The following is a 144179-nucleotide window of genomic DNA, read 5'->3' as shown; positions in this document are numbered from 1 at the left end:
ATTAGCTATATCTTTCCTAATAATATTATATTCAATCCATAATCACTTCCCCACTTCACCCAAGCCTTGCTAAAGCAGCCACAAGTTGTCAGGAAGGCTTATTAACCACTTGAATGTGAGCCTCTGCTTATACATAGGTCCATAGAGCAACATGAGGCTCTGTCACGGGACATGGTCCATACACACACAGATCACAGCATCTCCCACAACTATAAGCTAAGATGTGAACTAACTTACTCGAGGCTTACGCCTATCTGGTCAAGAAGCAAAAATATAATATGAAATACATGCCCCAGAAAGTTCAGCTTTAGGACAGCCCATACCTGTAGGGAAATCTTCAAGACTGACCCATTTTCCCAAACTTTTGCAAGCACAATTCACATCCAGGAAAATAATGTTTTCCTAATTTGCTGATCCTTCATGCTTCCTACATGGTTAATGGTTCATACCACACATTTGTGAATGCAGGTATAAATCTCTTCTTCTCCCTTTCCTAACTCCTTCCACGAACTTTTGCTATTTAACTTGTCTTCTGCTCAGAACTACAATTTCAGACTCTTTGCAGACTCAGGCAGACATCCACACTTCAGTGCCCTTCACACCAAAAACATCTTGCCTTTGACAATGCAGCTGGAAACTTGCTTGTCTGAATGAAGCCTGGTCGTCTGCAAAACTACAGAAATACTACCAGGGCTTTTCCTGGTGTCGTAGCGGCATCTCCAGGAAGGAGTGTTCCACAGTTCTGGTGCCCTTTAAAACTGATGTTGCCATTAGCCAGAATAGACAGCAACTGGATTTGGAACATTTCCATACCCACTTTGCCATTTTCCTGAGCACCCAGCCCAACACAATCATGGAAGATTCTCTAAACCCAGCAAGTATTCTTCGGAGAACAAGCACCTTCTAGGAACAGATCAGTATGGCTGATGCTCCTGGAAGTACTGGGCCGTTTATGTGATTATCTGTTGACCCTTACAGACCTGTTTCTCTATCTTTTTAAGCAGAAAATAACTGGAGAAAATGACAGGGCGCTGGAACATAAACTACAAATGAACATGGATTAGTTACTAAGTAAAGCATTCAATAACAATCATTATATGATTTGCAATTATGGATGGAAATTAGATATTGAACAAGTATTTCATGTGTCATTCAGATTAAAACACTCAGCTGAGACACAGGAGATCTGTATATGGTTTGCACTTATGCCTAGGACTTCCTACAGTCATTTAATTTGCCTGTTAGGGTTGTCTATCAGGTCTAGGTGACTTTATTTTAAAGGCCTGTCAGACCTTCCCTGCCATAAAGGATTTGTGGACCTGAGGCCTGCACACAGGAATGGATGGGAGTAGCCAAGAGAAAAATGTCTCCAGGGGTTCAGAAGAGACCAATGTCAAAGATGATGGGGCAAGGTAGAGCAAGTGATTTTTGGGGAGAAGCAGTGATTTTCAAAGTCACATAGCTTAAGGTAACTTGGACAGAAACTGAAGTTTAGGAAGCAATTCTGTGCCTAGAATCTGAAGAACCTACAAGGTCATGATAAAGACTTGGTTTAGCCAGCTTCTTCCATCTTTCACCTAACATGGCATCTTGCTACCCCTCATACACACGTGAAGGATTGAAGTCTTTAATAATAAGCATAATTTGCAACAAAGTCCCCAAATTCATCTTCAGGGTCAAGTAACCCTCATGTCTTCGGGGCTCTAAAACATTCTCACAGGAACTATGAGAATATAATAGGAAATCCTGACATCTGAAAGAGCACACCTGGCAACCATAATGTTTCTAAAATCACTAAGAGTCCTTATCAGCCTTTTTTACACACAGTTATTACCAATCTCATGTTCTTTCTTTACAAGGGGTGCCTGGATCAGTCATGTTTATCCGGTTGAGCAAAATCAATTCTATAGTAATCACCTGTTTATCCATAGCACAGTGAAACTTGGCAAGATATTCCTGGTGCTGGTGAAAAGGCAACAAGTTTACAGTAAGTTGTTTCTTAGTTGTTCAGAATTATACGGCTGTTGAAAATATCCAGTCCAAGCTAATAAAAAGAGCATAGAAAGGAACATAAAAATCTTATGATTCAGGCCTTAAGTCAATCTCTGCCTACACAGGACAGGAAGATGCCCTCATGTATATTCAGATGCACTTGACATAAGGTTTCTTGCGTGTTTCTCTGGAGCATTTTGGGGTTGCTGCTGTCCAACGTAACACAACGTGTCCATAAAGGAATCCCTATGATACTTTTAAGCACGACAAGACCACCTTTCACACATGGCAGAATAAAAACATGGGGAAAGAAAGCATGCCTCTAAACAGAGTGTATCAAGACAATGAGGCATTCAAAAAAAAAACACAGTTTCTGCAGCCCTTTTACCAATGTAAATTGCTTTGATCATCAAAGGCACCTCATTCACTAAGTTGTTGTGACTTTTCCTCTGTTCAAGTCCTTTCCTGTGACCTTTTCCACTTATCAAACCAAGCTTCCCCCGTCCTGGCCTTAGAGTTCTCTGCCATCGTAACTCAGAGACTACCACCACATAAGGCCTTGGAGCTCTCATCCATCCTGCTCCTCGCTGCCTTCCAAACCCTTCTTTTCCTTCATTGCTGCCCCATCTTGCCAGCATTTGCAACTGGAACTGTACTTCTGGACTTGCCGATAAACACCTAGCAAAATGTTTGCTGACAATTAGCTGATACGTAAAATAACACAGAAATTATGTCTCCCCTCTCTCTGCACAGCAACAAAACATACTGCTATTGCTCCAAACATAAAAGAAAATATTCCAAATCATAACGCTTTTTGCCAGGTTCTTTTTTGACTCATCTAATCAAGATTTCTCTTATGCTAAAATCAAAGTAGAACTTGAGATTGAATGTTCCCCATGCCTGGTCCAACAAAAACGATTATTTTTCAGATGGACTTGAAAGGGAAAGAGCCATATGTACAACATTCTGTGCATCTGTGTGAAGCTCACCTAAAATTACAATACCTATGTGGTGCTGACTGTTGAATCACAGAGCCCTGAACTAACCATTTGGATTTTACTCCACAATGCCAGAGAATTCTACTCACACATTACCTTCAAGCCTCTGTGCCTTGACATTTCAAGAAATACCAAAGATCCTTTCCCTAACTCCCTGTGTGTTCCCTGTACAGACAGAGGGCATTTCACAGGAGTTGCTGGAACAGAAACATAAACAAACCCTGGTGTCCTGGTTAGGCCTCCCAACAGGAATGCCAAACACCTCCCCCTGCTCTCTGTCACCGATACCTCCATCCCCATGGGTCACTGCTGGTGGCCACAGCTTTTAATCACATGCTGAGCCTCCAATGATTTATCACCACTTAATAGTTTTCGTTGAAGATTCCCAGTTGGGAGCTTAGCTTGCCTTCACCCCCACCATGAAGCATTACCCAAAAGCATCAAAACCAAAGCAGGAAAAGATGTTCTCCATGTGCAAGCAGAATTAACACTGTTTAAGAAAACTATCTATTACTGACAGGCATTTTTAGCAAACAATTAGTGATATCATCAAGGAGTTTAGGAATTATGCAGAGGTTATAAAGTTAGACTGGAAATCTAGCATGGCATTTCCAACAGGCTACATGGCTTTCTGTTGTTCTCTGCTTGGTGCATTTAAAAACAGTCTTGCTTTTGATAGATCCTTGCTATGAGATTCGCTTGAGTTTTCAGCCACAAGCTGTTTCAGTAGAACTTCCTTCCAGCTTGCAGCAAACAGAAACACTGTGCACAGGAAAAACTCCATCACTTACAGAGTGCCAGCATGCAATGGGTTGTTTCTGATCTCAGCAAATAATCAAGGTTTGTCTCACAGGGAACAATGATGTAGCATTTTTCATCTGTAAGTCTCAAAAGTTTCCTGCACTTACCACCATTTAAAGCTGAGCTGACTTTTCAGTTACCATCGAATGACAGAATGGTTTAGGGTTGCAAGGGACCTTAAAGCTCATCCAGTTCCAACTCCCTGCCACGGGCAGGGACACCTTCCACTAGACCAGGTTGTTCCAAGCCCCATCCAACCTGGCCTTGAACACTGCCAGGGATGGGGAAGTCACAGCTTCTCTGGGCAACCTGAGCCAGCGTCTCACCACCCTCACAGGGAAGAATTTATCTAAGGGTATCTAAATGCAAACATGATTTACCTGCAACACTGCCTTACAAACAAGTGTGCCCACTACACAGGAGATGACTTAAACAGGATAAAAGGCAATCCATCTCTTAACACATGATTACAATCCAACACTTCTTTCTCACATCTTTCTTATAGTTTTACCACTTGCCATAGACTGTGACAGAAGTGCTAAGATCTAAAGCTAATACATAGAAGGTTTGTTTATTGCATTGTATGGACATAAAGAAGAATTTCCTGCACATGACGCTGAAGGCAGAGTACACAAAAGTTCCTCTGAAGTCTGCAGAGAGCATTGAACAGACTCTCCTCTGTATCAGCTTCTCTCACATATCTGTGTTTGGAATTTTAACACAGCTGGGAAAGGCAAAAAGAAACAAACAAACATAAAAAACACCACCAATAAGCTTGCCAATTGAGCATTTAAATGTCAGAGACAAAGGGAAGTTTGGTAAGGAGATGAGTTTGCTGTGGGCAATGACTGTGTCAGACAGCCACTGACATCACTCCCTGTGCTGTCTCCATCATGATTTTCCAGAACAGGATTACAACGATGACAGATTCCATTCCAAAACTCCCAGGCAGCTATTCACATTGATGTTAGCAGAACAAAAGCATTACACAAGATTTCTTCTCTCCATCAAGCAGCATTTGATGTTCTCTAATCCTCACCTTGGGAAAAGCACTTGAGAACCATATGGACTTAGTGAAATGACACAGGATGTCCTATCTCATTGCTAAAATTCAGGAGTTAAGGACCTCTGTGGGGCACAGAGGGCACGGAAAGCAGGCTGTGGTATCTATTTTCAAGAGGAGGTAGGGATAACTCCCAAAGCTGCGCACATCACAGGTGTAATTGCTACATGCTCCACAGCACATATTCTGGTGATTTATAGAGGCATAATGGGGGGAGTGGGGGGAAAGTATTAAGACCATCTGGTGTATTAGAGAATTCTTCAGGAACCAGAAATAAGTAACAAAGATTTAAACACTTCTCCAATTTTCACCTTTAAAAGTTCAGTTCTCTACTTGTACAGAATTTTCACTATAGCTGCTTCACTACAGAAGTGTGGGAAGTCACAGCACATGATATTTGGATGGAAACTTTGATTTAAAATTGGGGATGGATGATCTTTGGGGTCCCTTCTAACCCAAAGCATTCTATGCTTCTATATCCAGCATTCTTATGTATTTTAACCAAAACTGACCCATTATTTAAGAATTTATAGCTAATCTAGAAATCAGTTAATCTAGTTCCCCCATTTCTAATTCAATTATCGATTATCTTCTAGCATTGGCAGGAAGCCATTCATTCATGTTTACTTTGCATATGGAAACTCAGTCATACTTTTACCTATTGCCAATCAGATCATCTTAATTAATGTAATCAGCATCAACTGTCTGGAGTCTGCTGTGTCACCCTTGACCTTGAGCAGAAGTTCTTGCTTCTCCTTCACAGAATGACATCCAATGAGCAAAGGAGCACTCTAAGCCACACTTTCAAAGTCTAATGTATGCAGTTGGGCACAGAATATTTATCACATTTTCATGCCCTGTGTATTACAGGAATGATCAGAAGCTAAAAGCAAACCAAAACAATAGCACACATTCTTTTAGAGTTACCATTTTTAAAAACTACCTTAAAATATTATAGAGCTCTCTTTTTCTCAGCCTTCCATACTCATGCCTCTCTGCTGGTATTTTATTAATGGAAAATCAAAGGAAGTTTAGCAGGTGTTATTGTAAAGAACCCTTTACACTTGAGACAACTGCTTCATAGCCATTATCTATGTATGTCTTGCAGTTTGGAGCCACACTCGAAAGTTTAGATTCCTTACCTGACCCCATACTCCATTCCCTGTGCCAGCTTCTGTTCTATTAACACCAGGGAAGACAAGCTGGATGTTTCAGGCATGCACTCACAGGAAAATACCTCCTAGTTCAGACTGATTCAGGACCATCTCTGCTTATTGTATAACTCTTTTGTCTCCTGTTGTATGCTGGATGTATTCTGGTATTTCTTCAGAGGAATGAAATGAATTTAGATTAAGAGCACAGCTACCGGCATGCTGCCCACCCTCAGTGCCCTAGGCACCTTCTGCTTTGCCACAGTGACCTCCCAAGTCCCCAGGAGTTATCTGTGTAGACAACACAATCATAATTCAGTGCAAGAAATGAGCAGCGTATCAGGGAAGATTTTTACTTTTAACCGCAAGCAAAGGGTTGTAATAAGAAAGTGTTACATGGCCTGGCATCAACAGGCATGTCACTGCAAGCAAAAACAGTTTCACAGCTTGGGTAGACTTAGAAGCAGACAAATATTGCAACTGTCTCTTTTCTCTTGCTGTCCTTGTGTAACTGATCTCCAGCTAGGAATTTTGCATTCCAGCAGAAGCCTGGATTAAAAACCTAGAAGAACAACAGTCAGCCATCAATCTTGAGGCCATCTATCTTATCTGCAACCATTAGCTATTTAGTAACTCTAAGTCTCCAGGCAGGGAGATCATCTTTCAAAGAGAATAAATGCCCAGTGCATATCCCCATTCATTCCTCCTATTCTTTTGCTAATGTCCATCTATGACTCCCTCAGCAGTTGCAGTGAAATCTCATGCCATTCCTTCAGTCATATTTGTATACCACATTACTAAGCATCAGAGAAGAACTAATTGTCTTCTTTTTTCATATACAATTTCCAAAAACAAAATTAAGTATGAAGTTTCCAAGGTATTGCAGGTCAGAATGCAGTAACACCTTGAGCACACACCACTTCTCCCAACACCACTCCTGATGTGCAATGTGGCAGCAGTGTTGAATACCCCCTCACAATAGTGGTCCTTTCCCACTTCTGAAGGAGTGTAACAGAAGAGGTTAGTTAACACAACTTTTCTACACTCAGACATCTTCCAGTCAACTGGACAAGAGCACATGATCCCAAGTTAGTAGGCTAGGTCTACTGGGGGCTGGTGGAGCTGGTCTGACAAGGGGAAGAGCAGTTTTAGAAGGGGGCTTGCCAAACTGATCAAGAAAGCTTTAACCTAGGTGTGTTAGGAGAGGCAAGCAACACTCCATCCCAACACACCCAGTCAGTTGCCAGCACATATAATAAATGCTCAGAGCAATGTAGAGATATTCCAGCCACTCCAGCCAATAAGCCAGCTTCATTGGGAGCTCGGCTCAGGATGCCTTTATACAAACATCCAGAGCATGGGGAACAAACAAGAGGAATTAAGAGATGTGTGCATGTCTACGGGGATATGATATAATAGGAATCACAGAAACATGGTGAGATGGCTCCTATGACTGGAGTGTTGGAATGGAAGGTTACAGGCTCTTTAGAAAAGACAGGCCCGGCAGGCAGGGAGGGGGAGTTGCCCTTTATGTTAGGGATAGGCAGGAGAGTATGGAACTCTGCCTGGGGGCAGGTGAGCAGTTAACAGACAGCTTGTGGGTCAGGGTCAAAGGCAAAACAGCCGTGGGAGACATTAATGTGGGGATCTGTTACAGGCCGCCTGATCAAGGAGAACCTGTGGATGAAGAACTCTACAGACAGATAGGAAAAGCCTCACACTCACAGGCCCTTGTTCTCATGGGGGACTTCAACCACCCTGACATCTGTTGGAGGGACAGTACAGGCCAGCACAAGCAATCCAGGAGGTTCCTCAATTGTGTGGAAGGCAACTTCCTTCTGCAAGTAACAGAGGAGCTGACAAGGAGAGGTGCCATGCTTGACCTCGTGCTCACCAACAGGGAAGGGCTGGTTCGAAAAGTGACACTCCAGGGCAGCCATGGTTGCAGTGATCATGAGATGGTCAAGTTCAAGATCCTCAGGACAGTGAGAAGAGCGTGCAGCAAGCTCACAGCCCTGGACTTCAAAAGAGCAGGCTCTGGCCTCTTCAGGAACCTGCTTAGTAAGGTTCCATGGGATATAGCCCTGGAGGGCAGGGGGGCCCAAGACTCTTGGTTGATATTCAAGGATCACCTGCTACAAGCTCAGGAGTGCTGCATCCCAACTAGAAGGAAGTGCAGCAGGAGGGCCAGGAGACCTCCTTGGATGGATAAGGAGCTGCTGAGGAAAATGCGAGGGAAAAAAAGAGGCTTGTAAAAGGTGGAAGCAAGGACAGGCGGCCTGGGAAGAATACGGGGATGTTGTCCGGGAAGCTAGGGACCAGGTTAGGAAGGCTAAGGCCCAGTTAGAATTAAACTTGGCCAGGGATGTTAAGGATAACAGGAAAGGATTCTATAGGTAAGTAGCGAATAAAAGACAAAGGACAATGTAGGCCCCTCTGGAAGCTCTCGGGAGAACTCGTTACAGAGGACTTGGAGAAGGCTGAGGTTCTCAACGATTTCTTTGCCTTGGTCTTCACTGGCAAAGGCTCTGAATGCACCACCCAAGTCTTGGAAGGCAGACACAGGGACTGTGAGAATGAAGACCCTAGGCCCGCTGTAGGAGAGGATCTGGTTCGAGACCATCCTAAGAACTCGAACATGCACAAGTCCGTGGGTCCTGATGAAATCCATCCACGGGTCCTGAAGGAGCTGGCGAATGAAGTTGCTAAGCCACTGGCCGTCATATTTGAAAAATCACGACATCCAGATGACTGAAAAAAGGGAAATATAACCCCCATTTTCAAGAAGGGGAAAATGGAAGACCCAGGGAACTACAGACCAGTCAGTCTCACCTCTGTGCCTGGCAAAATCTTGGAGCACATTCTCCTGGAAGGCATGCTAACGCACATGAAAAACAACAAGATGCTTGGTGACAGCCAGCATGGCTTCACTAAGGGGAAATCCTGCCTGACCAATCTGGTGGCCTTCTATGATGGGGCTATGGAACTGATGGACAAGGGTAGAGCAGTTGATGTCATCTACCTGGACTTGTGCAAAGCATTCGGCGCTGTCCCACACGACAATCTTCTCTCTAAATTGGAGAGATACCAATTTGATGGATGGACCACTCGGTGGATAAAGTTCTGGCTGGATGGCCGCAGGCAAAGAGTTGTGGTCAATGGCTCGATGTCCAGCTGGAGACCAGCAACCAATTGTGGCCCTCGGGGATGGGTGTTCAACATCTTTGTCAGTAACATGGACAGTGGGATTGAGTGTGCCCTCCCTCAGCAAGTTTGCCGATGACACCAAGCTGTGTGGTCCGGTTGATATGCTGGAGGGAAGGGATGCCATCCAGAGGGACCTCGACATGCTTGTGAGGTGGGCTGATGCCAACCTTATGAAGTTCAACCATGACAAGTGCAAGGTCCTACACCTGGGTCGGAGCAATCCCAGGCACAGCTACAGATTGGGCAGAGAAGAGATTCAGAGCAGCCCTGAGGAGAAGGACTTGGGGGTGCTGGTTGATGAGAAAATGAACATGAGATGGCTGCAGTGTGCGCTCGCATCCCAGAAAGCCAACCGTATCCTGGGCTGCATCAACAGAAGCATGACCAGCAGGTCAAAGCAGATGATCCTGCCCCTCCACTCTGCCCTTGTGAGACCTCACCTGGAGTATTGTGTGCAGTTCTGGTGTCCTCAATATAAAAAGGACATGAAAATGGAACTGTTGGCACAAATCCAGAGGAGGGCCACAAGGATGATCATGGGGCTGGAGCACCTCCTGTATGAAGACAGGCTGAGAAAGTTGGGGCTGTCAGCCTGGAGAAGAGAAGGCTGCGTGGGGACCTAATAGCAGCCTTCCAGTACCTGAAGGGGGCCTATAGGGATGCAGGGGAGGGACTCTTCGTCAGGGACTGTAGTGGTAGGACAAGGGGCAATGGGTTAAAACTTAAATAGGGGAAGTTTAGATTGGATACAAGGAAGAAGTTCTTTACTGTAAGGGTGGTGAGGCACTGGAATGGGTTGCCCAGGGAAGCTGTGAATGCTCCATTCCTGGCAGTGTTCTGTTGGACAGAGCCTTGGGTGGCATGGTTTAGTGTGAGCTGTCCCTGCCCATGGCAGGGGATTTGGAACTTGATGATCTTAAGGTCCTTTCCAATCCTAACTATTCTATGATTCTACGATTCTATTCAACGCGTGTGTTTAGCACATCAGTGCTCAGCACACATGGCCCTCTACGTCCTAAATAATTATATCACTCAAGCTAATCTTAATTGTTTAGATAAAATTTTCCAATTGTTCCCAGTCCTCTGGGGTTTCCTCATCAGAATTCTTGTTCCTAAAGAGCAACAATGGACTAAAGGAACTTTTATTACTTTGGGACTGCTCATTAACATTGTCACATTGTTTTTTCTTATTTTTAGATAACAACTACAGGCTCTAAAATGTTATTTCTTTTAAGTATATTACACTTAGCATGCAACATTAATTTTAATTAGCTTAGGATCTTTCCCTGACTGAACCTTGTTGAATAATACCTCTGAAAGCACCCCAGAACACACTGGCAGCACAGGGAACAGGACCTGGCTCTCCCACATGGAGACTTTTCTCCCCTGAATGCTCAGAAGAGACACAACCAGCACAACACTCCCATCTTCATCCTGCGATTCAGTCAACAGACACAGATCAACAATAAGTCAGCACATTAGAAGTAAATCATATTACATTCACACTTCTATCTACATTTCCAAAGCATCAGGTTCACAACACTTCCTGTTAAAGCTAACAAATTGCTTCAAGAGCTGCTTTTCAGCTTGTTAGAAATTGAAATCAATTTGATAAGCAATCGGCAGTACTAGGTAAAACATTGCAGAACATGTAGGTTGATTTATATTATATATGTGTATATTGATTTATATACATTGTGGCTGCGCCATCCCTGGCAGTGTTCGAAGCCAGCTTGAAGAGGGCTTGGAGCAACCTGATCTAGTGGAAGGTGTCCCTGCCCATGGAATGGGGTTGGAACTGGATGATCCTTACGGTCCTATCTAACCCAAACCTGTCTGTGATTCTATGATGCTATGATCAGCCCCATGACAGATGAAATTTTCAAAGTCAACGCAAATAATCTGGTGTCTAACCATGTCAAAAGAGTCAAACCCAACAGACCCCACTTTAAATTCCCTATCTACACAGTCATATTCTTAGCCATAAACATCAACACTGGAGTAAGCAGGCATAATTTATTTATCTTTTTTCTAACACGATAAAGCAAATTAATTTATTTTTTCATATAAGCAGCACAGATTTTCTGGCTAGCTTTACTTCCTAAGCATTACATATGCAAAATTAAGATATTAAGCATGGATCAAACCATGCTGTTCATAATTTAAGCATGTCAGAACTGACAATTTATTGACAATTAATGGTTCTGTCTTTAAAATTATCGTAATTTAACTTCAGAGCACTGCAAAAAGCTAAAAAAAGATTTTTAAGAGCTGGAAAATTACTTTTCTTTCCAGACTGTTCAGAGTACTGTACGTTCATTGTACTTTTGAAAGCAATGTGACTTGTGAAACTGGCAACCTTCCCATCCATAGCATCTTAGAGATGTTTATAGCACATGATATTTTAATTGCCTGATGACAAAATTATTTGGAAATATATCAGTTTCACAATGCATTTGCTTCATATTTTAAACAAAAAGTAAGATGTTTGAATGACACTAAGATCTGGATATAAGCTCAACAAAACAACACAAACATTAAGGAAAGGTGTCTATAACCCATCACCTTCAATACATCCAGGAACCTCTAAGCAAGCATAAGTTTATGTGTTGCTATGGATTCAATCTGGCCAACGCCTATCCAGGTGCTACAGAGAGGAATCACAGGTGAAATCCATGGTCCCTCATCCATGCTCATTCATTAGGGCCTGAAGTTTATTCTAGGCCATGTCCTCTTAACAGTGGTCTGCTCAAGGGAGCAGCAGTTTCCAGAGACCAGTATTTCTATATTCTTGTGAACAAATCCCTAGTAACTTCAGAACAACTCCTGTTGCTTAAAACAGGGAGTTACCGAACGAAGACAGAGTTGCCCAAGAAATATATAATCGTTTTACAGTCAAATTACATGAATATGATCTGATTTGTATAAATCAGGTAACAGAATTTCATCCAACAATCTGCCTTTTGCAACATATACAGAAGAATCCTTATTAGTAGAGCCTCTCCTTAAAGGCTTAGTCTCTCCCTAACCCACATTTTTTGTATCTGAGGTGGGTGTCTACTGCCGTCTGAGCAAAGTTTCCATCTTTGTTTACATACATAAAATTCTAAAATGGCTTTTCCTGACTGACTTAAACTGCGCTGCATTCATAAACCTGAAGTCTTGCTCTATAGAAACTAGTTGATGTGATCGTGTAGACAGACTCCTGCAGCTTTGGTATTAATTCCTTATTTTCTACAAGCACACAAATACAGATAACTCAAGCTGTGAACCCCTTGTCAGCAGATTTGCTGTTAATATCTCACCTTTTCAGTGGGGAAAGCCGACTAGCTTAGTGAGTACATTCAACAGAGAGGGAAAAAAAAGAGGGAGGAAAACATTTTAATGCTCACATGTCACTGCAGCTTTTTAATCGGGAAGTTCCTTCCATCCTCTATGTTCTTATTTCCTTTTTTCAATGATATTATCAGGGCAGTAGGTAACCTTACAAGACAAATCGAAGTTAAAAATACGGAAAAATTTCAATACAGCCCCCAGTTTCATACCTTTGGAACTGTTTACACTGTATCCTGTCAGCACAAAGGCTAATTTCATGGAATCATGGAATCAGCTAGGTTGGGAAAGACCTTTAAAATCATCAAGTCCAAAGCTAATGGATTTTTTTTTGTTTTATTTTACAAAGCACATGTAACATATACTGTAGTTAATACACGTACAACTCAAGACATCTGATCAAGTCCTATCAACTGTACTTAGCAACTTGCAAATTTAGATCCTGCTGAAACAGCTGTAAAAGCAAATCTAAAAGCAAATCCTCTTGTACAAACTTGGTTTATAGCAGCTGAAGATGGAGTCTCTCATAATTATTTTTAAGTAGGAAAATCAGGGGCCCCACTTGTAAACTGGGATTTTACTGGAATGCTGTTGTGGAAAAAGAGTTACATCAGTGCTCCTTACTATAGTAGAGATCATGTCTTTTAAATGGGGACTATACCAACACTAGTAGGTGTCACTATAATTTATCCCCTAATAGGATTTCCTCTCTGTGGCTTCCTTAGGTCTTTGCCATAGTTTATCAGTTCAGAATGTAACAAAACATGTATATATAGTCTACGATGTCCATCACATCCTTATGAGAAGCAAGGGTAGCCAGACACCCTGGAATACAGAATGTGCATTAGCAAGCATGGTCCATAAAATTTCAAAGCCTAATATCTTTTCACAGCCTGACAGATTTTCCCATATAGCTTTCCACATTCCTAGTGTAACCCAATACAGGCACTGCAGGCTGAATGATAAACACAGACTCCTTCAGGAAACCTTGGGAAAGTGGAGCCTCTGAATATCACCCTTTGCTCTAACTATTCCACAGGTGACTGTTAAGGCCACATACCCTGCTTTTTCAACTCAGTAGAAGGCAGACAGAAAAAGGGAAAATGGGACAAAAGAGAAGACAAAAATGTCTGGCAATGAATTATCATCACTGCCCTTGAACACTATCTTTTATGGAAAATAAAAATACTTCAGCACCTTCCAATCCTGGAACAGCCAGAAGCAGTGTTTCAGCAGATACATGATTTAATACTGCTTTTGCATTAGGTGCACTGGTAAATGTTATTGTCAAATGTGGTAATACCTACAAACCACGAGGACTGTGAAAGCACATTTCTACTACCCAGTTGTCTAGTATTCCTTCTATTTACCAGCTGGGTGCTCACCAGATATAACTTATACATATATTCATTGCAGCCCCAGCCACAAGCAGTGTGCATGCAACACATCCAAGCACTCGGAAAAGGAGAGCCTGGCCATAGCCAGCACACCCTCGCTGAGCCAGGCTCTCAGGAACATTCAAACTGCCCAACAACCCAGAGTGAAGTCAAGGCAAGTACAAAGTACTGGGGGCTGCCCAAACCATGAGGCTGGCTACCCTCCAGGTCAAATCTTAGTGTGAAGTAGAGCGTCTTCAGAGCTGTTCTGCTTTTCATCATCTGTCAGTGACTTCGAGCTAGTGCAGGTTTCAGGCATTGTTGAGATGTTTTGACCATAGTCCCTTTGCTTACAGCTTTGCGCCTATGCAGCATAAGAGCTGTTAGGCAACAGAGTGGCTGCAAAGTATTACCTTGCTCATAGACTGCCTTTCATGGTATAGATCCAGTAGACCATCACAGACTAACTACAGCACAGCCAAGAACTGGGGCCAGGATGAGTATTAATGACCTTCCAAGCAGCCACAGCACGCATGAAGAGCACAAAGTACAAACAACATAATACATAATATAGCACAGCCACTACATTGTGCCCATATTAGAGCTGGGAAAGCAGGCTTTAGTTGGTAATGTTATCAATAGCTATTGCCATCAAATGAGGGAGTACGTAGCTCCTCATCTTACAGAACCTGTTATTCAAAGTTATCTGTTAAAAAAACATATTTCTGACAACGGAACTGGATCAGACTTCTATCAGCTGTTATTTATGAGTGGATAGAAGAATCGGACAGTATTTCCTCCATTCCCTCCTGTGACACGAACAGGAAAGGTTTCAGGATGGCTAAACAGTATGTCCAGGCTGGATCTTTAGGCAGCCACAGTCTGCAGATTATTTTTAAGATTTATGCTTTTTTTTTGGTGGTTAAACAATGTTTGCAGGATATAAATTCAAATGCTGTGAGTGTCATTAAGAAAAGATATTTCTGTTCTTGAGCATTCACTTCACTTCAGCGTTTACGCAAATGGAGAAAACAAGTTCATTCATTATTAGATACCAAGTACAATTCTTCACATACCCATGGTGGTCAGGTCAAGATGCTAAATGGCTAATCCAGAATTCTGATATTTAGTACAAAACGTAGGTATGCCAATATCTGATTTTATCTGGGAAATAATATTCCATATACTACAAAAACTATTCATAACAAGAAGGAATCTCTCATCCCTCCTAGGTATGCTTCCTGTTCTGGATGAAAAATAATCCCACTACCATCATCAACACAACACTGTTGTGAGAGGTTATTCATCTAACCCATGAACTGTCTAAAACACTGCCTGTGGTATATTAATATGGAAGCAAATATTGGGAAGTAACTGATAATTCAGAAGATATCTTTGTCAATGATTTTGCTCACATAAGGCATGCAATGAGCCATTACTTGCATAAGAACTGACAGGATTTCCAGCTCTCCTCTAAACTACAAGAGTGTGATCTGCAGGCAAGGAAACTATTCAAGGGAGGTTCCTCTGTTGAAGTAATGGAAAGAAATATCACCACAGGCTGTCCAAACTATGCCACAGCCTGCAAATGGCAAATATGTATTTGTACATATAATTAGAGCAAAAGGTTTTACATTTTAGAGCCACTATATACCGCTGAATTTATTTTCTTGTTAATATTACAGTAACACTTATATGACAGAAACTGAATTCTTCAATGATACTCATACACTATTTTGCACCAAAAGTAAATTTAGCTGTTTTCATTTTAGAGAACTACACTTTGAATAACTACATTTTTGGAATCCAGCCTGAAACCTCAAGACTTTTACCAAATGAAACTATGTTAATAAAAATCTCAAGCTCATCAGCACAGAAGTTACGCATACTTCCAGTTAGAGGAAAACATAATGAGTAGAATTCAGGGAGATTAATTCCCAAAACACACCAAAAACATGGTAAGCATCTTCATGTTCAGTAAACCTTTTTCCATCTTACTGAAAAACAGTAATTATTCTTGCACGATTGAAATAAATGTGAAATAGCATTTTTTTAAGTAATCCACTAATTGAGGTTTCCAGTTAATGCGTAAGAGCCTTGAAGATGCCTCACATAAAGTTAACATTTTTAAATAATCTGTGGTCACAGAAGCGAACCAAACTAATGTGTGCACACAAACCCCACCAGCAGCTGGAGATCAAGTGCCAGAACAGGTGATGCCACCATGTGGAGCTTTGACTGCTAAGCAAGGTCAACGGACAGGCATTATTCTGAAGCAAGAGGACAAAATGGAAAGAAGAGCCAATGCTGAAGAAGCTTTAGGAAGCTGAACAGCAGCATCATGGGCAAGCTTCTTTTGTGCTTGAAAACATGAAGAATTTGACATTTTGACCTCTCCTAGGAGAAACCCAAGTAACATCTCCAAAGCAGGCAGTGAAGCATGGAACTGCACTACACAGACAACAAAGAACAAATGAACTAATTCACTCTGGAAACACAGGTAAATAGATGCTTCCTGAACATCTTTGAGAAACCCCAGAAGATTCATACTATGAGAAATAATCCTTCTATCTCTCATGGAAGTTCTGAAATACCACTGAGACTGCTCCTAAACCCTTCAATTTCACAGCTCTCTCTTGTGTCTTCCTATAGTTTCTTGACCCACTTCTCCATAAGACTTAGCTACATAAGATGTATCTATAAGCAGCTCCCATTTACCCAGGCAGGTAGCATTTCATTGTGTCCACCTAGGGTCAAACAGGCCATTTTAAGAGTGCAGTTAATGAACACTCTTCCCCATTAGTATGGCTGATAAACGCCCCAGTCCAGAAGAAGAGGTGGAAGCATTCATTACAGACATACCCACTGAATCTTAACAAAATCAAGGTTAATCCAGAATTAATGTTTATTCTTCTCAAGCTACATCCAGTGAAATGAGCCCATTTGTTCACCAACACACAACTGCCAAACTAGATATTTTTCATTCAACAGATTTATGCAGTAGGGATTGCTTTGCTTGTGCTGAAACAGTTACAAGCACACTGCTGTAAACTTCCTTCAAAGCAATTTATGTCTTAACTATCATCCATTGAGTGCAAGCTGAGCATCTTTAGCTCCTCTGAAAACCAGAGGAGTTCGGGTACCTGAATTGTGAAACGAACAGGAGTTGAACACCTGGATCAAGCAAAAGTAGCAAATCAATAAAAGAATCTGAGCAGAATTGTATCTAACGTCCTCACCCATTTTTGGACCAGAAGCCCAGTGAAGAGCAAGTGATCAAACTCCACCTCCTAGGGCTCAGATGAAGCAGACTTCAAACTGGAACACTTTTGAAAATGACTGGATTTCCTGCACCAATATCTTCAACTAGTTCTTCTATCCATCATATATGACTCCAATGTCTAACTGACCAAAGTCTACTAACAATGATAGAATGGTACAATAAATACAATACAATGACACATTAAATCTTCTGTCACACAGATTTTACTCTAAGATTCCTCTTCACTGCACTGCAAACACTCCCATGCAGCTGAGGAGAGGTAAGTAGGTTTCTTTCCTTTTTTTCCAAGTACAGTTGGCAGTGGATCCTACTCATGGTCAGTTGCTTGGCAACAAGTTTCTTTGGCTACAAAATAAATATTCCACATCTGAAGTATCTGAGAAAACACTGTTTTTCCTAACTATATTCCATAGTACTTGGGCCACAGGGTTTCCCAGAATAATCTAAAACGTTAACAGGGTTACACAAAGGACGACCTCCAGTTAGACTGTTACTCTAAGACAGGTATGTCCCACTACACAAAACTGTTCACATAGTTGTAAAATAGTGATGTTAAATCTACTCCATGGTCTGGAGCTCTTGTCAAGTATTTTAACCACCTAGAAACAAATTAGCTAAGTGGATCCTGCATCCTTTTTTAAACGTAGGTGTGGTGGGAGACATTTTGCAGAGACTAAAAATCTGGAAGTCACTATACTCAGTCTGAGATGTGTGCCAAAGAAAGCATGAATAAAGAAAGAGTCAGAAAGCACAGACATAAAGTCAGGTCATCAACTACCAGAGCCACAGAGGTATGCTACTGGAAGTGTTTGCTCTGGGATCGGTATAGAAACTGTTCAATTCAAGTCACACATCTTCAGGTACCTCATAATTCTCACTGCTATCTTCCTTCTCATCCTTTGAGCATGACCTTGCTTTGTTGAGGACACAGTCAGTAAAGCTGTTATTTCCAACCCTCAGAAAGCATTTGTCCCATTGACAAATTCTAAACAATATAAGGGGCAGATTCTTATTTTTCGGATGTTCTAGACCAGCAGGGAAGAACCCTGCAGAATCAGCTAACTCTGCACCATTCCCAATCATGATTGACAGAGGATGTCTAAGAAGAAACTAAGAATAGGACAAGCATATAGCGATGCCTCCTTAATATCCACCTCAGCTTTCAACACTCTGGCGCACAAGGATTTCCTACTTTTAATAGAACTTAATGAATCCTTCCATGAATTTTAATACAAAGACTAGGGAGGAGAATCATTCCCAGAATACAGCAGGAATTATTTGGCATTTCTTATAACCTAGTGGCAAGGAAAATATTATTCTTGAAAAAACAAAAGAGAGAGTATCCACCTCATCATTATCAATTAGAAACTCAGATGAAGAGTTTTAAGGCTACCAGTTCTCAAAGGGGAGGTAGTCAGGAAAAACAGTCTCTTAAGTCACATTAGGCCAATCCTAAATGCAAGCATCCCTTTAAGCACAGGACACAGGCTCCAAACTCAGCTGGGCCCTCCCAAAAAGGAAACCGTACATAAATTGTCCTTCTGCACACACCCAGAGCACCTGTATCTCAGTGGTGGGAGCCCCACATGTATCACACAGCCAAGCATGAACGGGATCTAGAAACTAAGTGGTACTACTAGACATACCTGGCCTCTCAGATCCTGTGAGTAGATATGTTAAGAGCCCACTAGCAGCTCTCAGAGAAGCACCTATTGATTTTTTCTATGACACATGAGAAAGAAAAGTTATTTTCCCTCCATTTTGTCATACTCATTTGCCCAGTAGATTATTTTTCCCAAGGTATTCCTGCCACATTCAGTGGACAGGATGGACAGTGCTTGCTTAATGAGTTCTTATGCTTTCTTCATTATCAGGGCTTGATCCCTCTTGCAAGAATAATTTCCTCCTCAATGTGCTTTAATGTTTATGTGTTTTGCAGATGTTGATTTAACATTTTTGTTATATCTACATCATCTCATTTTACAGTAAGAAACTAAAGTACAGAGGATCTATTCCTTTTTCATCTACTTATTTTTGATGGTTCACTTCAGATTCTCAAAATTTGAATTCTTGGTGTACCAGTTTATTTGTTAAACTGGTAAAAGTTTATTTGTTAAACCAATAATCTGCAGCTGCTAGTGCTTTGCATATAAGCAAATTAGACCCAGGATCTCCAGGTAAGCAACCAAAAAGCAAAGAAAACGTATCTCTAGGTGTTTTCACTTAGAACTCAACGACAGGCAAACATAGAATTCATTTCCTCATCACTGCACTCAAAACTTCAGTCTTCCTAAAGCTTTATCTTTCAGACTCCCATCTTTCCATTCCTGGACTATACAAAGTATCCTTCCTGCAAGCTTCAGTCCCAGCACATTTCATCCTATGAAATAAGTAAGCAAAAGAACCTGTGAGAAAAGTGCAGTTTAAGACTGTATTGTAATATTCAGGGAGCAAAACAAAACTGCACATAAAGCCGTAATTCTATTACTGTCTTAATCTCAGTGAGGAGATTAAGAGAGATATTGGGATTAGACATTAGGAAGAACGTCTTTCTTTTGAGGGTGGTGAGGCACTGGCACAGGGTGCCCAGAGAAGCTGTGGCTGCCCCATCCCTGGCAGTGTTCAAGGCCAGGTTGGAGAGAGTTTGGAGCAACCTGGTCTAGTGGAAGGTGTCCCTGCCCATGGCAGGGGGTTGGAACTGAATGAGCTTTAAGGTCCCTTCCAACCCAAACCATTCTGTGATTCCATGATTATTTCTCTGCCCCAGTCCCTCTGCCTCAAGAGTACTTGGTTCTCATCACCAACTCAGCAGCTCCTGTCCACCCTCTTTATTGCTCACTCATAGCATTAGTCATCCTATGTGGTGCAGTCCAGCTTGCCTTTAATCAACTATGCACAGCCCACTTTCCCCCCCACCTAAAACCTCATTATATTTTTTTTCCCCCCCTGCTAATTTCCTCATCCACATTTTCCCATATCAGATCTGATCTTGTCTCCCTTGAATCTGACGGAGGTAGTTACATCATTTCCTTCATGTGAACAAGAGTTACACATCCCTGATGGAGGAGGGGGGGATGGAAATCATCTCCCAGAATGGGACAACTACATCTTTTCAGTGAAAAACATTGCCAGTGGTTTTTTTTTAGCATGGGTAAAATAATGTATTTTTCTCTAGTCTTGCTCTTGGAAGACATTAAACTGTTCTGGCTGAAACTTTCTGAAGAGAATTCAGCCTGAGGCAGACACCCAATGCAACATGGAAAAATTTAGTTTGAAAAGCTACTTTGACAGTCATGAAGAGCTGAAAATAGGCCTTTAGGGCTGGAAGTGCCTGGCAGCCTCAGTAATAGATGCTCTTACTAGTCCTGCCTGTAGTGACAGTCAAAGGGCTGCCCTATAATGTCACTCACTTTGGTGACAAACACAAACCAACTGCATTTGATGGAGTAACTCCAGGTTCCTGTGCACAGACTCAAGCCAAGATTTCTGCCATTTAACTGTCCAACAACTTGATGCCTACATGAAGTCTGATCCTAACAACACTTTCCCATTCCCTAGGGCTGTGCTATCAAATATGAACGCGGGTAGCAATGCTGGTTACAAGATTTCCCCTGATCCTCTGTTTAGTATGTGGCAGTTCATTATAAACACTTGGTAGACAAGCAAGGAGGTTGCCAGCTGTTTAGATCCTTGTTTCTCCAGATTCTCAACTCTGAAGTTTGCTATAATGGACCTACTGACAGTAATGAGACCACCTGCTGTATTGCCAGATAAATTTAAGGGAGTCCTCCTGCTGCTTGGCTTACGTGGTTTGACAGCAATTGTTGAAGTGGATGCCATTATAATGGCACTGCAAAACAAAATTGTAGAATTATTTTAATCAGTAAATATAATTACATGCTCATCAGGCCATGAGCTTATGTTCAATTAGTTCTCCATACCATAATGTAGTCCATAATGCCAATTTTTGCATGTTAGAGGATGCTGGACAGACATGACACTTGAAGATCATAGTCGCAGAATCACAGAATGGTTTGGGTTGGAAAGGACCTTGAGATCATCTAGTTCCAACCCCCCTGCCACCGGCAGAGATGCCTCACATTAGATTGTATCACTCAAGGCTCTGTCCAACCTGGCCTTGAGCGCTGCCAGGTATGGAGATAATGCATATTTACAATCAAATGAGATTTTACAGCTCAAAGATTGCCTGTCACCATAAATTAAGAGTTCTAACATACAGAAATGCAAATGGCATCCTGTGACTTCAGTTACTTAAGCACCTAAATCCATCATTTTTCTTTCAGTACTACACAAGATTGAGTACCGTGAAGTGAGAAGGGCTGTTATCATAAGATATACAAATATTAACACTGCTACATGAAAATAAATGTGCATACACACACATGCAAGCATACATATCTCTACACACTTACTGCTAAGTGTGTGTAGCTAACATTCATCAACTCCCTACAACATTTATAAACTGACCCTAATACCACATTGTAATGCTGAACTTCTGGAGGAGGAAATTCAGACGTGGAAGTCATGACAACCTTCCTAAGGTACTCACAGAATGAGAAACAGTACTTACATAAAGACTCCTATACTTCTGTTTAAAACACTAGCTAAAACCAAACCAAAGCATAATCCTATAAACATAAACATCGTTACATTATCACAGTAACAGTTCTGCATCCATATATCAGTTTTATTCTTGGTTTATATGTATAAATATAAATGCATTGTACATACATATATAGACTATTAGATAAGAAAAAAAAATCAAGAAATCATTTCAAAGGAAAATTCTTATGAGTTACAGTGGAATATTAGAAAGGTTTTTTAATGGCACAAAAAGCAGCTCATAAGCTTCTGTAATTACCTATCGACTTTTAGTAGTGCCTCAACAGGTCCATGTCAGCTGTTGGTTACAACGGTACTGCAGTATCAAACACAGTGTGAAAAAAAACCTGCGGTTGAGTCTGTTGGCAGAATCACAAAAATCTGATTTTCCAACAATAAATGGGAACAGAATCTAACCCCACCTTTCAGGTTCTTTGGGATAATGTCTTAAAGCAAAATGTACAGTTTCTTCAAAATAAATTACACAGTAATTTTGGTTACTGTTTAGCATGTTAATGATATAAATTAATAATACATACAAAATAAATTTATATGCAGTGGATTTTAATCTATGTGTATGAAATGCAATTAATTTTACATTTGTAAGGACTTTATTATTACCACAGTATTTAGCTATTACTTTTTTATTTTTTAGACATACCTTTGTGTCATGTCTTGAAAGGAGGCTCCACACTGCAACGTGCATTCCCACTGTCCACAGTGCCATTAAACACAAGCTTATTTTTAAATACATCCTTAAATGCAAACAAAATCAGTGGGATGTAAGTGCCTTCTTAAAGGTACCTAAATGAACATAATAAGTAAACAAAATGGAACAAATTCTAGAAGACTCCAAAGTGATTTCCAGTCAAGGCCATTGAAATCCCATTGAAATCCCGGCTTCAGGATGAATCAAATAAACTACAATTACTTGACATGAAGCAGTTATTCTCCAAAATGTTTTCTTCTGCTGCACTCCATCCAGTAAAAAGAAAGTCACTTGTAAGCAGGGCACAAGCTAAATTTTACATTAAAAAATTAAAAAATTTGCTATTTAAAGTAATACCTTTTAATTATATTTTCCTGAAGGAAAAAAAAAAAGTACAGTTAAATCAGAGTATAACAGCATAAACCCAACCCACTTATGACAAAATTTCTAATAATCATAAAGATACCATTTCAGATGCCAGAAGAATTCTCTGAGGATGCTTCAGGAAGCACAAATCAGCACTAATCACACCATTTGCAGTGAAAAATACCTCCAGCCTTAAGTGTGGCTACTTTAGGTGGAAGGCAGAACAGAAGCTGGCTACAGATGAGCTCCCTCCAAATCCACAGACCAATTCTGGTTTGAATTCTGACTCCGCACCCCAGCTCCTTGGAATCACAGAATCCCAAGGGTTGGAAGGGACCTCAAAAGATCATCTAGTCCAACCCCCCCACAAGAGCAGGGTAACCTACAGTACATCACACAGGAACTTGTCCAGGCGGGCCTTGAATATCTCTAGTGTAGGAGACTCCACAACCCCCCTGGGCAACCTGTTCCAGTGCTCTGTCACTCTTACAGTAAAGAAGTTCTTCCTGATGTTAACGTGGAACTTCCTATGCTCCAGTTTACACCCATTGCCCCTTGTCCTATCACTGGATATCACTGAAAAAAGCCTAGCTCCATCATCCTGACACCTACCCTTTACATATTTGTAAACATTGATGAGGTCACCCCTCAGTCTCCTCTTCTCCAAGCTAAAGAGACCCAGCTCCCTCAGCCTCTCCTCATAAGGGAGATGTTCCACTCCCTCAATCATCTTTGTGGCTCTGCGCTGGACTCCTTCAAGCAATTCCCTGTCCTTCTTGAACAGAGGGGCCCAGAACTGGACGCAATATTCCAGATGCGGCCTCACCAAGGCTGAGTAGAGGGGGAGGAGAACCTCTCTTGACCTACTAACCACACCCTTTCTAATGCACCCTAAGATGCCATTTGCCTTCTTGGCCACAAGAGCACATTGCTGGCTCATGGTCATCCTCCTATACACCAGGACCCCCAGGTCCCTTTCCCGTTCACTACTTTCCAGCAGGTCAACCCCCAACCTGTACTGGTACATGGGGTTGTTCTTCCCCAGATGCAAGACTCTACACTTGCCCTTGTTAAATTTCATCAAGTTTCTCCCCGCCCAACTCTCCAGCCTGTCCAGGTCTCGCTGAATGGCAGCACAGTCCTCTGGTGTGTCAGCCACTCCTCCCAGTTTTGTGTCATCAGCAAACTTGCTGATGGTGCACTCAGTTTCCTCATCCAGGTCATTGATGAAAATATTAAACAGCACCGGTCCCAGCACCGACCCCTGAGGAACTCCACTAGTCACAGACCTCCAGCTAGATTCTGCGCCATTGACCACAACTCTCTGCCTTCTTCCTTTCAACCAGTTCTCGATCCACCTCACTACTTGATCGTCAAGCCCACACTTCCTTAGCTTATCTATGAGGATGCTGTGGGAGACAGTATCAAATGCCTTACTGAAATCAAGAAAAACTACATCTACCGCTCTACCATCATCCCTCCACCTAGTCACTTCCTCATAGAAGGCTATAAGGTTGGTCATACATGACTTCCCCCTCATAAAACCATGTTGGCTGTTCTTAATGACCCCCTCATCCTTGATATGCCTAGTGATGGAGTCAAGAATAAGTTGTTCCATCACCTTTCCAGGGATGGAGGTAAGGCTGACCGGACTATAATTACCCGGGTTCTCCTTCTTGCCCTTCTTATAGATTGGTGTGACCTTTGCCATCCGCCAATCCTCAGGCACCTCGCCCATTTCCCACGACTTACCAAAGATGATGGAAAGTGGCCTAGCAATGACCTCCGCCAGCTCCCTCAGCACCCGTGGGTGCATTCCATCCGGACCCATCGATTTACAGATGTCCAGATTGCATAGCTGATCCCTAACCCAATCCTCATCTACCAAAGCAAACTCCTCCTTTGTCCTGACTCCTTCTGGGGCTATAGAAATCCGGGGCCCTCGGGGAGAGTCTGCAGGAGTAAAGACAGAGGCAAAGAAGGCATTCAGCACCTCTGCCTTCTTTATATCCTCTGTCTCCAGGGCACCCACTTCGTTCAGCAGTGGGCCTATATTGCCTCTTGTGTTAGTTTTATTTGCTATGTATTTGAAGAAGCCCTTTCTATTGTCTTTAACCCAACCAGCAAGATTGAGTTCCAAGGAGGCCTTAGCTGTCCTAATTGCCTCCCTACATCCTCTAACAACTGTCCTATACTCCTCCCAAGCGGCCAGCCCCTCCTTACATAATCCATAGATTCTCCTTTTCCACTTAAGTTTGCCCAGCAGCTCCTTGTTTAACCACGCCGGTCTCCTAGATCCCTTACTTGATTTCCTACTCATTGGGACGCTCCGATCCTGAGCTTGGAAGAAGTGGTCCTTGAATGCTAACCAACTATCTTGAGCCCCTTTACCGCCTAGTACACTTTCCCATGAGACTTCCCTTAGCAGTTGACTGAAGAGGCCAAAGTTGGCCCTTCGGAAATCCAGAACTGTGGCTTTGCTAGGTATTCTATCCCTCCCACACAGGATCCTAAACTCCACCATCTCATGGTCACTGCAGCCAAGGCTGCCATTGACCGTCACCACTTCGACCAAACCCTCCTTGTTGGCGAGTACTAAATCTAGCAGCGCTGCTCTCCTAGTTGGTACGTCCACCATTTGCATTAAGAAATTATCATCAATGCACTCGAGGAACCTCCTAGACTGTGAATGACTGGCTGTGTGAGTCTTCCAGCAAATATCAGGGTAGTTAAAGTCCCCCACGACGACTAAGGCATGTAGTCGCGAGGCTACTTCCAGTTGCCTGTAGAAAGCCTCATCAACTCCTTCGTCCTGATCAGGAGGTCTGTAATAGACCCCCACAACTGTATCACCCGTGCCAGTCTGCCCCTTGATTCGTACCCACAGACATTCCACTTGCTCCTCATCCGACCCCGGACAGAACTCAATACATTCTAGTTGCTCTCTCACGTAAAGAGCAACTCCACCACCTCGCTTCGCTGACCTATCTTTCCTAAAAAGGACATAGCCATCCATGACCACATTCCAGTCATGTGAACTGCCCCACCATGTCTCTGTAATTGCCACTAGATCATAACCTTTAGACCGCACACAGACTTCTAACTCCTCCTGTTTATTCCCCATGCTGCGTGCATTGGTGTACAGGCATTTCAGGGAGCCAGTCCTAGTACCCTTTTTCCCCTGCGGGACAGGGTCTAAAAAGCTATCCTTTCCCACAAGTGAAACAAGAGATTGATCGTCCTCCTTAGCCCGCCATCCTTCAATCCCTAGCATGTTCCTCTTGGGCTTGTCCCCAACAGGCCCAGTTAAATCCCCTCCCCCCTTCATATCTAGTTTAAAGCCCTGTCAATAAGCCCTGCTAACTCCTGCCCCAAAACCCTTTTTCTTCTCTGGGACTGGTGTATCCCGCCTGTCACCAGCAAACCAGGTGTCCCATACAGCAGCCCGTGACTGAAAAACCCAAACCCCTGCCTTTGGCACCAATCACGTAGCCATACATTAACCTACAGAGTCTTCTTATATATCCCTTCACCCTCGCTTGCAACAGGTATGGAGGCAAACACTACTTGCGCTCCAGACCCTTTAACCAGCCGTCCCAGGGCCCTGAAGTCTCTCTTCATTGCCCTTACGTTCCTCGTAATAATTTCGTCACTGCCAACCTGAAAAACCAGCAGCAGATAGTACTCAGACGGCTGCACCAGTTCAGAGAGTTAAATACTGTGTTGCTATCAGTGCCAGAGGCTCCCCACACTCCTGATGAGGTGGCTTTGCTTTTTGAGTGGTGGTGCAGAGAGAAGCCCCTTCCAATTGTTTGCAAAGCCCCAAGGAATGCTTCTAAAACCATGTCTATTTCCATGCTATGGAAAAGGGATGTGGGTGCTCGGTGCAGCAGTTCACAAGTACAACCTGTACTGACTAGAGGGCAATGCCAGCAGAAGCACGGTGGTGGCTTAGCACTGTGGCACAATCCCAAAGGGACGCAGCTTCAGGGCCAAGATTAGTCAAGGCACATTAACACAAACTAGAAGGAATAGAGCTGTACTGCTTTCAGTTCTAGAGCTGTCACTCTCTATCTTAAATCAGGCATCTTAGGCACAGGGCTCCATCAGATCACACCAGGATATATTAGTAGACATATCACATCAGGCCAACACTTAAAGAGACTAGATTTTTATTATCTCCATGAGAAGAGAAAGGGCAAATGCCTATGGGAATAAAGAGAAAGATCATCCCTTCCTTTATTCTTGCACTCTTGAAGGTCTGATAGCCCCAGTTTTGTAAGGGCAGCCTCCCATGTTGAAAAGGTCCCACAGCACTGAATATAAACCAATCTGAATCCACAGAAGTATTAAAATTAGTTTGAATGCATAAGGAGTTTAGTAGGCAACAAGATCCCAGGGAATTCTTTAATCAAAATATGTATTTTTTTATTAAATTAAATGGGCCTCAAACCTTCAGCGTTCTAATAAACTCCTTAGGGCTCCAGCCAGTTTTACCTGTATAGAATGCAGGGCAATATTATGCCAAACATGGAACCTGAAGGTTAATAGTGATACATCTTTTCATAGAATCATGGAACCAACTAGGTTGGAAAAGACCTTTAAGATCATCAAGTCCAACCATTACTCCAGGACTGTCAAGACCACCACTAAACCATATCACTGAGGGCCTCATATACATGGTTTTTGAAACACTTCCATGGATGGGGATTCCACCGCTTTCCTGGGCAGCCTGCTCCAATGCCTGACCACCTTTCTCTGTGAAGAAATTTTTCCTAATATACAATCTAAACTTCTCCTGGCGCAGCTTGAGGCCGTTACCTCTTGTCCTATCCCTTGTTACTTGGCAGAAGATACTGACCCCAATCTCACTACAAAACCTCCCTTCAGGTAGTTGTAGTGAGTGTTCAGGTCTCCCCTGGAGCCTTCTTCAGACTAGAACAGTTCCATCAGCTGTTCCCAGTAAGACTTATGCTCCAGACCCTTTCACAAGCTCCATGGCCCTTCTCAGGACCTGCCAGCACCTCAATGTCTGTCTTGTAGTGAGGGGCCCAGAACTGCATACAGGATTTGAGATGCAGCCTCACCAGTGCCAAGTACAGGGGGATGATCACTTCCTGGCCCTACTGGCCACACTGTTTCTGATACAGGCCAGGATGCTGCTTGGCTGCCTGGGCACAAGCTGGCTCATGCTCAGCTTTGTCTATCAGCACCCCCAGGTCCTTTTCTGTGATGCAGCCTTCCAGCCACTCTTCCCCAAGCCTGTAGCAGTGTATGGGGTTGTTGTGGTTCAAATGAAGGACTCAGCACTTCACCTTGTTTAACCTCATACCACTGGCTACAGCCCATCAACAGTGCCTGGCCAGATCCCATTTTATTTTTTTTAAATGATCCCATTTTTTTTTAATGCTGAACAATTTTCATAGTCTAACAAAGGACTTCTTAGAAAGGCCTCTTTACCAGTGTTCTACATGATTTTCAGTAATCTTTTATTGCAACAGTAATGGCTCATGTTTTTCAGGGAGACACTTCATGCAACAGTCAAGATCTTCAAGTATTTTTTTTATTCTTGGATATGAAAATGGAAATATCTTCTGCAGAATATCTTCAGAAACAAGATGGCTAGTTTCAATGGGATGTACATTGCCCAGACCAATCTTGTATAATCAATATAACCAATGAATCAATAATCAAAATCAATAATCAGAGTGAAATTTGCCTAAACTCACCTAACCTCCAAATCAAAATTATTTAAAGGGACAAATCCCAACAGAACCAGCCCACTGACAGACTGTTCCCCCTATCGGGCCAGGGACGAGTTTTGGGGCAGGAGTCAGCTACAGAATAAACACCGAGTACTCACTAGGTCTACCAACCAGTAAGTTCCCCCAGTAACAGCCCTCTTTTTCCTCCATAGTCAATAAGGGGAATAGTTAAGACATCTCAGGCATGACAACATTCTGAAACATTCCTCACTGACCGTGCCATGGAGTGTTGAGGGCTTTTTAACAAGCAATGGGCATGTGAGCGATCCAGGACTCTTGCCATTGGTTAGAGTTTGTAGTAAGGATTAACAGCCTAGTTCACAGGTTCCTTCAGAGCAAAGTTGTGGCCACGTATACGGAAGTTCTGCAGGAGGGAAACAACTCCCGGATGCTGACGAAGGAACCAATCAGCTGTCTTTGCATTATGTGTAGAAACCAATCATTATGGATTAATTATCCATAATTATTATGGATTATGGAGATCAGTGTCCAGGAGCCTCAACTCAGAGGGGCCAGAGCTACCGAGGGAGCTTCAAGTCCTCGACAGGCCCTGCCCAGGAGCCGGCAGCTCCGCGGACGCGAGCAGGGACTCACAGGGGGCGGAGCCAGGAGCAGCGGCACCAACCCTGAGTGGGTAAAAACCTGCCCCAGGGAGCGCGGCGGGGCAGTTTGCGCGGGCAGACGAGCGGGATGGTGAGCACCCGCCGTATGGGCAGGGCCCGCGCTGGGAGCTCTGCTCTGGCGGCCCCGGCGGTGCCAGCGTAGGCACCCGGACAGAGCAGATGGCAGGGGAGGCTGCAGTGCAGAGCTCGGAGTGCAGAGGGTGCCTGCACTGGGCTTGTGAGGGAGAGGTGCACGACGGGCAGGGCTGCACTCGGTGCTCCCTGGTGGAGGCCCTCCTGCAGCAGGTGGCTGAGCTGCGGAATGCTATTAGCGGGCTGCAAGATGTCAGGGTAGCTGAGAGGACGCGGGGCTGCTTGCTCCAGCCCCATACTGTGCGGGGGCCTCAAGCTTCCCCTCCAGCTCATGAAGGAAAGAAGGAGGCCACCAACCCGGGAAATTGGGAATTGGTGACAAAGAAAAATAACAAAAGAAGGAGGAAAAGGACAATTAAAAGCAAGGAGCTTCCTCCTAAATCTGTTGTCCCTGAGCAGAACCACTTTGCTGTCCTGCAGGAGGCTAACGAGGAAACGCACTTGCACCACAAACAGCCGGATGATGCACAGGTAAAGATCTCTACTGGCGCTACAAAGAAAAAGCGGTGGGTTGTAGTAATAGGGGACTCTACTTTGAAAGGGACAGAAGCACTCGTCTGTCGGCCTGACCCCGTCTCGAGGGAGGTGTGCTGCCTACCAGGGGCACGGATCAGGGATGTTACAGAGAGGCTGCCTGCTCTAGTAAGTTCCATGGACTATTACCCGCTCCTGGTGATCTGTGTGGGTGCTAGGGATATAGGTAGTAGTAGACTGGGGACCATAAAGAAAGACTACAGAGCCCTGGGAGAGGTGGTTAGGGGCTCTGGAGCTCAGACAGTCTTTTCGTCAATTCTCCAGGACACAGGGGAGGACCAAGAAAAAGCTAGGAGGATTGGCCAGGTTAATAAATGGTTAAAAGGGTGGTGTCATAGTCAGGGGTTTGGGTGTCTTGAACATAGGACTGAAGTTAGTAGGCCAGATCTACTGGGGGCTGGTGGAGCTGCTCTGGTAAAGAAGGGGAAGAACAGTTTTGGTAGGAGGCTTGCCAGACTGGTCAAGGAGGCTTTAAACCAGATGTGTTGGGGGAGGGGGGCAGCATTCCATCCCAACACACCCAGTCAGTTGCCAGCACCTATAATAAATGCTCGGAACAATGTAGATATATTCCAGCTGCTCCAGCCAATGAGCCAGCTACATTTGGAGCTCAGCTCAGATGCCTCTATACAAACACCCGTAGCGTAGGGAACAAACAAGAGGAATTAGAGATGTGTGCATGTCCATGGGGGTATGATATAATAGGCATCACAGAAACATGGTGGGATGGCTCCTATGACTGGAGTGTTGGAATGGAAGGTCACAGGCTCTTTAGAAAGGACAGGCCTGGCAGGCGGGGAGGGGGAGTTGCCCTTTATGTTAGGGATAGGCTGGAGAGTATGGAACTCTGTCTGGGGGCAGGTGAGACAGCTTGTGGGTCAGGGTTAAAGGCAAAACAGCTGTGGGAGACATTACTGTGGGGATCTGTTACAGGCTGCCTGATCAAGGAGAACCTGTGGATGAAGCACTCTACAGACAGATAGGAAAAGCCTCACACTCACAGGCCCTTGTTCTCATGGGGGACTTCAACCACCCTGACATCTGTTGGAACAATGGCACTGCACGGCACAAGCAATTCAGGAGGTTCCTTGATTGTGTGGAAGACAACTTCCTTCTGCAAGTAATAGAGGAGCCGACAAGGAGAGATGCCATGCTTGACCTTGTGCTCACCAACAGGGAAGGGCTTGTTGAGAATGTGGTACTCCAGGGCAGCCTTGGATGCAGCGATCACAAGATGGTCGAATTTGAGATACCCAGGAGAGTGAGAAGAGCGTGTAGCAAGCTCACTTCCCTGGACTTCAAGAGAGCAGACTTTGGCCTCTTCAGGAGCCTGCTTAGTAAGGTTCCACGGGATATAGCCCTGGAGGGCAGGGGGGCCCAAGACTCTTGGTTGATATTCAAGGATCACCTGCTACAAGCTCAGGAGTGCTGCATCCCAACTAGAAGGAAGTGCAGCAGGAGGGCCAGGAGACCTCCTTGGATGGATAAGGAGCTGCTGGGGAAAATTCAAAGGAAAAAAGAGGCTTATAAAAAATGGAAGCAAGGACAGGCAGCCTGGGTAGAGTACAGGGATGTTGTCCGGGAAGCTAGGGACCAGGTTAGGAAGGCTAAGGCCCAGTTAGAATTAAACCTAGCCAGGGATGTTAAGGATAACAGGAAGGGATTCTACAGGTACGTAGCAAACAAAAAACAGACTAGGGACAAAATAGGCCCCCTGAGGAAGCTTTCGGGAGAACTGGCTACACAGGATTTGGAGAAGGCTGAGGTTCTGAATGACTTCTTCGCCTCGGTCTTCACTGGTAAAGGCTCTGACTGCACCACCCAGTTCTTAGAAACTAGGTGAAGGGGCTGTGAGAATGAAGACCTTGGGCCCACTGTAGGAGAGGATCTGGTTCGAGACCATCTTCAAAATCTGAACGCACACAAGTCCGTGGGACCTGATGGAATCCATCCATGGGTCCTGAAGGAGCTGGCGAATGAAGTTGCTAAGCCACTGGCCATCGTATTTGAAAAATCATGGCAGTCAGGTGAAGTTCCCGATGACTGGAAAAAGGGAAATATAACCCCCATTTTCAAGAAGGGGAAAATGGAAGACCCAGGGAATTACAGACCAGTCAGTCTCACCTCTGTGCCTGGTAAAATCTTGGAGCACATTCTCCTGGAAGGCATGCTAAGGCACATGAAAAACAACAAGGTGCTTGGTGACAGCCAGCATGGCTTCACTAAGGGGAAATCCTGCCTGACCAATTTGGTGGCCTTCTATGATGGGGCTGTGGAACTGATGGACAAGGGTAAAGCTGTTGACATCATCTACCTGGACTTGTGCAAAGCGTTTGACACTGTCCCACACGACATCCTTCTCTCTACATTGGAGAGATATCAATTTGATGGATGGACCACTCGGTGGATAAAGAACTGGCTGGACGGCTGCACACAAAGAGTTGTGGTCAATGGCTCGATGTCCAGCTGGAGACCAGTAACCAGTGGTGTCCAATCAGGGATCGGTGTTGGGACTGGTCTTGTTTAACATCTTCATCGCTGACACGGACAGAAAGCCAACCGTATCCTGGGCTGCATCAAAAGGAGCGTGACCAACAGGTCGAAGGAGGTGATCCTGCCCCTCTACTCTGCTCTTGTGAGACCTCACCTGGAGTATTGTGTGCAGTTCTGGTGTCCTCAACATAAAAAGGACATGGAACTGTTGGAACAAGTCCAGAGGAGGACTACGAGGATGATCAGGGGGCTGGAGCACCTCCCGTATGAAGACAGGCTGAGGAAGTTGGGGCTTTTCAGCCTGGAGAAGAGAAGGCTGTGTGGAGACCTAATAGCAGCCTTCCAGTACCTGAAGGGGGCCTATAGGGATGCTGGGGAGGGACTCTTTGTCAGGGACTGTAGTGACAGGACAAGGGGTAATGGGTTAAAACTTAAACAGGAGAAGTTTAAATTGGATATAAGGAGGAAATTCTCCTTCCAGTGAGACACTGGAATCAGTTGCCCAGGGAGGTTGTGTGTGCTCCATCACTGGCGGTGTTCAAGGCCAGGTTGGATGAAGCCTTGTTTGGGATGGTTTAGTGAGAGGTGTCCCTGCCCATGGCAGGGGGGCTGGAACTAGATGATCTTGAGGTCCTTTCCAACCCTAACTCTTCTATGATTCTATGATTATAAAGCTTAAGTACGGGACCAAGTTTGGAAGCTATAAAAGGCAGTGCTCTGAAGTGAATAAAGCTCAGTTTCTGATTACATTAATCAGTGTGCTGTCCCTTGATCTTCTGCAATGGAGAGCAATGAAAATTCAGCTTCTGTAAGAATATGGTCCATAACAAGACCACGCTCTCTGATTTGCATCAAAAATTTCAGATGCTGCTCTGCAGGGATAAAGAAATCTAAGCTGTGAATTCCATACCAGTGTTAGTTCTGTGTATCACCAAATGTTAAAGGCATTAACCCACAACTGTATCACTTCTCATTACTTTTACCTTTTTTAATACTCAATATATAACACTGTCAAATACAATTTCAACATTATTGAAATAAAGGATTAAAAGACTTGCTTCTTCAAGACACTATCAATTTATGTACAAGCTTCGTTTTGCATACAACAGCTAAGAATAGGAACGATTAACTTAAAAAAGAAGAAAAATGGATCACTCTGCCTGTTTTTCCAGCTACTTATTATCAGAGGTATGTCTGCACATCAAGTAGACAACATTTCACTTTTTTTTTGTGGTCTGCTGATGCTGGGAAACAAAAAAAAAAAAAAAAAGGACAGCATCATCAGTAAAATTAAGAACCACGGAAACAGACAAGCAGGTTAGTTACATCTACATTTAATTTATTGTCATTTGTCTCGATTTCAGGTCAATGACATGCATCTTCAGGAATTACAGGCTGGTTTGTAGACTGGTCATCCCCATAAATGAAATCTGAGGCTGAAATCAATTGACCTGACATTTACCTTGTTCCACAGCCTAAACACATAACAGTCGTCAGGGCTGAATTTTAAGGAGGCTTCAAAAGACAAAATGATAAGGGCTGATTAACAGTTACTAACAAGACAAGCCTGTGGGAATGTGAGTCACGAATGGGCCAGAAACATAGGCTGTTACCCAAGCTAAACTCTGATGTCATCATATGAGCTACCAAGAAATACAGAAGCCAGGTTCTGAAGTAGCAACCTTCACTTTCAGATGACACACAAAATTACCCATCCAAAAAGGACTCTATTTTTTTTTTTTTAATATGTTTTAAAGGTGACTGGGACAAGGACACTGCATCTCTCATGCAAGGCAATACAGATTTCCTACTTTTACTGTAGAAAAATACAGTTCTTAAAAGCAGATGTTAAATTCAGCTGTATATATACTAAGACAAGCATCCAAAAATCTTCCCATAACATCTATTTGAAAGCAGACAGTTCACTTGGAACTTTCATTTTGCAAGACAAGCTAACCAAAATATCTCAAGTCATTATGGCCTTGGGAAAGCAGCCAAGTCCTTTGGTGTCTTAGCTCCTTATTAAAGGCTAGAAATGAAGGTACCTTGCAAGACTTTTGAGTCAAAACTCACTGCGTGCCATGCTGTCATGTGCCCTCCTTGCTACTGAAGCACAGCTAGAGTCAGACAATCTCTGTGGCACAGATAAGTTTTACATGAAAGAGACTATTCCAGTGGTATCCAGCTCCTTCTGGCATTCAGATATAATGCCTGCTAAGAAACATGAATGTTCAGCAGGTCAGAGTCAGTTCAACTGACCAGGAGGAACCACAAAGAATTTTAATGAACCAGCCAGTCAGGTAAAAACCCACTCCTGTAAGTCCACGCAGTGGCACTTGGGTACTGAGTTTGGCCAGTGATCTTCAGCTTCCTTCAGAAGCTGTCAGTTGTTATATCCAGGCAGGCTGTGCAGCTGCAGTCAGTCCAGCAGGCAGCATGCCATCACGTGCCACAGATCAAGACCAGGCCACTGGCAGTCTTGGACTGCCCAGTAATAGGATTCCTTCCAGCTCGTCCAGAGCATTTACTTGGCACAAGTCCACAAGTCTGCTCACAACAACAAATTCATGCCTGAGTCAAATAACTTCCTATCAAACTCAATCAGTTGTCATTTTTCTCCCCTCTGTCAGCAGGAGGCTTTCTGAAGAATTTTCACTTGTTACAGCCTCAACAGCTCATTTCTCTCTCATCAGATCCCAAGGTAAAATCTGCTGTAGCTCTATTTACCTTATCCAGTTCCCCCTATTGTCAATTGAAATCCCAACAAGCCTTTTGAAGTTTCTTAGTCCCCTTTTCTTGTGTCAGGAAACCTTCGGGACAGTTTATAATCTATATAAGCACTAAGACAGGACCACAAAATGAACCGTATTAATATAATGACAACCAGTAAAATCATCAAAAGGGCTGATTCCATATTTAAGCTAGAATAATGAGGTAATGCAAAATAAAAAAAAAATCTGGGAGGTCTAATTATATAAATGCAGTATTCAGTTCTGTGCGGCCAGCCCAGCAATTCCTGTAGAATTCCAACCAAAGTGATCTCACTGGCATGTGAGAGAAGAGTCCAGCTGACAGATTTGGGACATGTAACGTACTATTTAGTCAAGAGGCCCCATGTGCTATTCATAAAGAATTAACAACTCTTATATTGACAATGACAGTATTGTCAGAAGACCTTTGGAAGGGGAAAAAACCCTCCATAAACTCAGTCTCTGTGAGGTTGGACTTCTCTCTTCTTTTTTTTTTTTTTGCCCCTTTTTTCCAGTGCTGATGTAATCTCCAAACATCTCCAGCAGCAGCTGCTTGGCGAAACCAGGCACCTTCTCCCTAGTCCCTTTCAGCAGCACACGCAGCACTTTCCAGCTCCCTCAAGACAATCAGGGCCTTTCTTTCACCAATTAGCTATCACTTCAAGAGCGCTGCGCTGTCCAACGAGCTCTGAAGAATGGTCTTTGCAGGAAACAACACTGGAGGAGCTGGGTTTTTTTTCCCTAGACAAATTAAAAGGGGAAGAAGGGAGGGAGGGGGGAGATGAAAAAAAAAGGCACAACAAAACAAATCAGAACATAGAAGCTGTCCAAAATCGCTCATTTAGTACATTGATAAATGCAGAAATGTCCTCAAGAGCCACTGCTGGAGCAAGGCACACACAAAAAAAAATGCTCCTGCTTTCTTCAGGAGATAGTTTGTTTGGTTGAATATGTTAAACAGGTTTGATAGAAAGAAAGGCTTTTGTTACAGCAAGTCTCTCAGCTATATGAAATAAAAGGGAAAGAAACTCCTGTGAGATTCTGTTCTATTTCCTCATTTGGCTCTCCAAGGGTAAAGCAGCATTATTTGAAGTAGACATTATAGGAAAGAACACAGTGTAGTTCACTTTAAATATAGATGATGAAATGAGTAATTATCAGAACTGCTAAGATCTTTTTGAACACTTTTTGAACATACTCAACTAGCAAGCTCCTTTCCACAGAAACCACACTTTCCATCTAAAAAGAACTTAAAGCCTCTTTCAGAGATACAGCTCTGTGAATTTTACATTCTTTTTCCTTTAAAATCAGGGAATAGGTACAGGAACACTTGGAGATGCTTGCTGAGGCCAAGTCCCTATTAGAATAAGTTCAATCTCTAGGAACCAGTTAAGGAAAAACCAAGGAACTTGTATAGATGTTTGAACCTTGCCTGGACTTCATGAACTGGACCTGGGCAAGCAGAGTTGTGAAGACAAAAATGTGAAGATGAGCACTAAGTGAAATGACTTGGACAAGGTACAAGCAATAGCACAGTGTCAGGACTGCTTCCCCAGTTGTCAGAACTCTGCCTTGAACCAAAATGTCATACCTAAATATCGAGTGTTAGTATTCTCTTACAGTACCATTTGCTGGTCAAATTTGTCCTGATTGGGTAACTTCACGAGATTACAACATGTTCTACAAGGGCAACACAAATAAATTTATATACATAAAGATTAGCAGTCTGTTCCTTTTTATGACTGTGTATCAGAAGCAGAACTCCAGGCATTGTAAACAGTTAAATGGCATGGCAAAGCAAATACTGTGAGGAGTTTCAGGGGTTTGTTCACACTAATGGGTGCTCTTAACTACTATGGGGATTTTTTTTAATGGAGTTGGAAAGTGTCACAACTGATCAGATTGCTCAAAAAGAAAGAGTGATGTATGACCCTACATGCATTTATGAAAGAACGCGAATGAACTCAAATTCTTCTGCACGGGAAGGCTCAACCAAGGGATGAGTACACACAATCAGGATTAAGAAGGAATCTTTGTGGAGGTGCACTGAACAATGAGTGTCTTTTTATACCTACAGACTTCAAAAGATGCTGAGTTTAAAGGGACTACTGCTTTCAACTAGCTAAGATGTCGCTGAAAAAATGCAGCGGGCAGGAGAGAACAAACATTTACACAGAGATGTTACTAGGGCCACCTCCAGTTATAGGAAAAAGGATGAAAGGGACCCAAAGGTCTGCCAGCTTGCCCTGAAGCAAGATCAACTACGCCATTCCTGACAGCTGTTTCTCTAACCTGCTTTTTTAAGAAACTTATATCCACACAGATCAGAAGAAAGGAAATTTTCACTTCATCTGAGAGGGATTTAAGAAGGAAAACCAGTTTGACAAATTGTTTGGTGGCTTTATCTGCTACACTACAACCACTGTGAGCCCACAGCCAGGGGTTCTACTGTATATACTCACTTGGGCAACTGGCTTATTCTGTAGCTGTAATTTCTTGGTTGAGGCAATGAGATCTGCCTTTTTTTCAGAAAGCACACACCTGTGTGTCTGTCTCCTCTGGATGGATGTGATTGCTATACCTGACAGTGCATCTTTTGTGACAATAATCTTCCTTTACCCTGGTGCTGTCCTGCTGTCCACTCTCAAGCAGCATCACTGACAACCACCAACAGGATTTTACCATTTTCAATATTATAGAATCAGACAGGTTGGAAAAGACCTTTAAGATCATCAAGTCCAACCTTTACCCCAGGACTGCCAAGTCCACCACTAAACCACACCACTGAGGGCCTCGTCTACATTGGTGTGTCAACACCTCCAGGGACAGTGACTCCTCCACTGCCCTGGGTGCCTGTTCCAATGCCTGAACACCCTCTCTGTGAAGAAATTGTTCCTAATATCCAATCTAAACCTCCCCTGTCACAACAACTGCCAATGACAGTCCAATGGGACTGTCAGGTAACTCGGCACATCTTATGTCTTGGCCATCAGCTCCAGCTAAATCTGCTGGCAGAGAGAAGCCCGGTGGTTATCTAAGGGCACATGAAGTACGAATTGCGGGTTCACTCCAGTGCCAAGTGAACAGGTGCCTCCTCCATGGTTCACAAGTGGTTCTCAGCTATGTCACCTCCAGCATTGCCCAAGAGGTGTCAAAGCCAGAACAGAAACCACACAACCCTCACACCTGGTGCTTGGTTTTGCCTGGGACAGGCTGACAAAGCCGGGTAAGCTTCCACAGGCTGCCTGCTCAATAGCAGGTTTATGGCTCCACATGCCACGGCTGTCAACTTGGCACTCTTCGTAGGTACTCCATTTATTCACACAAAGGAATACTGCATTTCAGTTGCTGAAGATGGAAGGAGAGTGCTTTCCTGCTTAAATTTCACTTCTGAGGACAGATTTCCTCCCACAGAAAATGAATGGCACAGCATAAGTAAGACGAATCTGCATGCCAGATAAAAAGGCTGGGTGGCTAGAGTTTAAAAAATGCAGCTTAATATGGAGAGCTGTTCTTCCCTTTTTTGTGAAGTAGCTTGACAGTGAGTGAGGAAGAGCACTATGAAAGCCTAGATGCTGATAATTATTATTTGGATTTCCCAAAATCTACTTTTTCACACAGTAGATGTTCCTAAGACCTGGCTTTGCTTTTTATGATTTGCCCTTTTGAAGAATGAATGCGGTCTCACACATAAAAGCATCCTCTCTGTTCAGAGTTTATTTTGCTACTATCGTTTTGCAACTAATCATACCTCTAGAGAACAATGGCACGATAGAACAGTATCCCTGATGGGTGATATTTTATTACTAATGTATGTTTTCATCGTGTAACCAACACTATTACTTCTGCTATAAATGTTTATTAAAATCCTTTAATTTGAAACTATGTCTGAGACAGATTTCATATTTTGCTTTTAAATTATCACATAATTAATTGCCCTGGTAATCAATGCCCAATGAAGGGTAAAAAAAGAAGATATTATGAATTCTTGCTGACCTTTAAAATGTAAGGCAACAGATTTCACATCTAATTTTCCAGTTCCAACTATAAAGCAGTCTATCTCCTAAAATATCACTCCATTCCTAAAATCTTCAAATTATCAAGTGAAGTTACAAGCAACAAAGCAGAAAACAACAATCACAAAACACCCACTCTTATCATCTGTTGAAGTATATCCCAAAGCATTATTATAAAAAATAGGCTATTTGACTTACTGTTTTTACCCCACATTCAGAAGTCAGGATATCTACAAAAGAAAAACACAAAGAGTTGCAGGTGTTGGAATGGCTAACGAAGTTCTCAGTTCACTGCTAAGAAGAGCAAAACCCAAGACCAGCACTTATCTCTCAGAATCACGTGCCTCCTATAGTTATCAGAGTCAAAAAGGCACCTTGCTACAGTTTACATACGTGAAAGCTCCTGAGCAAGCAATTCTAAGTCACATTGAAAACAAAATGCCACTTCAAAGGGGCCAAATCAACGTATTCCTACCTTTAGAGGACAAAATCTGACAAAGTCAATTGCTGTTTGAAATAACTTGTGTTAATATGCACATATCAAGATCATTCAATGTTGCATTGAAGCAAAGGAAAGCAAACACCTGCCCCACTGGTTTTCTACTGGAAAATCCCCAGCAAACATACTCCTCCCACTACAGTCAGTTCCAGATGCCCACTGCCATGATCAAGAAAAAACAAGAACAGAAATAAGATACTTCATCTATTACATATTTCTTCTCTTAAGAATTACTTTAGTGTCCATAAAACCAGAAGCATTTGTAAAACTATAGCTCATCCTTGAAGGCCTGACAGTCAAAAGTAAGATTTAAAGGCACAGATCCTAGAAGAAACAATAATAAAAGTGAGAAGAGTACTAGGAGGAAATGGATCAAAACCTTATCAGTCTTAAAAGTGATTACCTGAGGACATCTGTATTTTAAACAAGACTTGATGAGACTTTCACTGTTACTCTGTTGTCACCTCCATACGCTGCTGCAGTGCTCAGCAGGAGGATCTTGCTTCCTTTTCATTGATGGGAATTTCTTACTAGGAGTGAGATCAGAACATGATCTACAAGTAGCAGAACAGACCACCTGCATGCCATTATATTTAATCACACTGATTAATTAAGAAGTGCATTAATATCCAAAAAAACTCCACCTAATGGTGAACAAACAGAAAAATACAAAACTATTTAGCCACTCACAGGAAAAAACAGCATAAATATTTAGAATTTATGTTTCCAAATTCAGAATAGCTTATTATCAGGCAATTATTATATCCATTTCTCTCTTTAGCCGCCAGAGACCAACACAAGTTGCTAAGTCTTCACACTCAGCTGCGTAACTTTTTGGTTGGAGAGAACCTCTCGATTTTGCTGGGGAAATTAAGGAATTCTCACTGAATGCAATCAGACATAATGGATCTAGCCCTAAACCATCCTTTCTCAGTGCTCTCCTTTCATCAGCGGGTTTTGGGGTTTTTGTCTTTGGCAGATTAAGCCCTCACAGAAGGGGGCTGCTACATGCTGCATCTCCTCAAGCTCCACTTGGACAATGCTCCTTCCATGCTCTACTAAGAAGAGATCAGATCAAAACCTGTCTCTGGTCTACAGTTAAATTTGGTGTTTCTAGTTGTCATTTGATTTGACAGCTTAAGCCACTATTGACAGAAACGAACAGTGACACAACCACCATTTCCATGCAAGGTCCAGCATGTGATAAACTTAACTATTAAATACAAGTTCAAGGGTAAAGTTTTAGCTATATGTCATAGGCAAAATGTGCTCTGACAAAATACAGACCACGGAAAGAACTCGAGGATGGTATCACACCACCCACAAAACTCAAAAAAACCCCAACCTGTTTACTTTCTATCACTTATCAAGGATAACATTTCACATGCTGCACCGACATAGCTCCCAGCTTCGTTTTTCTCTTTTAAAATGCAATTACATTTCTTTAAAGGTATATTTGAAATATTTCTTATAAAGGTCTACTTGGAAATTAACAGGTTTTTGGAAACTATGAAGATAGATGATCAAAAAGTAAGTCTGCATTCAGCAAGGTCCTTATTAAGTATAACTAGAAAAAAAACCCAACCTTATTTAAAACCATGCGAATAATAACGAATTATCAGACCCACTATTATCATACTAAAAACCAAAAAAAAAATGGTGTGGGATTGCATGGCTTAGGCTTTATGCTTTGGCTTTGTCTCCTTACTCATTTGCTTTCTTAAGTCTCCTTTTTGATAGCCACCCAACACCAGATTTACAATAAGCACAGGCTGGTCTGACTAGCTCTGATTTTGGAAGTTTCCATATTCCAGTCTGAACTTTGCATCAGAGGCTTTGTGGCCAGAGCAGAGTCAGGCATTCAGCAAACTATATTGTGTTTTGAACACGTTTTTCATTCTCCTAACAGGTCCTCCTGTTATTTTTCAAGTCTCTTTGCACACAAAAAGAAGGGGAGCTGAGGCAAACAAGGGAAGAAAAGAGTCCATTTGAAAAAATTACACTGCTAGATTACAAGAGTTGAAAGCTGGTATGTAACTTTGCTCCGGGTGATCAAACTGCTAATCAGGAATGCTGTCGGGAACAGAATGGAATTCCAAATAAATTAGCCATGTCCAAGAAGCCAATACAACACAGGATTAAGGCTCACAAAGAAAACAAATTTATTCAGCCTACTTTATCAGAATTCTTAATAACGTGTACTAGTTTTTCTCATCGCAGGCTGAGTTCTTCCACTGGAACAGTGTGGAGAAGGAAAAATGAGTCACACTTCATAAATCTCCTACTTGTACAGACACCTAAAAATGTTATATAGTGTGAGACACACAATACCATTATATAGAGATACATATGCACATCAGAGCTACACAAGAAATGTGCGTATTTCTATCTCCAAATTTATTTCCAAGGCACCTAACTGAAGAAAAGACACTACACAATTGTGTGAAAATCCACAAAGCTGAAGAAAAAAGATTAGAACTGTATTTATCGCCACAACAAAATGAGCTTGGATACCACAGTATATAAGCCATTGAATTAAATCACCAACTATGAAAATAAATCTCTCTCTTGCCTGAGCATCACTTTTTTATTAAGAATCAAGAGAAAAAAATGTCCACACAGTGCAGTGAGAAATACTATTGAGAAGGTACTGTCTGCAACTCAAATCCATGCTCTATTTTGGCCACTGACAGCATCTCAGAGAAACATTTCAGAATGGTTTGTGCCAAAATCACAACACTGAAATATGGACTTCAGTTTTTGCTTTTCCTTGAATTGGGATTTTAATCTTTATCAGACTGGTTCTTCTTATTGACAAAATAGAAATGGCAATGAGCTTTTTATCTATACAGGAAATTGAAGACAGAACTGGGCTTTTTGGAGCAGTTTTGTAAAAATTAAAAAATAACTATTTGATGGTTGAACTAGATGAGCTTTGAAGGTCCCTTCCAACCCAAACCATTCTGTGATTCTATGGTTCTATCGAAAAAAAAAAAAAAAAAAAAGTTAAAGTATTCGCAACAAGTACTTCATGCAGAATCTAGGCCCATTCTGAAAAAAACAAAACAAAACAACAAAAAACCCCCACAAAAAAATGACCCAAACAGGTAAGGCATGAACATATTCTAAACTTCAAGCCACGTATTGTCTAGTATTCTTATTCACTGGAAGAGACTGAAAACCGTTTGCATGTCCATGCCTCTGCCATCTTACCTTGCAAATCCATGCATGTGCATGCATGGACTTCCTGTAATAAAATTCATCAAGCAAACCACAAGTTGAGCATGTGTGTTTAGGATTAATTTATCTGGTGGTTTCCAGACATGGCACTGCCCTGCTTTCCTTATGACCAAACTGCAAAAACAATTTGATATCATGGTTAGTTTGTCAGGTATTTTCCAAAGACATTTTTGTCCCAGAGAAGGGGGACTCCTCTTGATGCACCATTTGTGTCCCCTCCTTTTCTCATACTGAAACGACCTAAAAATTATTTACTATCATACATCATAATCATAGAATGGTTTGGGTTGGAAGGCTCCTTAAAACTCACCCAGTTCCAACCCCCTGCCATGGGCAGGGACGCCTTCCACTAGACCAGGTTGCTCCAAGCTCTGTCCAACCTGGCCCTGAACACTGCCAGGGAAGCTTCCCTGGGCACCCTGGGCCAGCGCCTCACCACCATCACAGGGAAGAACTTCTGCCTAAGATCTCATGTCCATCTCCCCTCTGTCAGGTTAAAGCCATTCCCCTCCTTGTCCTGTCACTACATGCCCTTGTCAAAGGTACCTCATCACTGTATTTACTGTCTTACTCAAGCACAAAAGTACACACTTCTACCAATGTGACTTAGTGTAAGATTTTTTTTGCCTCACTGTAAGAAGATAATTGCACAAATGGAAAGAAAAGCACATACCCCTCAAATCACCTTCTCTGGAAATGCATCCTCATCAGAGAGTGAGGGTCAAATGATGCTGCACCATCAAGGCATGTGACTGGAAGGGTTCTCTCCATTACAGGCACATAAATAACCACTGGATTTGAGTGAAATATTTTAGGGGGAAATATAAATTGTGTTGTTTTCTCAGGAAAATAAAACAACAAGCACAAACAAAATTTTCCATGAAGCCCAAGGAAAAGTGTTCGCTCTAATTTTTAAAAGTCCCTTTAAACAGGAAACAGATTAATGTTACTAACTACTGAAAGAAATGCTTTGATCCACAGAACAGCAGAAAAGACATTTTTCCACCTAAGTCAATTTGCCAGAGCTTTGGTATACATCCATAAATAGCTTCAAATCACTGGAGATGGCAGTACAGGCAAATGAACTAAAAACATGTTTAAATGGTCTAAAAGACATTACCCTGTTCTACCTTGATGTGCCACACAGTGCTGTATAAACTTGTATTAATGGAAGATTCATGCACTCAACATAAGCACACATGCAAGTGCTTGGAGAATTGGGATAGATTTCTGCATTTCCAGGCTATAGACACTGGATTTGTGAGGGAAGAAAGGAGGATGTTCACTGGCAATGAGCAGCACTGCTCCACTTCCTTGCTCTTGGCTGACCATGTTCTGGGTTACCACATGAAATCTTTGGCTTGCCAAAACCATGTCACAAATTATAGTTTGATCAGCAAGTGCATTCCCTTTTGTACCCTAAAACCAGGATGTTTGGATTGCATTGGATGTTTTGGGGTTTCTTCTTTTAAAAACCACAGAAAATAAAGCAAGTAGGTGAAAGGTAACTGTATCACTTCACACACACAAGCTACCCTCTGATTACAACTACTTAAGATATTCAGCAGCCTTAAAACAATACCTTTTTTTAACTGACAAACCCAGACGGCATTCACAGCTATTTGCGATGACAAATGCCCTTTGAAAGAGTTAATAGGCAAAGGTTTGTCCTGGCAATGAATAGGGCTACCTTTAATTGATCCAAGAGCCTTAGAGAGCGGTCTTCTAGCGTGATGATGTATTTGGGTTGCAAATAGGCCAAAATAAGCATAAAGAAAATCTGTAAGACCATGAGACCTTTCATTTTTTTCATTGCAGGGAGGGGAGGGAAGGAGGGAACTGCTGCGGAAAATGAGAGAACTAAGCTGGGATTATCTTTGTGCTCTGGCACTTAAAACAGATAAAACGACAGAATATTTGAGGAAAAGAGAGGAAGTGATCAGCCCATAATTCTAAGAATAGAAGTCAGGATCCATGAAAACATACAGAACAAGGCTTTTCTTCAGACAAATAATTAAATAAATAAAGAGGAGATGACCTAATGGGATAAAGAAACATTGATTAAAGAAATACCCCAAGGGAGAAAGATATTCCATCAGCTTTGACAAACACTGCATGGCCCTGCATTCCCTCTAAACTTCTTAAGTGAGGAGTGGGGGGAAATCTGGAGAAGAGGCAGTCACATGGATCCATTTATAGTTTTTCCCCTCAGTCTTTGTTCATCTTTTACATGGTCTTATTCAAGATGCACAGGAAATTTGTACACAAGAAGTGGCTCACAACATTGAACACGATGGGTTAGAAGGAAGCATTACTTCCTAAGCAGCCAAAGAAGAAATAAAAATCCATTTTTAGAAGCAATATAAAATCTATTTAGTCATATTTTTTTCTTTCTGAGACTTATTAAACACTAATATTACTGAATAATTATAAATAAATTAATTTAGTCACACTTTAACTAGCTTTTCATCATAAACTCAATTTTGGCAGCATCCCTTCCTCATTTAGCAATAGCTAAACTGATTTTCTTGAACTTTCACAGGTGCAAACATTATGCCAAGGTAGAATTTTTCTGGAAAGTCTGATGCAAATCAGACAAGGAAACTCCTAGACTAAAAGGCTATTTTAAAATGGAATTTATGTGTAAACATATTATCAGTAACTCAGGGGGAAAAAAGTCAAGTAGAAAGATGCTGGGATCTGACATTTTCTGAGAAGACAGATGTGGGAGGAGCTAGGAAAAAAGTTGACACTGCTCCTTGAAAATAAAAAAGCAGAACAATAAAATATACCACTCCAATATATGCATCCAGATGCATAAGGAGATCTAAGTCAAGTCTACTTTCAATTCACAACAGGGAAGAGAGAAGCTGTTCTCAAATTCTCCTCAAACAGTTCAACCCACAGCCATGAACAAGTCCTCTTCCAGAAGGAAATCGAAAAGAAATACAGTCTTCATTGCAGGTCTGAGCAAAAATGAAGAACGACTGAACTTGCCTCTCTAGGGCATTTTTTTAACATTACTCCAAGCAACACAGAATTATAACCATACCACAGTAAGCACCATGTGCAGCTTCCAAAATAAAGCCTCACTTCAAGGCACAAATATCAGCAGGTGAGTGGGAGAACCAGGACAGGTGGACAGTGGCAAAGTACTAAGGGAAGTCCAGCTGGACTTGTTTACCTCTCCATAAAGACACTCCAAATATTGTGCAGTGGTTTTAGTTGTTTTAAGGAAAAAAATTAGTAATTTTGAAAGAAAAAAGTAGTAATTTTGAGAAAGTCTGCTCTTTGTTCTATTCACTTTCAATTCACACCGTTAGAATCTTCCTTTGTAATTCAAAGCCAAAATATTTCCTCCCACAGTATCAGGTTAAGTATAAACTGTAGCTAACATGAGTTTTCAAAAAGAATAAAGAGTACAATTCGGATGTCTTTAAAGGACATCAGGTTCTTGAGAAATACTTAAAAATCGACTGCTTTTTCTGCACAGGACACCAGATAGATTACCCATCCCACTATCCCCGAGCATGGTGAAGCACCACTGTTTTATGATACAGAAGACAACCACACCACAAAATAACCATCCAATAGCTCACTATTAGACATAAAAACACAAAATTGCCTGAACTCTGCCATTATGCTACCAGGTGGTAGTTGTCAGGGAACACAACCAGGATTCCCTCATGAGGACAGAGCCATCAAAGCTGCAGGCAAATTAAACCCCTTCAAGGCTCATGTGATAGCTAAGACTTGGACAGGACTTAGAGTAACCTGTTCTAGTGGAAGGTGTCCCTGCCTGTGGCAGGAGGTTGGAAATGGATGAGCCTTAAGGTCCCTTCCAACACAAACCAGTCTGGGATTCTATGATGATCTGATGTGCAGAAGAGGACTCCTAATGGCTCATCTCAGTCTTCCCGCTGTCAGTTTAAACCCATTTCCTCTTGTCCTGTCCCTACATGTTCTTGTCAAAAGTCCTTCTGACTGTGATTGTCATTTGCTTTTACTTTGTGCATCCCTCTACAGGCTCAACCTGACCACCAGTGCCAAAACTGTAAGAATCCAATGTACACCAGCTTACCTTTCACTGACCAAATACTGTACGGATGAGGAACTGAGAGGTAGAAAGTCTGAATAGAAATAAACCCAGATTTTCCAAGCAGCATCTATTTCACAGTTGCCTTATGAAACTAACAGCAACAAGATATTCTCAAAGCTAGTTCATGTGTTACTCTAAAGGAATATTTCTGTACTTGGTTGATCTTTACCCCTGCATGCAGATGTACACACTCACACATGGAACAGCTGATACAAAGACTTAACAGTGAGGGAAGCTGATGCAGAGAGAGGAATAGGGTTTTCAGTGCCAATGATGGACTCAGCTTCAGAGAAAAGAGCAAAACCCATTACTTGTTTGGTCCTCAGGCCGGTGGTCAGACAAGACCTTCCCAGGTTCCTTATAAACTGTAATAACCCCCACAAACCTGAATAATTTGTTAAGCTAATCTACAGCAAACTGTGCTTAAAAGCTAGTTGAGTCTCTTTACAAAATGTGCTGTTCAGCTGAGGTTTAATTACATGCTTGTCTCCAGCCCCAGGCCCAAACACAGCACACGAGGAAATAAACCCCACAATGTTTTGCCATGGAGGCAGGAGGAGTTTTCATGCTTTATCATAAGCAGCAACAGGCACAGACTGAGTTGTGCTTTCAGCTCCACAAGTATAAATCTTCAGCAGCTCCACACTGATGGAAAGCTCACCCCTAAAATCTCCATGGACTCTCTTCAACTCAGCTGGGATATTAAAAAAGACAACTTGGATCCTTTTTTTCCTAAAAATCTGTTTCACAACTCAACATCTTTGATGTAAATCTTTTAAAAGACTGAGATGGCATCAAGTCAGGGAAAGGATGGAGGGAAATGTGTTTCCATCAGTGAGGGAGACCATTAGGAAGAAGGTTAATAGCCCTGGGAATGAGATCAAATTAAGGCTTGTGCCAGTCTCCCCAGGGCTTCCCTTGCCATCACCAGCTTCCCCAGGCTGGGCAGCTCACCCTCATCTTCCTCCCAAAAACAGCTCTTTAACAGAAGCACAACAGCCTGCTGGGGGGGAAACAAAGAAAATCACCGAATTAACTTGTTTGGTTAAAGTAAGAAATAGGCAAAGGGAGGGAGCCTTTGAGTTCTTCACCTTTGCAGAGATACAAACTTGATGTACATACGACTTAAAAGGTGGAGAGGGAGCAGGAATTTGGCCCTTCTCAACACATGGATTGCAGTACTGAGGAAAGCAGCAAGGCTAAACAAGGCTGGAGTTATCATTCAGAGCACACAGCCCCACAGAGTATGGGAAAGGGATAGAGCAGCCCAAAGAGCTGGCGCCACTAACAGACAAGCAGAGGGCAAGTGATAAAGATTTACTGCGAGAGAGGAGGAAACAGTCCGCTGGCCCGATTAGAGCTGTGAATACCGAGTTGTTCAGGGAGGATTTTGCAGCTGACTGATCACAGGCTGTCGGAGCAGGCCTCGGACAACAGCTGCAAGGCTTGCTGGGCTGCAGAAACAAAGGGCGCCTAGCACGGTGCAAAGAAAGAGTTGACAGGTTGTTGTTAGCAGTGGCAAATGTGTGAGGTATGTCACTGTGTGTGAGACGGGGTGGGTTGGGTTGGTTGGTGGGGAAGGAGGAGGGCAAGAAGCACAGGCAGCACTCAGAAAAGGGGAAGGGGGAGCTTGTGGGGGAGGGAGCAGGAACACAGGCTCGGGCAAAGCATTTCCCTAAAAGCAGGCCGGTGTTTGTAAGGAGGACAATCACAAGGTCTGTTTACTGCTGCCAAGATGAATTAGCCCATCGTCTCATTTATAGGACAAATCCGGTGGCACAGACTATAAGGTGCATGGCATTAAAGAGACTAATTAGATGATTCCGGCAAATCTGAATTAAGACCCTTTCTTTCTTTGAGAGCTGGAAAGCATTTCTCAGGACTCTAGCTAGATGGGTTAGGTTTTGTTGTGTTTTTTCTTTCGGTTCTGAGAAGGGATACCTTGTGCAATTCCCTAAGTCTGCTCCAACATTCTGCTCTGAGTTTCAAGAACAGTTGTTAGGAAGCTGCTGACATTTACATCATATCTAAAAAGGTCCAAACCAAAATCCTGGCTTCTGCAGGAATTCAGCTCCCAGTCCAGGAGCAAACACTACAGCTGGTCCCTCCTGTTAGAGCAGGCTAACCCAAAAGCCCACATGTGAGCATACCTGAGCTAAGAGCCTACAGCTGAATTCTCACTCACACAAAACAATCTAGGTTTTCCAAAAGCTGGCTTCTAATCAGACACCCACCCCACAAACAGCATCTGTAGCCAAATGCTTTCCCCAAGCAACTCTCTGCTCTCTGGAGCCATGGTTCACTAAACTTGTGAGTGCTGGGTAGGAATGTATCAGTGAAACTCCAGAGGTGATCAAAGACAGGAGCTGGAGAACAGGAGAACTGACTCTCAGCTCCCTGTTGGGCAAGTTTAGGATGCAGTTCTGGAAATCTGGCAACATTTTACTCTGATTGTGACAAAAACAAAGTGTTGCAGACACCTCTGAAGCAATGGTGCATGCTGTTTGCACACAACCTCTATATTACAGTGGTCACTATTAAAATGTTTTACAAGAGGTTAAGGTTACCATGGTACTCACAGGATACCAGGAGGAGGGAATACCATGAAAATCACAGAAACATTCAGCCCTGCAATCTGCAAATATCAGATGTTTCATAGTAATTAGTGACACTTTGTAAAGCACAGGCTTTCACTTTTTTACGTATAGATCTACTAGTAACTGGCAAACAGGAGACGCTCAGAAAGTGCAGTGGCCTTTACAGTGCCCGATCAATTATACAAACAATCCCTAATTTGATTTTTCTCTTCTAAATGGTCTCTGGGACCCAGTTAGTCTAGTCCCAATAGGCAGCACTTGATACACTGTAAAGGGAATTCAGAACAAGAGGCATTTCAAGGCTTCTAACACAGCTTCATTCTCCCAAAATATAAAAAATAATAAAATAAAATAAAAAACCAGTGTGCAGAGTACTCCATCTAGGGGCAGAAATGCAACCCCAAATTTCCTTTGCCTCTGCTTTGACATGTGTTAACCTCATTCTACCAGGCCTGAGCCCATGAGAAATAATCAGACGTTTCACAGAGGTTCCAAATAGTTCCTCCTCGGTTATGAGGCCATAGATTTTTACTTTTTATTATTTTAAATACAGAGCTTCCAGCTTGAGTTTCCGCTCACAGTGATGAAGAACACAGGCACTACTTTTATACACCTACTAGCAACCACACTGTACTTTAAACTACAAATATGATGTTATGAACAATTTATAATCCACCATATCCATATGATCAAAGTTTTCAGCTGAATAAGGGTGGTCAGTAAGCTCAACTGCAAGTAATAATGAAATGCCTGAAGGACTGTTTAGGTAACTGTATTTTTGGATGTCATTAGGCTTATACCGAAGTCAAAGCAAGGTCTGAATTTGACTTCAGGGGAAGCAGAAATGGCTTGTGGCAGGGGCATAGTTCTGAATCAGAAATTCTCTCTGTAGCTGGGTAATTCAAGATCATTTATGCTTAATATTAGCATATCAGATTTGTTCAGTACAGGTATTTGAGAGCAATGTATAAAACAGACAGAAGCAACTAATTTGCAGGCTCAGAAAAAAACTGAAAAGATAATGCCCAATTAAGAGGTTTTTGTCTTGAAAAAAAATACAGCAAGTATATCAAGCCTTTCCCTCTAATTACATGTTTTCTTTATACAAATGGTTTTCAGCTGACAAGTCCACAGTGATTTTCCTTAGTAAGCACTGGGTTACAGTTTGTCCGTAACATTGCAGCTTTCCACTGCACTGTGCCTTGCTCTTTGTCTCTGGTACAGAGAGGCTGCTTCTGAGGCTGGTGTAACACTTTGGAAAGCAATCAAATTACCTCCTACATTTGCTCTCCTTAAACACCTACATTTGATCCCCTCCTTTCTTCCTGCTCAGCCTCTCAGCTGCAAACTTCATAAAGGCAAAGGTTAGAATTTTCTAGACACCACTTTAATTTTTCAAATAGCAATCCAATTACTGAGCAAATTGGCACAAGTGCCTAGTTACATAGTGACTTGGCACTGCCTCCACTCACTGCTGGCAGTGATGAATGTGTTCCCTCTCAGTCCTCCTCGTCTATCTGCTCCAGCCCCAGAGCCAACACCAGTGACCACATAAGGAGAGTGCCTGGCAGCTGCAAGGCCAAGGTGCCAAGAGGCAGATTGTATTCTGTAGCAGCAGGATCTGGGACTGTGACTGGCTTCCTGGCTAGTCTTTCGTAAGACCTTTTCCATGGCCCCTAGGTTGGCTCTAATGAAGCCTGTAGAAATGCCTGCAGGGAGCTGGTATAGAATTGAGTTAAGTCAAAGGTTTAATTTAGTTTCTAAAGTGAAGTGAATGTATATTGGCCTTCTTTTTCCACTCTGCAATTATACTCCTGCCACATTTATAAGAAAATACAGTATTCAGTCAACAATAGGAGTGCATTCCTGGGTATGTCTGTGCTGCACACTGGGGCAAAGATCCCCAAGCCAGCCTCAATTAACTTAGCTACAGAACCAGAAGCAATACAGCCATGTTTGCTTGGTATGACACCTGAGCTAATCAACTATGAATGGCAGTAACAAATCTCTACCACTTCTGGCACTGAAACTAGTATCCCTGCGTGGTAATCTACTACAGAAATGCCAACTCACTTGGAGGTAACCTGAGGGCTCTCTAACCTGATGTTGCTTTGTGCTGTAGAAATACATTTAGGAATACCCCAGGAACTGACAGGAATTTGTTGACCTCTTTACATCATGTGAGAGTGATGAGGCTACAGATGTGGTTACAGTAAATCTGGACTGTTCGTCTTCCATTCCATTCACATTCTTCTATCACACAGAACATCATGGTTACAGAGCATCTTTAAGTAATGTATCAAGCATCTTGAGCAGCATCTGTCACATGTGCTGCTTTCTAAATTCCTCACTTCCTCCTCCAGGGGCAAAAAGCTGGACAAAGATATTTTAGTTTCTCAAACTTGCATTTGCTGTCTTTTCCTCCCCCATTCCCACCAGGAAGTTTGGGTCTTAGCCCATAAGTGGACTTCTTTAGAATATTTAGAAAGCCATTTTCAAACATTTTGGTGCACCAGGTAAGAACTTTCTCACAACAAGATATTTTTCCCCCCGTCTGGATTTCTTACAATTTCCAAGAAATTAACTTGCTTAAAATAAATGACTCCAGGTACCAAAGGCTAGAGATGGACTATGATCCCTGTAATACAAACAGTCTTTGAAGAACATAAAAACAAAACACAGCTTGTCAGCTATTCCTCTTTTGGAATCCCACCTCAGGCATACCAAGAAGTTACTGGAGAGAATCAGAGTTATTTGTCCAGCAACTTTCTGATGCAGATGGTAGTCCAAGAAATATCCAGGTGGACTCTGAACTGCACACACCAGTTTGCTTGCTTGGACTTTACTTATAAGTACAGTTGTTTGTAACTGATGGAATGTTTCTTTTTCCTTTCCTAAGCCAGGTATGTTGACAGAGGCACTTAGTGAGAGCTGAGGTGTTACAATTAGATTATACTTGATTAAATTCTCCTTATTTATCATTTGAGAGCTTTATCTGCTGAGCTGCCTTTACTGATGCTCATCTTGCTTGAAATCTGTAGGTAGATAGGAAGCCTAAGATCTTCTAGTGATTTTCTAGATGACAAAACTGAGTTGTAATTCAAGAACCATTGGAAGAACCAGAGAACTTTCTCTTCAAATCTAACCACTCCAGCTCTCAAGACTGACTATACAAGCCAGCAAACAAAATGATCAGTTTAACATACCTAACTCTCAGGCTGTCAGGCACTATGAAGACACACACTGTGATGAAGCAGTGGGGATATATGAAGATGCCAGTTTTTCCACTATGCTTTCTGCCTTTGCCACAATTCTGCATGGGTTACTTGGAGTCATTTTCAGCAAACACAGATTGTACTGCTAATGTATTTAAAATAGTTATTTAAAACAGTAGGGGCCTTTATGGACAATCTCATTATGTAAACCTACTAATCCAATCTCTAAGAATGGGTCTGTCCATCAGAGCCTAATGAACTGCTCTGGTGGCTTACAGAGAGACACCTTCAGAAACACAAAAACCACACTTTGTTTAGGAGATTTTAGACTGTGTTCAAGAGATCCCTGGGCATCCTTGGACTGTTTCTAAGGCACCAGGAAAGGTAAAGTACACACAGCATCAGTCAGCTTCATAATATAACGGGTTTTCAGTCAGTTTCATAATATAGCAAAGAGGGGTTTGTACCTCTGTGTTTCAGTGATCTCCAAATGAAGGCTAAAAACCTCAGAGCTGTAGGCAACACATGGCCCTAATGTCTTCAATACCTCCTACAGGAGCAGGAAACTGAAGGTGGAAATTGGACTCATAACCCTGGCTCCAGGCCTGTAGGACACAAGAAAGAGTTATCCAAAAGGGTACACAACCATGTGCTTCACACTAGGCATGTTAATGCCCCAAACACATAAAAGCTCACATGCCAAAGTCAGCAACATTGCTGTAGCCAAGCTGTGCTCAGAGTTAAGCATGCACTTAAGAGCTTTGCTGGACTGCAGCCACTTACAGATGTACCATCAACACAGAGGCATGTAGGCAGAGACTTTGTTGGGTCCACTGAACCCTCTCCTTGAATATACATACTTAGTTATTTTGATTAACATATTTATAAACCCAAATATGACTCTTCTGATTATATCTCAGACACTAGCAAATGTTTCATTCTGCCTAGAGTCCTTTCTTTGTCACACTTCTAAAAGATTCAGGGCCAAAAACCAACTCAAAATCAAATGCAAAAAGGATCTGGAATCTGATAACACAGAACGCTCCCAGTCCCTGTTCTCTTGCTTTACCCTTGATTTATTTGCTTTGAAGACATTGTTGGGTGCCTGTCTGCATGCAGTGATAACTACTAACAGCAGCTGGATGAATAAGAGAAGAGAAAGTGGAAGAAAAACAATAGGGAAGGCATTAAGGGCAATAGGTTGTTCTTTCTGGGATGGGCATTAAACATATGCTCACTACTCTAGCTACAGTGCAATCAAAGCTGTTCCATGCCACTGCCAAAAACTGCAACAGGTGCCGAAAGATTACAGCATTGGTTAAATCCACTCCTAAGGCACCAGCTCAGGGACTGGTCCAAATCCTAGAAGCCAACGAACATCCTTCCCCAGACATTAATTGCTTCCAAATAGTTCCCCTCTTATTTCCAGTGTGATGCTGAGGGCAGGCGGGGGGGGATAGGACATAAATAAATTCAACTGCCAGGAAGCAATCCTCTGATTTCACCACTGCAAGTCTGGACAAATGCCAAAGCCACGCACAGCCTCTCACATGCATTTGTTAGGTAATTAATATTTTATACTCACAACAATAAGAGATCTTCATTCACAAGGAACTATTAAGACAGTTTCTGGTTCCGTTCTCCCCAACACATTACAATAACAACTCCATGCCAGCAGCAGCCACATGGCCTAAAGGTGCCAAGCTGGCAAGGATACTCTGAGCACTTGGCATCTAACCCCTTGGCAAACCCCTCAGCAGTTGTGCTTGGCTGCTTTCGGATCTGTCATGTGGTTAGGCTGCTGATAGCATAGGAGGGTGCTGCGTCCTCTGGGCACCATTTCACTTTAACACCTGTCTGATTCCCAGGAATGCACGCACATGGAGAGCAAGATCCCAGCACAAATCCTCCTGGAGACCCAGAGCACATGCTCCATTTGTTACTGAATGGGGTCGTTTCCTCAGACCCACAACTGCCTTTTTTTTTTTTCCCTCCTCCCCCCCTCCCTTCCCTTTCACATATCTGCATATAGCCCTTAGAGGGTCTTACATCCTGCCATGCATTCCACATGTGTTGGAGGATTGCTCTGTGAACCAAGAATATAAAATGTAGCCTTTTTGTATATAATGAAATCTCATATTTTACTGTGGTCATATAAAGCCATTTCTTTGTGAATAAGACTTTTATATTTGTGACATTTTAATGATCTACAAATGTTTGGTATAGATGAAAGGAAATTATTATTGCCAGGTCACCTTGCAGAAATGCTTTTTGATAGGCACCATAATTCCAATGAAATTGAGTAATAAGGGAGAAGGGGGGAAACCCTTCAAACATTTAAAGTGCAACTGAAGCAGAAATACGTTAAAAGGAAAACATAAAAAAAACCATATATTGTTTACCACAAGATATCAGAGAGGAGCACAGGTAAGAAGAATCAAAGCCATTTGCCCACTACTCAAAAAAATGTGGCTCTTACAACATGCAAACTGTAAAAATAGAGCCCTGTGCCCCACAGACACCACCCACTGTTGTCATGAATGCAGCATGTTTTCATGTCACAGGAATGGGTCTGCCTTAGGCCACAAACTTCGTGAAATAAGCCCACGTCTGGTCCCACAGCGGTATTTGTCAAAGTCACAACAATCATCCCCAACTTGGCAGAGGTGCAGCGGGAAGTGTGCTGAGCCTTCGCATAGCACCTCTCCAAATCTGTTCCAGTCCCACAGCACTACAACCCGCCTCATGTTTGCAAGAGCAACAGCCTGCACTGATTCACTTGGGACATTCTGACACTTTGGAGCAGTTATCTTGGGAACAGGCACTCTGTAAGGCCTGTGAACTAAATTCAAGTCTTTTATTGCTAGGCTCACCATCACAAAATAACTGCTATCACTTACTCCACCAGGAAGGCCTTGTGTACCCATTTCACCCCAGCTGGAATGTACAACTCAAATCCTGGACTCTGGTGTTCTACTTCAAGCCATGCTGTTTGCCTGTCACATTGTTACCCTGATTTTTGTTTTGCATCCCACAGACACCAGCCAAGGCCTCCCTGTGCCAGGCAGGGCACTAGCATGGAATGCAAACCCTGCTCTCTGCACGTAGTTCTGCATCCATCACTATGTTTAGCCATCCGTGTTAATCTTTTAAAAAAAAGGTGAAAAAAGGAAAAAAAAAAATCCAAACTTTGAGATCTTCATACTAGAATTCAAACAGGCTTAACCATGACACGGCAATCAAGTAACTGGGGCTGCCCATGTATATGATTTCAGTTACGTGAACAGAAGACAGGCTAGAGCGTTTACAAACTGACTCTTCCCAAGCCCTACTCTAGCCATCAGGTAAGCAACTGATTTCATTTTGAGGGACGTGGATTTGTTTCGGTTTTGTTGTTTGGTTTTTCTTCTTGCACAGTTCTTCACTATTTCTTAGGGGAAAAAAAAAAGTTCTCTTCCCCTCTCCTCTAAAACAAATGCTTTCCTCAGAGCACGAGGGTGACAGATGGATGGACACTGAGACCACAACAAAAATTAAGATCCAGCATCTTGGAGGCTTTCCTAGGAGCAAGTCAAACCTCTCTGTAATGGAAAAAGCATTCTAATAAGACATTTTTAGTCAAAATTCAGTACTTAACCCTTGGGAGGTAAGGAAATACCCAAACTTAACATTTTTATTCAGTAACATATAAAAATGTTGTTTTAGGAGTTTCTGTAATTACATTATTTTCCATTTCTTTTTCTCTGTGACCTGGGCAATTAATTCCATTGTGATTAAAGCACACAGGTTTTGGAGCAAGGGAGATAAAAACTAAGTACCAAATCAACATATCAAAGTCTCTAGCAACATTCCTGGCATAGTTTTTCTGCAAAGCTCATAGCATGTTCAGAACACATGATTCTGGAGTACAAAGATTTTATTGGCTTCACTGCTGAGTGTGGTCATCTCAAATGCCAAAGAAACCTACCACACCATATTGTCATTTCTGTCTCTGCATACACATCTGTTGTGTCTAAAAATCAAGTTTCCAATTCCTGCACACATTCACAAGCTGAATGCATGTTATCATAAGTTCACAGACTGGTTTGGGATGGAAGCTCTTCCAGTTCCAACCCCCTGCCCCAGGCAGAGACACCATCCACTAGACCAGGTTGCTCCAAGCCCCATTCAACCTGGCTTCACAATATATTACCTTCCCTTGAAAATGATAACCTAGGAACAGGACACTGTGTGTTACAATTGGCAACTGAAGTGGGAAGAAGTAAGAACAGAACTTCAAAAGAGCCTACAAAAGAACAACATCCAGGGAGGAGGATGTGCCTCCAACAGGTTCCTCACACCTCCTTTCTGCAGCAACCTGGTGTTCAGTCCCAGGAGGAGGCTTGTTCTCACATGAGTCTCAATTGGGCTGAGCCCTGGCACGACCACACCACACAGTATAGCTTGTAAACAAGTTATGTGAAAGACCAAGGAAAAAACCCTTATGTCAAAGTCAGAAAAGCCTCCAGTTTCAATTACATATACGTAAACCTTCTGCATGAATAGACTTTGCCAGATGTTTCCTTATCATAATACACTTCCCTTATTAACATGACTAAATAAATACAACTTACCCAAATCAAATCCTGACCATTTCCCCATTTTAAACTTAATAAATGTTCCCAGTGTTTGTGCACTTTTTCAGCATGCAATCTAAAGTCAAGAGCTTCTTCATTAAAATATGCCCTCCTGGGAAATTTTGGGTATGGGGGTTACTTTGAACAGTTATTGTGCCATGACACAAGGCTAGAACACTGTTTTAAAGGGCTGCTGACTCTGGACAATTTATATGCTAATTTCAGAAATGATTCCTCTTACATTAAATAAGGAGCTAAGGAATGTTCCAAAGGTCTAGACAGACCACATCATTAACAGATTTCGTAAATCAACGCTAATACTGCCCACAGCATATTACATCGTGTGAACTTTCTTCACTGCACACACTTTACTAATTTTAGTTCCACGTGGCTCCTCAGCTGACCGGCCAAAATATAAACTACACTGGTTCCCTAAAGCCTCCTGGTGCCTATCCTGACCTTGGACTTGCCTTTAATATTAAACTTGAGAAAAAAACTGAATGATCACACTTTTTTTTTTTTTTATACAGGGTACATTTATAAATGGTTTATACAGGGTTAAATGATTAATAGATTATGAAAATGTTAAAGAAGTATGGACAACTACAAAGAATAAGGGTAGCTGTTACACACCTAGTACTAGATGATCAGCTATTTAGGCAAGTCCAATGCAGACCCATATATTCTAGCCCAAAAATCTGTGCAAAGGCTAAGCGTGGCAAACAATCCAAATACCCTCCAACTTGTTCGAGTACTGGCAAATCCTTCAGCATTCATTAGCAGTGTTCTGAGGCTACTATTGTTTTAAAGGACAAGTCAAATCTGGCTCCAAATTTAGACTTTGTATACACAAGCTGTTATAAAGCCTTAGAATAACGGAAAGTTTTCCAGTTTTTATTTTACTTCCCATAAAAATGATCTTTAAACAAATTCTCATATGGCATATGTAATCCTAACAATGCAGAACTGAAAAAAACTCAAAATTAAACAAGCATCACTAAATCAAAATGGAAAGATCATAAAACACTAAGACCAATTTTAATCCTTTCTAGGTTTATAGCTTAGCTTACTAGCTCCGCAGCTGAAACAAGGCATGGATGCAAAGCATGATGCTAAGTGCTTAGCTGTCACAGGAAAAAAAATAATCTCACTAGTGATAAAATTTTGGTTTTAGAAATCAATTCAAGTCATCATTCAGAGCATTTACAGCATCTTGTGCATTATCTTGACACGACACGTTGCTATCTCACTGATAAACTCTACAGTGATATACTACTAGAGGTACCTTCATATGAAAAGAATCTGATTTCTTTTGAATGGAATTAAGAGCTTCCTTATCCTTATGGTCTTTGTTTTCTTTTTCTTTCTACTTAACTGGGAATTATACCATATGCAAGTAACTTGTACAATCTCATAGTATCTTTCTCATCAGATAATGTAACATGTTGGGGACACGGAGCTGAATATTAAGTAAAAACAGCACTGAGCACAGGCTTCTTCCCACTGAATTTAATAGCTGAACTTCCACTGAGTGCCAAAGAACTGAATTAGGTATTTGGTTTATAGTGTGGATGGCAGCAAACTCTGTCCCCTCATCTCACACCCACAGCAACTCATCAGTGCTCTACAACTTCATTATAACTACAGGAGCCGTCTTTCAGCAAACTACAATCAGTTATGAAATGCAGCCTTCCTCAGACCAGTACAAGACCCCAAGAAACAGCTAATAGATCAAGCATGCTCTGCTATACATCAGACACCTCACTCAAATGACTCCTGATAATCAACAATGATGGTAAATTGGCAGCTGAGCTACTGGAAAAATTTCAAGCTTCACGTTCCAGCTACAGGAATGAGGAGGATATATGTCAGTATGATCTTTGGCAGGGAAAGGTATATTGTTTCACTGCTGTGGGAAAAATGCTTACTGCTCAAACATTTCCTTAACATGAAACATTAGAGGTAGCATTAGTAACGATAATCAACTTTCCTGCCTAAGTGAAAAAATAACTCCAACCCACAGAAAAAAAGTAATCCAGTGTTTCATGTCCTCAGTTTTTCCTGAACACTTCAGCAAAGATGCTTACTGCAAAGAGAATAGGCCCTTGTGTGCTTTGAGGTTTTGAAACTCAAGAAGGTTCCCAACTTACCTGTTCTTTTCCCTTCATCAACAAATAAGGAGGTGGTTAGTCAAAATTCTGAGGATAGACTCTGACACTTCCGAGATACTGAAAACAGGAACCCTTACATTCCAAATCTATCTCTGAATGCTGAACCTTGTCCAAAAAATAACGTGTCTCTGAAGACAACCTTAATTTGGGGATCTCAGAAACCAAAGCTGAACTCCATAACATACAGAAAAACTGAGCTGTCTTTATAATCTTTCTGTCAAAACCATTGCCATAAAACATCCCATTGCTTACACCAACTCAGGATTGTCCCTCAAACCATGTGATATTCCACCACTGACCATGCTGGAGCTTTGCCATTGCTGCCATTGGGACAGTATGTCACCTGTGCCCACAACACTGGAAGCACTAAGGAGGCACTGGTTGCTAAGGGAAACCACATTCAAAAAAAGGATGTTTCTCCAATACTGACTTTCACACTTTTCCCATTCTAGTACAATGCTAAGAATGTTGCTAAATATTCAGACAGATACACTTCCTGAGAAAGCACTAGTAAAGCACACAAGGACGGATGCCTGCTACTGAGCACACAGGTGTATACAATACACGTAAACACATACATGTAAAAACTCCCTATGCTTCCCAAAGAACAGAAAAGTGGACCCCAGTTCAGAGCCACCTTTCTCCTCTCCTTGCCAATTTTTTTCACATCAGCTTCATTCCATCATCCTTTACCCCCCTGTGCAGGATTAGCCAGCTCCTTTCCTGCATCAACCCACTTAGTTTCCCTCAGAAGATACCTTATCTCAAAAAGAACAAAAAAATAACTGAAATTGTTATTTTCTTTTATCATTACTTCTCTCTATAACCATCTCCTCATGTTGTCTTTTTAGGTTAACATTTCTTTCAGACAGGGATTATTCACTGTTCTGTGTAATAATACAACACAGCCTAGACCATACCCGGACTCTGGTCACTACCATAAGAAACTGAGAATAAAAAAACCTGCCTTTGCCCTAGGGTAAACGCTCTCCAGAGTGATATCAATCATAGTTATCCACCTCTGCAAAAGGAACCCCAGAAAGCACATAAAAACATGCCAAGCATTTTAGAACCTAAATCACTAATTCTTTGGAAAAACAGTTATTTCAATCAAATTTTATACCTTTTACTCTAGGCATCTCTGGAATACTAAATCATGGTAGCAAATTTGTTTTTATTCAAGTCTTGCTATGCTTTCAAGGGTACTTTGGAATAACGCATACCTGTTCACAATCCTCCTTTCTCTTCCTTGAGCTGCCTGAATACAAGTAGGAACACATTTCCACTTGTAAAAATTGTCCTATGAGAGGCCGTATTTATAGACCAATAAAGAGCAACTTCGAAAGACTTAGGATGACCCCCTGAAAACTGTTTCTGAACATGTTGAGCATTCAAAGGTATTTTACTAATAATTTTATAGCAATGATTTACTCCATTTCTTAGTGGCAAACCACTTGGAAAATCTGAAAAGATACGTTATGGCTGCCTATCTGCTTTGAGGGTCAAAAACAGACCCTCCCTGCTATTTTCATAGCATGTCACATGTCTGACCAAAAGCCACTGAAATCAGCAAAAATATTTCAGACTCTTTGATGCAATAAAGAAATTATTCCCTCTTCTGCAGAACAGCTCAAAAGCAACTTAACGACAAATTCTGAGTAGTAGATAAATTTCCACCACTCTTAAGAAAGCAGGAACTCAGAATCCCAGCCTTCTAAGTCACAGAAAACTTACTGGGCTATTGCAAGGACTAACCCATTCTAAGATGTCAATAGAATCTGTTTTCTTTCCCATGGAGCTCGAGTTTCCACCTTTGGCTACATTCTCAAAGTCCTAGTTTTAACCCAACTTCATAGAGCATGCAACAAGGAGAGTGGAGAACTTCCCTGAGCATGCACTGAGCTGTCAGCCAAGAGTGCTACAGAAGGAGACATCAGTTTCAGATCAAGATGGAGCATTACAGTCACCTTACCTCATCACCTCCCTCACGCAGATCAGGAACTGTCAGGCAGATCTAAAAAAGTTAAATGCACATTCCAGAAAGGCATCCACTTGGCAGCTCTGAAGTAGAACAATAAAGCTTCAAAACGCCATCCTGCTTGAAAAGGGACATCTGACATTTTTGCTGTGAAAGTTACTCAGATACAGACAGAAAATATCTCCTAGCTTAGCATACTACACAGCATACATCACACGTTCCGAAAGCAGAGTGATTCAGAGCTATGGCCAAAACTTGGCAGGAGCTGCTCTTCAAGGAGGGTAGTTCGAGTACTTTATCCCTGAATTTAAGCTAAGTTAGGTTGGTGATAAATCCTCTGCTGGTGAACTGAGGGAAACAGGCAAGACGATGGAAACAATATTTAATGAATAATACATAATCATTCACTTCCTTTTATATAAGGCCACATGAAATTCCAACACTCTGTGGTACACTGGAAAACAGGCATAAAGCCCTGACTCCTAATTGTTCAGTTTACCACCGAACAAGGGTAATGAGTGAGGACTTAAGCAGAACATGCAAAATGCTCAAGAGAAAGAAGCACAGATGCTTCTTTGGGCATCTACAACAGAATTTACCTGAAATGTCCTAGACTGTGTTACAGAAGAACTCACCATATCAGCGCAGCCACACAGATTATTTACCACATGAAGAGCTAGCTGTACCACTACCTGTAAACATTATAGCTCCTATTCAGTGTCGGTTCAAATTTCCCCGGGAAATCACTTCCACGAGGACAGTACACATACCAAGATGCTCAAACTGCCAGGTGTCACCAGTGCTCATATTGTCACATGTACTCTGAGTAATCACTTCAGAGTAACTACATTTCATCTCAGAAAATACATGAATGCTTTGATGACTTAGGTTGCCCTTCTTCAAATGACAGCACCTTCTTTCCCCTTTCTTTGCTCCAGAATCTGTGTAGGGTATTTCCTAATTACACTGGCTTCTTAGCTTAAATAAACTTCCATTAAAATAGGCAAGTAGCTGAGCCTAAAAATCATCCTTTTAAACATGTGAGGGTTGGGACACACTTTTGCTGAATCCCAGGAAGATCCAAGGGAACCTTCAGGAATTCCTGCCAGTGTTGCTAGCAGATCTGACCTTTGGTTGCAGTCACTGAGGCTGGAGGGACTATACACAACCAGTCAGTGCTTATCTTCTAGATCCTCATACTAGTTTGTTAACGTGATGTTTTTATGTCTCCTAGAGATTCGCCCTAAGATAGCATCCTTCACAACAGAGGTACACATGCAATTATTAGCCTGCAAACTGCCCTTTTCCACCCATTGGAAACCATCAAATATCTCTGACACAGAGAAGCTGAACTGGGAGGAAATGGTCATTATCCTCTTGAAGTAACCCCTAGAGAAGACGAGAATGACATCGCAAACTTGTGGGAAAAAGAAAGGTTTTACACAGCCAGTATATAAAACCGGAACAGGACAATAGACACTGTTTTTTCCGCAATCAGGCTGACAAACTCCTGAATGTGAAGAAAATTAAAGCCAGAGGCGATTTGTTCCAAAAGCCTATTAACTGAGGGTTACAAAGTTGAGATTTAGAGAGCTGAATCCTCAAGAGTCAGAAGCTGCACTCAGTCTTGAAAAGGACATTAAACATCAGTACTAGAACAGTTATAATAACAGTTATAAATAGCTTTAGAAGTTTTTCTGCTATCAGCCTTACTTAATCCAGTGTTTTCACCCAAAACAAAGTAAGAAAATTCTGCTACATGTGCTCCAAACTATTTGCAGCACTCCCAGTCACCTTCATGTTCTATCACCAATTCACTTAATCTCCACAGGTTGACCTACTTCCAAAGTGGCTTCAAATAAATTTTCTACAGATCTAGGACTGATAGAATGGTTTGGGTTGGAGGGAACCTTAAAGCTCACCCAGTTCCAATCCCCGGCCATGGGCAGGGATGCCCTCCGCTAGACCAGGTTGCTCCAAGCTCCATCCAACCTGGCCTTGAACACTGCCAGGGACGGCGCAGCCACAGCTTCTCTGGGCAAAGCTCAGCACTGTTTCTACCATCATATTCTCACTGATGGCTGCATTCCCAGTATGCACATTAGTGCCAAACACAGGTATCATAGTAAGAGTTTGTACACTTGACCTTCAGTACCATAATACCCAGTCTACACCTTAGCCTTCTGCAAAAGTTCAAGCATAGAAGCAAATAACAAAAAAAAAAAAAATAATGTGGAGACATTTCCCCCTTCTACAGGCAAACACAAATAAGCACAGATCTGTGTAGATGCAACAATTAACAAGGGAATTACTTAAGCTAGTAAGAGAAAATGGCAGGGATTAACTAAATTTATTGTAGTTAAATGCAGATACATTATATGATCTTGTCTGTTGTAACAGCCTCATAACACCTGGTCCAAACATAAGGAATGAAGTTTTACTGCCATTATACCACCATTGCTATTTTTCCTCATGCTCTGTTTTGTGTCCACTAGGCAGCCCCCTTGGCTGTAGTATCTACTGCCTAATTGCTCCCTAAGCAAAGTGGTGGCTTACACTTCCTACAGGAAGCACATTACATCATTACTGAGAGACGTGCTCGTTTTGAACCTACCAAAGCAGTGCTGATGCCTCCAAGGCTGCCACCCTTCTTTGTGTTACCATGACAGAAAATCCCCTCACTACTCTACCACAGAGCTAAAACCAGAAGATGCCACAGACATACAGTTTTTATATGAACATGTACATATGTTTATACACAAATATACATTTCTAGAGAGACACACACAGATACATAGAGACATGCAGACGCACTTCTGGGGAGAAATCTTGTCTCTCAAACACAGTCCTCTCTCACCACAGATACCATTCCAAGATCTCATTTGCACCTACGAGCATCAGAATTAAGAACTACAGTTCCTGCTGCCTTTATTTTGTTGGGATGCCATGGGAAGCTGTAAATGCTCTGCTGCCACCCAATGATTTTTCCTGGTATTGCCCATTTCTTAAGATGATGTCATCCTACTCCATAACCAGGAAAAAAAAAAAAAAAATCAAGTTAAATTAAAGGCAGCACCTAGAGCTGAAGCACTTACATACCTGTGGTGCCTTGGCCTCCATGGAACACAGTACATCGCTTCCTCTCTTCACCTGTATGCAAATGTCCCCAGTTCTTTTTATCATTCTGCCAACAGAAGCAAAACTTTATCTGAATTCCAAGTCACAAACACATCATTGTGCTCTGGCAGTTAATTTTTACTGGTTTACAATGTACTTTCCTTTACACAAGAGATAATGCAGCTAAGCACAGCAAACCTTTCACACAGCTGTTATCCTTTATAGTTGATCAAAGCACTGATTTCACTGAATTATGTCAATGCCAGACACGCTGATTCTCTTTACTGTTTTCACTCCGGGACTGTTCAGTTCCTTTCTTTGGTCTCTACAAAGCACAACTTGTTTTATTCCTTACTATTACATCTACATTAATTTTGCAGTGATATATAAACCCAAGTGCTAGCCTATCAGGTTTAAGTGAAAAGGTGAAATGCTATTACTTGTATATTATTCACCCCACCCATAAGCCTTCAAATGTTTAAACGCTTCAGCTTTCACTGCAGTATAAATATACATTTGTAAAAAGCCAATTTAAAGAAATTCAAGGAACTAGCAAAGAAGTTTTTGTCACTAGGTACTTGCACAAAAGAACAAGCTGCTCAGTTCTGAAGAATTTGCCCAGATTGCTGGGGCAGCAACACATGCGTCTGCTCAAATTAGTATCATTTAACATTTACAAGACCAGTTTGTACAATGAATTACTTTAAAGTGTGGTTTACATTTTCAGTTATCAGCTTAAGATGGTATAAAAGACCCTGACTGCTCAATGCATGAAGGCTCAGTTGAGAGCTTATTGTTACAGAAGAACCACAATTACAGGTTGAAAGGAAGCCCAGCAGTGCTTGATTTATTTTCACGTATTTCATTATTATTCTTGCTTTGGCACATAAGATGTAGCCACCAGAACATGCACGTCCTGGAATACACACTAAAAACCTAAACAAAGGAAAAGTTCTGTCTACAGAAAACCTATCTACAAGAAAATCCGATCACTGTGTTAAAAATCTGAGGTTATTTCCGGAATGTTTTGTCCACTACTGCTCTCTGGGGTTCTCAAAGATCAGAGATTGTTTTGAGAGTCATTAGTAGTTACTGGTATTTATTTCATTCAGTTAGGACAATGAAACTGGGTTGGGTACTTTGCAAGAGGTTTCAGCTTCTTACTCTTACATTTTCGCACTTCAAGCACAACCCAAAACTGTTCCAAATACAAACATTCTGATACAAACAGATGTGTATTACCGAATATTCAGTGCCTCAAAACGTATCTTCTTACATTTTGCCATAAAAAACAAAACCCGATTGTATTCCAATCCCTTGACTGAGGCCCCAGCACTTCACTATGCTGAGAATGTTCTATTAAGTGCATCCAGAAGTGATGATCATCCAGCCCAACCTGCATGGTCAGCCTAAAGTGAGGTCTTGAACTCCCTCTGCTGGCTAAGATCACAACTAGAGAATTAAAAATAACCTGCCATGCCAAAAAAATAAAAAAAATAAAAAAAAATAAAATAAAATATATAACAACCAATCTTTATATCTTCTTTGGAGAGGTTTGGTTTTTTTGTTTGTTTGTTTGTTTTTAAATTGTCCTGGTCTTTAACATCTTTTGTCTCCCTGCTTCCCCATTTTCTTTTTACTTACCCCACCCCTGGCAGTGTTTGAGGCCAGGCTGGACGGGTCTTGGAGCAATGTACTCGAGTAAAAGATGTCTCTGCCTGTGGCAGGGGGTTGGAACTGAATGAGCTTTAGGGTCCCTTCCAACTCAAACCAGTCTGGGATTACGTGATTTTCTGTAATAGCTAAGAGTTGCAGCTCAGCTTACAAATGCATACCAAGCACAAATTTACAAAGGTAAGCCTTAAGTACTGCACATATCTGTGCTGCTTCTATGGCAAAGACTGTCCTGGGCTCCTGCTTGGTAAGGCTGTTAACTCAAAAACATGCTCCTGGACACAGAAAACACAGCTGTAATGTAACATAGTTGTCACAAATCTTGTCAAATTCCTTCTTCCACAATGAAACTCCCTTCCTCTCAGTGAGACTCTTACACACACTGATGGGTCACAACCCCTTTTTATCTGTACCACCATCTTATCTATATGGGATTCAATTCAACCCTTCCTCATTTAGTAAACTGGATGTGGTCCTCCCCAAACACCTGCTCATGAGGTTCTGCTGGAAAGCCAGATAGATAACATTTCTCTCAGCACGCATCAGAAACCACATGCATGAAACTTTGGGGCAGAATTGAACATACGGTGCTCCAGATCTAAATTTCACAGCACACACTTATATAATTTTGGTGATTTTCATAAAATTTAAGCCTGAACCCAAACCTTCAGTCCATGCTTGACTTTCCAATATCTGCACAATGAGGAAGTACAGGAGCCTGCTGTACAGATCTCCAAAGGACTGTATCAGGATCACTCAGGAGACAAGAGAACCAAGGACTTTGGAGAATGTCAGAGGCAAAGTCACTGTGGAGGGTCTCAATCAAGCAGATGTTTCCAACGCGTGCCTAATTTTCAAGTACTGAGTTTGATAGCAGTAGATACCACAGTGGGCACCAACCCAAGGCAGAGTTCAGACTAGTGGACAAAACAGGCAGAAAAGCAGAGCATGAAAAGCGTTTTTTTCACGGGCTCTATTAGCCTGAGTAATCTACCCTAGAGAGGCCCTGCATGGCAGGTGTTACAGTGGCCACATGCTTGGGTTATGGATTAACCAACTCCTATCAAAAACTGGGATATATCAACCAAATCTGAAGCAAGAAAAGCAGGTGCCTTTCCTGCTGATCTAGTTGAGGGCTCTGATTGAATTACATCAGCAAAGAACAGCTTTGCTTTCTTCATGAAATCTGATTAGAGAGAGGTAACACCTTACACAACACAGTGAAGCTTAAAGGACAATCTGCTCTTTTACTGGCCCCTGCTGCTGGCTACTTTGATCTAAGTGTCATCTGGCTTTAACACCTTCACCTTTCATTTTTGCAGGGAACTGCTTTAGAGCCATTTTTCTATACCAAGTAATTGTTCAACTCTTTTCAGAGAAATCACCAGTTATCCAGGATGCTGGAAACTAAAAACTTGTAGTTTTGGTGAAACACAAGATTATTCTCACTGATATTCAGCAGGTAAGGGAAGACACAATAAAAGACTCAAGTTCTACTTTCTAAGATCATTACTTAATAAAAGCACCAGCAACAGCTCAGGACATTGTGTCTGGAACCTATTCATTCCTAAATGCAAGAAGGAGACCTAATATAATAAGACAAACTAGACTGGCTTTCCAACTCCCCTCAGTAGGATGCTCCTTGTACAAGCTCATAGTTACACCACCATTAGCCAGTTCAATGCTATAGTGTTACAGTTCTGTATCACACACTAAACAGTCATTCTTTTCTGGAAGCTAACAGACACCAGTCTGAGTTGAGTTAGAATTCTATAAAATTTGAAGCATAAAAACCAAAATCTTTTCTGGTCTTACCTGACATGACAGGCTGCGTAACAGAATCCTTACAATTTGACTTTGTAATTATGCATCCAGCCCAGCAACCTGTAGTCGTGCTAGAGACTGTATTTCACATTACACCAGGACACACCTGCTACACAACAGGACTTGGTCATAAAAATGCATTCCAGTTCCTATTTTGACATAAATTTCCATTCTCTCAGATGCTGATGATGATCCTTTGTCAGCGAGATCATGGAGGGCAACTGGCCTCTTAGACAGTCTTCCAAATTCAGTATGAGTTGGCAAGCACTCACCAGCTCTGAAAAGCCAGACCGTTCACTCATCTGAAAGAACTAAACATGCAGTAGGAAAGGTAGATGAGGCTGAAGGGAAACTCAAGCATTCTTGAAACGAGTTTCAGAACTGACAGAAATCAAAGTTGGAGCTGTCAAATAACTGCTGTTTAGGGTGGGCATCCTGTATTTTTGTACAGCTACAGTAGTACCTTTAACTACTGGTACCTTAACTACTAGTACGAGTTTATTCACATTTACCCAACTTCCAGCACATGTGCCAGCTGCGTATCATCCCTCCTAAATACTTACCAATCAGATGGCAAACCTGTCCTCTTTTGATACAGTGGGAAATAAATAGCGTGAGAAGTTTAGAGCTTCCTTCATGTTTTCTGCCATTAAAAAAACAAAAAACAAAAAAGCTACACACAAGAATAAGCAGCAGCAAAACTTGAAACCAAATGATGTGGAAATACCAACATCATCTACTAAACACACAACTGAAGTTCACAGCTGCTGCAAAAAAAGAAGGCAGCATTGTCTGTTAGTAAAGGCAGTGAGCAGGGACTGCAGGTTTTCTTAACTCTCCCACAGATTCCAAGCTCGGCTGTGGGCAGATCACCAAATATCTCAGCTGATCACCTACAAACTAAGGATAGGAATATTTTCCTACCCCAGCAGGATGTTTTCAGAAAAGTACTTGGGAGGCACTCAAATAATGCAATGATGGGGACCATGAAAGTTATCTGTACATAACAAAGACAACACCTGCTCAACTAGCTTAATGCAAAAAAGATGACTGGGACTGTTACAAGCAGTTTCTAGCATTAAAGGACAACTTTCAGTCTTCAACTTACAGTTCAAAGTTAAGAAATCAGCACCAGTAAATCATTTCTTATACAATCACTGTGGAAAAATTCTATGTATAGGACTAGACATGAAAATGCAAAACCAAACAAACAAAAAAGTACATAATTGGGCTGGGACTGTAAGTCAGAGAAGACATTTAGGTTTTCCTTTACAGTAGGTAATGTGGGTAATTTATGACAAAACATCATTTTGGTAAACAAGTGCATACATGATGGAGGTAACTGTATACCAGTTTTTCCTTCAGAATTGCAACAATTTTAGTTAACCAAGACCCTTTTAAAAAACACAGACTTATTCTGCCTTGTGACTCCATTTTATACACAGTCTTGGAGTTGTTCTCGTGTTCTTTTCAGGAGGAAATGATAGGTAGTTCCTCCAGTAGTCTGCTGTACATTTCACTATGTACTTAGTATTTGAAGAGTGACATCTCAGCCTCGAGCATTTCCTGAACATTTTCTCTCTTTATGCTGGAAAAATAGTACCTCTACAAATACAGAAAAAGATTTAAGTACAGAGTGAAATAAGAACTTCATCAGTAAGCAAGTTTGAGAATCTATTGTTTATTCCTGAATTAGCAACAGATTTCCCATGACCTTAACTTCTATATTTTAACATTTTTACATAAATACTCCATGATCTATTTTATCTTTCAAAGAGAGAGATGGTATTCGTGAAGAATGCAGGAAAGCAGAGTGCACAGTTATGAAATACATTAGCCCACACTTCTACAAACTGACTAATGATACTGAGTGTGCTTAAGTCTCTAGACCATGTCCTTTTCTCTCCATTGGAGTCTAAATGCTCGATCCTCATGGGAAGGCTTCAGATCCAGTGAAATATCAGACCAACTTCAATTAACATCATTCCCAACAACAAGTGTTACTTTTTTCTAAGATTTTCTAGGTGCTTCTAGGCATTACACAGCATCACTTCCCCAGTAATAACTTTTAATTTCATTCACCAAACCAAGTTTGATACACAAGCTGAAGTGTCAAAGACAGAAGTGTCACACATTTTGTGACAACTGGTAGCAAGTAGAGCAGACTGCACAAATTAACTTCATCTTTCCTTGATGAGAACACTTATCTGATGTGTTCAGCTTGTCAGTGAGCAAAGACAAACTGGGAAAAGGGCATGTTCCTCCTCTTGCCCAAAAAGGTAAGGGGTGTAGAAATGAGATTAAAGGGAACTCAGCAAAGAACTGCATAGACAACTATGCAGGGACCAGGGGTGGCTGGTTAAGTATCAGCCACAGAGCACATGGAACTAAATCTCATCTTCCTGTTTATAATAGGAAGCTGAAGGAGTTTGGCTTTTTTCTCTCTATCCCTACTTGTAAAGTACATGCATGCTGTAAACATTTGTAAGCCATTAGCTAGAACCAAGAGCACATGCTGTAACAACAAAAGATAGGTCTGCTACAGCCATGGGAATTCTTCCCAGTGAAACCACAGAAAGGGAGGCGGAACAGGATCTCAGGGACCAGCTGAGGCACCACCAAGCAGGGGCACGTCCACAAACATCCAGACCAAGTTGCAGCAGGTGACTGTTTAAACCCTTCCTAAAAGGGCGCTCCAGTGGAGTCTGCAACAATTATGTACAGTACAGTGCTCAGAGTTAGGAAACATCCCTCACACCTAACCACTCTTTTTGTTGAAATCCAAAGCACAACTTGTTCTACAAGTGGTACAGAGAGATTACACAACACCAACAGTTTGTTCTTCTCAACCATTTACATACTTAAATATTATTTTAAAAATTCTTTGCCTACGTTTTGTTTGCCTGAAATTATTTCCTTCAGAGTTCTTCTCAACTCGAACCTTTCAAATTAAGACTTCTATTAGTGTCCTGTAACAAACGCCTTGCCCCACCTATTTTAAAATGCAGGGTCCAAAACAGGAACAGAGGGGCCTAAAGGGAAGTATTGTTACCAATTACATTAAAGCAATTTTATTTCTTTCAGCGGCTGTTAGCTCATTTAATTGTAGTACGTTCAGCAAGCCCTATAATGTTTGTCTTCTAATACCACTTACTCCTTGCAATGTACTTTTACATTTTGTGATTCTAAACTGTAACGGTCCATGTTTATTTCTCAAATTTTATCTTGCTAATTTTGCTCATTTCTTCTAGTTTATTAAGATAATTTTGAAAGTGTCCGATATAATGAAGTACTTAGAGTTGGAATAGAAACCAAATCTCACCCCTCCACCTCCCCACCTCCAAATTATTTCTACCCAAAGTTCACATTAACATTCAGAGCCATTTGTTATAAAGACTGCAGATTAAGTCAAACCCACCTAATTTGTGGAAAACTCCTATTGGCTGCATGGGCTTTTAAGTAGACTAAAATCTAGTGGAAAAAAAAAAAGAAAAAAAAATAACAGAAAAACCCCCAATCATAAAAACCTACATAAAAAAGCAGACATACCTATTTCTGTTTTGTCTCCAATAAAAACCCAAGGCATCTGGAGTACTGAAGTGACTTCATCTGACTAAGGCACAACACTGAACAATAGCAGAAGCCATGGTAACACTATGTACTGCTCATAATACGCTTTCAGGTAAAAAGAGAAACTACCTAACAAGAAAAGAGACACCTCAACCTGACATTTCAGAAACAACTAATCTATACCCTGCATTAGTTTCCCATAGGCCCCACTTCTTCTAAAAGCTTTGTATGTCCTTGTGCTTTTGCACATATTGAAGTGTTGGAGGGATGAAAAAGCAATGTTTGCTAAACATGTGTCAAGAGACTTACAGTCTCATGAACAAAGAGAAGCCAAGAAGGCATGCCTCATGCACTTTATCACATAAAGCCCTGACACCCAAGGCAGTATTTCTTTCTTTGCCTGTCATTTCTACACAGTTGCTAAGTTATTCTAGCTGCCCTATTTGCAGCTCTGACCAATATGAGCTCTTTAAGTTTCTTCATACTTAAGTGTGCTTGTGAGGCCCAACACTGGTTTTCTGGATTTCTACTGAAAGAATCAATAACACTTAAATTGTGTTCATCCTCTCCTTCCACTCTTAAATCTTGAAGTAATACGTATCCATAGCAAATCAGGAAGGAAAAACGTAACACCTGAGGACTCAAGTTAGCCAACAGTCTGGTGATTGAGGCCCCCCTTCAGAAGCCTGATTTTGTAATGCAAGATGATCTAGTTGCTTTCGCTTTCACATGCTTCACCTAAGCATCCGCAACAGCCATTGTCAGAGACAACAGCAAGTTTAAGCCTTTAGCTTGACCTAGAATTGGTTTTGTTCTGTTCTTAAATAAATAAATAAAATCTTCTAAACCAGAACCTGTTTCAAAGAATGCCATGGACCCTGCTGAATTCTGTGCAAAATCTGCCCCATTTGAAATGCTATGAGAATGCTTATTGCACTGACCTTTTCAGGAACAACAACTGATGAAGGAATACCTAGTTTGCAGATGCAAAGACTGAAACACAAATGGAAATCAAGCTGTTCAACACTCTGAATGCTCAGTTCTAGAGAAGTTTCACCTTAATAATTAAGCATATGAAGTACCTACAGATGCTGCTATGTGTTTCTAGAACTGGAGACTAACAGCAGCACACTTGAGGTCCTGCATTTTGAAACCAGGGAGTTACATCCCACTTTTATTTAACTTCTCTCATGGCCCCAGCCTTTCAATTAGTAAAGATAATGGGAGCACAGATGCTGAGCACAGCAGAAATCAGTCACAAGGGGAAAACCGAAACCAAACCACAAGAATCATTTCAACACCCCAGTTATTTTCATATTTTATGAAGGACCTTTTTTTTCTTTTTTAATAATAATGCAAACCTCAAAGTTCAACCAGTTACATACATTCATTTTCATGATTTATACAATTATTGCATAAGACTTGTTGTCATTTACATCTTCCAGTTTAAGTGACATCAGGTACCACTATTCTGTGTTAAATTTTAGTTATACTTTCAGGCAATTAAATGTGAAACAAGAACAAGACTAAGACAATTCCATTCAGAAAGCCTTCTTTATATTTGTCCAGATGGAAAGGCTGCATAATGAAGACATTTGTGATGTTTAAGATAATCCCACACCAATTTGCATTGCTTTGTTATACTGCAGTGGACTGTAATGATAAAAAAAAATAAAAATAAATAAAAAAAATCCCAAGAAAAACACAAAACCCCAAACAACCTTAATAAACAAAAACAATTAAGCTTGCAGGCTGACAGAACTGGCCACCTCCTTTTTGGCAAGGCAAAGCTACTTCTTCAAGTATTTAGAAAAATGGACATTAAAAACAGCATTTCTTAGTAGAAAGGTAAAACAGACTATTTAACCTCTGCTAATAAGTGCCAATGAATTGCTGGCAGTGATGACATCATGCTAGGAGCAGAAACCATCTTGATGTAAAGCCACACAGAACAAAAACTCAAATTTGGCAAAAAAAAAAATAAAATGTGGGGCAATGCTTCTAACTTGCAACAATGTGTGTTGCAAATGCATGGCTGAATATAAGCATGGTAACACCTCAGAAACCAGTGCAAGTGAGTTACTGGGTGGATTATTCTGAAACAGAAACAAGAGACCAAACACATACAAGAGGATAGCTTAAGGGCAAGCTTACAAGTGTAAAGAAAGATTGCAGGAGTAGCACACAGCTCCACTCAGATTTGTGCTACATATATGCAAGCTGCAACACATTTTGTTCCGCAGCACAACGCAAATAGAAGTTGAAGATAAAGGAGACAAGAATCACTATGCAACTTCTGAACAGTGAGACAACACAGAACTACGCTTTTGACATCAAATGCACTAGCATACCAGGCATTTTTCTCTCCCTTATGCAAGAAAGAAGGAAAAGATGGAAGGATGAAGAGGAGGAAAAGTGTCTGTGCTTTTATCAATGCAGAGATCATCACAAGAAATGTCAATTTTGGTGACCAGTGTCTCAACAAGAAGGCAGCACCCCAAAGGGTAGTTTCATTTTTACACACAGAAACAGTAGTTGGGATTGATTCTATTCTTCATAGTGATTTACTACTTGTGTGACAAAGATTCAGGCACACACACCTTTTTTAGAGGAATACTAAGGAATAATGAAAAGCACATGGCCATGGCTTGTTGTTCATTCTCCACTTTAGATTTGTTGCCAAAGTTATTTACCTAAAAAGCATCACCCAGGTGAAAGTGAGTGGAATACAGCATGTGGTTTATTAAGCCAGAAAAGAATGTGATCTTGCAACAGTGGTCGAGCCCTTTCAATTCCCACAAACACATATGAAAATTTGAACTGCTAAGCACTTTGATTATCCCATTCAACCTTTTTTTCTCTCCTTCTTCTTCTCCCCCCCAATCCTGAAGCAAGAGACTCACAGTGCTACATTCCAGCCAAAGTTCATTCCCCTCAGCTTTTTCACAGAATGTGATACAGGGTAGAACAGGACTTGGGAGAAAGTAGAAGGAAAAGGTTCGCTAAAAATCAACATGAGAATACTTACTCTAAAGGAGAGCTCTATTTTACCACACTGAAAACCACAAGTGCAATTGATTTGTTTGAAGTTCTAACTGCTCACAAAGTTACCAGCATGATGCAACCCTCGATCAAAACAAAAAAGATTGTGTCTGACATGATGAATAGATTTTCAGGAGGTGGTAAGATATGCTGGTGCCTCATTTCAACAAAAATAGTGTTTCAACTCTCATTGCAAAAGGTTACAGATTTTGTTCTGGTCCCGCCTAATCCATTCCTGAACTGCAAGGCACAGCCCTTGCCACGGGGTCCTACCAGAAAAGGCAGTTCCACTTTCTTGTGATGAAAGAAGTAGCAGGCTCAGTGGCTACAAAGTCCATGTTTTAAAGTGCATAGTCGTTTAAACACACTTTCCCTTCTTCCTTAAATAAAAAAATCAAATGTTCGGATATCAACAGTGTATAAAAATAACAGCTGCAAAACTCCGCTAAAATCACAACTTAAAATCAAATCCAATCAGCAAGATTCAGATCTTTCGCATAAAAAAAAAAAAAGAAAGAAAGAGATAAACCAGAAATAAAACCCTCTTTCTGCAGTGAATTGCCAAGCCAAACCTCACATGCTGTCCTACAAGCCTCTCTCCTAACAGCACCTCCCAGAAAATCCATTCAGTTTCTTCCAGCTGACAACCTCAAGAAAACAGAGGTCTAAATAAGTCAGTCTTTCCCAGCAGTCACCTACACAACTGCAGGTGTGGATGCTGGTGCAGTTTTTCCATCAGCTCTTCCTCTGTAGGTTCTTCCAAAACATCTCTACAAGAAAATGCATGAGTTGTTAGGAGCAGCAAAGCAAACTTCTCAGCATTTATTTTCACAATGCACATACTGCGATGTAACATGGGCTTGTTTCAAGAACGAAACAAGGAATTAAAGTTACAACAAGCTGATGATCCCTAAAGATGCATCTCCTTGCATCTTTCCTTTGTGATCCATCCTTCACAGATGTGTCATGGAAACCAGCAGCTGTTTTCCCATAAGAAGCAGGGAAGCAATTTCCTGCACACAGTACAATACAACTGAAGGTCAGGAGATGTGTTTTCCTGAAGAAACTCCCAAATGAGAACATGTTCCCAATGCTACAATTGACTATCCAATGTGCACCAGAAGTTCCATTTATGCATGATCATCAAGTATCAACTCACCACCCACAATTTCCTAATAAGCCAACAATGTGCATCATTTTGCTCATCTTCATTTTCTTCTCTCTCCCAGAAGAGTTTCCGCTGCCTCCCCCCCCCCACCAATACCTCTTCTCCCAACATGCTATGGTCAAAAAACATATGAAGGTTAGGTGACCAAATCAGCTGAAGCCAGGCTAAAGTACTTACTGTACTTTTCGAAACTAACAGATGACACAATTTGCTTCAGAGGGAGGAAATAGAAGACAAGCCTTTTACCCTCTTGCAGCCAGACCACTCTCTTTAAAACAGATAAACATCAAACACTAGATTGATTATCAAGCCCATGTCAACTCACCTGAACATGAGATCAACTGTCCTCTGGTATTCAATGTCTGAAAGAGGCTCTCGATGACAGCGACGGTCCCACTTGTGAATAAAGTTCTGAAGTGTAAAAGGAATAAGGGGAAAAAAAAAATAAAGGCTACTTCTGGTGACACCAGAACAGAGGTTTAATCAGGTCAGTATGTTTGTGGGTAAGGCTTGGGACAGGGTGAAGTTTGACTTTAAATGCAGAGTGTCAGAGCAGTGATTTATTCCGGCATACTTTTTGGCTGCTTTAGTAAAGTCTCTTGTTCAAGAATGAGATCACTTTCTCTTCACACACTGGAAGAACAGCAGAGCAAAAACAGCCCTGCTGCCTTCTACTCCTAGCAAGGACTGCCTCCCCAGGAAAACTGTATGAATTACCCACATGAGTTCACCTGCCTGGAATTTTTTCCTCTTATAAAAACCCAACCATATATAAACATACTCCTAAGTCCAGACATCACAACTTAAACTCAGCTTCTGTTTTTGTCATGTTCCCTTATTCACTTTGAACTACTCTAACAAATCAACATTTAGGGAGTAGACAGACAGCTGAGGCAAAAAAAGGGAGAAAACCAGTGACATCCAACTCTCCTGCTACAGAATGCTGCATCTTGGTTATTACAGCAAACTTAGGCCACAGCCCTGCAGAAGCAAGCAGGTAGAAGACTTCATGAGGTTAGCCTCCAGCTAGAACTGAAAGTCTTTTCTGAAACACTCATGGGCAAGACTAAGGCTCCACATGAGACTCATACCTAAGTTTCTGTCTAAATATTTGCCACTCTGCCTACAGTAGTAAATTTTATTTCTCAGTGCAGACAAGAGTATCTTCAAAAGAAATGTGCATACGTTTTAAGGCAGGGTGAAGTGCCCTCTACAGGTACTTTCCCAAAAAGTTGGCTGGGTTCTTTTCATTCCCCACACACATCAGAACCTGTCTTTAGTATCTAATACCAAATAAACACATTTCCTTACCTCTAGAAGTAAAGCTACAAAGAGATTAACCCAGATGACAGAAGAGATCAACCACCAGGCTACAAAATAGATTTTTGCCCACCTGAAACAAAGTAAAGTAGGCAGTAAACAAACTCAGCCTGAAAGCAACCAAGTAGAGTAATGAAAACACATTTTTCCTTGAAATACATTGTATAATGAATCTTAATCTATAAGGAGGTCTGGGACAGAAAAATAAGAAGTCTTAGCCTTTCATTAAGTTAGCCAAAGAGACTCGCTCCCCCAATTTAACATACCTAACTGAAGTCTGAAGGGACAGAAAAGCAGCTCTAGTAGAAACTGTACTGGATCACAGCAAAAGATCCATCTAGGCTAGTATCCTCTGAGAGTGGTCAAAGCAGAAGTGCAGGGAAGAGTGCAAAATCATGGCCAAATACCTAAGAGGCTACCCCCTAAGTGCTCTCCCAGTCTCCAGCCATTTGCAGTTCAGAGATTTCTTGACCTAGAGGCAGCTTCCACTAACTGCAGATCCCAATGGATTTCTCTTTCACAACCTGTGCAGTCTTCACCAGACCATGTTTAACCATTTATCACACACAAGATGTAAATAAGCACTCCACAACTTCACTGTATGCTGGGTTAACCAGCCAAGGACAACTGGAACAGCTCAAACCAGAGATTAGCCAGTCCTTCCAAACATTCCCATAAAATAAATACAAATGAAATACATGTCCAAGGTTTTAACTCTACAAAAGATTGTTCACCCACAGGGAAAATACAGTATCAGCCCAAAATTAATTACAGTGATTTGCTAATATCTCACTTCTGTGAGATTGACTCTACAGAGAGCATCACCCATCCAACACGCTGCAAGTCATCCACCATAATTTTTTGGAACAAGATGACTCCCAAGCCAGTTTCCAATCCCTTCTATACGTGACAAAGCATTTCATGGCATCCAACAAGTATCAGACCAACCATCAAGTTACTCAAGTTAAAGAACAGCCATGAAATATTAACTTCATTTCCTGTATACCTGAACTGACACAAAAGAAAGGTAAGCAGCATCCCCCTTCACAGATTGTAGGAACTGTGCTATATATATAATACTTGTTCAGTTGCTTTATAAGCTAGATTTATATAGAACTTCTTCAGTATCATTACTGCTACTTACGGACTTGAGTATCTTGAAAACGCTTCCAGAAAGACTTGCCAGTTGTTCACCACCATCACATCCCAGAGGGTCACCACTGCTGCCTAAATAACACAAGTAAAACAGGAGCTGAGTGGCTGTATTACACACTAAGGCTCAGAACATGAGGGGAAGGGATAAGCAGAGAGCGGAAAAGGGACAGATTCCATTGGTGATCAGACTCACAGCAAAGTCATCAAAGTTATTTGGCCAATATTCCAGCTGTTCGTAGGTCCCACACTGCAGAGTTCCATTACCATATGTTGTATTGATAGCACTATAAGAGAATTACAGGATGATGTGAGCATAGCTTTCTATGTATCACACCTTAAAACCACGATTCTTCTGAGTGCCTTATAGAAATTTAAGTATCTCGTATGGGGGGAAAACAAGGGAAATAGTTCAAGTATTTAAGCTACAGAAGGGTAAAATTTCAAGCTATAAACAAGCATTCCTGTAATTCCAATACAGCAAGAAGAAACAGAAGCAGTAACAGCTGAAAAGTCTATGTAATTTAACATTAAACAAAGGGTGACTCCAGGCTAAAAACCAACAAAACCAACCACAAGCAGCAACTCAGAGATACTGAGCTGCAGATGCTGCTGAAATAAACAGATTCAGAGTGGTGATGCTACCTGATATTTCCAAAGGGAACAACAGCACCTTTAAACAGCATTATGCCAGATATAGCAAATGCATAGAAAACCACCTGGAAGAAATATAAGTAGGCATTAGATTTGAGTATTTCTGTCACTAAGTAACAATGCAATTAATATGGAGTTCACATGAACACCACAGTCCAAGGAACTTCATGAACAAACAATGCCTGAGGCTATTGAAGTGAAAATACTTCTCAATCTCTGTATTAAACTGTTTGTTCTTCTTTTTAATATCCTATTTAAATTTCAGTTGTTAAAACACATTACATCAATTTACTTTACCATCTATTTTTAATTTCCTGTGTCTCAGAATGCTGGTATTTAGCTTTTAATACTGCAGAATAATGACTTAAAAAACAAAACCAGTACCTGTATTCCTAAGGACTAATCTAAGTATCTGAGGAGCTTCCTGCTAGATTCAGTGAAAATAAGCTTCAACTAAACTTAACCAAGAACAAAACTAAGTATTTAAATTTACATCAGCAACTTCTTTAATACATTTCTGTATTTTGCTACAAAACAGACCCAAGGGGGAAGTCTGAGCACAGTAGAAGAGGAACAGCCCTGACCTATGAACCACAGCACCTTGAACACTATGAGAGTAAACCGAAGCTGACGTTCCACAGCCTGCCAGAAGATGGGGTATCTGGCTTGGTAACAATAAAGGTAACTTTGAAAAAAATTATTTAACACACTCACTGCTTGAGAAACTAGCTAATCAGTGACTTTCTCAGCACATGTTTCAGGCTAACCTTATGAAAGATGCTTTGAATCAGCTGGTAATGGAGTCAGACTTCAGTATAAGCTCAGTGACAGCCTCCACATAGCCTCAAGTAAAAGCAATTTTACTTTAAATTAATGTAAGTGGCAGAATTGCCTCATGATTGGTGCAAAACTACAATTCACACTCCCAGCACTAAGGATAATTAGAAGCAGACATTTAAACCACTTCATAAGCATATTCTACACAGCTACACCAAAAACAGGATGGCAGAGGCTTCTAAAAATCATGTCCAAACATGCAATCTCAGGACCTTCTCAACTGAAAAGAAAGTTAAAGTTGTTTTGCTTCTTAACATAACATAATCAAGCCAGAGTAAGGAAAACTAGGCTACTTTTCACACTGGATGAATTTTTATTCGAAACTAGAGTATCCAGCCTGAGGCAGGCACTCTGAGGAAGTTCCAATCTATTTTTTAAAGGCAGTCCTAAAGGAAACTCATAATTGAGGTACTGTCAACTGTGCGCAGCCCGTAACAAAACAGTAGTTTGTTGGGGCTTTGCAAGACATGCCCTGGATAAGAACTGGTTGGTTAAGGTGCAGTATGACCATTCATGGTGATTTTCGAAGAACTTTGTTTGCTTTGGTGATGACATACCCTTATTACACTGCTAACTATAAGAAAGGAAACTACAACCTTGCATCATGACTTACCACAAGAATTCCTGCAAAGGCTCTCAAGTTTTTTACCAGATCCAGCAACGTAGTAACAACCAAAGCCATGAACTAAAACAAAACAGAATTTTATATGCAAGACAGGGAAAACTGAGTTTGTGAGGTGCTGCGCAGTAGTCTGGAGCAGTAGTTCGAGCTGAATTATAATCCCACTCAGGTGCAAGAGATTGTTACGTTATTTCAAAAGGTTTTAACACGTTTACAGTTTGACCCACAAAGAAGTGAGAAGGGCAAAGGAATAAACACACACCTTCATATTAGGAATAATCCGCAAGAACCTGAATACAATGAACATGTTCACCAATCGCACCATATCCCACAGGGACAATAAGCCCATGAACTTGGGTCTCCTAGGAAAGACAGAAGAAAATAACAAATCAGAGAAACAGCTCACAACAGAAAGACACAGTAAAACCTGCTCATGCAGTAACTTTAAACTCCCCACAACTTTTGGTTAATTTACCCAGCAGCAATCTCAGCTACAGTAAACTTTAATAATTGATGAAGAGGTTCATTTAGCCTGGGCTCTTAAATATGCATACAGTGCTCTTTAAAGGGCATGTTTGTACTAAAATACTTGCGTAAGTGGCCTTCCTTCTGCTGGGGGGGGCAGGGATCAAAGGGGGTCCTTTCAGAAAACAAAGCAATACAAAAATATTGCTATAGTGAGATACTTCAGGAGCTCGCACAAAGATGTGCATTAATCCTTCAGGATATGCTTGGCTGAAGTTAGGAGTACTAATTAGAAGTCTGTCTTGACAGCCTTCTTCCCTATATTCATATTCCACAGGTGATATGCATACACTTCAAATGTCAGCCTGAGTTTTAACAGACTTTTACATTGGCATGCTGGATGCTTCTTTCTGGAAAGGTGGGGGGGTTGGAAGATGTTAATGGAAAAGGGCCTTCATAACACAGATACTACATCATGATTTGTAGCATTAGTATCTTCAACTCTAATAATGGAAGACATTCTTTAAGACAACATTACATAGAACACATTCTAGAATACAGTCACATATTAGTCCTGTCCTGAAGATGTTAACCTACAGACCAAGCAATTACCACCAGCACACACCATAAGCAGCATTAGGACTTGGAATGACTCATCTGGGTTGTTATCTGTTGGGAGCCACTGACATAAAAATTTAACAAGTACTACTGGTGCTTCTAGATACTATTGCAGAGCAAACAAGTGGCTACAACAGAATCAAAGGGCAAAAATCATAGAATCATAGAATAGTTAGGGTTGGAAAGGACCTCAAGATCAACTAGCTCCAGCCCCCCTGCCATGGACAGGGACACCTCACACTAAACCATCCCACACAAGGCTTCATCCAACCTGGCCTTGAACACTGCCAGGGATGGAGCACTCACAACCTCCCTGGGCAACCCATTCCAGTGCCTCACCATCCTAACAGGAAAGAATTTCCTCCTTATATCCAATCTAAACTTCCCCTGTTTAAGTTTTAACCCGTTACCCCTTGGCCTGTCACTACAGTCCCTGACGAAAAGTCCCTCCCCAGCATCCCTATAGGCCCCCTTCAGATACTGGAAGGCTGCTATGAGGTCTCCACGCAGCCTTCTCTTCTCCAGGCTGAACAGCCCCAACTTCCTCAGCCTGTCTTCATACGGGAGGTGCTCCAGTCCCCTGATCATCCTCGTGGCCCTCCTCTGGACTTGTTCCAACAGTTCCATGTCCTTTTTATGTTGAGGACACCAGAACTGCACACAATACTCCAGGTGAGGTCTCACAAGAGCAGAGTAGAGGGGGAGGATCACCTCCCTCAACCTGCTGGTCACGCTCCTTTTGATGCAGCCCAGGATGCGGTTGGCTTTCTGGGCTGTGAGCGCACACTGCCGGTTCATGCTAGTTTTCTCATTGACAAGCACCCCCAAGTCCTTCTCCGCAGGGCCGCTCTGAATCTCTTCTTTGCCCAGTCTGTAGCTGTGCCTGGGATTGCTCCGACCCAGGTGTAGGACCTTGCACTTGTCGTGGTTGAACTTCATAAGGTTGGCATCAGCCCACCTTACAAGCGTGTCAAGGTCCCTCTGGATGGCATCCCTTCCCTCCAGCATATCAACCGGACCACACAGCTTGGTGTCATTGGCAAACTTGCTGAGGGCGCACTCAATCCCACTGTCCATGTCAGTGATGAAGACGTTAAACAAGACCGGTCCCAACACTGATCCCTGAGGGACACCACTCGTTACCAGTCTCCAGCCGGACATCGAGCCATTGACCACAACTCTTTGTGTGCGGCCGTCCAGCCAGTTCTTTATCCACCGAGTGGTCCATCCATCAAATTGATGTCTCTCCAATTTAGAGACAAGGATGTCGTGTGGGACAGTGTCAAACACTTTGCACAAGTCCAGGTAGATGACATCAACTGCTTTACCCTTGTCCATCAGTTCTGTAGCCCCATCATAGAAGGCCACCAAATTGGTCAGGCAGGATTTCCCCTTAGTGAAGCCATGCTGGCTGTCACCAAGCACCTTGTTGTTTTTCATGTGCCTTAGCATGCTTTCCAGGGGAATGTGCTCCAAGATTTTACCAGGCACAGAGGTGAGACTGACTGGTCTGTAGTTCCCTGGGTCTTCCATTTTCCCCTTCTTGAAAATGGGGGTTATATTTCCCTTTTTCCAGTCGTCGGGAACTTCACCTGACTGCCATGATTTTTCAAATATGATGGCCAGTGAAATTAAAGCCAATCATAAACAACCAAAAGTTAGGTCCGTAGTTAATGCCATTAGACTGTTAGCAGCTAATATCCAAGATTCAGGAAATCCCTTTGCTTTCCTCTTTAATTGTGGCGGCAGTTTTCAAGTTTTAAGAGACAAAACAATTATTTTTATGCTTGTGTTAACACACACAATACAGGACAGGTATCCAAGAACTGTCTGAACTTAAGAAAAATCAAAATATAACTCCTAGTTATTGTATTATAAATGGTTTAAGTTCGTGGGAATTTTTCTTGAAAATTTTACAGCACAAAATTCAGACTTCAAGGGGTTTCACCAGCTGTTCAGGAAATCGTAACTGATCTTATGGACAATCCGATACTGGAACATACCAGGTTAGCTGGTTGTGTATGCTGTACTAAATTCCCACTCCTGCACCTTCAGTAAGCATAGGTCTGCTAACACTTTATTTTACATCAGATTGCAAGTAATACAAACGCATCCTTCTCAGAACAGCTAAAGAGAAGTCTAAATTTCTTTTTTTAAAATTTATAATTTTCTTTGACTCATCCATATTGCATGGCCACCAGCAACTACAATAGTGAGAAATTCTCCTAAGTTTGGTAAATTACTGCCTGCACTGACAATCGTAGTGTCACGACATGAGTGTGTATGAACTTGTGTGCATATTCCCCTGACTCACCCCAGACACCACGCAAAGTGCAACAGTTCAGAGATTACGTACCAACCAGGATGAGGAAATCCATACACAGCAAAAGTTGCAGCCTCCAAAACCTTTATTTAGGGAAGAAAAAAAGGCAAAACCTTAATTTGTAATTCTGAGTTTCAAAAGGTGCTTAAGTTCTTTAAACAACTAAATTCACCCACTCTGAAGCACTGAAATTGTCATATTTGACTAAGTATTTACCAAATTAATACAACACGCACACATCATCCAACAGTGACACATGAAAGGATATACAGTGCATTACATTCACCATGACTTTGTCCATCCGCCATATGGGTTTCAGGTTTTTACAAAATAACAATGACAACAAGAAGATACAGAATTGGGGGGGGGGTTTATTTCAAAAAGTAAAGCGATTTTTAGCTATGTAACAGAATTCCTGATGTAATTACTCCAAGAGCTGAATTTTTCCAAACAACGTTTTAAAGGTTGCTTATAGGAAAGCTCACCTTTTCCATGAATGTAAGAAAAGCCTACCTTCAGAAAAGAGACCTTAAGAGAAACAAATGTTCAAGCCATTGCAAACCACAGCAATGTCTTATGATGCTTAGCTTAGCATATTAGTGTTGAAGCAAAAGCAATCCCATAGTTCCTGCAGTTCCTAATCATCCTAGTCAATAAATCCAGGAATACAGAAGTCAAAAAGAACTTACCAGCAAAATTACAGTCAGAAGTCCATCAAATCTATTGCTTGGGTAGGACAAGTATCTTTTTAAGCCCATTGCTAAGATTTTTAGCAACATTTCCAGCAGATAGTATAGGATAAAGAAGCAATTGATAGCCTTCACCCCAAAAAAATAAAAATAAAAATAAGAATTAGAATTACTGACACCTCAGGAAACAGAATTAACTGTAGGAAAATGTTGCATCTTACCCCCAGGAAGAAGTCGTCTCTTTTGGATGGCTGCTTATCTGCATCCAGCACCAAAACCACCTAAACCAACAAGAAATATTTTATTAATCCACTGGTTTACTGCTGTAGATTTTTGAACACAAGAACAGTTTTTCAGGCTTTGCAGAGATCTTTTTAACATATATTTTTTGTATATGTTTTAACTGCAGGTATTCTCTTCTTAGACTTGGCATGACTAAAGCATGCCAAACATGGACATTTGATACAGAAAGTGGTATTGGACTAGAGATTAAAGAACAATTGAAGTTTGTAGCAGGGAAAAAACTAACAATTAAACAACCCCCGTCCCCTACATAGACACCCTTTTACTTACACAGATAGAAACAATGTTTGCAAGGGCTACAACATTCCCCAAATACCCAAAGTAGGGATGGCCAAAGGCAAACTGCATTTTCTGCATAAACTGTGACTGGTACTCTGGACTGGGAGGATGCTGAAAAAGAACACAAAGGATTTGCTAAGGCACAAAGCATAAGCATTTTAGTGATAATAATAATAATGCAGGAAACACACATCTCTCAGATTTAAGAAACAGACATTTTCAAAGCAAAACTTAAAAGCCACAGGCTAATTTTGACATTTTAGTACAAAGATGTTTTCAAGCTGTGGCTATGAGCAGCAAGAGATCATTTCTGATTAGCAAATGGGTTGACTGTTCTAGTATAATACAAGATAATGGCAAAGAAGGAAGATAATCCAACCTCTCTCCAATGCCTCAGGCATCTAAACTGAACACCAAGCTACCAACTGCAAAATTCCTACCCTATTTCTCAACATTTTATCTCCATTACAAGATTCAGAAGCCTTAGCTACATGTAAGCAGAAAAGAGAACATTTCCTAACCCTTGAAAAGTTTGATCATTACTTTTTCTTTCTTTCCCCAAGTGGAGAATGCATTCTGCACATCTTCATCTGAACACTTAGAGAACCTGCATTTCATTTTTCAATCAAGGACCGGAGGAAAGACTTTGCCTGAGTATATTTAAGTGTTACCCTGCAAAGACTAATATATAGCAGAGATGCATTGCTTTAATATAGGAGTGTCACAACAAGACAAATTCTTCACATTTCACTAAAAGAAGTTTACTACAGAGTTACTCATTTCTCCACGATGTTTTTCAGAAAGTCTATGACATAAAGTCTAAATCCTATCCCCCAATTCCTTGTAATGAATCTTCCCAACATAAACAACCATGCTTTTTGTACATTTAAGACTACCTGGCAACCACAAACCAATGCTGTAAAAGCCCCCAAAGCAATGCTGCCTGTGACTATAACAACAGTCCATGAGCAACTTCAAAAATCAGCAAGTTCAAAAAGTTGTGAAGTTTGCTTATATGCTTTATAGCAGAATACCATCACTTATTTTTGTGCAAGACCATACTCAACTTATGACACTTTGTAAATGATTGTCAGATACATACTTGCTTAATGGCATCTTTGTCTAGTTCTTCAAAGAGCTTCTGAAACTGGGCAGCTGACAGCTGATCACAGGAGCATGTTTTGAGTGACTTCACATGAAAGAGAAATATTCAGATCAACAACTGCAACAGATGCATCTTCAAAGAGTGCCAACACTCTCAGACTATCTTAAAAGTCGAGGAATAGACATGTAATAAAACCTACACCAGGTATTAGAGTGAGCTTCAATACTGATTTGCTTTAACACAAAACTCCCACATGATGGGATTTTTCTCACCGTTTCTATTTTCCCTCTCCAGCATCACATGCTGGTTAAGAAGGAGCATGCTCTTTTGACGTACTTGAACTTTTAGTGTCATCTAGTATTGCCATTATGTTACGATTAAAAGAATTAAGATGCTATGTCAATTATTACTGTTCTGCAGAAATTACTAACAGAAAGGATGGAGTTATTTCACACACTAACAAGATTAACACTTCCACAGCATGCTAAATGCTAACTACAACTGTAGCACACACAACAATAAAATAAATGGAAAAAAACACGCAAGCTACGAGAAGGAAAACTAAAACCTGCATTTGTGTAACTAATGCCATGGCCAGCTAAGGATAATTACAGGGCAGGGGCGATATTTTCATGCAACTCTGTTTATACATCCCCTACCCCGTCAACAGCCACCAGAAACAATATATGTGTACCTCTTCCAACCTTCACATTAGAGGCAGACAACTGCTTCTGCTGTAACTGTCAGCCTGGAATTGCCACCTCCTTTTGGCAGAAGATTTTACAATATGGACTTCAAAGGACTCACAATGTTGTTCTCAAAAAGCAACATCACTTTCAGATACTTTTTCTGAAACCACACCAATAATCTCGGCATCTCTTGATAGAGCTAAGTAATTTCTCTAGTCCCTGCAAATCATGGCATGAACTGCAATGTTGATTAAGTTTTCAGTTAAGCAAAACTCCCTCTGTACCCTGATACAAACTTTAATACCTAGAGGGAACAGCACAGCTAAAATCCAATGAAAAAAAGATGCTTTCAAATGGTAGATGGAAGCTGCTACAGACAGCAGTTCTAGAGCACAGTGAGAAATGCCTCACTTAGAAAGTAAAGCAAATGAAAAAATTAGCCAAAACAAGACTTTTCATTACTCTACATCTCTCTACAGGTGAATGCATTCCTCATCACACCAATCAAAGTAGCAGCAGACTTGAAGTGAAATCACTGCCTGGACATTGGTTTTGTTCTGAGAACAAACACTGAGCTGGCCCTCTGTTCACATTTAAAGTAGCATTAATGAAACTGAGCTGAAAGCTCCTGCATCAAATGGTGCGATTAAGGAAACTTCAGTTTCTACAGCTGTCTCATCACAGGGTTTGTTAGCCACCAATATAAAGGCTAAGAAAACACAGTTCTTACTCTCATGATGGCTTGCTTGCAGCGAGAATCCATTTCAACTTTCTGCAGCACTTGTAGTAAGGCCCCAATGCCGACATGCAACCTATGAAAAATAAAACAGAATGGCCCGAGGAACAGGTAACTGTCTTGATGGCAAAAACAGCTGTTCCAAATGCATTCCTGATGCCTCTTTTTTTTTTGAGAAGCAGATAAAATTAGACATAGAAATAAAAAGGAAACAGACCCTATAGGAGTCCCAAACAGTGTGTTATAAACATCCAGTTAAAGAAAAAATTAAGAGATAAGCATATTGACATTTTCCAAGATAGGATTTTCAGTAATCATACTAAATAAGACGACAAAAAAAAAATCTGCTCTTTTCTCCTAAGTAATCTATTGTTTCAACATTCTTCACTTACTGTTGTGCATTAGTAGGAGTCTCTCTGAGGGAAGAAAGCACTTCAAACGCAGCCCGGATTCCCAGTCGCCTCCTGAAGAGGGAGGACTGAACTGATTTCTGGACAGTCAAAACACCAGGGGAGACAACTTACTCACACTTGTTTAAAGGAAACCCAACTAGACGATTTAACTAAGACCAGTAAATTATTTGCCCGGCTCTTTGGCAGAACCTACTGCAAGCCTCAGAAAGAGCCGTATCTGTTCAACTAGAGCAATTTTTTAGGTAGGAAAAATACTGGATTTTTTTTACCCTGCTGCTAAAATCCCCATTATCAGCCACTAGATCTAGCTGTCTAAAGATGAGGTCCAACCAGACAGACACTCCACAGTTTAAAAGGAATACCATGAAGAGTCATGGGCTGAAATCAGCAAAGCCCACTCCTACCCTTAAGAAGAACTTAGGGCAGACCAGGGCTACCCAGCTCTTCATGCAGTGCTATGTCTTACAGTCAGAAAATATACTTATCCTCTTGCACACCCCCTAGACTTACGATTAGAGATTGGAACAGGAGACTTCCCTAGGCCTCGTTTCTCTCAAGAACTCCCTTTACAAGAAGGAAGGAAGCAAGCAAACAAGCCTCTGGAGGTCAAGTAAACATCCAGGTCATGGTTTATTTTTAATTCTGGATTGACATGCCAGTTCTCCAACTCCAGCTTCTTGCCAAGCAAAAAGAAAGCCAGAGCCACAGCTTTTCATGCTGCTTTCCCTCCTCTCCCCCACCTTTGAAACTTAACTGCTTTATTAAGAGTCAGATTATTGCATACTCTCACATGGGAAAGCAAAAACCTGATACAGATTTTTCTTGGAAGAAACCAAGAAGGAAGAAAGGATTACAGAAATTCCTCTTTGTATGTATTAAACACCCCTCTCTCACAAGAAGGTGGAAGCAATTCCTTTTCTGTAATACTCCCGTAGGCTCGCTATCCAACAAGCATTACATTCTGTCTGTAGCTCTACCGAAGCAGCTATTATTTCACTTTCACCCCCAACCCCTCAACTCCACTCCTCTGAAGGACCGAATGAACTATAAGAGTATTTAGGTAAGGAGAAGGAACTGTAAGACTATAAGTAGAAGGGAAAAGAAGTAATGAAGGAATTATAAACCATATGTAAACAAAGGGAGATGATACCCAAAGTCAAAGCTACCAGTTTCCCCTGCCACTAAACCTGAACTGTAAACATGAGAAAAGACCAGTTGGAACACACACAACCAGGAACCACTGTTCATTCCAAACTACAGAGATCAATCCACATACTAGCACAAAGGGAAAAAAACCCTACAGCCTAGAGGTTTAGTTTTTGCATAGCATTACCCAGACTCAGCTTTACCAAACACATTGCTGCTGAGCTGTGAAGTTTTATAAAATACACAAGAGGAAAGTAAAAAACAGAGGTGGAATTGAAACTCCTGAAGAACTCAAGAAAAAAAAAAAAAAAGAAGAAAAAATCCCATGGAAGTTACAAAGCTTAAAGAAAACTCTCAAACACTTTGAAGATAACACCGCAGAGAGACTCAGCCTGTTCTGAGGAGCAAGAGACCGACAGCTCCCATTATGACTGATGACTGCCTGACCAAAGATTCAGCTGCGTGCCATGAGCGTGATAAACATTAATACTTAGCCTAGCACTGTGTTCTTTCTACTAATCTGCCGTGTGTGTTAACTGCTAAGTAGCTGCGATGTGCCTTGGATGTTCTGTATTCATTGCTAGAAACAAACCCAGTTCTGGAGATCTCCAGATGCACCCATGCAGCCTCTTCCTTTCACCGCCTCTCCAGTCAGTTACTTCTTTTTGGAATAGCGATAGGAAAGTCACAAATTTAACCTCCTGCATGGAGTACATTTTATTGGAAGTAACTGAAATGATCTTTCATTTGACTTACTTTGTCCCTGCTTTCCAAAATATTCTTTCCTTAGCTCATTAAAATTCCTCCCAGATTGTTCAACTGCACTATCTTGTATAGAAACAAAAGCAATTATGCTATTTCCTGTTAAGGGAATCCAGACTGCACTCCCAGCTGGAAAATAGACAACTCATGTACATAATGCAACAAAGCACACTGCACAGCTTGTTAGTAAAGGAAAAAGAACTTTTAGTGATGAGTTTAATTGTCACCACAGATTGCACGCTCCTTGAAAAACATGCAGAAGTACACTTACTTTGTCAGCTTCTACTTCTCTAATATAAATAACCAAGTCAAGAGGTCATTACACTACACTTCAGATTCACAGTGCACAAAATGGGGAGAATCATGAATGATCAGGCACCTTCCAGAATCACATTAAAGTATTACACGAATAACTGGCATTGCATGGACATTAAGCATAGGCTCCTTTTATTTAACACTGAATACGACCAAGAATATCTACTATGCCTACTGGCAACTACTCTGGTACAAGTCAACCACAAGGCTCAACTCAAGTCCATCTTCCAGTAGCAGCAGACTGCCCTAATCATTCTAACATCACATCCACCGACCATAGCAAGGATGAAGTGAAAAATACCAAGCACAAAGATGTTTTAGTCAGCAATTCTGTTCTATTGAAGGCTTCTAATGCCGTGCTACTCAGAGAAAATAAGTGCTAGGGTTTGCAACAATAGCTATTTAAATAGTACAGCAGGTTTTCTTCCCAGAGGCCAACTTTAAGTTCCTTTTTCACTTGTCCTTGTTCAATTTAACAGTTTGGAGTATTTCCCCCCCATAATATTCAAACTATATGGAAGTATACAAGCAGGTAATTTTGTCATGGAAGGGGTAACAAACTACGGCAGCATATAAGGGAAAAAGTATCTACATCAAAGAATCTTTGGTATCGTAAAACTGTATCTACAACCACGACAGGCATACTGCTTTAAAACACAGTTGAAACTTTTAATACTCAGGGCTTCACAGTTTAAAGGTTATGGTAAAACACAGAAATTAGGAATGCTTTACTCACCAGAAGGTAGCCTCGAAACTGGTTGTATATTATTGCCGTAAGCAAGTTCATTAAAAATAAGTTGCCTATTGGAGAAAAAGCAGTAACAATCATAAAAATACACTGAAACTTTTTTGACAAACAGATACATATATAGTAAGTCAGACGTAAAATTTAAAAAGGATTAGTTTTCTTCTGTTTGGTTTCCAAAATGTTTTTCATGTCTGAATATGCTGTAATGTATCCATTCCCCTATCACCTGCTGCTGACAAAAACCCAAACCAAAGCACCTTCCATGAAAGTTATCTTACAAGCCACTACGCAGTAACTGGAGACACTGTACACAGACACAAAAAAAAAATAAAATAAATTTTACGATTAAACTTTCCTAGAAAACACTGTAGCTGGCATGCACAAGTGTCAAAGTTAAAGTACATTTAAATGACTGAGGGCAGGAGGTAGCTTACCTAATACAGTGAAAAGTATGAAGAAGATTGAATATGCTCGATTCTTAGAATATGCAGGAATCATCACTGTAGAATTAACAAAAAAAAAATATTTAATGCTTAAGATAAAAACTAGGCAACTCTATCAATTTTTGGTAATTGGTAGAAGCTCTTATATAGCTCCACTTTAGAGATGCATATATAATTACACCAAAGGAAAGGCGAGAAACAAGTTACTAAAGGCACGAAAAATGTCTACATAACCTTCCTCTAGCTGTGCTAAGAACTATCAGCTGAAAGAATGGTTTAAGTAGTCTGAAGATAACCTTACTCTATTATTCTTTGAAAAGAGACACAAAAGTTACTTCTGAAAGACTGCTCACCATCAGGATTATTTGCAGTAGTCAGCAGGACCAGCAGGGATGTCAGTGAATCTGGCAAATTCCGGAAATACCCCACCCACTCCTTATCCTGCTGGCCATCCTAGTCGAAGAGATGGAGAAACACCAAAGAATCACTCAGATTGTCTTACCAAGGAGGGGAAAAGAAATTTTAAGTGTATCAATCAATGTCTTCAGAAACACAATCACATCTACCCCATGAAAAAAAGCATGAGAAAGGCATAAAAATTAGGACAACAGTGCAATCACTTCACTTATTAACAGCCAGTAAAGAACATAAGGAAGAACAGCAAGCTAAGACAGACACAGGAAGCTCAAAATAGAAATTATGTCTAGATAGCACCTCAGACACAGGAAGGACAGTAATGTCACAAACAATATAGAAATCTGAAGCCACTCCTGATATAAAAAGCATCACCTCTTAGCCCGCAAGAGATATTAGTGTATTGGAGACAAAAGGACTCCCTAAACATGATTTTAAAAAATTGCAGTTTAAAAAAATAATCATACTAATTCAGTCTCAACTTACATCACAAAATTAGCATAGAGTAGAAGCTGCCCTACAGCATGCTATAGATAGAAACCTAGTTAACCCTGAAATGTATACTCCAGGACTACACTCCAGGACTTGTCCAGAAGTATAATACAGTTTGAGGACAATATTAAAACAGATCTTGTCTATACTGAAGAACAGAAATGAAAAAGCTTCCTCAGTAATGAAGAGCTGCCTCAACAACTACCATGCTACAAAGGAATCTTGCCTTTACATTAGAAGCAACTCTCAAACACCTACAGCCCTACTACACACTCACTGAGGGAGAAATGTGTCTCTCGCTTCACCTTTGACTTCCAAACAGGAAACTTAACATCCTCTCCACTAGTTACTTGCACAGATGTTACTACCACTACTCAGAACAAAGGTTTTTCTCTTTCTTCAGTTATGCCCTTACATACTCAGGGGTTTTTGTTTAATTAAAGTAAGATCTATACAGAACACAGCCAGACAAGTTTTAGGACTCTCTTCAATAACATACTTGAAGGTGTACTTAAAAGAAGGAGTGTAAGGATAGCCCTCATCTTATTTTAGATGAAGTAAATATTTATGCAAGATTACACAATATAAAGTAATATAACTAGAATTAGTACACGTTTCAGGAGCTGTTGGGCAGCTAGAAAATGGGGAACTGTTCTGTTTTCAAGAGAATAAAGATTTAAAATGCTATGTATGCTATCAATAGCCTGGAGAAGAGAAGGCTGTGTGGAGACCTCATAGCAGCCTTCCAGTATCTGGAGGGGGCCTATAAGGATGCTGGGGAGGGAACTCTTCATCAGGGACTGTAGTGACAGGACAAGGGGTAACGGGTTAAAACTTAAACAGGGGAAGTTTAGATTAGATATAAGGAGGAAGTTCTTTCCTGTTAGGGTGGTGAGGCACTGGAATAGGTTGCCCAGGGAGGCTATGAATGCTCCATCCCTGGCAGTGTTCAAGGCCAGGTTGGACGTAGCCTTGGGTGAGATGGTTTAATGTGAGGTGTCCCTGCCCACGGCAAGGGGGTTGGAACTGGATGGTCTTAAGGTCCTTTCCAACCCTAACTATTCTATGATTCTAATAAAAACATCACATAGCACTTAAACTCCTTCATGGAGCACAGGAGAAGCAGTGCTATAGCACTCAAAAATTATTTCCAAATACTTTGGTGACTAAGGTCAAACTTATTCTGTGGCTGAGTGGTAGTATCAGCTGATCCGCTGAAGCTCAGATGGTATCATAATTTTCATCAAAAACCCACTGGGAGGCTGATCTTGGATCATTCACATATTTATTTCCACCCCCTCCCCCACCAAGCTCAAGCAGAGACAGGTAGAAATAGATGCAGAGTACAAACAATACAAATATTAATCATGCAGCACAGAACAAACAGCCTTTGAATCTGCTGCAGTGACAAAAAATGTACCTCTAAAGGACATACACAAGCCAATGCAAAATCTATAGGCATGAATTTTACTACTAAATTTTCAGAACTTGCTTTCAGTGTTTTGCCTTGTTAGGTACTATTAGTTTGTAATGGTATTAGACTAGCAATTCAACAAAGTAAAGAGATTGCCCTCTAATTTGTTATTGTTCACCCAGATGTACCCAAAATTGACTGGTTCAGGTGTACAAGCCATATTCTCATCTGCTGCAAATGCTCATAACTGATATTAGATGCAACATACAAAGATAAAACAAAGAGCCAGTTTGCAACCGAACAAAGTGGGGAAAACAGAGCTGTGCTTTAAATTCAGAACTTCTTTAACATGGGAATTCAAGGAATTTGCCTGCCAAAAGGGAAACTAGAGGCAGGCTCAAGTGCAAACTACAGTAAGAATGAAGATGCAAAACTGAGGTTAAGGAGAGGACTAATATTACTGAGAGAAGTGTGTGACTGATCTTTGTGCTCAGAGGAACACATTTATTGGAAGGCCTTAAAAAAGTAAGGCCTTAAAAAAAGATCTGCATGATATATTAACACACAGGAAGATTAGAAGAGAAGCAACATACCAGGAACACTGGGACACTAAAGTGATTTTAACCACAAAATTTCAAATTTGTTTTCTGGAAGCAGAAAAATGAGGGGAAAAAAATAAACAAACAAAAAACAGAGAGGAAAACACAGAGAGACCAGAAAACCTACCAAGGCATGGCCAGGGATAGCAGTATTGGATGATAAAAGAAAACACAGAAGAAATTAATCTTAGCAAAAAGCTAGATAAGAGAAATGAGTGATAATATAAACAAAAAAGTGACAAGATTAAGAGCTTTGGACACAGAACAGCATATTTTTCAACAAAAGCAGAGAAAGTAACCCAAAGGATTAAAATGGAGAATTGTACAAGGAAGCCTCTTGTATAAAGAGACTTTCAATTTCTTACCCATGATACTGGCATCAATACCAGTAAAATGCAGGACCATAAAGATGTCAACCACATTTTAGCATGGAATTATGTGATTTCACCCTGAGCAGCAGAGCTAGACTAATAAAATAATATGCAACAACATACAGCAAGAGTGAAAGATTTCACCTATGGAGTAGGAAGGAGCATTATCACTTCAGAAGCAAAGCACAACATGGAAAATAAAATCTTCACTAAAAGACAGAGATTCTAACACTATTTTGAGGGGCCTTCTAATGCAAACTTACAGAAACAACACTGTACATGAATACTATTGCACACCTTCAATCCCTCCAAATGGACTTTAAACTCATCTAAGTCTGACAAGTAACATGACCTTTGCAGGGGAAACAGGTTTCACTAGTTTGATTATAAAACTAGACAAGCAGCAGCTAAGTGAGTAAAGAACAAAAAACCAACACTGAGATGTACTAAATATCATTGGTTACCTTTGTTCGAGCAAACAGCAGCATAGCAAACATGGCAAAGAGAGACAGATGAACAGCTAGAAGAAGAACAACACTGTTGGAAAGAAAACATATGATATGCATTAATGCCAACTTTATCTTATTCTTCATATCCTTTGCTAAAAGTGCAAAAGGATATTGTACAGAGAAAACCTGGGGTAGTTTTAGGAAGCTATATGGAGATAACAGAAGATGACCTGAGTTTTGATTCAATGTAAGAATCATACTTGCTCAGGACTCCTCAGCATGAGCTTAGACAGCTGTGAGGTCAATGAGATTTGTTTCTCAAGATTAGGACTATACTTACACACTCCAACCAAAACACAGCCTGGCTTGCATACACCTTTGATTCTCCTGGGACTTGTTAGTTAAAAAGTAATAGGTATGGACAGCAAGTCTTATAAGCTGCACACATACATGACCCATGTCACAGGAAGAGATTTCTTTCAAAAAAGCATCATGCTGTCTTGGTTAAGAACACATCTGTTGCTAAAACCAGTCAGAAATTAAAAAGATGAAGTAAAGCACTTTGAAAATGTAAATAAAGAGGTCTTCTTGTCTGGCAGTCATGACTGGAAGACACGTCTGTCTACCCATACCTCCAAGACGCCTTCTTAGAGAAACACAGCATAGACCTTTGCCCAGATGATGCCTCAGTTCTCCCCTTACAAAAGGGCTGTATGTAACATATACAGATTAAAAAAAAAAAAAAACAACACTCAACTAGCATCAAAAAATCTTATCTGTCATATACAGAGTCACATCACATGCATTCTAGAGAAATTTTACATACTAAAGGAATCAAAAAGTTAACACAACCTCCATCCACTGCTACTTATGTCACCAGCCGCTTAGCTGGGCAGTCAAGAAGGAAGCTACCCACATGTCACACACTAGAATTCTGAGGGTTACTACATGCTTGCTGTGAAAGAATGTCTTCTACACTGTTACCTACCTCCCCATTTCAGGCAACGTGCTGTTGATACTTTTTAATGTTTTCTTCATCATAGAAGAATTCTGAAGCAGAAAGAAAGGCCGAAGAATTCTTCTTATTCTCACACTCTGCAAAAGCCAGCAGATCAGATACTGAGTTCTCATTAAGACTAGCACCACAAATCTTTTTAATATAAATCTGTTGAAAACCACTGATACGCATATCAACAAAGTCAGCAGTTTAATGGAAAAGGCTGTGCTCAGAAGCTCAAACTGTCACACTGTGATCACAAAACTCACAAAAGATTTTCTATCTCTGGGTGCCTCATTAAAAGAGTAAGAGACTGCTTTAAAAAAAGCACAGTGACATTTCAAGCCACTAATTCTAAACTAACTTTACTGCTCAGTAGACACAAGCAGCTCAAGAGAGGGCATTTTCAGATCTTCCAACAACATCCACTTAATAAAGGGAATAGCAAGCTCCTTTCAATAAAAACAGATTCCCATTCTGAAAATAAGTGCTTGGTAACAGTTTTCAGACATTTTGTGTGTGTGTGTGTGTGTGTGTGTGTGTGTGTGTGCGCGCGCCTTTTTACAATTAAAGGGCCTGCTTATTATTCAGCAATTTCTCTCTCTGGCAAGACTCAAACAGGTGATTGCCTTTATCTTCCTTAACATGCACTAAAGCAATTAAGCTGTTTGATTCTTGCATTCAAGACACTTGCCAGCCTTCAAGTTATTTTCGTAACTTATCAGCTACTTCAAGTATTTCAGCATCCTGCATTCAGCATCAGCCTTCTCAGTAAAAGCAAAGAAAAATAAAGAGTCACTTTCTTCCTTGGTATTCCCTTGTTCATGCATTGCAGCAGTTAAACTGCTCCTTTTGCCACTGCTTTGTATGGAAAGCTCCTGGTCAAACAACTTGTTCACTACGACACCTGAAGATTTTACAATCATTTCTTTTCAAATCACATTCCCCATGTTGTAATTAACCTCTTTCAGCTGCATTATATTTATTAGGCTTGAATATGAAAAGGACATATGCATTTTTCTTATAGTTAGATGCTTATAGGCTTAACTGACATATTCTTTCAGCATTTCAAGATCATCTCTTCAATACTACATCACAACCTTGTCAGCAGTGTCCAGTGGTCAATTATGGACATTGAAGTATGCACAGCTACACACTGAGTTACTAATAGTAGCAGCTTCATCCAACCTAACCCTGACTAATACAGACAACTATTTGAAATAGGTTTGAAAGTTACCTTAAAGCAACAGACAATGGCCTTGACACAAGAAATTAGTCAAGCAGCAAAAATTAGGATTCCTGCCTCACTTCCCAGCATTTTTACCATATTAGTATTTTCTTCATTATGACTGTAAGTGAACAACGGATTTTATGCAGATTTATGTCATAGCAAAGACCACCAACTGGGAGATTGCATTATTCCACAAAAGAAGGCACTTGAAGAACAGCTTCACAAAAATGACATTCCTCTCAGGACACAACTGTTTCGAACACAACACAAGCTCATGTTAGGAAACAGTTGTTAAACTGTACAATTACCTTTTACTTATATGTCACTACATAGACTCTGCCACTGAATCAAGTTGAGAACATAATTCTCCAACTGTACAATAAAATCAGTGCTATGCAACCAGAGTTCTCTCTGTAGTCTGACTGTTGACAGATTATAGCAGCAAAGCTTTATTTAAGCAAAGAACTCACATCTTCTATTAAGAATCAAACAGAATCCCTTGAGAAGCTACATTACACCAAACGTTTTCTATGGGTCAATGTATTTTCCAGCTATAAAAAACCCAAAAATGAACCATCTTGCCCTTCTCCTTTAATTCTCCAATAAACCACCACCCGTTTGCAGGTTGCTCTCCTCTGCCATTCTCCACAATGAAGCTGCTGCTTGTTTCTGCAGAAAGCAGTTCTTACCTCTGTGCAGAAAAAACTCAGCGAAACTATCCAATCAGCAAGGGAAATAATTAATGTCAGTATATATGCCATTAGCCATTTATTTTTCCAAAATTCTGCCCATCCAATTAAGTAACTCTGGGAAGGGAAAAAACAAAAAAGCCAACTCACTTTAGTAATAAATTCCAATACCCTAAAAAGTAAGCACCAGTTATTTTCCAAGTATTTGTAGTTTTACATCAGTGTTCATAAAGAAGTCCCCAAAATGCAAACCAAAATATACTGATCAGAGATATTTTCTACAAGAACTAAAGATCAGTAGAAGTGAGAGGTGTACACTGGCCATGCAAGAGGAATCCCCTGAATGTAAGAAAAATGTCCATTTCATAAGCATAATACATTTTCCAGAAATAAGTATTTCAATAAAGGTCCTGTTTTTGACTTTTTATTAAGTTTAAATGAGCTAGCATGTATTTGATTATTATATACACCAATTTGTATAACCTAATAAAAGCAGCTAAGCCAAAATCACTGCATTATTAGCAAAATTTCACTTTTTCCACACAGAGGTTTGTATTTCTTAGATTAAAAAAATATACAATTTTTAAAATTTAGAAAAATACGTATTTTCTAATATCTGCTGAAAGTAAGGTTTTAACAAAGCAAAGCAACCTCATCATGCAAATCCAAGATTAGGATAGCACTTCTAAGGCATTTCCTGAAATATAAAACAGAGAAAAGCCACATTGCCTACACCTACTGATCTGCCCAGTATGTCTGGCATTTCATTCAACACCTCATGAATGTGATGCTCACCTTCACAGATACATCAACTGTGAATACAAGAAAGCAAAGGAACTCAATGCTTTCCGTTAGGCCACACGGAGGATTCCACGCAGGAAGGCGGTATCGTACATCCGATGTGACAGTAAGCGAAGAAGGGTTTTCAATGAAAGCCAAAGCCAGGATTATAGTGATGGTTAAACTCAAAATCCTACTCGGATAGAGATGAAACACAACCCCCCAGAATGAGTCAAAACAAAAACAAAATACTTACAGTAAAGTAGTTTTCTTAGAAGTAAACCAAGCTTTATAATATCACATTTAATACAAATGGGTTTGGCAACAATGACGCAATTGCTTAGATAATATAACTGCTGACCACCAAACAGAAAAAGATACTTGGAAAACTCTAACACACAGTGCTGTAAATCATGCCAACAGTCCATTCATGCACCATCCCTGTTTGAAAGAGCCATCTACATGATCACACTTTAATATAATTTGCTGCTTTCCACTTTTATCATGTTCACATATAGTCAATCCACTTGATTCGTACTCTAAGTTCTTAGAAGGGTAAAAGCACAGTTATCTAATTACGTATCAACAATGAAAGATGAAGAATATTTTTTTATTAAGACTTACACCTAAACAAAAAAGCAAAAAGAATACCAAGCTCTTACCACTGGCAAGTTCTTGAGTAATACCATCGATAAAGCCACAGGGATTTGGAGTCCACACGGTGATTTATAGATCGATACTGAAAGAAATGCAAAAAGGATAATTCAGACATTAAATTCAGTCAGAACCAAAGACAAAGATAAGGTTACCAAAATAAACCAAATTCTAATCAAAAAGTATCAAGTCTTGAGATAATTCCTGTTTCACAATAAGATAAAGAAATTATTGCATAAGTTATTAAAGTATCAGTCACCAGTTACAATAGCTGTACTCTACATGCATGGACTGAGATAATGTGTGCTCAAATAATCAAACTGTGTAGCAGTCATCTGAAAGAGCCATTATCATCAGTACAAATAAAAGCATTTGTAGTAATTCAGTGCCTAGTCTAGGTACTCACCAAAACAGTCCACCTATTTAATTCACCTTTTTAGCATTCATTCCATTCATGGATCCTTTTTCCTTTGTCTTTCTTTCCCAAAAAGCCATAGGATGCAAAATAATTCTGAATATTATAGACCTTAACCTATATCTTTCAATAAAACATGCTTTAAGTTCAAGAAAGTACCTGTGATTCTTCAGAATGGGCCCCTCCTCTGTGACTGCTCCTTGAGCACTGTTACCCTGCCCCTGCTAATGAATATCCACTTACAGAATGGAGTTGTGCACTTTATCTGATCCCCAGAAATCTCCCAACCAAAAGCAGGGAGAGAACTCAAGAACTGCACTCCAACGTTCCCACCGCCTGCAACTAGTAACTGGGAGGTAACAGCATCTAGGAATCTGCAGTAAAGGCCAGTAAAGGAGAAAGAGAGAACAGAGACTTCCAAAGACACTAAGTTCAGCTGAAGCAAAAGAGTTCAAGGTTAGTGCCCGAAGTTAGCCTTAAACTTGATCACCTCTTAGCAAGTAATCAGATTTAGAAGCAAATTCCAGAGTTTGCTCAGTTTGTCCTAGCAGTAAGGCCAGTCACTCTCAAATTAAAAAAAAAAAAAACAACAGAAAAACAAAACAAAACTACCCAAAGCAAACCCAAACAAACCAAAACAAAAAAACACCCCATAAAACAGCACCTCTTTTTCACAACCTTGAAGAGAAAACACTATCTGTTTTATTATGTGGACAAACACGTTTCTCTCAGGCAAAAGTTCACTGAAATTTGCATACCACAGGAATCTGGAATTCTGATTCTGCTTTGTACATCGAGAGGACGTGAAATGTTGGTTGCCTGAACAGACACACTGAAAAACTAGCAGAATGTGTGACAAGTATCCATCATGAGAAGTATAATAGCCAGCAAACAAGTTATATTTACCTGTATTGCATCTTCAATGAATACTACAGCTTGGTTTAGATAAAGGTCATTATCACCAGTACCTGAAAAGTTAAAAGAAGTCAGAATCATTTGGGAGTTTGGATAAAGCCTAAGGCTTGCTTATTAGTTAATATAAGCTCACAACCATGGCTCTCATGACAAAGGACACTGTGCAAAAAGTAGAGACACAGCTCCTGCCACTGTGCTCCAACAGTAGCACCCTGCATTAATTGATATAATCATCATCATGCATGTTTCTGTATTTTGTGAAAAGGTTCTCTCTTACTTTAGCTTAAGTAACTTCGGCAACTAGATTACATGAGTAGTTAAATAGCTGTCACAAGACTGGAATATTTCTATACAGAGACAAGTCCTAAGTAAAAGGCATTGTAACAGAGCTTCAACCAAAATATTCCCGAACAAAGCATACAGCCAACTGAAGCTGGAAAAATCAAGACACTAGTATTCTAGGCATTTTAACTTCTGTTTAATAAAGGTACTGAGGTTTAGACTGATCTCAGTCTCTCCAAAACCAATACAAATCTCCAGTCAGTTGAAAATAAAATTAAGTCCTCTTTCAATTTGTCCTGAGAATTATTATTAATGTATCCAACAGATCAAGACATGTAAAGGAGTGAAAGTACACAAAGTGAAATAAAATTATCACCAAGTTAGTTACCATGCAATGTTTCAAAGCCCATTACTAGGAAGTCTGTATGAAGAATAAAGGACAATGATTTGTGTTCACTTGAAGGACCTTTGAGTAACTAATCTGTTAATGAAGCCAACAAGAGAGACAAAGGCAGCTAAGCCCCAAACGCGAAGGAAAAAGAAAAAAAAGGGGTGAAGGATTGGGAAGAGAGAAACCTGAGGGAGATAGAAATATGAAAATAGGTGCTATTGTAACCTTCCCACAGAGGGGAAGAGTCCCAGAAAGCACTTTATACCATCTTCTCCCAGGAGACAGCAATCACAGACAGGATACAATGTCTGTGATATAATGAGAGTATCAGTCCCAGTGCCAGCACAACGTTCTCCAGACACCAAGCAACACCAGAAACACCACTGATCTGCATCCCACATGATTTTATCTTCCACATGACTCAGCGGCATCAGTTTTCCACAAAGACTGAAAACAGTTTTTAAAAGTCACCATTTATCAGAGCATGAGCAACAACACAGTTTTGTACCAATTCTGATACGAATCACAGTGCAAGAAAGACAGCATAAACAGCAGACAAACTCAGCTCAGGCAGTGAAGATCCTATCTTTTCCAAGACATGACACACGAGTGAGATGAAAAATAAAGTTGTTTAAACGAACAGTAGTAGTTAAAGGAATAGGAAGAACAGCAAAAGGTTGAGGTTCTGGAAGCACACAGAAAGCCTGGTATTGATCCCAACAATTCTGAAAGGGCAGAATCTAAGCAGCTGTTCTTAACACAAAACACAGAAACTACCAAGAAAAGTTGACTTGAAAAATTTCATTAAAAAGTAAAAACCAGCCAAAAAAAAAAAAAAATCCCACACATTTTCCAGGCATGCTATCAAGAACATCCAATTTATCTTGCAACTCTTAGTCACAGCAAGTGACACTTAGTCACAGTGATGAATGAAGTACTGCTCGGCTTGGGTGAGCAGGATCTACCAGAGACTCCACAGCAGCTCTGACACCAAACAAGCAGGCAACAAAAAGGTTCACTTCAGTGACGCGATACCCTGAAAACAGAGAAGCCGAGGTGTCCGAACGATCCTTTCCTGAAGTAACTGAGAAATCAGACCTCTAACATTTACGGAGCTAGAGAAAAAACTCTTCAGAAACTTTAAACAACCAACCACCAAAACCCCCCAACACCTCAGGAAACGAAAAATAAGTAAGAACAATAACCACCGTGAGGCCAGATCGGCACAAGGCTCGCCCCCGAGGTCAGCCCGCCGGGGCTGCCGCGGCCGCTCCCCCAGCACAGCCCCAGGCGAAAGCGCGGGGAGCCCCACGCCGAGACCCGACCCCCCGCGGGGCTCTCCTCCGGCGCCCGCCCCGCTCTCCGCGGAGGGCAAGCTCCGACGGAAGGGCACCAGCAGCGGCGCCGGCTCCCTCAGCACCTTCCACCCAGCCCGCGCGCCCCGCGGCACTCACCGTCCTCGGCGGCAGGGGAGGCACCGGCCCGCCAGAACCCCCGGCGCGCTCGCCAGCTCCGGGGGGGCAACAGCGGCTCCGCCTCAGCGCCGGCCTCCATCACCAGCACCCACCGCGCTGCCGCCGGGCCGCCGCCGGGAGGGGAGCGCACCGCCCGCCGCACGTGACCGGCTGCCGGGGGAGGGCAGCACCGGGGCTCCTCCCGCCCAGCCACCAGGCCCCCGTGCTGGGCGCCGGGCGGGGCGGGCGCAAGGTCTGTGGTACAGGGTGCGTTTTCTTCAGCTGAGCGGGCGTCGCTTGCCGTGCGGGAAGAGCGTGGCTCGTCAGGAACTGGAGATGCTTCAGCTCACGGCAGCTGTAATCGGTGTCCTCGGCTGGCAGCTGTCTCAGGGGGAGCCGCGGCACAGCCTGCCAGCGCTCGGGGCGGGGCTCAGGAAGCAGAGGAAATAATAGCTGCGTCCTGCTCGTAGTCACAGTCCTCACCGTTTACCTTCCCGGCCGCAGAAAGTGTTTAATTTGTATTTAATTGCCTAGCCCAGAAGCAACCATATATTTAGCTCATGCTGGTTTGACTGTTAAAAGATACTTCACTTTTGCTGCTCCCCCCCTTTCCTCACGGTCCCCTTCATACACGATATAGAATAAAGCTGCGATTTCAAAAGATAATTTTACACCCACGCACTTCCCTGCCACATGGAGGGAGCTGTGGCAGCATGATGAACAGGGAAGTTTATCCATCCCTCACTCTAGTGTTCCAACCCAAGCACCGAAAGTAGGTCCATCCTCTACTCTTCAGTTAGCAGTGGGGTAGTTTTAACTTCAGTTACACAGCCAATGGGTCAAACATGAGTTTTACACGGACAGTTAAATAATTCAGCCTTTTTAAGACACTTAAGCTAAAAGGAAACCTCCATGACATGACCTTTACCGTAATAGTGATCACTGCTATACAGTGAATGTCAGCAGCTACCTGTTACAGTTATTTCCTGTTCTCAGCACATATAAAATAGGAGTTAGTGTTGATAACGGTTGAACCAGGGGCTACACACTACAGTGAAAAATTCAGAACAGTAGAAGGAAAGTAAGGGTGGGCTAGTACAATCTGTATTCAGCACTAGCAGGCAAGAAATAATGTGCAATTTGCACACATGGTGAAAGAGCCATTGCTAAGAAGCACAACTGTCCAATCATTGAATGTCTGAAATATTCACGGTAACCAAAGTAACAGGGAACACATGTAAACACTTTTATTTTTACCATTATTTTTTATTTGAATGAAAGAAAATGTTTCCTTGTGGAGGATTGGCTTGTCGAAAAAGGTCAAAAGGTCATGCTCCCATCAACGAGCTGAAACAAGACATCTGTGTAGAAGATGGTGCAAACCTCTCACGCCAGATAATGAGGAAATGAAGGACACCGGCAAACAGCAACATACTATGACCAATCACAGCCAAGGCCACTAAGTGATAAGTGCATGAGAAGGAGGATGGTGGGGGGGGTGCACGGTGTAGCTGCAAAAATATAGAGCTTACACAATGCCTTATTTGTGCCAGAACCAATCAAGTGCCGGGGAAGAACTCTGCGCGTGGACAGCGAGAGGAACCAATCATGTATAACCACACCTAATCAATAACGTATATAAGCAGCGAGCTTGTGATTAATAAACGGAACATTCACGATAACTCCATGAGTGCAGTGTCTGATTCCCGCGTACCGCGACATCTGGCGCCCGAACAGGGACCTGAAGACTCGCCCTAGAGACACAACGGTGTTGAAGAGCGGAGCCGCGAAACTCCTCCGGGAGGTAAGGCTGATCTTTGCGGATACGGATTGCTGTAGGACCTCGCGAGGGACCATGCCCGGGTCAAAAGGGACAATGCCGTTGGAGGCAGAGTTTGCTGCAGCCGAGCGATTGCTCCATGCTATTCTCTCTAAGAGAGAAGAAGCTGTAGCGGAAAAGCTGCTTACAAAGCTGATACAGTGGGGAAGAGAGACTGAGGACAGAGATGAAGACAGTCTTTTTGACCCGGACCCTATTGACCCCAAGAAAGAGCCTGTGCGTGCTCATCAGGCTGCTGTTGCTGCTCCTGAAGTTCTGACGCCTGTTAATTCTGATGCTGACCTGGATGATCCTTTTGACATGGAGCCGGAAAAGAAGCCTAATTTATATCCCCCAGATCCTCATGATAAATGGACAGCTGTAAAGGAAGAAGCGAGATGGGTGTGGGATGCAGATGTGTTGTGTGCTTTCCCTGTGATGTATGTGCTGGATCAAGACCCGCGGTGGGAAGGTCTCTCGTATGCCCTTATCAGGGGTATTGGGAGGACTGTGGCGGACTGTGACAGACCGTGGACTTGGGGTCCCATATACAACTCCTTTGATACAGTCTGTCTGTGATACTCATGTACTAGAAGTTAGCAAATATGTCTATGATTCTATTGATGCTTGGAAACCTTTACAGATATTGCTGGCCTCTTCTTCTGACATAGACTGGCCACCTGTGTCAGAATGAGTGTGCATTTTGATCAGTATAAAAGCCCTAGCCTCATGCGATGTGAGGGAGGCAGAGCCTCTGCGGGGACGCTCGCTAGGGCTGAGCCTGCCACCTCACACTGGGATGATGCTTGTTGGAGCTGGTTTCCTGATAGTCTTCACAGAGTCCTTATGCCACGTTTTGTACATGGGACTGTGTAGTGTGAGTAATGATTGTCTGGATTTTGTGTTTCAAATATTGTAGTTGTGTGAAATGTGCTTGTGGGATCCCATATGCATACGTATGTGTGTGTGTGTGTGTGTGATGAGAGCAGATGGTGTTCTATGTATTTTTTTTTGTTATTGTGTTCATGTAAAAGTTTTTAACAGGTAGTGGTTTAACATTTCAGGCAAGAAAGGGTTAACGCAAAAGTGTGGTTGCTGACAGGTATTTATGGTTGCTGCTGAAGCAGGCAGGCAGCTGTAGCTGCTGCCAAGCAGGCTGCTGTTTGTAGCCGTGCAAAGCAGAGTGAACAACTTCTGGGAAAAAAAAAAAAAAAAAAAAAAAAAAAAGGGGGGGGGGGGAGAGAAGAAAGGAAGGTAAAGTTGCAGAGCACAGGTAGACAAATGCGAATCCAGGTGATAGATTGGAAATCTATTCAGAGAGAGGCTCTGTCAAACAATGATTTTGATTGTTGCAGGAAAAGATTCTCGCCTTTCCTGTTAAGTACCAGATTAACGCTCAAGGTCAGGCAGTAAATGCTGAAATGTCTCCCTTAAATTGGAAATTGCTATCTCAGTTAAGGCAAACTGTTATTTCTACAGGCATTCAGTTTGAACCCACTAGGCAGATGTTGTCATATATTTGGGGAACAGATTTGCTGTTATATTAAAAGTATTGTGAAATTAATCCTCACCCCTTTGCAGTTGTTGTTATGGAACATGTATTGGCAGAAAACCTGTCAAGAGGCAGTTGCAGTTCAGCGAGGCCAGGGAGATCCCCTGAGTGGGGTGCAATTACAACACCTGATGGGAACTGGACAGTTCTCCACTAAGGAGGCTCAAGTCCAGCTAGGTCCAGAATTGTTAAAAGAATCTATGAGACTAGCCTTGCTACTGGGGAGATCATCATCTGCGTTGAAAGGACTATTCATTGTTCCAGGTGTCATCAATGCTGATTATATGGGTGAAATTACGTTAAATTATTTATGCATCTTTGGTGATGAACAAACTCCAGCGGTTATTAAGCACTTTGTACAAACAGAAGATAAAGCCTTCTTTTAAGGCGTACTATCGAGATCCTAATACAGATTTGTGGCAGGGACCGGCAGAAGTAATATATCTGGGCCGTGGTTACGCCTGTTTGTGCTCCTGCAGGACCCTTGTGGGTACCATCCAAGTGACTAAGACCAGCTGTTGCAGAAGCTCCAGTGACGGCGTCTCTGAGCTAGTGTATGGACCCTGACTCGCAGGCCCGGGAGGAGCGTTGCTTGCGCCGAGCGCTACAGCCACTAATAGAAGAACTTAACTCCTTAGTCAACACAGAGCTTTCATTGAGCATGGTCGCCCTCCTAGATCCGGTCCATGGCCACAGGCATATAGTGGTACAACTGAGATTGGTGATACAACAAGTGCTTCGATAACTCTGTAGTTTTTGTCATCAGTGTGACCCTACAGTAGAATTGTATTGTGGTGGTTGTCAGTCTATAAGGCATCTTCGCCAGAGTTAGCTGAAACAAAGACCTTTTGTATAGTCTGTCAAATTATCTTTTATGCAACCCGCTTATAGCGCTTCAGAAATATTTAGCTGATTTTAGAAGTACAGATTTTGAATTACTCGAGTTATTTGAAAATCGAGGTTCACTTCATAGAGCTGCATATACGTTTGCTTTACAAGCTGCTTTGCCGTTATAGGTCTCATAATTATAGGGGTTTTGTTACTTTGTTATGCTTTGCAATGTTGTTCTGCTTGTTTACAACGACTCCTGACTCAGTCCTTATCCCTTTATAAAGAAAAAGGGGGAATTGTGGAGGATTGGCTTGTCGAAAAAGGTCAAAAGGTCATGCTCCCATCAACGAGCTGAAACAAGACATCTGTGTAGAAGATGGTGCAAACCTCTCACGCCAGATAATGAGGAAATGAAGGACACCGGCAAACAGCAACATACTATGACCAATCACAGCCAAGGCCACTAAGTGATAAGTGCATGAGAAGGAGGATGGTGGGGGGGGTGCACGGTGTAGCTGCAAAAATATAGAGCTTACACAATGCCTTATTTGTGCCAGAACCAATCAAGTGCCGGGGAAGAACTCTGCGCGTGGACAGCGAGAGGAACCAATCATGTATAACCACACCTAATCAATAACGTATATAAGCAGCGAGCTTGTGATTAATAAACGGAACATTCACGATAACTCCATGAGTGCAGTGTCTGATTCCCGCGTACCGCGACATTTCCTTTTTTTCCTCTTCTGTGATTGGGGAAGAAAATCAGTAACTGCACGAAATTAAAAAAAAAAAAAAAAAGGAAGAAGCCTTCAAGTGTACAGTGAACTTCTGTTCAGAATTCATCCACTTCCCTTTGGCAGGAACAGGAAGTAGAAGTGCTCAAATGACGGTGTAGGAAAATGAATCGCAGCTGAGGTTTTCCGTCAAACATCTTAGAACCAGCAGCAACCACTAAGGTCTAAATGCACACCATGTAAGAAACCCACCAAGAACAATGCAGCATCTTTAACTGCAACTGAATTAACTCTGGCTTTCTGGATTTTGGAAAACAAATGTGGAGAACATGCCCTTTTAGCAGGCATTTTCCATTAACACAATATATGACCAGTTTTAAGAGTCTCACTTGCCCTAAGCTCTCCTGCTGTCGCAGTCACAGCATTGTTTGCCCAGAACCTCGGAAATGCATTTCTAGTTTTCCCTATTAAAAGGACAACTTTCAACTCATTTTTTTTTTTTTTTAAGCAGGAGAACTGGCCTAACATTAAATGAATGAGAAAGAACAAGCCTATCCTTGTACCCTTTTATTATTCCATAGCATGGGACACAGTTAAAAGACTGATGAAGCTGTGAAGTTAAAATAAGTTTTTGCAAACAGTAGATGGAAGGTCCTGAAAGGAAGCTGGCTTTATACTCCATTCTGCAGTACTGACTACATTTCCAGATGTTTTACACCCAAGCGAGCTTGATTCGAACAGTAAAGGGATTATGTGGACAGGTCCGACCACTCATTGCTGGCATGGTCACTGATAACAGATCATACCTCCTGGACAAACAGCACCAGAGCATATAGGAATAACAACAGTGGTGTGGATACCAACCTTGTGTCCTCTCTATTCAAGATATAATGCACCAGAAGATATTTCAGGTACATCAATTACCTTTACACATCAAATGCCAGGAGGGAAATCACACCAAGCCAACTTCATTCAAATTCCTTAAAATACAACTGAGGATCTTGGTTAGCAGTAACAATGAAGCAACCCACTAACCATCCTGATGAAGTAGGTATTGCTCCTGAGAAAATTAAGTCAAAGATTTTAAAGTTTATTGTCACAGGTTACATAGCAAGTACATGCAAAACAAGAAGCTGAAGTCTAATTTGGATCCCACTAACAACGGGATTACCCATCTGCTTCAAGTTACTTACTTCCTTGCCAAATTAAACCTTATGTGGCCACTGATACACTCAACCAGACTGCATGGCCCATGCTAGCTAAATAAAAAACATACAAAGTAAGAACTGAGCCAATTAGAGTTAAAAAATTGCAAGTTTATTGCAAAGTAAAATGAGTTTTTCCCCTCTACAGCACATGCCACAGCTGTTAAAATTTTATACTTTAGGCTAAATATTACTCAAAAATCATATCCCAAGTTGTCAGAACCAAACTTACTACTTGTATATGTATTCACTTTCACAGAAGAGTAAGTACCCTGCATTTATTTATGGTTGATATCCAAATATTTTTAATTAAAGGCTAGTAACTCAAGAAGTTTAAGAAAATCCTTAACAAATGATTCCTTAGCCAAACTACAGTGTAAGTATATTGAGAATAAAATGGGAATTCAATCAAAAACAAAACAAAAATTAAAAATACCATTTACTATGGTCATGTTAACAACTTTTTGGGTCATCTCTGCCCACCATCACAATATTACTCCTGTTTTGAACATTCTGCTATTCTGCTTAGCAAGTTAATTACCACAGTTAAACAAGACACCAAATCAGTCTGTATCTTCAACTAGAGAAATTTCTTCCTTTTTTTCTAGTGTGGATACCTGCAAGTCAAAAGGAAACTGATTCAATAACAATTGAAATAATTATATATATATTTTACGCATATATAAAAAGTAGTAGTACAAGTAAGTTTGCATTTAATGTCTCTGGTCTTTTCAGACTTCCATCACAAAGCAGTGTAGAGCCCAGATTTCCCAGTAACTGACAGCAGGGTATGCTCTAGGGGACAACTGAGCTAAACAGGGTGTTGCCGTCAAAACATAAGACCAAACTTCCTGCCTACCTCCCTAACCTTCCCACATGCGAGTTCCCACTTTTTGTGTTTTGGTCAGTTTGGCGACTTCAGACCAGTCAGATCAGACCAGGCCATAACCTGAAATCCTGCCTCTAAGAGAGTCTAGAGTAATTAAAACTGAGAGGAAATGCTTTTCATACACACATAGACAATTTTACAACACTGACCTTCACTGTTCTTAAAACTTAAGAAAAGCAATTACCTTATATTAAGCTTATATTACCTTTTATTAAGCTAAGCTGTTGTTAAGACTAACAATATAAACAGTTTCAGAAAGTATTCTACAAACTCAAACAAGAGCACAAACTAAACACAGTGCTTTCTCCGTTATCTCTCACTCTGGAAAATCCAGTTCTACATTGCCCAGATCTGTGGGGATATACAGGGAGGGTCATATTAAAAATTCCCTGTTCTTATGTTCTTCCTTCAACATCTGCTACTGGTCATAAGAGACACACTCAAAGATGCTAAGGCTTATAAATCTTTTGGTTTGACCAAATGCAGCTGATCTCGTTTAAGCACTGGAAAAAGCAGAAGACAGACTTGCATATACCTAATCCTCAGGGGCAAGTGTGCCAACTTTCTTCTGCGCTATGTCACTGGTCCTTCATATTATATGCCAGCTATTAAAATCCCAATGAACATTCTGGCACCTAGAAAGCATTAAAGTGCACGCTCTGACCACATATCCCCTTTATGTAAGGTATAACTCAAAGGCAGAAGCTACTGGAGTTCCTAGGGCTTCTCTATACCACTAGAAATTTATCACCCAGGTGGAACCTTCAGTTAGGTAGAGGTTAATAATATTAAGACTCCAAGGGCAAATCTGGCAACTGCCAGCAAACGCTATTATCTCAACTTCCTTTTACTGCTGTTCCTTCTGCAGCAAATACAGATGCACTTTTGCACTTCAAAGAATGAATAACTACATTGGCTTGACCACAGTACAAGCATCCAAAGTAAAAAAGTACTTTTCACAAATCCAATGGATTTCTCTATCACAGGCACTCCAAACCATTTCCCTTCACACATGGGCTTAAGATGTAACTTGACTCTTCTACAAGAAAACCCAGCGTTACCTAAGTAAAGGTGAATTTTACATCATTCAGAATTTATGCCTTATTTTCACAGTCTTGTTACTACACCAAAAAAAGCCTTAAGTGCAGATTAAGTCCCAGGAGCACAATTATAAGTGAGACACTTTTCTTCAGAATTACAGTTGTGCTGGATATGTACAGTAAGCGGAAACGCTTACAGTATTCCCTTTCTTGAATAGGGAAGATCTGACTCATCTAATTGCAAGTCATCATTTTGCAGTCTTGCAGAAAGCTAACTCATTGTCATGGATATCAGTTCAGGTTACTGCTGCCTACATAACAGATTCTTCCCCAAACTTGACTCCCAGTTTCCAGGAATAAGTTGCAATGGCTGGTACCCTTGCACAGCACTAGTGCTATTACATACACATCTAGTTAAAGAGTGAAATAATATCCTGGATCATGAAGAGAATATCTATATCACAGTTACTGTAAGCATTAAATAATTACATTTTGGTCTAGACCCTACAAAAATATTTTACCCAACTCCCACTGAGGCCAAAAGAACTGTTGTCATGGACTTTAGTGGGAAAAAGTCCAAAATGATGGAAAAAAAAAATCTTCCACCATACAGACTTACAAAACAGTGCTGCACATGGCAGGTTTCATCCTAGGTTTAAAGGTAATAAAACACCATTACAACATGTCTGGCATTTCACACACGAGGGAATTAATATTTTATTACACATATAAACATATTCTTAAAAGCAGCTGAGGTGTAAAATCTCTGGCAGAAAAAAAAAAAAAAAACCTTCAAGGTGCTAAAATTCTTCAGCACTTTTGCCTTTAAAAACGCATTAAAATAATGTCAAAGGCGTAACTAAAAAAAAAAACAAAGTTAAGCACAGTTCTGAGAATTGCTTGAGTACCTCCACACCTCACAGTGCTCAAACTAAGCACTACACCATTCCTATTGCTGTATCTGAGCAAACACATATTTGTGAGTCAACTGACTAAAGGTTGTAGAACCAGGTGGGAGAAGCTTTCACAACAAATTGCTGCCTCCTACTGGCTTTTCCTACACAGATGCAGGTCAAGTCTTAATCTCATAATTAAACAAATCCCGAACTGAAACTGAAACACATAAACACATTCTCTGCATTAGCACAGTATGGGTACATTTATTAGTTTCTGGCCTCAGTACATATATTCTCTTTCTTTTCCCTCTTCTTGCTTTCATAGCATTACAACATGCTGTACTTAACAACAGGAACAAAACAAACGACACAGCCTACACAGAACCCAGAGGATTCATAGCCTCACAGCTATATGAAAAGAACACTCACAAGAATTTGTTATAACTATTACATCCTAAATTCTAGCTGTCTTCTGTTGGAGATTCACTGGAACTGAGCTTGTCCCATTGTGACGGCTTTAAATACAAAACTACACAAGAAGCAGAAGGCATTTACCTCTTCATCTATACATCTAAATTGCCAGGACCATGTAGTGTTATAAAGAAAAGGCCTGAGGTCAAACCGGTTGTCATCTGGACTGTAGTTTTCAGCGTGATAGGAAGGAGTGAGGGTGGTCATTTTATGTCTGTTAAGTGAATACATCCTGAAGAAATGCTTAACTTTCGATGCCACCTGGTGTACAAAGAATATAGCTTTAAATCACATGAAGTTTCTTAGTATTTAAAAAATCTAGCAAACTGTATTTTGGAGACTGTGCTTTAGCTTTACACATCCATTTTATTCCATTAACGTTTTCATAAATTATCTATCACTAGTATGAATCCCTGTGGATGACCCTGCCTATAAGAGGCATTTAAGACCATTTCCAGACACTCAGAAGACGTCTAAAAGTACACCCCAACCTTTCCAATTCAGGTGAAAATCTGACCTTGTTCCTTTATGCACAAGAACAGAAAAACTACATAACAGCAAAGCAGATAGCTCGCAGCATAGATACTCTTTCAAAGCAAGAGCCAGGTTCTGTCTCAGAATATACAACTGCAAGGCTTCAAGAGTAGTTAGCCATGTGTACTTCACAGAATACTTTTCCCCTGAAGGTACAGTTCTGAACTAATTGTTTTCAAGTTACCCAATTACTGTTCTAACAACATGCAACACAGACAACAGGCTGTATTAATTTAGGAGATGCATACCAATTCTTCCAGCATATTATGCTGTAGCTGTAGAATAATCTCTAAACACAGAATAATTAAACTATCCTTTTCCATTCAAACGAACTCTACTCAACCCTTCTCCAAACATACCCTTTTTTGGCAAAGACGTTATACGATTTGATTATTTTTTTAATATTACCTCTCTTGGAGTACAGATTTCCTTCCACGTATTAATCAGCTTACAGAACATACTGTATGGCCCAGCCTTTGCAATTTTTCTTAATTTGCCATAGATAGAGAGCTCTGCATATGTCATTCCCATATCCACCTGCAATCCCACACACACAAAGTTACTGAAAATCTTCACTATGCAAATTATAATTCATAGTTTTATGAAGATATTATTACAATAACCCAGTTTAATCAAACACCAAAATGAAATCACCACTGGTCAGAAAGATAATCATATTACAAGCAAAAGAAGAAGTACCTACTGAAATCTCTCTGAAATAGGAGATATAAAATTCTTCCATGAACATATTTGATTTGTATTTGATCTGGCCAGTGAAACCATTTCTTTTCTGACACCTTCTAGGTGGCTTAAACATAGTGTATTTCGGTAAGGTAAGGCCAGATAAAGAAAACCACTAATTCTAGTTCAGCAACCTACTGCTGTATCATAAAGACCTTCAGTCTTTAATAATTAAATTAAGACAGTTTACAACATGCTGATCAATAAGCATGGATACAGACAAGAGCAAACAGTAGTTATTGGACAAGAATCAAATTTGGAGATAAGGCTTACCAGAGCATTTTAAAGTCACTGCCCATTACCTCATCAGTTTGAGCCACTTGTCCATCCACCAGGGGCTCTAACTCTGCAGTGGGTGGGGCTGACATGATACTATAAGAAAAAGGTAAAAAGAAAAATGTTAATTCTATCCAGCTTTGTGAATACTAGTTAGCAAACTAGTTTGCTAAGCCTGGTTTGTTAAAAATCAAATACTTTCTTCAAAACTTCTTCAGGACATAAGCTACTAAAGAACTAGATAATGCTAAAGAAGTGACACTTGCAAGCTCTTCCAGGTTTAAAAAGCAATGCTTTATACCAAAACAAAGCATCTGGTTCACACAGTATGAAGACAGGCTAAGAAAGTTGGGCTGTTCAACCTGGAGAAGAGAAGCTGCATGGAGACATCAGGGCAGCCTTCCAGTATCTGAATGGGGGCCTACAAGGATGCCAGAGAGGGACTCTTCATTGGGGACTGTAGTGATAGCATAAGGGGTAGTGGGTTTAAACTAAACCAGGGGAAGTTCAGGTTAGATATAAGGAAGAAGTTCTTCTCTGTGAGGGTAGTGGGACATTGGCACAGGTTGGCCAGAGAAGCTGTGGCTGCCCCATCCCTGGCAGTATTCAAGGCCAGGTCAGACAGAACCTTGGGCGACATGGTCTGGTTGGAAGGTGTCCCTGCCCATGGCAAGGGGTTGGAACTGGATGATCTTAAGGTCCTTTCTAACCCAAACCGTTCTATGAATCTGTGATTCTATGATTAACACCACCAATGTTTGCATACAGTAACTCCTAAGCCTAGCAGCATTTTCAACACCCAGCAATTTACATTATGTAAGCTACACAATCATTTAAAAACAGAGCAATGTGCAGAACACTCTTCTTCACTAGCATTTGCAGTATTACTGTAGCATAGCTCTATTAATAGAAAAAAAACCCCACCAAAGCATATTGTCCACAGTATGCTGCATACAGTCACCAAACACCACTGCTTCACTACACACCTTCTGAGGGCTGTGAGGTGAAAATTTTCAATGCAATACTGAATGAAGTTCTTCAGATCAGTCTTGCTGATTCCACCAATGGGATTGATATCAGCACTTGAGCAATCATACTTTGTCAGGTAACCTCGGAGACTGAGTAAGAGAGGATATGTTAGAAAGGAACAGGAAATAATGTAACACAAGTATAATCTATAGTTTACACTATAGAGAATATATATATGTAGTATGATTACAGGGAAAACAAGGCTGCATGTTGTTAATGTATTTATACATCAGAGGCAAACATGCTCAGCTGCAACAGGGCTATCCTAAAGCCAGGAAATTGCCAGGAGGATGAAAATGGTATTTTAAACCATTCTGAAGCACTTCAAAACTGCCCACACTAAGGTAATAGATCTGATGCAAAACACTCAAAATACTGCCCTGACCAACTAAAAAAACCCAAAACATTAACACCAAAACACTCACAGTACCAGCACATACTATTCTCGCAGCTTTAGAGGTTATCAGTCCCACAGTCTTACGGGGATTGCTTTAATCTTCAAGTAGTCAGCTGTAAGGTCAATAGCACAAGTTTCTAAAAGCTCTTTTTTCAGCTGATAGTTCACAGCTTAATTGCTGATGCAATGCTGATACAACCAATAAGAGACTGGAAAGTTAACCTGGTAACTACACAGGCAAGCTCTACTGAAAATAGCTAAGGAAGGAACATTTTAGTGGAAGACTTTGACAATACTTTGGCTAAATTTCTGAAAATTACACATTTTTCCGTTGAGGCCGATCTAACTATTTTCATTAATTTTACTGCTATCAGTGTATTTTTAGCTTGTTACCTGTTCTTGGTAACACTACACTGGGATTGGTAGAGTTGCAAGAAAATGCAGTCACCTGCTCCCAGTTTGCCTGGTTTTAGGTCTCTAACTCCTACCAACCTTTCATCCACGTTGGCTGATCCTAGCACCAGAAGTCCCCCTGGCATCCCACGAGTCCATAGTGTCAGCTGGGCAAACAGGTAGGCAAGGACCATTCTTATTCTAGCCTGCAAAGCAAAATGAAAAAATAAAGCTAACTTGAGAAGCAGAATAATTCCTCCCAAATCACTTTTCTTAATCAATTCCCTAAACAAACCCACAAGGAACAAAATACAAGAAGGGCAAGCATTACTGCAAGAAGTATGGTCTTGTGGAGAAGATGCCAAACACATGTAGAAAAGCCAGGCTCAATATCCACTACTGCCACAGACTTCCATGATCAAGCAAGTTCATTCCATTACAAATTGCAGAATGGAGAATAGTTGACATTTCCTACCTCCTGCAAGCTTCAGTAAGGATCCATGATAGATAAAGCATGCAGATAACCCATCTGTCTACTGTACGCTTTTATAGAGCATTAAACTAAAGGGATTTACTTACATAAAATATGTAAAAAGTTCTCTTTACTTTTGTCCCCTGAAACTTGACCTTTTCTAAGGGTGATCTCAATGGTTTAAGCCCAGTCGGTAACTCAGAACCATGCAGCTGTTCGCTCACTTCCCCCCGTTCTTCCTCCCCCACTCTACTGGAGGAATGGGGAGGAGAATCGAAAGAATGTAACTCCTCCGTGTTGAGATAAGAACAGTCCAGTAACTAAGGTATAACACAAACCGCTACTACTACCACCAATAATAATAATAAGGGAAATAACAAGGGAAGAGAATACAACCACTCACCACCCACTGACTGATACCCAGCCTGACCCGAGCAGTGATCTTAGCCCTTTCGGGTAACTGCCCCCAATTTATATACTGGGCATGACGTGCTGTGGTATGGAATACCTCTTTGGTCAGTTTGGGTCAGGTGTCCTGTCTCTGCTTCCTCCCGGCTTCCCCTCCCCCCTGGCAGAGCATGAGATTCACAAACTCCTTGGTCGGAGTAAACATTACTTAGCAACAGCTAAAAGCATCGGTGTTATCAGCTCTGTTCCCAGGCTGAAAATCAAAAACACAACGCTGGTAAGAAGGAGAAAAATGACTGCTACTGCTGAACCAGGACAGGTGGTAATAACACCAAACAGACCTGAGATTCAGCCTCCAGCTCTAGCCACAAGTGTGTGCTGTTAGGCAAATCATTGCACTCCTCTGCAACTAAAGCCTATCCCATGGCCAAAAAGCTGATGAAGGATTCAATGTTTACTTCCAGAGGAGACAGCTGGATTTATCCAGTAACAGCAGGGGGAGAGAGATTGTCTCCTGCTAACAAAAAAAAAAAAAAATCAAACACGACAATCAACATTTAGCCAGAATCAATACAGAATTGCTGGTTAGGTTGGGAACTTTTAAGAACAGGCCAAAAAGAAAGCCATCAAGACAACACAAGGTACAGGAGCCAGGGACTAGAAGTCACTAGGAAGCTGTTTTCCGTGAGTTTATAGGATATGTATACCAGCACTACCCAGGCACAGTACCAATCTGCTCCAACACAGTGAAAATGTGTAACTGGTGATGTGTATTTAAGTTGTTTTTTTATGAGTCTATCGACGATTAATTACCTCCCAATGCAAAAAAAAAAAAAAATATTTCTCTTCTTCCTTCTAAAACAGAGGACATCTAGGAATTGGGATGGGTAAACTTGACACCTCACACAGAGCCTTTCAAAGGCTGCTAACATTCATCAGAGGAAAGTCTAGTATCTGTCAGCAATAATTTCGAGTCTTGACCTGCCATCATCCTACTGGATTTCACACTTGTCTCTTAGAATAGTTTGCTGCTCATTTTCCTGACCTGGCAATTCCTTTCTATTGGGATGTTTTTCCAAACAGCATCTGTACCAGAGCTATTGATGAGATATAGGCATGTACTATTTCAAAAGGAGGGGGTAAATAGGAGGGAAAAAAAAAAAAGGAGAAGAAAAAAAAGGGGGGGTTGGGGTGTGGGGGTGGAGAAGAAAGGCAAAAAGCAAAGGTCTGACCTGATGCAGCCCACATGAAACCAACCTGCACATTCTGGAGAGCCAGGTTTTCTCTTTTGCTCCCTCCAAAGACAGAAAACAGGGGAGTTCGACCTGTCACCATGCTGAAAATTCCCACAATAGCTTTCACAGCCGCATCTATGTTCAGATTGATGTGGTAGCTGAGAAGAATTCAGGCAGAAGTGACTCACTGGCACCAACTGGCCAGATAACAGAGCATTTAAAAAAAGGCCAAAAACCCAGCCATCAAATGACATTTTAAAGCTGCTACCATCTCAGATTTGGTATGAAGAAACTTAGGAAAGAATAACACTTTCCAGATTCTGTTTCAAAACGTCCATATCCTCCACCAAATGCTTCTAAGTTTGCCTCACATTTACACACTTAATAAGTCATGTCTCTAGTACTGCTGTTTAACATACCTACTTTCTCACTTCTGTAATTTCCCATTTTAGAGTTTGAAAGTTTTGTATTAAAGTCTATGCCACAACACGATTTCCCACCCTCAGCGCTTTTCAACTTGTACCTGCCTATTTGCTCAGCCAGGAGTTTTGCCCTGTTGCAAGTATCCTGGGAGGAGTTCTCACTAGCCATATAGCAAGTGGTAAAGATACGCTTGCAAAGTTCTCGAGGATCCTCAGGGACATAGGTCTCATCATTCACAATCCTGCACACATCAGCCAGCACATCTGCATCTGAGGACAGAACAAAAGGAACAGAGCAAGAGCAGAAATTGTGCTGCTGCTAGGCAAATATCTGGTACGCGTCTTGTATTCCAATTAAGCTTTACACTGCCCGTCACAAGTAAGATGACTCCATTGTTTAACTCCCCAGACTCATTTTCATATACCGAATAAAAGAATGACTGATTATGCTCCTAATTTTGAACATGGAAATATTAAATCCTTTTGTTCTATGCATTAAAGAAACTTCATACAAAATATGATCCCGTATGTACAAAGCATAGCTAAATGCATATAGCCTACTTAAAACCAGTTTAAGAGCTCAATCCATATCTAATCATGTTTTGTAGTGCTGAATTCAACAAAAGGAGTAAATGCTCGTGATAGACTGAAATCCTAAAACTACAACAGCCAACATTTTGAACAATGCCCTAGACAGAAACTAGTCAGAGTTCCACACCTAATCCTTAAACCCAAAATGAAAACTACTAAGCCAATTCAAAGAACTGAAATTTGGGATTTCTGAAGAGATACAAAGGATTCCATTAGAACAAATGAGCAAGAGTCCACCACTAATGACCTCTTGCAACTACTCTTAACTTGTCCATAACCATTAGTAAGCACAGCTAGCCAGACATACGTATCTACTTACTTCCATTCTTGACTGCCAGGCAAACCTGGTGACACATAGAATATACTATGCAAGCTGTAGCAGAGCTGTCAATTCCACCACTAAGAGGTAGGAGGAATCCTGCCTTGAAAACAGAGCAAGACATTCCAAATAGCAAAATTAGAACCATATATATTGTACTGTTCAGAAACATACTCTCATAAAAAAATTACACATGTATTGTTCAAGTCTACTTATATTCTGCTAGGAAAAAGCAAACTAACCAGACCTAGCAAACTCTCATCAAAAGGATAATCAAACAAGTAGTCAGTGTAAACCCTTGCTAGAAAATCTGTCATTATGTCTTTACCCTCCAGTAAGACAGAAAAGCTAATACTACATTTTTCAAATATATTTCACTGTTAAACTGAATTACTAGTTCATGTCACTGCATGTTTTAAACACCTCCATTATGCCACTGAAATATTACTCTATCTGGAAAAAAACAAACAAAAAAAATAAAAACACCAAAAAAACCCAAAACCAAACCAGCATTTCAAAGGAAAATAAATCCCCTTTATTAGGTAAGTTTGACTGTTGCTTTCAAAGAAAGCATGTCTCCTAAGGAAAAGGTCTGAAGAGCATACTGAGTTCACCCTTTCCATACAGGTTTTAAGTCTGAGCTACCAGTGAAAAACTCAAACCTTGCACCTCAGACTGACATCGCTTTCCATTAACAGCAGAAAGGGTAGCAATATGTAGTGTCCCTATGGCATAGAAGATGATGTGTAGGCCAAGACAACGAACAGAAACAATTCTTACCTGTTTGCTACGCCTTAAATAGTCCCAAAGCCAACATGCAGGACCAAGGCTGAAATCAGAGAACATGCTTATTCCAAGAGGGTTATGGAATAAGACCTAAGCCAGTCAACATTTTTACTGTGGTCTTCCAATTAGATATTTTCTTCTTTAAATATAAATAAGATCTTATGTTTATCTCTCTTTTTTGAGTTTTGGGGTTTGCTTGTTTTAAACCAAAAAAATTTTCAAGCAACGGATTCAGTATGTACTTACCTGATCTCCTCCTCAGGACTATGATGTCTCCACTGGATTGGCATACAAGTAGGTACAGCTACATCATCAGAACTTGACAGAGCAAAATCCACTTTTACTCTGGGATAAGGATTTACTTTACTTGCCTAAGCAAGACAACAGAAGAATTAGGAAGGCATCGATTGTAATGTAACATATATTTGTAAAACATCAGATCTACAGAATACTGTGAAAATCAAGACATGCAAATACTTTTAAAATTCAACAACTGTTCTAAGTTGGCAGAGTTTACAAACACAACCTTCCATCAGGAATTCTTACCGCTAAGTTACGAGAAGAAATCTCTGCTCTGTAACTTCGAACATCCTCCAAGTCCAGAGTGGCCACCAGCACCTCCTATGGAAAGGTTTGCAACATTAGGTTGCTTCTACACAAACAGGTACACAATGTTTGACACGCCTGGACTACAAAAACTGTTGGGGAAGAAGAATGCATGCATTATTTTTTTCAATACAGATTTTCATGCTCACTTCACAGGTCATTTCTCAATTGGTACAATTACTTACATTACCAAGAGAGCGCAGCTCAAGGAGATTTAAGTTGGATATGGGGAGATTTAGGTTGGATATAAGGAAGAAACTCTTCAATGTGGGAGCAGCGAGACCCTGGCACAGCCCCATCCCTGGCAGTGTTCAAGACCACGTTGGATGGGGCTTGGAGCAACCTGGTGTAGTGGAAGTTGTCCCTGCCTGTGGCAGGGGGATGGAAGTGGATGAACTTTAAGGTCTCTTCCTACCAAAACCAGTCTCTGCCTCTATGATTCTGACTGACTTTCCTCACTGAGTACACCAGGACACTCACAAATCACAACAAATTTCCAGTGCTTATCAGATGGCCAAACAACAGGTTCACAATCAGTGGTGGCAAAAGACAAAAGGAAAAGGCAATAAACATACTGGGGAAAGAGATTAATTTAGCACACACTGTGAGGAAACCTAGAACTTGGATAACCAATCTACTGAGAAAGGGTTTCTTGAACTAAAACTCAACATATCAAGCCTTTTGTCTACCAAACCAGGTCATAATCAGTAAACTGCAAGCTTTGACCATTTTTAGTTCTGGTTTTGTGGGTTTTTTTTTTTTTTTTTTTTACAAGGGAATACAAGTTCACAGGGTCTCTCCTACATACAGTGATCCCACACGTTAACATTTTCTTGAGGTTCCTCCACTGTGACAGCTCTTCCTTGCTCACAAAAGCAGGAGAGCTACTGTAGATCAGGTCTGGGCAATTTTACTAGGAAAAAGCTTAGATCAAGTTAAATAGCATAAGAAAAATACATCTTCTTTAGTCTAGAGACATGGACCTAGTATCTGGAATGTCTGGAAAATGTTGAGCATAAATATAGCCATACTAATTTCAGCTGTAACTAGCAGCTGTAGGTTGAAGGTATTACCACATCATCGAGTGAAAACTGGGATCCTTGTGCAACTGTTTCTCCATTCATCGAAATCATGGCACAGCCATCATAATACAGACGATCACCATCGCAGCCTTTCTGGTTAGCTAAAATATATATTCCACCATTCTGGGAGGAAAACAAACATGCAGACAAAAAAAGTGTTTTTCAGAACATTGCACCTGGCAGAATGTTAAAACGCAAAATGTTATTTCTTTGTGTCTAACAATTTTGTGCTATAGACAGGGCACCCCAAAGACGTACAGTCCCCCACAGCTGGTTCAATTAGGGAAGGTAATTGCAGATAAGAAAACAAGAAACTTAACAACACAGATTGTCAAGGCCCCCACACTCATGCTACGTCCTTGTCACAGAAAACTGCTCTGAGAAAACAAAATAAATGAGATGCATAACCAAAACAGTTGTGTTTTTTTTAAGCATATACCTTTGCTGTGGCAGAATTCACCAAATCCACCCGGGTGTGAGCCTTCCGCAGCACATGGTGACTCCCTGAAGAGTTAGCAAAGATTTCCACACCATCCAGTCCCATTTCAATATGAGGGCTGTCAAAGCAAAAAGGCAGAAATAAATCAAGCTGGTGATACTGTGCTGTGAGGTATCATTTAAAATCACCAACAAGTAAAAACATCTCTGACAGGTTTCTGCATGTCTTAGCTCAAACATGGACAGGATTCTGAAAAACATCTGTTTTCTTACACCACTGCCTCACTCTTCTCTCAAAGAGCACTAGTGACTGCAGAGGGCAGAAGGGCTTTTGCTCCTTCTGTTCTAAATTAAATGCCTCCTACTTGATAGAAACACAGGTCTCAAAGAAAGAGAGAACAAGACAATCCTGGTCTGAAAGGGCAACACAGATATTCTTACAAGGTAGGCTGTCGCATTTTCCTTCTCTCAGTAAATCCAAAAGCATAAGCAAACAGAACCATCAAAAGGAAATTTTTACTGTTCTTTTTCTTTCTCCAATGTCAAAAGAACCACTGAACACCCCCCCCCACCACCACCCTTGTCTGTAACATATCACACCTGCAGTTACAGGAAAATGCATACCTGTAACTGAAAAATTTGAACATCATTGGGAAGATATTGTTTATTTTCTGTTGGCTGCAACAGCTTTCATGCAACCGCATCTCCACTCACACCAGACCTTTGTGAATGGGATCTACTTTGTCATTGGGAAGAACTTCAAATTGCAATAGGAACTAAAATAGAAATAGGAAAAATTGCTTAAGGGCACTAAGTTTTGCTTGCCCTCAGTAACCTTTTGCTGTTTCCTGCTGCATTGTCTGATGCTGCTTAAAAAGTAAAGCAGAAGGATTAAGCTAACAGCTAAACAGAAGAAATACAAGTGATGTATCTCAACGTGATATTGTCTAGAAGCTTATGCTCTAGCTTGTCAAATCATAGAATCATAGAATGATTTGGGTTGGAAGGGACCTTAAAGATCATCTGGTTCCAACCCCCCTGTGTTAAGTGGAATGCTTTGGAGGAGTTGGTCAAAGCCAAAGATAAGAATAAGGTAATTAAAATAAAAAGAACTTCTATTAGTCTCAAATTTCTGAGACTAGGTACAGTAAGTGGGAATAATACAGGATTATAATTATGAGGGGAAAAAAAAAAAATCAATACTATAAACTGATACAAAATAACTTTGTCATTTTGACTCGATATGGATCCAGAGAGGACATTTCAACCTCAGGTAGAACTAAAAGCTGAGCAGTATACGGAATGCAAGCACTATAATAATCTGTCATTTGTTTCCTAAAGTCACCTTTTTCATTGTGCTTCTTATTGGTATTTCTCTCCCACTTTCTGCTTCAGGTGAATTTAGCTTACCCACCCTGCATCTAGCCTAGTGAAACCTTCCCCCATGATGTATTTATTCCTCTTAATGCTACTTTAGCTTGCTGGCACTTTCTGAAGGTTATACTACATGGAAGAATAATAAGTGTATTTTTTCCCCAAACATTTATTTTGGGCAGGTCCAGGGTATGTTTTAGTTTACTTTTCATTTCATCTCCTTTACCTGTTTGGTGCCCAGAGCTCTTCACATATTTCTGCCCCCAGGCAGGTATCTTTGGTTGCTAGCACTGCATCCCCAAAAGGAACAGTTTCCTGAGAAAAAACAAGAACACATAGGTAATAGAAAAATCAGTTCAAAAAGTTAACCACAAATCTTAAAACTGTACAAAAATTGAATTCTTATGTGGAATGAGTGACAAATTAATCGCATTACACCTTCCTTCATTTTATACCAAATAAAGACAAAAAAAAAAAGCAAGCAAGCTCTAAACTGCAAATTTCTGGACTGTACTAATATTCTGTGGTGACAGTATTCATATCCAGCACTTTGCTCCAGGACAGGAAAACTGCTTCCAAAATAAACAATCAACAAAACAGAGACTGTCTTTTGCTAGGAATCATGCTCATGCTTTAGCTGAAAACAGCCCAAGTTTTAGAGCCTTCTGAATTATGAAGGGCATTTCTTTTTACCTCAAAAGACATAGTTATCTCTAGTCTCCAGCCCACATAAACTCAGAATTGTGCAAAATGAGACAATCAAGGTCCAGTATATACAAATGACTGAGGCAAACTTAAAGTTTACTTGCTTGGCTGCCAAATGCTAACATAAAGAAGGTTAAATTATGCTCTATAACTTAACTGAGAACTCACTGAAACCTGTGAAACTGCAACACAACTGAAAGCAGAATTTGGTGTACTACAGTTTTATGTCACCAGTTCTATCCATTTAAATTGCTGAATCTGAAAGATGCTAAAGTTAAAAAGAAAAATTAAAAATTTATTTTAACTTACCTGACCAGTTACTTCCTGAATTATCCTGGGTAGAAAATACTCCTCTACATACCTAAAGCAGATTTATAGGTTGTTAATATACAGAGTTATGTAAATCACAGCCTACAAACTGATTGTCATGTCCACATTTCGTCACCTTCTAACACTGATTAAAGAAACTGTACTTCAGCTCTACAGAACCATGTATGTTAAAAAAAAATCCAAACAAAAAAGAAATTCATACTGTGAGATTAATCAGAAATATTAAAAGATAGCAACATCCCACTTTGCTTCAGAAATGCATGGTAAACACTGCTGCATCCTAACTATAAACTAGACCTGATAAAGAATCAGTTGTACCATAGAATCACAAAATTCCAGAATGGTTTGGGTTGGAAGGGACCTTAAAGCTCACCCAGTTCCAACCCCCTGCTATGGGCAGGGACACCTTCCACTACAGCAGGTTGCTCCAAGCCCCGTCCAACCTGGCCTTAACACTGGCAGGGATGGGGCAGCCACAGGTTCTCTGAACACCCTCTGCAAGTCAAACACCAAATAAATATTTCTCTTTTTGCAGTATTACTACATGAGTAACTCAGAATTCATCTGGAATTGCCTGAGGTCAAGAGGACAGATGCTCTGGGGCTCTCTCAGAAGTACTTCACCAACACAATAATGTTAAAACCATTCTCTGGACTACAGGATAAGTGCACAGCATCAGAGACAAGCCTCGAGCGTACTTTGGAGTATCCCAAGGTATGTAGCTTTCATCCACTGCAGTCATTTAAGATTCTGACAGAGCTAATCCATTTCACGTTGCTTTCCAGTTTAACTGATATTGAAGAGGATGCAGCAATTGAGCAGATAAACACAGGCTCTTCCAATCCCAAACTACGTATAGTTAAAAGTAAACGGAAAGAAAATGCTTCCTTCCAGCTCAGCAACTCAAGAGTTTCACTGCAGTTAGGTTTTCTAACTGACCTTCAATTATGTAGCTCTGCTGACTCTGCCCTGCTGCTCACCCTGCAGCAGCACTCATCATTGCTGTAGAGATTTCAGTCCTCCTGCTGGGGCTGCAAGCAGCAAACTGTGGTTTTAAACACAATTTTAATGCTAGCCAGCCTACCTTGCTTTGGTCCATGGGGTAAACCATCGAAGTTCCCTGTAGTTTCCTGTATTTGCCAATGATATCTTTGGCCTAATCAGAAGAATTTTTCTTACAACATAAAACAAAATAGGGTGAGTTAAGACCTGTTGTACAGTAAAACAAAACAGAACATTAATACCAACTGTTTTTATTATTATTGTTTACATTAAACAGCTACCACATACAGTAATTTTTAAAGCTTCTGTTTGCAGAGGTAATGGGTTTGTTTTGTTTCTGGAATCTTTCAGAAAACAGTGAAAATTTCCACAAATTCAGAAAGTAAAAAAGAGATAAGGGAAAACATTAGTTGTCTCTCTAAAATGTAGCAGGTAGGAAGACAGCTCTATCACTCTACATAGCACTGAAGAATCTTTCTTGAAGGCCACACAAGTCTCTGAAATTATATACTAATGTATTGTCTCACAAAACTTACTTATTTAAAAAGATCACTCGACAATTGTAGCGAACATTTCTGTGCAGAACAGGCCTGTGAAAATAAGAAGCAACATTACCAGCAGCTGAGCTCATTAAACAAAATCTAAATAAGCCACAGAATCTACGTCACTGAACAAAACCTATTTTTAAGACAGGACTTATACACTATGTCACAAAAGGGAATTAAACAAAACAAGATACTGAATTTTAGCTTCTAATTCTTTAATTCAAACAGCTGTTTGCAACAATCAGAGTTACTGACCCTTCAGTCAGTCTCAAACATATCAGCTACTACCAGATCACTGGCTTGCATCAGGAACAAGCAGACCAGAAGAATCCCCCTGCTTGGACTGACTAATTTGGGCTTTAAACTAGAAGAGAGGAGACTGAGATGAGATTTTAGGAAGTTCTTCCCTGTGAGGGTGCTGAGGCACTGGCACAGGGTGCCCAGAGAAGCTGTGGCTGCCCCATCCCTGGCTGTGTTCAAGGCAAGACTAGATGGGGCTTGGAGCAACCTGCTCTAGTGGAAGGTGTCCCTGGCCGTGGCAGGGGGTTGGAACTGGATGAGCTTTAAGGTCCCTTCTAACCCAAACTATTCTGGTATTCTATGATTTAATCAAGCCTGACTTCCTACAATAGTACCAGGCTAGTCTGAGATAAAGCTAGCTTTACATGTTTGTATCAATATTAACAAGCAGGTCTTACATGATAACTGTAATTTATCACTCTACACTGTCAGCATGTGACTTGCAACAGTTTCAGCCATTCTGACACACATGGATGTTAAAGATGTCTGCCAGTCAAAGCCAGCTATGTTAGCTCTGATATTCCTGAAGGAGAATCAATTAACAAAGACCTTTGCATTATATGCAGTACAGAGTTCTACCCATAGCATTAGGGTTCCTATTTGTCTCTTGAAGGGCTCTACCACCAGAAATCTTTCAAAGGATCATCCTTCAAATAGTGTTTTGCCTGATGCACTCCTAGTCATGGTATTTATAAGGGAAAGTAGTGCAGGTCCCAAGATGTTTAAACATTTGGTGCAGAACCCTCAGTGTCTAGACACACAGCAGCTGCAGCGCTCCCCAAGGACCTAACCCTTGACCTCACGTACACAACCAAACTTACATTCCCACATCGCAGATAATATCTTGGGTAGCTGGAGATTCCAGAAGCTTTGCCAGAGCTTGAAACGAATGCAGGAGTGTGTCAGACTCATAGTAGTGATCCAAGCACCCATAACCACTGCATTTAAAAAGAGAAAAGCCAAAACATCACCGTAACCAAGGGACCAGAACTTCCTCAGGCAAGGTTCATCTCATCCACACAAGGAATTTATGTGGAACAGGAAGAAGCAGCACCACCAACACTGTCCCTGCTGACAGCATTTAAAGCTCCATGGCACTGCTGAGATATTCCTTCCCAGAGCAGCAGCCTGAGTGGAATTCAGAGCACTACGGTTTCTGTGGAGGAAGACTCGCTCGAGAGGTCAAACAGAAGTGGTGGGTACCAGCCACGTTTCCAAGACAAGAGAACCAACGTTGTACTTTCAACTACCTTGGTTTTATTTGCGGTGACAGCCGTGTGCTCTAAGCAACATCTCGGGCAATAGAAAGGCCAACGGCACAGCTCATTTTCTTACTGATGGTCCTTCAGTCATCAGCTTGGAGCGAACCGAACCCAGACCCAACCAGGCGTTCTTACCAGATCTCCAGCTCCGGACCGAGCCGGTACCGGGCTCCACTGCTCTTTGCGATGCCAATACCTGGAAGAAGGTTGGATCAAACACCAGCCGGGGGCACCGGACCACCCCACTCAGCACCACCCACAGCTCCCGCGCCTCCGGGAACCGGACGGCGTAAACCAGACACTGCCTCCGTTACCGCCCCGGCAAGGGACGCGCGATCGGATGGGCACACATACTCACTTCTCACAATCCTCTTCAGGTTGCCCTCAAAATCGAGGGCCCACTGGTTGAGGGCGCAGGCCGCCACGGTCACAGCTCTACCCATGGCGACCCCGCCGCTTCCGGGGCGGGGCCGTGGAGCCGGCACCCCGCCCAACTCTCGCTCCCTCCCCTCGGCCCATGGGTTGAGCGCGCTCCACCAATAGCGTGGCGTGGAGGGGAGAGGAGCGCGGCGGGGATTGGTCAGAAGTGCGGGGTGAGGGCGGGGCTGTCCTGAGGAGAGCGGGACGGCCGTAGATAGCGGCTCCGGTGGGATGCGCTGAGGTGAGCCCGTTGGTGTAATAGGAAACGTGGTGCCGGCTGAGCTGCACCGGGCTGCACCGGTAAGTTGCTCCCGCGCTGTTTTCGGGAAGTGGGTAGTGTCTGTCGGGCTGGTGAGCCCGCCCGTTAGTGCGTGCCTGCTGGTTTCTTGGCGAGGGCAAGTACGGAGCTCAGTAAGTGCTCCCTGCCTCCGGAAGGTGCTCTTAACGTGCGACCCCTTCCCAGTAATAGCGCCCGTGTATCATGAAGGGCCTGGTGTGTGCAAAGGTGCTGCCTTACCTGCCTACATGGGCCTGCTGAGCCCCCCTGCCCCGAGCAACCTGCTGCTCTGATCCTCTCCTGTGTAAAGCATGGGGCTGTGTGGCATATCGCTTGTTGGCTAAGGACTGTTCTTGAAAATACACATTCTTGAACAGATGTCTGCCTTGGTTTTGTAGGACAAAATGTGAGGTTTTGCCATGCTTCATCAAGGTTTCCTTCAGTGGTTTTAGAGCATGCCGATTAAAAGCATCAAGCACGTGTATTATTGTTGTTTGCAAGGACTTCATGTGACATTTACTTTGTGAATTGTATGTTAGATCTGCAGCTTAGGCACCAAATGGGGAGAGCTTCCAAATGAGTTGACGTGATTACTAGTTTAACACAATGTGAGCAGTAATATAGTACTTCATTGTTAAGCCCTGAGGTTTGGACTCTGAGAAAGAGTGCATCTCTGGAGCTCTCTGTGCAGGTGATAAATGAATTGTGAACTTTGTTTCGTGCTCTTGCTGAGAAGCTGGTTAAATGTATTGGGTTTGCGTGCAAGTGCCAGCCAGCTCCAAGATGGACTGAGCAGCGCTGAGCCCATCGGTGACAGTGGTAGCACCTCTGGAATAACATACAAGAAGGGGTGAGGCAAAAGCCAAGCTGTACAATTTCAGCTGGAGAGAGGAGTGAGAATGTGTGAGAGAAACAACTTGGCAGACCCCAAGGTCAGTACAGAAGGTGGGAGGAGGTGCTCCAAGCGCTAGAGCAGAGATTCCCCTGGAGACCATGGTGAGCTAAGCCCCCATGTGGGCCAACAGTGGAGCAGATATCTACCTACAGCCTGGGGAGGACCCCGGGGACCAGCAGGGAGATGCCTGAAGGAGGCTGTGACCCCATGGGAACTGCTCTGTACACTGGAGCAAGCTCCTGGCAGGGCCTGTCGCCCCATGGAGAGAGAAGCCCATGCCAGAGCAGGTTTGCTGGCATGACTGGGGACCACGCAGGGAACCCGCACTGGAGCAGTCTGTTCCTGAAGGACTGCACCCTGTGTGAGGGACTCACACTGGAGCAGTTTATGAAGAACTGCAGGCTGTGGGAAGGAATGCCAGCACTTCTCATGTAGCTAGTTCCCAGTACTAGTAATCAGGTGATTATCCTGTCTCTGTGTTGTCTGATAGGATTAATGATACACTCTGTGTGTCATTGCACAGAATGGTGTAGCACCAAATCCCACATGCTGCCGGCTGCAGGCAGGCTTTTTATGAGTGCTCAGCAGGCTGGACACAGCTGTCACATAGAATATGCTGAGCTCAGCAAAGTAGTTGGGCTGTTTGGATACTACAAGCCTAAACACTATGGAAATTTTCAACCTAGGATTTCTTTTCTGGGCCTCTTAGAAAAGAGGCCTGCTCTTTCTCGGTAGGACTGACAAGTCATGTGGAATCTTTGGAAATATTCAAAATCTAACCAGGCAAGGTGCTCAGCAACCTGTTTTAAGTTGTCCTTGCTCTCAGTGAGGAATAAATGATGTCAAAGGTTTCATCTGAGCCAAATATTTCCAATTTTGATAATTCCTGAGTAAGAGCCTTTCTATCTTGGTAAAATCCTTATTAGTATTGAAACTGCTTATTGTAAGAATTTGGACTACTGTTGTAAAGCAAAACGAGCACAAATAACTGGAGTAAGCTCACACACTGCAATCTTGATATGATTATTCTCCTGTCATTCCCGTTTCTTGTACATGATCAATAACCTCCTCTAGAGGTTGTTTCATTGCTTGCTTTAGAAATCTTGTAGTGAAAGTATTGATACCAAGGAAGATGTAGACTTCTGGCTCAAAGTGAAGCAGAAGTTTGACTGTATTTTGGAATGTTTCTGCTGAAGGATAGGATGGTAGTACTTACAATAATTGAAATAGTAAATAACTGTAGTAGTAAGTAACATAGGCTTCTTGCCACCCATGTATCTTCTTGCATTATTTGATTAGGATTTCTGCCTAACCAGGTTGGCAATGTTATTTTTAGATTGTTTCTGAAAATAAGCACTTCTGTTGAAATGTGTTGTGTGGAGGAGATAGCTGTGGAGTAACATACCACGTACTTTTAATCTGAGTGTGGCGCGTTATCCCTGCAGCTGGGCTGATCCTGTTGAGTCCTTATTTTGTCTTAATGTGAAATGCTACTCCTTAGGGGTCTGGGAGCTTACTGGGGATAACACGGCTGTAGGCAGGGGGTTGCCTGTCAGTCCACCCCATAGTAACGCCTTGAGGTGAGCGGCGAAGACCCAGAGATTATGGCCAGGTTCAACTAAGAGTCCAGGTAGTCAGGCAGGTTCATGGTGAAACAGTGGGTCTACAGGTCAGGGTCTGGTTCCCTGGCTGCCAGGCAGTCCTTTGATGATTAGACCAGGCCAAGGCCAGGCAAGGGCCCATCAGCACAGGGGTGAGGGTCAGGCCTAGGGAGGAGAAGCAGTGTCAGACAAGAACCCAAAATGGCCAGACAGGACTATGGGGATGAGACTGGGCCAGAACATCAGGCCGTGGGACATCAGCAGGACCCATGGTCAGGGAGGGCTCTGGTGGAGCTGGAGACCCGGTACTCTTTTGTTATCACTGGGGCAGGGATTGATGGCCCTGGGATGGGCTGAAATGGGTCAGGGCAGGCCCTGGGCCAGGCTGGGCAGGAACAGTAAGGCGTGTTAGTGTCCACAGGTCACTGCCAGTGTTGTATTATAACTTCTGTTTCAGTGGAAATAACTGGTTTCTGGTTTGAGTTGAAATATTAAAGCCCAAAAAGGGACAAAACTAGCAAGTTAGCAAATGCCCCCTAAATGGCAAACTGTAACTCTCCCTGTGTCTTAGAGTCTGTCTTGTCCCAGAAGACCTTTTTTTTTTTTTTTTCGCTGGAGGGGGATTACCAAATATTTACGTTATGGGAGGATGATTTTTAACAACAGAAGTATGTGGGCAAAGCAAAATAAAGCTGTAATGCATGTTTCACAGAGAGAATTAGGTGTGGCCTAGTAAGTCCTTTTCCATTGCCACTTTTTTCTGATGTAGATGGGATTATAAACTGCTATCTTGTTTTCTGTGACGTAGCTCACAGGTATGGAGCAAGGGGTCTGGGGAAAAGTACATAATATGCCAAGGTCCAGTAAAGGTAATGTTGCAACAGTAGGAATTTATCCAATTAAGAAAGGCAATTAGTTACAGATGGTTATTTTAAGAGGTTTGTAAGCATGTGGCAAACCAGTTTTCTTTCCCCTTTGCATCTCACAGATAAGTAGTAAGCCAGGTCTTATACAATATATCTTAAAATAAATTTCCTGCTAGGAAGACATTTAATGGTGTTAATCAGTGTTCTGATTATGTTTTGCTGAATATCAGATCATAAGGAAGTTGGAAGGATTTTTTTCCTTCCTACCCTCTTCTCCCAAATTTCTTGTAATCAGAAGGCTACATGATATTTTTTTTAATAACTTCTATTTGTGTTTCTCTTCTGTAGAGCCATAAGAATTACTGAGAACCAGATGGAGTAATACCATGAATATTTTCTTCCATACAGGACATCATGGGAGCCCAGCAGGAGAAAAAACCTTCTGAAGAAAGAAAACACAAAAGTACCCAAAATAATACTCAAACATCTCAAGTCCAGTGGGGAAGAGCATGGTGAGAGAAGCTGATGACTGTAATTAGCCATTGTATCTCAAATTGGTTCACACTCCTATAGATGCTACATTCCTTTTAAACTTAACTCTGTTAATAACAGATTGTTGCATTGCCCTCCTCTTGAAAGCTCATGGATAATGAGCTGTAGTAACAGATGCCAAAGACAAGTCCTTGAAGATTTTTAGGACAGACAGCTTGCCAGATGGCTTGGGTTAAAACACAGTTGTCCTTGCAAAAAGCTCATCATAAAAATCAGTAAAACTTGAAGTTCCTTCAAGGCCAGAACTTTAACCTCAATATTTCCTGAGATTTGAAGAACAGGCATCCATCTGTGATATTGCCAGCTGACATCTCGTGCTGCAGCAAGACGTACGACTTGTATACCTGTTCTCAAGTTGTGCAAGTGTTAGTACTGTGTTGCAGCTGCAAACAGCCTTGTGTGTTTATATGGGTTGCCACTACAGTGTGTGGTAGAGCAAGTACAACTCATGGCTGCTCAGGGTGTGTCTGTTCTGTGTTTCGAAGTTTTGCACAATATTCTTGTGATTCTGTTACCGCTCCCAATGGAATAGCAGTTGTACCTATGATTGCCATATCATAGGCAATCGTATGTGATTTGATTGAAGGTTGTAATAATTCCTTTTTGGGAAGGAGATACTATCTATTCTGTTGCTCTGATTAACTAGCATAGTTTTATAACAGATTGTGGTAAAGTATGTAATGCCCTATTTGACCCAAAGAAATATAAGTGCCCTGAAAACATTTTCAGTTTTCATCCAGATAGTCGAGTAGGTCCACTGAAAATATTGCCTGACTTCATCAAACCCCTATTCTAACTGAAAACTGAGGGGGTAAAAATTGCTCTATTTTGGATTACAGGGAAGTGGACTGGTTTTCCTTGGCAAGCGTCCTTTTCCTGCTTATGTTTGCACCACTTATCGTATATTACTTCATAATGTCCTGTGACCAGTACCAATGCTCTCTGATGAATCCACTCATTGACTTGCTAACGGGGAATAAACATCTGTCTGACATCTGGAACAAGACTCCTATGCTGACCTATAGGGCTGCTGGCATCTATGTCCTTTGGGTCACTTTCCAGGTATGTTATTGAGTTAAAATCTAAATGTCATGGCTGTTTCTTCAAAGAGCTGCTTGATGAATCCTTTTACATGAAGGGTAGTGGAATGTCACAGTGGCGTTTACTTTTTCCATGTTTCTTGTGTGCCATGGCTTTTTGGAATCCAAATGCCGCTTATGCATTCAAAAAATAAATATGTAGGGAATATACACAAATATTCCTGGTGTGATATATTCCTTGATGTGGTTTTTAAGAAAAAGCAACTATATATGACCAATACCCATTTGTCTTAAATTAATACACAATAAATAATCATAAACTAACACTGCAAAAGGGGTGATATTTTCTATAGAAAGGCTGTAAAAGAACACTGACATTACATGTATTTGTAAAATATCTTCAAACTTAACCATATCACTCCTTTTTTTTTTTTTTTTTTTTTCCCCAAATTGGAGAACAACTTACTTATAATACAGATAAGCTTCGAAGTAAAAGGATAAGGAATCTAGTTACCAAATGTCCTGCCTCCCCACCAAAAAGGGATGCCAGCCATACATGAAGTACATCTTTAGAGCTGTTTAATAACTAAACAACAGCTAAATTGTGCTGTATTTTCTTATCCAATCCTTATTTGAAGCTGCCATGTGTTATATTTGGTATGTGCATGAAAAGGGCAGTGGTTTTGGGGGGTTTGTCTTGTCTTGTTTTGCTGTTAATACATTCTCCTTCTTCTAGGTGGTTTTGTATATATGCCTTCCTGACTTCTGCCATAAATTTCTTCCTGGATATGTAGGAGGTGTACAAGAAGGTGCTGTCACCCCTGCTGGTAAGTTCTTCCTTAAAATACCTGCCAACCATACAATATTTTAGAATTATAATATTTCTGTACTTACTCTTTATAACTCATGTGGAGCTGAAGGAAACATGGCCATAAATGCTTTCACCTTCCTCATGTTCACTACAAAGGAGAATAAAAAGCAATCTATGTCATCTTTTAGGATAAGTTATAGAATTTCCATCTCATGCTGTTTGTAAAACTAATGATGTGGCAGGCACTGCACCAGCAATGGAAGAATACAGACTGGTAGTTTTGGCACTTAGAATCAGCAGTGGACTACTGCTGGTATTTGACAATGAAGTTAACCCATGGGACTTGAAGAAAATGTGTGATGTGAACTTAGCATGTGAAAGAGTAACTTCATACCTTAGGCAATTTTAAGGGAGACAGTAACTTGACTGCTTGAAGAGAAAAAACTCAGCCTAGCAGAGCCTGACGGTTGCAGTGGAGTCTAGTGAAACTTTCAGTTAAGTATCTCAAGATATTTAATTGGGAGGCTGAGAACAGTAAGGTCATAGTACTTGATTAAGCTTCTATATATTGTATGCATATGTCTAAAATAAAAAGCTGTATTAATGCAATGCCACTAAACTCATATTTTCTTCATATTTTAGGTATAGTGAATAAGTATGAAATAAATGGACTTCAGGCTTGGATCTTCACCCACGTGCTTTGGTTTGCAAATGCCTATTACTTCCACTATTTCTCCCCTACCATAATTTTTGACAACTGGATTCCTCTCATGTGGTGTGCCAATATCCTGGGATATGCAGTTTCCACGTTTGCAATGATTAAAGGCTACTTTTTCCCTACCAATCCGAAAGACTGGTATGTGATTTGTAACAATAGGACATGTAAATTGAATGCTGTACAGAATAACAATAGAATATATTTTACTGGCACAGATAGGCCAATATATGACTGGTGTTTTGCTTCGTTAGCACATTCCTCTGTTTCATGCTACATATCATGTGACTGGTAGCCTCAGTGTCACAGATAAATCCATCCTATTTATGACAGATAGGGAAGGTTGTAGTTAAACTGTTCAAAATGTTACCAAGAAAAAAAAATGGGTACCTCTGGAGCTAAAATTTCTCTCTGCTAATGGAATGCTTTGGTTGAGTCAGTTTGTGTTGTCTTGCACAGCACTATATGGTTTTACAGTTTTATTATAATTAATTACATCAAGTGAATCTGAAATGTGTAGTTAGAATAGTATTTTTACGTAACTGCATGTATTTCCAATTTTTTATGCTTTCTAGCAAATTCACTGGCAACTTCTTTTACGACTACATGATGGGGATTGAATTTAACCCTCGAATAGGAAAGTGGTTTGATTTCAAGCTCTTCTTCAATGGGCGCCCTGGTATTGTAGCCTGGACTCTAATTAACCTTTCCTATGCTGCTAAACAACAGGAGCTGTATGGCCAAGTAACTAACTCCATGATCCTTGTCAACGTCCTTCAGGTAAATTCAGAGAAGCAAAGTAAGAACTCAATTTGGAAATAAGCTATGTTTATTAAAGTAGTAAAAAATTTTTGTGTTGAAACTGGTTTTGTTTTTTTATTTTTTTTTTTTTTTCCTGGCCCGAACAACCTCTTTCAGAGAACATGCACTGGAACTTGATTTTTTTGGACACTTGTTTTCATTCAGAGTGCCAGTGTAAATACTCTGCTGTATTCATGCAGTGCCACTAGTGGCATGGTCATACCTGCACCAGCAGATTTCAGTGTGAACTTAAGAAATGCTTCTCTGATCCTATGTTCTGGAAACAAGCATAGCGTGACCTTGAATCCAAAGAGAACAATCACAAATTCTATGGCTTTAGTTGGAGCTAAATTGGACAGGTTTTTTTACTGAGGGCAGCACTGCACCTAAGTTGTTTTTTGGGTTTTTTTTTTTTGTGTGGGGGGAACATGCAGAACTAGAGATGTCTCCGCACCTAAAACCAGCTAGTCTGGTGCCATGCTCTCTACTAAAGAGACCCCAAAATCCTAAGTACAGATAATAGTTTGGATTTATCCATTGCTAAGTGTAAATAAAAGCCCACTCAATGGGATCTCTGTTTCCCGTCTCTGAAAGCATAAGGCTCTTTAAGCTGAAGAGAGGTATGAGTGGTCAAGTGCGAGTATACTTCTGAAGTCTATGCGCTTATGTAGCACACTTATCTTAATCATAGAATGCTTAGGGTTGGAAAGGACCTTAAGATCATCTAGTTGCAACCCCCCTGCCACGGGCAGGGATGCCTTGCACTAGACCTTGTTGCCCAAGGCTGTGTCCAACCTGGATTTGAACACTGCCAGCGATGGAGTATTTACCACGTCTTTGGGCAACCTGTTCCAGTGCCTCACCACCCTCACAGTAAAGAACTTCTTCCAGAATTCCTCAGTCATCTTGGTTAATATTGCTTTGCATGACTTATTATTGCATTATCCATCAGGGTGGAGTATATTTGTGTGATATGTTCCTCTTACTACACTATTTTTGAGGTGTTAACATAAAATAAATCAGTTTTATGCTCTTATCACAAGACAGTACAGAAAGATGAGGCTGATGCTGTTAAACAGGATAATTGGTGACTGTGCTCTATTACTAATATGAATAATGTTGTTGGTCTGTTTCAGGGTATTTATGTTTTGGACTTCTTCTGGAATGAAGCCTGGTATTTGAAAACCATTGATATCTGCCATGATCATTTTGGATGGTATTTGGGCTGGGGAGACTGTGTTTGGTTGCCTTACCTCTATACTTTGCAGGTAAAAATGTGGTACAGTATGTGTTGGGGCTAAAAGGAAAGAAACTTTCCAGAAACATTCTCCTTGACAGTTTGATTTCTTCAACTGTTTCTAGACAGTTTGAATGTAACCATTACAACATCCTTTGTAATGATGCACTTGTAGGAAGGCTTACTGTGCTTGCATGGACTTGATATATTTTCCTCTCCCCTCCTTCTTCGGTGTCTTCTTCTATCACTATGTTGTGGCTATATGTTTTTCTAAATCCTTTTAATTCCTTTTTGCACTCCAGCATGTTGAGGGTTTTTTTGGTGGGTGTTGGTTTATATTTTAACACAAATTCATATATGGGAGCATATATGTAAGGTAAATCACTAATTGTTTCTTTTCATTCCCCCCAGGGCTTGTATTTGGTTTACCACCCTGTCCAGCTGGGCACAGCCAATGCTATAGGCATCTTGATACTGGGCTTCATTGGCTATTACATCTTCAGAATGACCAACCACCAGAAGGACCTTTTCCGTCGTACCAATGGCAACTGCAAGATATGGGGGAAGAAACCTGAGTACATAGAGTGCTCCTACCTGTCTGTAGAAGGCACCAAGTACTACAGCAAGCTGATGACCTCGGGATTCTGGGGGTGGGCACGTCATTTTAACTACACAGGTGACCTAATGGGTTCCCTGGCCTACTGCCTGGCTTGTGGTTTTGAGCACATCTTGCCTTACTTCTACATAGTTTATATGACTATTTTGCTAACCCACCGGTGCATTAGGGATGAACACCGTTGTCTCAGCAAATACGGGAAGGACTGGAAGCGGTACACTGCAGCGGTCCCTTACCGGCTCCTACCAGGAGTGTTTTAAAGCTAACACAGAAACCAAGGGAAAGATAAGGAAGACTTTTTGGAGGCGAAGAGAGTTTATCCACATTGTTAAACTAACAAAAACACTTTGTGAAGGGCACTCATACTGTTCTGAAGGAGAAGAGGTGGTGCTTACTGTACTAAAGGAACATGCAGGTGGACTGTATTTAAAGTAAATGAAATGAGGTATTGGAATGTCCTGGGTTTTGAGAGGACTCTTTTACCTGGAACTTTCTTTTTCCCTCCTATTCAAAATTAACTTGGAATTGAAGAAAAGTTCATATATTGAAATTCCTGAAATATCCCAAAGCTGGAAGGAACAGCAGAGTTCCTCCTGGAATCAGCTTCCTGTGACTTGAAGAGGAGGAAAACAGTTGTGTGATCCATGTAGGAAAGAAGTTGTTTGATATGGTTGGTTGTGATGGTCATACCTACAGTCAGTACCTCCCCCAAAGGAGGTTTTATTATCATTTGCTTTTCAAGAGGTTAATTGGGGGACCTTATAAACTGGTGTGTGGGAAGGTTGTTATAATCTAATACAAATGCTTGTGAAAATTGGTGTAAATTGGTATAGTTCAGAAGTTAGTTTAGTTTACAGCACCTGATAATATGGTGCATGACCAACTGAGTGTTATTTTGAGACTGAAACCAAACTTGCTTTGTGAAGATACTGAGCAGTGCTGATTTTGGTTGAGATAGTTAATTTTCTTCATAGTAGCTGGTATAGGGTGATGTTTTGTGTTCATGCTGAAAACAGTGTTGATAATTTAGGGATCTTTCTGTTATGCTGGGTAGTGCTTGCACAGAGTCAAAGTCTTTTCTGCTCCTCATCCCAGCAGTGAGCAGGCACAAGGAGATGGGAGGGGACACAGCTGGGACAACTGACCCAAGGGATGTCCCATGCCATAGGATGTCATGCTCAGTATATAAAGCTGGGGGAAGAAGGAAGGGGTACATGTTTGGTATGATGGACTTTGTCTTTCCAAGTAACCATTATGCATGATGGATCCCTGCTGTCCTAGAGGTTGCTGATCACCTGTCTTCCCATGGGAAGTGATGAATAAATTCCTTGGGTTTCTGATTTGAGCATGTGGTTTTTGCTTTACCTATTAAACTGCCTTTATCTCAAACCACGAGTTTTCTCATTTTTACCCTTGTAGTTCTCCATTCCACGGTAGGGGGAGTGAGTGAGTAGTTCTATGGGGCTTAGCTGCTTGCTGTGGTTAAACCATGGCAGTTCTTTTTAGTTCCCAATGTAGGTATTGAAGGGTTTGAGATAATGACAGATTTGTCTGGAAAGTGCTAGGTGGAAGTTGTAGCTGTTGTTGCTGTTTAGCTGTTCATTGGCAGGCTTCTGTACTTGCCATGGGGCTTGCTTGCTTTACTGTATATTATAGTCTAGTGCTTGTTAGCGGCTGCTTCTTTTTTGCTTTTGGTGCTTGCTGTAGTGCCTATTTTCCTCTGCCGTGCCTGGGAATGGTCTGATAACAGCAGTGGCCATGTGTCTGGGCTGGCAATGGCCAGGCAAGGCTCCTGTGTCTGTGCTGCTCTGCTGGGCAGACTGGAACTCTGCTGTGAACTTCAGTCAAAGGGACTATCACCTGCGGATAAGTCCACATGGGAGCAGGATGCCCTGAAGCATCTGTGGCCATGTAGATGCACCTGCGCTTGCATGGGCTTATCCAAGTATCTGTGGCCATGGTTGTGCCTCAGCAGGTATACCTCTGAAGGGACTGTGGCCCAAGGATATGTCCACACTGGAGGAGGTATACCACCAAGTATCTGTGGCTGTGCATTAGGTCACGCTGGAGTACCTCAAAGTGTATGGCTATGGATAAGCCCATGACAGAATAGGTATACCCCTGGAGGAACTGCAGCCATGGGTAAGGCCACGTTGATTTCTTTAGTGTGGATAGAAAACTGTTCTCTGTCATTTGTATGAAATAATAATTGTAAAAAATTAAGAAATAAATTCTTGGGTTTGAGACAAAAAAAAAACATATTGCTAACTTTCAGCTATTTCTTTTTTTATTACGTAGTTATCTTTCCAAGTTACCAGATTCAAAAGGAGCTCTAGAGTGAGTATAATTCCCAGAGCTGGTTGAAGAATGTGTAAAGGACACAGAAATAAAGAGATATCATAGTATTAATCATGTATCTTGTAACAACTTGATAGTTACATGCAAGCTAAAAGACTTTTTTTTTTTTTTTTGTCATTTTTACACAAAAATATACACTTCTTTATTACTGTAAGTAGATAACTGTATAAACTGGGTTGGTTGGTTGGTTTTTTTCTTCGTAGGAGCTGCTAAATACAGTGATCTCCATGGTAAAAAAGCTGGTAAGTGTGTGTTGGTTTTGTTGCAGCAATTCCTGGAAGGATCATTCTGGGAGGAGAAAAAGGGTATCCCCAAGTCTAGAAAACCAATATATGTTGTAGCTTGGCTTTGTTTCAGAGCTGGGTGTACAAGGATGTATAGAGATGCCTTCTAAGAGAGAGTTCTTGTACACCTAACTAGTTACCAGTAATATCTGCAGCCTTTGTAAGTGTTTCATTGCAGTTTTGTGCATAACAATTTTAATACATTAAGGTGCTGTTAATAACAGACAAGGAATGATGGCTGTAACAATAATGCAGTCACTGGCAACACATATATTGCTGTGTTAGAACACTTGAACATTGAACTCCTATGAATTAAGAGGACTTTTAAATCAATGCCAACTGCCTTTATAGAAAACGTAGAGCCCAATCATAAGAGTTCATCAAGACACAATGCTTGATTTGAGAGAACTCCAATTCAGAAGAAGGGAAAACTTGAGGGGTGGGTTTCTAGGACTGTTGGACCCCATCAGACCCTGGCAGTGCATTGCTTCAGGCTGCCCTTGACTTTGCTGGAGTAATTGGCTAGTTTCTTTTCTCGGCTTTTTGCAAGGCCCCATACTTGTATCCTTTTCTTATGTAGCCTTGGAAATTGCACTGTCAGTTTGCTGTTAATGTCAAGGCTACTTAAATATTGCAAGGTAATCTGGACTTGAAATCATTGTAGCCTTGTGTGGCACAGTATGCTCTCTTTTTATCACAGATAAATCCTGGATTATTAGTGGAAGAAATTGTCCATTTAAGACCAATGATCAGCACTTTCAGTTGGGGAAAATTGAAGCAGAAGGGCATTATTGTGAGTAATAAAAGCCTTTTGCATTCAAATGCCTCTTTGAGGTGATTTCTGTTACATCTAATATTGTTCAAAGGACTTTCTGTACTGTCTCACATTGGAGCACAGAATAAGCATTTTTATCTCTCTGATGCAGACTGCTACTCCTGCTGAGAATACTCTACCCTGCAGATAGCCTATTTGCCCATGTGAGAGCTCATTGTCAGCCAGATTGTTAAACTCATAGTAGGAAGCAATTAGTCAAGGTTTTTTCAAGCAAGAGGCCACTGCCAGGCTAAACTCGCATCCTATTTGTTGTAAGGATGACAGATTGCGCTTCTTCAGACTTGTCTGCTGTCCATACAGATACCTTTCTGTTCTACCTGTGTGGAGTACAGACCAAAGGTGCCTGTAACAGGCTGGAAAAGGAAGTGTTAATTCCGTTCAGGTTTGTATTCCTTACAGATAAATTATTTTTTGAGAAGCATAAAGAACACTTTACCTATTCTGTTAGCTTCATCCTAATATAAGCAATATGTAACCGGTACTCTAAGCAGGATCCAATTATTGTTGTCCTTTAAAACTTAATCATTTGAATTACTATCAACTTCCTTAACTTCACATAGGGTGATGCTTGTGTCACATTTTGTTGTATGCATGGCAGTGGTGTTAAATTTGCTTCCTCCAGAATAAAACAAACAAACAAACAAACAAAAAACCCAATAAAATGCTTTGAAGATTTTGAGGGTGTGTGTATTAGATTTAACTTTTGTCCTGATATTTAATATTTATTGATACTATGCTGTCAATATCACCTATTGAGTTTTGAGAGCTCATTTCTCTAGTAGGTTGGGAATTTCAAATACAGAATTGCCAGTGTTTGTAAAATGGTACTTATTTAACTTGGGTTATAACTAACGGGGGAATACAGCAAAAGCTTCTGGTAACAACTTGCAGCAGTAACAAAGTAGTTTGTATTACTGTAGGAGGAAAACTAAGACATGGCTACCTGAGCAGGGACTAGCAGGCTGAGCCATATATCCACCTAAGGAGAAAAAATATCTGACATTTTTCTACTGTAGAATCACTATAGTCTGTCAATATTGGATCTACAGATGGAGGGGAGCAGGGAACTTCCAGTACCTGGAGAGAGGGAGGATGCCTTCCCATATCTGAAGGGGGCCTAAACGAAACCTGGAGGGGAGCTTTGGACAAGGGCCTGTAAGGACAGGACAAGGGGGAATGGCTTTAAACTGACAGAGGGGAGACTGAGATGGCATTTCAGGCAGAAGTTCTTCCCTGTGAGGGTGGTGAGGCTCTGGCACAGGTTGCCCAGAGAGAAGCTGCGGCTGCCCCATCCCTGGCAGTGTTCAAGGCCAGGCTGGGGGGTCTTGGAGTAACCTCGTCTAGTGGAAGGTGTCCCTGCCTGTGGCAGGGGTTGGAAATGGATGAGCTTTAAGGTCGCCCCCCCAACCCAAACTAGTCTGTGATTTAAACCCCCTGTCACTAGATGGCATCACGATACGATAGCATTTCTGAGATCACAGCTCCACCTTTCAGCGTAACGGTTGTTAATCATTGATAACTCTTCATGCAAAGCTACAGCTGAATTTATTCCTATCCAGCCGTCAAGAATGCTGACACCATTCAGTGGAGAACTATCACATATATAATGTATTTAGACTTTAAACATGTTCATAAATATATAAATTCCCTTTTTAAATCTAGATCTCTGAGCAACTTGGTGCTTAGTATATAATGAGATGGGATTGCTCAATTCCAGTTTTAGTCAGGTTATGTGAATGACAACAGAATTACGTGCTGTCACCTCACAGTGGCAGCCACATAATATTTGCTGCTTTAAATTATCAAAGTTCTGATCATGCGCTAAGCTTAACCTAGAGCTGCACTGCATTACTTGTTTTAAATAATGCATTATCCTCATTGAAGGTTGAAAGTGATGTGCAGTTGAAGGTGAAACTGTACTAGTGTATTTTTCTCCTTCGGTTCATATGGGGGGTGGGGGGAGGAAGTCTAAATGTGTGTCAAATCAAAAAGGGTGGAAAGCTGTTTTTGATTTTTGGGTTACAGTTACGGACCTACTTTATGGTAAGTAGACAGGTAATGAAATGACTATTTCTTTAATTATGCTATTCAAATATTTTCTGGCTTAATCTTTTCCCTTAATTATGTAACAAATTTGCAATTCAGTGTAATTTTAAATACATATTTCATCCTCTTAGCTTAAATCAAATTAAAACAAAAAAAAAAGTAAGAAGTACATGTTGAAAGAGCCATGTATGTCTAATGTATTGTAGAAGGATCAGAGAATGATTACAAGAATAAACCATAGGAAGGCTCTTCTGTGTGAAGGAAGTGAAAGCTGCAACAAGATTAGTTGAGAAGGGAGAAATGCAGAAGGAAACAAACTCACCATGCCTTTGCAAAACTTGAAACTAACAAATGAAGTATCTTTTCTGTGATTAGTATGGAGCTTGTAACTATTGAAAATGAAGAATTTTAATTTTTGATTGTGTTTATCTGGACAATCCAGATAACTAAACTTAGTAACTCTTGCAATTTTGTTATTAGTTCATAAAAATGGTTTATAATGCAGGTTAAGTTAAAGGTTTTGACAGAGTTTATATATATTTTTGTAAGTTCAGAACAGTTACAGAAGAGTTGATTAATTCAACAGATAAAGAACTGGCTGGATGGATGCACACAAAGAGTTGTGGTCAATGGCTCAATGTCCGGCTGGAGACTAGTAACCAGTGGTGTCCCTTAGGGATCACTATTGGGACCGGTCTTGTTCAACATCTTTGTCGGTGACAGTGGGATTGAGTGCGCCCTCAGCAAGTTTGCCGATGACACCAAGCTGTGTGGTCCGGTTGATATGCTGGAGGGAAGGAATGCCATCCAGAGGGACCTCGACATGCTTGTGAGGTGGGCTGGTGCCAACCTTATGAAGTTTAACTATGATAAATGCAAGGTCCTGCACCTGTGTTGGAGCAATCCCACGCACACCTACAGGTTGGACAGAGAAGAGATTCAGAGCAGCC

The 144179-nt window shown here is 41.2% G+C and overlaps 4 protein-coding genes and 1 long non-coding RNA gene across 17 annotated transcripts; 2 read left to right on the top strand and 3 right to left on the bottom strand.

Annotated features, from left to right (window-relative positions):
• Positions 1-33686: 33686 nt before the first annotated feature.
• Positions 33687-35363, bottom strand: SMIM38 (small integral membrane protein 38). The gene has a single exon (XM_065683443.1). The coding sequence runs from the start codon at positions 35361-35363 to the stop codon at positions 35232-35234; it is 132 nt and encodes a 43-aa protein (XP_065539515.1). The 3' UTR covers positions 33687-35231.
• A 416-nt stretch (positions 35364-35779) lies between these two features.
• On the bottom strand, positions 35780-103496 carry TPCN2 (two pore segment channel 2). Of its 9 annotated transcripts, XR_010613576.1 has the most exons (30): positions 103192-103362; positions 101056-101117; positions 99743-99819; positions 99096-99273; positions 98301-98417; positions 96372-96478; positions 95399-95471; positions 91998-92097; positions 91636-91701; positions 91190-91254; positions 88210-88307; positions 87812-87893; positions 86390-86476; positions 85279-85398; positions 84927-84986; positions 84706-84834; positions 84050-84099; positions 80873-80972; positions 80602-80673; positions 79143-79216; positions 78694-78784; positions 78490-78572; positions 77337-77418; positions 76351-76436; positions 75557-75627; positions 64730-64814; positions 53333-53470; positions 40118-40244; positions 39414-39445; positions 35869-35940 (listed from the first exon to the last, which is right to left on the bottom strand). XR_010613576.1 is itself a non-coding variant. In XM_065683436.1 (26 exons), exons 1-26 carry the CDS (start codon positions 103289-103291, stop codon positions 35855-35857), a joined length of 2316 nt encoding a protein of 771 aa, XP_065539508.1. In that variant the 5' UTR covers positions 103292-103362; the 3' UTR covers positions 35780-35854. The 9 variants fall into 9 exon arrangements, 6 of the variants coding, with proteins under 6 accessions (XP_065539508.1, XP_065539512.1, XP_065539509.1 ...); XR_010613577.1 differs by lacking the exon at positions 40118-40244; XR_010613578.1 differs by lacking the exons at positions 40118-40244; positions 53333-53470.
• A 1005-nt stretch (positions 103497-104501) lies between these two features.
• LOC136017643 (uncharacterized) lies at positions 104502-108079 on the top strand. The gene is made up of 2 exons (XR_010614024.1): positions 104502-104995; positions 107678-108079. It is a non-coding gene; the product is annotated as an uncharacterized LOC136017643 (long non-coding RNA).
• Positions 108080-109422: 1343 nt separating this feature from the next.
• On the bottom strand, positions 109423-128358 carry NADSYN1 (NAD synthetase 1). 5 transcript variants are annotated; one of them, XM_065683432.1, is made up of 21 exons: positions 128234-128355; positions 128011-128071; positions 127435-127551; positions 126305-126358; positions 125851-125940; positions 124746-124797; positions 123958-124046; positions 122359-122476; positions 121911-122042; positions 120778-120852; positions 120478-120602; positions 120226-120274; positions 119446-119548; positions 118637-118805; positions 118136-118271; positions 116098-116204; positions 115166-115297; positions 114206-114275; positions 113571-113699; positions 112713-112889; positions 109423-109949 (listed from the first exon to the last, which is right to left on the bottom strand). In XM_065683432.1, exons 1-21 carry the CDS (start codon positions 128316-128318, stop codon positions 109896-109898), a joined length of 2124 nt encoding a protein of 707 aa, XP_065539504.1. In that variant the 5' UTR covers positions 128319-128355; the 3' UTR covers positions 109423-109895. The 5 variants fall into 5 exon arrangements, 4 of the variants coding, with proteins under 4 accessions (XP_065539504.1, XP_065539505.1, XP_065539506.1 ...); XM_065683433.1 differs by lacking the exon at positions 128011-128071 and having other exon boundaries at positions 128234-128322; XM_065683434.1 differs by lacking the exons at positions 109423-109949; positions 112713-112889 and having other exon boundaries at positions 113593-113699; positions 114177-114275; positions 128234-128358.
• A 120-nt stretch (positions 128359-128478) lies between these two features.
• On the top strand, positions 128479-139095 carry DHCR7 (7-dehydrocholesterol reductase). Its single transcript, XM_065683431.1, has 8 exons — positions 128479-128595; positions 132343-132446; positions 133326-133548; positions 134263-134353; positions 134980-135193; positions 135628-135832; positions 136990-137121; positions 137502-139095. Exons 2-8 carry the CDS (start codon positions 132349-132351, stop codon positions 137964-137966), a joined length of 1428 nt encoding a protein of 475 aa, XP_065539503.1. The 5' UTR covers positions 128479-128595; positions 132343-132348; the 3' UTR covers positions 137967-139095.
• The last annotated feature ends 5084 nt before the right edge of the window (positions 139096-144179 follow it).

This window comes from Lathamus discolor, chromosome 6 (assembly GCF_037157495.1).
Source record: "Lathamus discolor isolate bLatDis1 chromosome 6, bLatDis1.hap1, whole genome shotgun sequence".
Classification (NCBI taxonomy): domain Eukaryota; kingdom Metazoa; phylum Chordata; class Aves; order Psittaciformes; family Psittacidae; genus Lathamus; species Lathamus discolor.
Note: the sequence above shows the minus strand (reverse complement) of the source record. Positions and strands in the feature narration are given on the sequence as shown.

Bases quoted from the DNA above. Each gene is read 5' to 3' on its own strand.
- NADSYN1 (XM_065683432.1), bottom strand. From the start codon at position 128,318: ATGGGTAGAGCTGTGACCGTGGCGGCCTGCGCCCTCAACCAGTGGGCC. The intron at 128,072-128,233 runs GTGAGTATGTGT...ACCTTCTTCCAG, and splicing joins CCTGAAGAGGATTGTGAGAA to GTATTGGCATCGCAAAGAGC. The intron at 124,047-124,745 runs GTAAGTTAAAAT...GTTTTTTCTCAG, and splicing joins TTCAGGAAGTAACTGGTCAG to GAAACTGTTCCTTTTGGGGA.
- SMIM38 (XM_065683443.1), bottom strand. From the start codon at position 35,363: ATGGAATCAGCCCTTTTGATGATTTTACTGGTTGTCATTATATTAATA.
- TPCN2 (XM_065683440.1), bottom strand. From the start codon at position 103,291: ATGGAGGCCGGCGCTGAGGCGGAGCCGCTGTTGCCCCCCCGGAGCTGG. The intron at 77,419-78,489 runs GTAAGTAGCAGT...ACTTTGTTTCAG, and splicing joins TTTTCAAGATACTCAAGTCC to GTGGGCAAAAATCTATTTTG. The intron at 76,437-77,336 runs GTAAGGAAATGT...TTTACACTTCAG, and splicing joins TTGTAGCTTTACTTCTAGAG to AACTTTATTCACAAGTGGGA.
- DHCR7 (XM_065683431.1), top strand. From the start codon at position 132,349: ATGGGAGCCCAGCAGGAGAAAAAACCTTCTGAAGAAAGAAAACACAAA. The intron at 133,549-134,262 runs GTATGTTATTGA...TCCTTCTTCTAG, and splicing joins TCCTTTGGGTCACTTTCCAG to GTGGTTTTGTATATATGCCT. The intron at 135,194-135,627 runs GTATGTGATTTG...TATGCTTTCTAG, and splicing joins CCTACCAATCCGAAAGACTG to CAAATTCACTGGCAACTTCT.